Here is a 118,171-nt window from a genome sequence, read left to right as displayed (position 1 = left end):
GGTTGTTGTTGGTCGTCGTTTGGAGGAGCGTCTGCCATTTTCTGTCTGATCGAATTGTGGCGGGAAAACAGCTCCACCGGCCCTGAAATACGTAGTACGGTGGCCCTGAAAGCTCAACGCACAGCAATTTAGGAAAACACATACAAGTTGTCAAAACACCAGCAAATTAAGAAAACATCTTCATCAATTTCACAACACCACACAACACATTACAGAAACGCGCAGCAAATACAAGAACGCGCAGCAAACACAGAAACGCGCAGCAAATAGAAGAAACGACATCGGAAGTGTTTCAGGAGGACACCTAAAAGTGACGGACAAACCGGATGTTGTTGTTGCAGCCGTGTGGACTTGCTAGTGCCGTGTACCATCCAATACTGGAAACTTAACTAATCTGTAAGTTTTTGTTTATTTTCATAAATAATCAACTTTATTACTGTAAACTGTTAACCCCCCCGAGACATAAACGATCTCAAGTAGCATGTCTTTCGGAGGAATGCCTCCTCAATAGTTTGAGCTAGAGACATGCCGTTTTTTCCTGTTACTCTGAAGAAACAGCGCTATAAGCAAGCCCCTGTTTATGAGTAATTTACAGTACTTAGCATTCATATTCTTCCTTTTCTCCAGGCATTGTATTGTCCATATTGTGGAACCCAATTTGTTGGATGAGGTGGACGTTTTTGTGGCTCCTGTGGCAGCAACATTACGTTTTTGGCACCTTTTGTAGAAGATGGTAAGCTCTTCACTAGTATTTGAGTTTAAATGTCTTCTTTGTGCATGATGTGGTACTGTGTTAATGAATGATGTAGACTTACTTTTGTAAGTCATGCCTGTGAAAAAATTATCATTCTTGTATGTTAAACGTCCCTCTTTTAGGTTAAAGGTAAATTAAGAGTGTTTCCCAGGCCAACCTAAATGCAACAGGGCAATAATTAATTATATTAATGACTGTGTGTTTGCCCTGCAATGACATGTTAAAATGGCTGCTGTGTAAAGGGCCTGTTGTGAAAGGCTCTTTACACCATCGGTAAACCCACACAGGTGACAAAAGCATGCAAGTAGGTTTCTGTGTCCTGACTTTTAAGCTTAATATGCTTAAATACAAAACATTATTGGGATGTTTACATCATTGTTAAAGATGGTAATGTTGAAGATGAAGTTATCATTGTCAGTTAGGCTTTGATGCTGGTAATATGACATGCCAGTTGAAGTTGTGCACACATTGAGCAGACTACTAGCACTTCTGTCCGTCCTGGGAGAGGCCTCCCTCACATGTGGCTCTCTGAGGTTTCTACGTATTTTTACCTGTTAAAAGGGTTTTTAGTAGTTTTTCCTTCCTCTTGCTGAGGGTTAAGGACAGAGGATGTCACACCTTGTAAAGCCCTATGAGACAAATTGTGATTGGTGAATATGGGCTATACAAATTAAATTTGATTGATTGATTGACTCAATACTTTACAGTATATGTGTGTATCAAACAGTTGACCGTATTTTTTTCTTTCTTGCGACGGATAAATTTGTGTTTTTCTTATTAGTTTTGTCTCTGCATTCCTAATGACCCTGTTCTATTTTCCCTTCTGGCCCAGGACCCATATCGGATGAAGTCACGGGGAGAGGCCTCATCCACAAATATTTCTCACCGAGCTGAGGGAAGTTCCTCCTGCAACTATACAGCCACAGCCACAGATACTTTTTCAAAAGACCTCACGCTTTCCTGTGGCGAACGTATACTCAAATACAATTAAGATTCCGATCTTACAAAGCTATGAAGACTTTCAAGAAGCCATGGATTTTGGAATACAAAATGCCCCTGGGTTTGTGCTTCCTTAAAGCCCAAACCGTGGTTCACCGAAGTTAATGTTTAACTATTTGTAACCCATATGGATACCAGACCCATATATATCATTTAGAGAGAGTTTACCGTGCCCCACCACAAGGTGGCGCGTTAGCCCTGCATCCATGGTCACGACCACACAGCGTGTCCTCTACCTGAGACTCACTCGAGACATTGACCGAGAGAGCTGCCCGTGCAGTGAGCTGACCAACCTGGGTATCAAAGTGACGTAAATCTCATAAATTAATGAATAATCCCCACATAGTATACTGATAAATCTCTTGTTTATTAGGAGAGAGCTTTGTGCGTTTGTACGAGAGAGAGAGAGAGCGGAGCTGCTTCAGCCGTGTAGGCCTAAGCCTCTGTTGGACTCCGGTAAGCTACATGCTAACGCTAGCTCGTTATTAGCTTGTTGATGTTAGCTCAGATGAACATGCTGCTTACTGAGATACTTTCATAAAACCAATCGGAGTTAAAGGAATGTTCCTAATGTTTAAACCAACCGTGGTACTATCTGTATCATTGTGATATGTGGGAAAATAGCTTCTAAAAGATCGCTAGCTACCGCGCTAACGCTAGTCGCGAGTAGCATTGCTAAATCTAGCTCAGATGTTCAACGGTGTTCAACATAGCTAATGGGTAGCTGGCTAAACTACCAGGCCACCACAATATTTAATGATAGAAACAGAGATGGACTATGATGTCAGGGTGTAATAATATCGATCTGATATAATTTACTGTGTACATAATGTGATTAATCCATGGAGGTCAGTGAATTGATACAGTTCATTTACAGTTAAAAAGATAAATATTGCTTAAGACTATAAATACTGCTTAAAGAGATAAATAAGTGTATTTATGTTAAATATAAGTACATGATGAATGATTGTGTTAAAATATTTGTACTGTAAATGTGTACATCACCATTTAAAATGATTGGAACAATGTACTGCATTTGGATATGTATATGCAGAGAATCAGAGTTAGAGTCATGTGATGAATATGAATAATTTAAATCTATTGTCTGCACCATGCGTGTAGATTGTTTTTTTTTATAGATTGATAAGAATTCTGAACCCTTGGTGGTTCAGTGGCGAGCCAGGCGATTGACAGCGGACGGAGATCGGGATCCACTCCAGACATCTCACTTTCCTTTGATACAGAATCAGATAAGAACGTTCACCATAAAACCTACCCGGGTAGTAGAACAAACACAGGGTTGAAACCCCATCTTCTGTTATAGAAGAAAGAACACTTTTCTTTGAACTTTGTTTTATTATTTTATTTTATTGAAAGAGCTCTATTGTTGTTTTTGTTCCCAATGCTATGCACTGTTAAATAATAATTGTTTGTAAGGCAATAAATGATCACTGTTCAATTTCCAGTCAGAGTCCGACTTCCTGAACCTAGAGGAATGGGAGTTGCCTTCTTCCATTAGGGTTAAAGGTGCTACATATTATATTCAAATGCTGCAAATGTGCCACTTATGTTCTGTCCAGTGAAGCAATGCAGACATGTTCATATCAGTCTTAGTTTTTAGCCTGCAATTTGTTAGTTATCAAAGTTTCAAGCCATTTCATTAAACCAGGCACATTCAGGTTGGGAGAAAGAAATAAGAGATATTTAATTTTTTTCGTATGGGTAGAAAATCGATGTTTAAATTTTCATTTCATTCTTTTTCTCCTGTCCATGAGTAATTTTTTGAAAGCTGATTGCAGGACGTGTTGGTAAAATAAAAGTTTTTCCCGGCAGAGATGTCAGCACTGAAGGCATTTTAAGTTCATAGGAGGGGACCACATTTTGAGTGTACTGTTACACTGTTCAATGTCTTGAAGAACTGTTTTATTTTGACATGTTACAGTTTTCATTAAAGACCACAGGGTTTTCCATGTGTGGTACATTCATTGCGTTGACAAACCCTAATATTTACAAAAAAACTGACGTTACAGAACAAATACACAAGGCTGTTGGATGTTAGTTAATTTTTATAATAATTTATTTACATAACACGTGTTTGTCTACCAGTCAAGTTTTGTTGCAGAACCAGGAGCTGAAGATTCTAAAGTCCAGACATATTCTTAAATAATATGTAATTCACAACAGCAGTTGTCCAGTTGACTGGTAGAGCAAGCCCACTCTGTCTCTCCAAGCCTGCAAAATGACCTTGGAGATCAACATCACCAAACAGACTGCGCGGAGCTGGCAGTACGTCATCGAACTGGTGTAGGGCTTCCTGGGACACTGGGAATCCGCATTCTCTTCCGTCAAACCTAAGGCCAGTCAGAAATCAAAACGCGTTAAGTCAAGTCATTGCAAATTGATCATTTAACCCTCCAAAAGGAAGGCAAAAATGCTAAATAAGAATTATAATTCAAACTAAGTCTGTTTTTCAGTTGTCATAAAATGTAAACAAAATTTCTGTTGACATAAATGAGCCACAAGTTAATTAATAGGTTGACAACAGCTCTTTCAGTCAAATAAGGTCATATTTGCTTCTACCACAAGGCACTTTTTGGTATTTATCAGATAAATTCACCTTTTTGCTTTGTACATTTTAAATGTAGGTTTGGTGTGGAATGGTATTTTTTTGTTTTTGTGTAACAGCATCTGAGTTCTCTTTGGAAAGAAAGAAATAATTTTCATACTTAAATTAAATGGGTTTATCGTCACGTGAGGAATTTGTCATATAGGACCAGTATACCAAGGGTGTTAGCAAAGTCTCAGTGCGGGACCCAGTAGAAGTTGCAGCGCATCTCAGTATACACTTGATCTGCTTTAGGCATCACACACATTGTGTTCAAATTAACACAAGTGAAAATTCAATCTAATATTTACTAAACATGGTCACATAGCACATACGTTAATGTATAAACTGTTTGATACATTAACGATCCCAAGAGGACTATGACAGGATGGGGCAGACTGTTCCGGCTTAGAGATGGCGTTGTGCCAACCATTTTCAACTTTCCAGCTCATCTTCAAAGGGTATGTGTATCATTGACCAACAATAATTGAAGGTGTATAAGATTGATGTATCAATATAAATATGTGATTAAATTTCACATTTTTGTTTTTTGTTTCTGCAAGTTATATAATGTGTTGTTTATTACAGCACATTTTAGACATTCAAAACTTCTTTACTGTTTATTTTAGTCGGTAGCAACAAGAACCACAACCACTTCTAGAAGGGCGGATGACCATCTGCCAATGGACTTGATCCGTGACGTTGTGAGTATTTGCCTGTGGAATGTCACAAACTAATGATAGCATCATATGGCTTGTTATATTAAATCCTTTATCTTGGTGGTACCCAGAAAGGTCTATGATGGTGTTAGAAGTCTAAGAGCCCAATATTATTTGAGGTGGTACTCATTCTAAAAAGTTTGAAAACCACTGGCTATCTCACTTTCTCTGTCACTCATACACTGGAATGAATAAACATATGTGAACATTGAAACTACACCCAGGGGTGGGAACCTTTACCCTTTTGTCCAGAGCCACAATACATATTTTTGCCTGATAAGTGGAGGAGCCTATACACATTTCTTAAAAGTATGCTGTTGTGTTTTCTGTTGGAGAATTTGAGAACCTTAAAATGTATTCAGGCTCACAGAATTGAAAAGTGAAGATTGAATTGTTGAAAAAGTTATTCATTTCCGTATTACTATAATTTATATATTTTTTTATTTGTATATTTTGCCAAAACGACAGGGAGCCACTGGAGAGAGGAGATTGGAGCGCAAGCGGCAGGCCACTGACCACTTATATGCATTGCCTGCTTCCCCTAAGGCTATAAAGGCCAAACTTGAAGAAGCCTCAGCAAGAGTGAGGAAGCTGCAGCGGGAGAAGGCTAATGCCTTTACGAGAGAAAATAGGGCCAAGAACAACATGCAGGCTCTTCTGGAGAAACTGAAGGAGAAAAATCTCATCAACAAAGAGCTGAAAGACAAGCTTGAATGCTACTCAGGTAAAATAATAAAACAAATGTTTTGTGTATTTTATGTTCTTTGTTGGCTTCCTAGTTACTATTAAAAGGAGACCTACTGAATCACTGTTGCTAATTGAATTTCAGATCTTTCGGTTCATCTCCTGTCGAGGCAGGGCGTAGAGTACACCAAGGCCCAGAGAGATTTTGCCCTTATGCTCTATCTGCATGGTCCAAAGGCATATCACTACCTGAGAGATACTCTGCATATTCACCTGCCACATCCCAGTTCATTACAAAGGTATTCTTCGTGATGTCTAATTTTACACTGAATTACATTAAGCACTACAGACAATATAGGGATGCTTGGGTTAGTGGTTAAATGGCTACGTGGTTAAATGTCTACTTTTTAATTTTGCAAGGTGGCTGAGGTCTCTTGATGCCAGACCTGGTCTCAATAAAATGATGTTGGAAATGCTGGAAAGACGGCGTCAGGAAGATGAGGTCAAATACGGATGTGTCACTCTGATGCTGGATGCCATGTCCATCAAAAAACACGTTCAACATGATCCTCAGACACAAACAATGTTTGGTTATGTGGACATGGGGGATCGATTGAATGAGACTGACATAGCTTCCGAGGCTCTTGTGTTTATGGTGGTTGGGCTTCAAGGTTATTGGAAAGCTCCAATTGCATATTATTTGACCAAGTCCCTCACACCAGAATCACAGAAAGTGTTAGTAGAACATGCATTAGAAGAGCTGCATCATCGTCAGATAAGGGTGGTGTGCATGACAATGGATGGTCATGCATCAAATGTCAGTATGTGCTCCCAACTTGGGTGCGATCTAAAAGCAGACCCCTGTAAGCCCTTGAAGACCCATTTCCCACATCCAGTAACCCATGACAAATGTTCGTGAACGATTAGTTCACTTTGAACGAATCCTTACAAGGACTCAAGAGTAACGAGTCCTCTCAAAGAGAGATTCTAGATTCTAGAGGAAACAGAAATGATGTGTTCATTTTGACTGGGTCTTCGTAGCCTGACGTTGTCATACTCATGATTCTAGTCAGAATATGAGTCTGAGACCGCTCCAATGATGGACGCTTGCCACATGCTGAAGCTGACACGCAATATGTTGCAGGTAGATGCTCATTATTGCCTATCTTCTCTGGTTGACTGTTCTGCTTTTTATACATTTTGATTGTATTTACATAATTGTGCAGACTATGGTTCTTTACAGTTGACGTGTGCATTATTCTGCAGGCATACAGCCCAATTAGAAGCATAACTGGCAGTATCAATTGGAAGTACATAGTTCAGCTGAACAATGTCCAAAAGAAAAGTGGACTACATGCTGCCAACCGAGTTACAGATAAGCATGTGAACTTTGCTAATCAGAAGATGAAGGTATGTTTGCATGATGGTTTATGTATAGAGGGCCGCAATAGAAATGGGCTCTAGGGCTTTATTGTGTTTTTATACTTTTTGATGATTTTCGCATCTTGTGGCGCTAATGTGCTCTTCATTTCTCCTTATAAACTCAATCAAGGTCTCCCTGGCTGCTCAGACTTTGAGTAACTCTGTGGCAGTGGCGCTCCGCACCTTGCAGGACGTGGGCTATGCAGAGTTCAAAGGTTGTGAGGCTACTTCAGAATTGATTAAAGTAATGCAGCTAGGGATTTGCATCATTGACAAAAAACATTTCCCAACATTCTACTGTTCTTACCAACATTTGAGTGATAATTGCTTTAACCCCTTTAACCCTTTAACACCCACCCTCCCTTTGTAGTTGATCTGCTGGTCAGCTACCCCCAAAACGAGGGTTGTTAAATGTGAATGCCACCAGGAGTAACCCGTTAACTTTTTCTTTTCTTTTTTTTCAGTTTTGGCATCAGGAACGATTAAATAATTATGACCCTCCTCAAATTCAACAATATGCAAGAACTTGGATAAAACTGTTTATACCTACCACATACTGTCCTCAAAAGCACCCTTATTGTCACATCTCAGATTTACAGGTTTAAAGCAATGTAGCAATTTAATTTTAAAAAGCATAGCCACAGAGGAAATGGAGAGAAAGAAAACTATGCCTCATACTTGGGTGTTTACTATCTGAAACCTGTTGACACTAAGTTATAGTGATGATTTTCAGTGCTTTCTGTTAATATATATATTTGTTTATAGATAACAGACACGCTGTTTGACATCTTGAACAGTCGCAATCCCAGAGCCAGAGGGTTCAAAGCCCCCCTTGGTTCTAGGAATTGGACAAGCACCAGGGAGTTCTTCATAAAAGCCAGGGGGTACTTGCTCACTTTGAAGATGGAGGATGGCAAACCCCTTTACCGAACAAAGAGGTCTTTTAAAATAGTGACTGTTCAATTAGTGATGCACTGACACCAGAATGAGACTGATGATTTAGAAAATAGGGGTTTATTTTATTCTTCGTTAGATATATACAAGTTGATAATTTAATGATTTGTAAATTGATTAAGGTAAAACTCTACCGGTTTCATTGCATCCCTCCAGTCCAATTTATAAGTTCAACAGATGCTATGTTCTCTTGTTTATCTACTATCTTCTGCATGGAGTTCAGATGCTCTGTCCTCCTGTCTGCATCAAGTTCATAAGATGGTCTTTTCTGTCTGCGTCAATTCAAGTTCATAAACTGGTACGTATTATATATTATTCATATGATACTATCTTGCTCCAATGTGTTTGCTGCCTGCAAAATTGTCTGTGTTCCAATTCTCTTGTATTCAGTTTTTTCTCCCCAGATATCGGTGTCATAACGGTAGGTATTGCATGGTCTGCATGTTAATTTGCGAATTGATTCAAGAAGGTTTAGTGTCCTAAAAGTAATTTTAAGGATCCTAAACCTCACACTGATTATACTTTAAGGTCAGGGATGCAAACTAGTTAGCCCCCCCCCCCCCCCCCCAATGGCAATGAAGGGAAGTGCTGCTCTGGGAGCATTCACTATTTTCACCCTATACTGTTAGTTTGCATCCCTGCTTTCTTGTGTCCTGTTTTGGCAGAATCATCATAGTAATACAATATTTGCTTTTGAAGGTTCCTCTCTGTCCTGGGCTACATCATAAACATTGACACGTTGCTGTCGATGGTTCCTGTGCTGCTTGAAGGACAGCGATATGTCTTAACCTACAGATTCAGCCAGGACCACTTGGAACTTCTCTTTAACTCCATCAGAGCATCCGGTAGGGTTCATAATTTATATTTACCAGCCGCAACACTAAGTGACACAAAGCTTCAGCAAATGCTTGTATTGTTTTCAGTTGGTCGGTCCATATGTGTACCTCGAAGTTTCACAAACTTTTTTTTTCCTAGTATTTAGAAAAATGTCTGTGTGTTTGACTATCTGTTTGCAGAATTTATCACCACTGATACAGTCTGAATTGTTTGATAATGTCATTCAACTTAATTTATGTGGAAAGATCATTCAGGGGTGGCTAGTTCTAATTTGTCTTTTTTTTTAAGCATAAAACATTTTAAAGCATATATTGAATATCTGTGTAATATACTCATATATCTTGTGTTTTTTTTAAGGTGGCTGGAATAACAACCCCAATGCCAGCCAATTCAAATACATATTTAGGAAGCTGATGGCCCGGTGTGGAGTTGTCAAACCATGCAGGGGGAATGTGACAGTGCAGGATGAGACAGTGTCCCTACCAGCCATCATTGACACTTCTACAAGCATGTCAGCTGTAGATATGTCCTTTGCAGCAGGAGGAGAAGAAGATCTTCCATCCCCGTTTGCTGACATTCCTGCCCTAATACATGACCACAGCTACCTTCCTGTCCGCTTCGATGGTCTTGTGGACAACGCTCTGGTGTACATTTCAGGTAAAGGCTGACTGAATGTTGATTTTGCCTATAACCGATAGAGCCAATCGTCAAATCTGTGGGAAAACAATGTGACGATAGTCCAAAAAGAGAAATGTCCCCTTAATTTCCCCATGCTTATTATTTATTATTATTATAAGTTATGATATTATTATACTAACTCAAATTTCAGGATTTGTTGTGCGACGGGCACTGAAGAAGCTGTCCTGTGATGTCTGCCGTGCCAGCCTGGTGACAGACGCTGCATCTGCCATCAAGGACCAGAGCTACCACCTGCTGTCACTAAGAAACAATGGAGGCCTGGTGATTCCATCAGAGGGCACAGTGAGGGTCATCAGGGCAGCAGAGTGGGTAATTCACCAGGCATCATCAAGTTTCGCACGATCACAGCCAATCACCAATCACCATACGCTGCTAACGTAAGTTGTGTCCCTGTTCTTTAAGTTAAGGCTACACCACATAGCAAAACTTACTACACTGGGCTTACAGAGCAATAACATGAGACAAAAGCTCAATAAAATACTCCTTTTCAAAGGGCATTAGCCCAATGTTACGACCCCTCTCTGTTCGCCCGCCTATTTTTGCTGTGTCTCTCTCTGATCTTTGGCAACTGCACTGTGGTAACCCCACAGATGACTGATGTTTGCACAGTCAGCCAAACCACATGGAGATGGTGGTAAGTTATTGTGTGTGTGTGTGTGTGTGTGTGTGTGTGTGTGTGTGTGTATATATGTATATATAGTAATGTAATGTAATGTAATTCACTGTTATGGGGTTTTGCCTGAAACAACTTGCGGATTGGAGGCTGAGGGATGTGGATCTTTGGAGGCAGCAGCAGATACTACGGTGTCTCAGAGAGCTCAGCACACAGCAATTCAAGAAAACACATGCAAATAGAAAAGAAACCAAAGCTGTTGGCTAACTGGTGTACCATTCAGGTGGTACTCATGACTATAAATCAGGCCAAGCTAAGATGTATGATGTACTTATCCATTAATTAACATCTGGCCAGGTACCACAGATGAAACTTATCCTCTTGACTAACTCTGACATATTTACAGTGTTATTAATGTGCGTAGTCAATGATAAATACCTAAATAAAATATAAAGTGACAGTTTAACCCACATCACAAAATAATTCCAGTTATGGTTGTATAAATAAAACTAAGAACAGCAGCATATTCTCATACTATAGTACCTCAAAGCAGCTATTTAAACGATTTATTGTTTATCAGTTTAGTTCTGTCGATGTTTGCATTGACATCCATGTGTCTTTGTGGAAAACAACGTTTGCTCTGTGGCGTTCTACCACCACAGATAGAAGGGAGATATGTCTCTGTGATTTGAGTGAACTGGACTTTTAACATACAGCAGGAAACCTTTTGGAGTTTAGTCTGAAGTTACATTAGTAATAATAACATCCTCTGATATGATGATAATATGAACAGTCTCGTCTTCTGGCCTGTGTTTCTGATCAGACATCCACCGACATGTCTGTTAGACTGAAGCGCTTTACTCTCCCTGTATTTGCTACGCGTTCGTGTTTTTGCTGCGCGTTCTTGTATTTGCTGCTTGTTTCTTTTATGTGTTGTGTGGTGTTGTGATATTGATGAAGATGTTTTCTTACTTTGCTGGTGTTTTGACAACTTGTATGTGTTTTCTTAAATTGCTGTGCGTTGAGCGTTCAGGGCCACCGTATTACACACCTGTATATCGATTATTGTGAGGACTGGTCAATGTGAACACGTTCCAGGGGTCGTTGAGCCATTTTGCGACGCCCATTGAAAATTCCTTCAGAATACGTACATTTTCACCACTTTCTAACTTTCTGCAAATTTTTGTAAGAATTTGAGCATGGTAAAGCCCTCAAAAAGCCAATTAATTTGCCTGAATAATAATAATCCTTACAATTTCAATAGGGTCTCATCTGACCTTTGATGTCAGTGCTCGGGCCCTAATAATAATAATAATAATAATAATAATATATAATCCTTACAATTTCAATAGGGTCTCACCTGACCTTTGATGTCAGTGCTCGGGCCCTAATAATCAGCACAAAAAAGTGTTGCATGTTTACAACATGTTATCTGCATTCATCAGTAAATGCCTGTGGTGGTTTTACAGGCAGCAGTAACCAACTGCAAGCCAGGGGGCAATTCCCACTAAACAGAGACCACACTGAAGATAATTATATAGAGGAGGTGAGACCAACATTTTACTTCCTATCTAATGGTGCATAGGAAATTTTCTAGGAAAATAATATTCTGCTTCTAAACATTAGAGTCATTGGATCTTTTTTTCTCCAGATGCATATGAAAACGAAAATGCTGCTATCTGATATGAGAAGACAGCATTTGAGGGAGCTGGGTCTTTTGTTGAGAGAGGAGATTGGTGGACGGCAAAGCGGCAGGCAGATAACATCAGATGGGAAATGTTCTCCCATGTTGCATCATAACAACTAGTCCAGTCTGGTCCAGGCTGTCTATTTGCTTCTATCTATATCTGAAAAGGCAGGTTTGTGTTTGTAATTGCAGCTCTCCACATAATTTGTGTCATTGATTGTCGTACCTTTAACATCTTATCTATCTCACTGTGCAGCGGCCGATGATGATGCCAGCAGAGACAATTCACCTCATATATCTCACTCATCCTGCTTCTGTCACCTACAGACCACAGCACCACGCTCAAGCTCTGTCTCAGCCCCCCTCCTTGCATCTGATCTGACATGCAACTTTAACAACAAGCTGCATAATTCACGGAAATGACACAAAAATCCCTCTGTAAGAAAATATTCCCTCAGATAAAGATAAGGTCTTAAGTCTATATTCTTCAGAACCAAGTCAAGAAAAATAATCGTTTCACATGATCTTTTAGGTAAATTAATTTAAAACAATGTACAAACAGAATATAAATTGTAATAGATTATTACTTTTTTTTAAATACAAATTGCCACCTTTTTTCCTAACTTGGTTCTGAAGCATATATACTGGTTTATTGTTGCAGACTATTTCCACCCTTGATCACTTATTGGTCACAGGCATCAAGTTATATTATCCGACCTGCTGACAGCTCCTCCACACCTCCCTGCACAGCCTCTCCACCTTCTTCAGCTTCATGATTGAGAGTTCAGATTAGTGATGTGTCGGTCGTGAACGATTCGTTCACTATGAACGAATCCTTACAAGGACTCGGGAGTAACGAGTCCTCTGAATGAGAGATTCGTTTTCTTGTGGCCGCGCATCGGGACTGTTCCATAGGCTCAGTCAAGGAAGCAGAAATGATTCGTTCACTTCCCTACTGGGTCTTCGGGTACGAGTCTTTGGATCATTTATCACGTGACCTGCATTGGCTCAGTAGAGGAGCACTGGAGCTGGAGCGAGGGGCGTTCACTGTCTTCCGGAGAAATGAACACTCTGTGTATTTAGTATAGAAAAACGTGAATTATATTCGTTCACAAGTCATACAGACTGGATTTGTTATTTTCACTTTACATTAACACTTACAGTTTAGTGCAGTGTAATTGTTTGCCGTGATAATTAAATGCCAGTATGATAATAAATGACAATTTCAAACCATACAAACTGTAATGTTGTACTGTATTTAATAGGTTTACTTTAAAAAATATTATCTGCAGTAAACTGTAAGTGTAAATAACAAAACCAGTCATTATGACTTGTGAACGAATATAATTCACGTTTTTTTATATTAAAAACACAGAGTGTTCATTTCTCCGGAAGACAGTGAACGTCCCTCGCTCCAGCTCCAGCGCTCCTCTACTGAGCCAATGCAGGTCACGTGATAAATGATCCAAAGACTCGTACCTGAAGACCCAGTAGGGAAGTGAACGAATCATTTCTGCTTCCTTGACTGAGCCTATGGAACAGTCCCGTTGCGCAGCCCCCCCCCCGTTGAAATGAACGAGTGACTCCAAGAAAGATTTGTTCCTTTTACTGAACGAGATTCAAAGAACCGGGTCGGTAAAAAGATCCGAACTTCCCATCACTAGTTCAGATATAATCCACAATCCTTCTGGTCGCTGCGTCCCGCAGCTCGCTGTCTGATCTTCCTTTTTCAGTTTTGATACTGCTCCAAATTTAGTGCGACGGGCTTATAAACTACACGGCAGTTATACTCCAGTTGTTCATCTGGTTGTAACCAACCCTCTATCTCTCCCTCTTTTCCTCCCGCTTCAGGGTCTTGTTCACTTCTCAACCCCCCCCCCCCCCCCCCCCCCCCCTCACAATCCTTGCTTTTCTTTTCTTCAGTCTTTTGAGTGTTGAAGCCACAGGCTTACAGTCCATGCCTTTCCATTCAGCTTCAATCACTTTGTGCTTTGAGAAGATTACATTCTGCTCTTTATTCTTCCCAAAAATCTGCCTTTATAAGTGGGTCCGTGTCTCTTCTCTGTACTCTTTGGTTCTGTCTGTGAATTTCTTGACAGTTCATCTGCAGATGGTTCCAACTTCAGAGGATGAGTGTTAAAAACCACCAATCCACTTTAGAGGACTGCTGTCTCCAGTTTTCAGATCTGGCTTCAAAAACACTCTTGTTTTACTCTTTGTTAAATAAAAAACACAATTTAGTTCAGTTTTTTGTCAAATTTGTTGGTTTACAAATCAGGAAATATGTTGACAAGCAGTAATGAGCTCCCCCTTGACTCCTGTACATGTGGCTGGAGTCCTTCCTAGGTCCCATTGTTGAGAAATGCCTTCTTCTCATTCAGCTCCTCCACTGCTCCAGCCTCAGAGCGACCAGTTTTTATTCGACAACCTTCGGTATCTTGGGTTTCTTAGCAGTGTTTGCTCAGCTGAACCTCAACAGTGTGAGTCTAACTCAGACATGGGCAAAGTACGGCCCGCTGGACTTTTTAAACCAGCCCACCGAACTTGTCCAAATAATAATTTAAAAAAAAAGATTTAATTAAGTTTTTTTTTTTTTTTTTTTTAAACTAACAATTTCGTAGCACTTTAATGGCACGTACTTATAGAACTTTGTAGTTTTGCTTTATTTTTTAAGAAATTGTACTTTCTTGATTCTTGTTGTTCTGTGTTTGAACCCTCGGGGTTGAATGCACTTATTGTAAGTCCCTTTGGATAAAAGCGTCAGCTAAATTACATTTTCTGGGAGTTTGGTATATAGGGCTCGAAAGGGCACATGATCTCCCTTCACTTTTTCCCTTTGCCCTGTGAGCCCTTCTGTAAAATGATAGGATCAAGGAAACGAGAAGTGGACAATGAGTGCAGAGTGTTTTACACGGAGTCGACAACAAAATACTTTTTCACTGATGTCCAATCGAAGGCTGTATGCCTGATATGCCGAGAAACTGTCGCAGTTTTCATGGAGTACAACATGAGCCGTCACTTTGCTACGAACATGCTAACTACGCTAGCAAGCAGTCAACGCAAGAACGGGTGGCTGCAGCTCAGAGGTTGGCGACTAATTTACAGACTCAGCAACATTTTTTTCACAGACAAACTGCGATTAAAGAGTCATCTACCAAGGCATATTTTTGGGGGGGCATTTGTTATAGGAAAGGCTAGCAAGCTAATAAACTACAACACGTCTCTGCCCCTTTAGATGTGAAACCCTGCCAACAACGCCCGAATGTAGCGAAGCGGCGGCTATGGGTAATTATGTTGCCTATAACGCCACCTGAGGAGTTTCACCTCAAGAATATTACTCGGTGTGGCGTGTGCAACAGCACAGGTTCATTTAAATCACTGGGGCAAGAGACGTGTTTAAATCAATATGAAACTACTTTAATAAACAAAAGGCATATAATCAAAACACAATAAACACAGTTTGTGGAGCATGTTTTTGATAGCTCCCTTCGCCGGGAACTCAAGCAACTGGTCAGACGCCAGCCTACTGTCACCTTGTTGGAGCTTCGTGGGGAGGCAATTAGGTGGGAGAGGGAAGGCCTTCCAGGGGGGGAGAGGGGGCGTAGCTCCTCCTTGCCATCAGCTAATGGTCTTCAATATGGAGTGCAGGGTCGCTTTCAAACCGCCCCTCCTGTTACTTCACCGGGCCAGGGTTGAGTGAGTTGATGGACCTTATGAAGTGTCAACAGGAGCAGCTTAACCAGCTCACCCAGACAGTAGCCTCTCTACAGGCCCCTCGCTCCCAAGGTCAGACTTTTAGTAGTGGTCCTTTAATCTGTAGAAGGTGCCAGCAGCCTGGACATTTTGCTCGGGATTGTGAGGGTGAGCGGGCTCCGTTTCGACGCCTTGCTAATTCAGCAGCTGGGTTGAACCCACACATTTTATGTGGACATTGCTTGGTGGACACTGGTTCCATGGTGTCCAACGTTACTGAAAGCTTCTTTCTGGAGCAGTTTGCACCTTTGGGCCACGAGCGCCTTCAGTCTTGTCACTGGCTACAGCTCCGAGCAGCGAACGGTTTAGCAATTCCATATATAGGCTACTTGGAGCTTGATGTGGAACTATGTGGCAAGGTGATGCCCCGTTATGGGATTCTTGTTGTCAAAAACCCCTCTGGTTTTGTGTCTTCTGTCCCTGGCATCTTGGGAAAGAACGTGATACGCAAATGCTATCGAGAGCTCTTCGGCGCATTCGGGCCTTCTCTTTTTGATTCACTTTCAGTGTCACAGGCGCCTGGTCCCGTTATTGCGGCCTTGCAACAGTGCCATCAGTCTACCGCCCAGACCCCAGGTGGCCACACTGGCATTGTGAGAGTCCGAGGCAAACAAGTTGTGCGTATACCTGGAGGAGTGATGAAACTAGTTGCTGGTACCTGTCCAGAACAGTTCACTAGACAAAGTGCTCTGTTGGAGCAACCTGAGTCAGGTTTACCAGCCGGGTTGCTAGTTTCACCCTGCCTTATACAGGTTGTCCGGGGTACAGTGTATGTCCCAGTGGTCAACGTTGGGACAACTGAAATTCTCCTTTACCTACGGACTAGTTTGGGCATCTTAAACGCTGCTCAGGTGGTCAGCCTGCCTCCAGGGGTAACTGATGAGAGGTCAACCTTAGCAACTGTCTCTTCCCATACAGTTGCCCCCTCAGTGTCAGATAGGTTAGAGTCAATAGATCTGTCTGAATTGTCTGAGCATGAGCAAGCCAATGTAAACTCCCCTTTGTTTGGTCCTTGTCGCCGCGGTGAGTCACAGCCCTGTCCAAATACTATATATCTTTAAATCAAGTGTTTGGTTTATTTTGTGTGTTTGTGTTTTGATTATATGCCTTTTGTTTATTAAAGTAGTTTCATATTCATTTAAACACGTCTCTTGCCCCAGTGATTTAAACGAACCTGTGCTGTTGCACACACACCACACCGAGTAATATTCCTGAGGTGAAACTCCTCAGGTGGCGTTGTAGGCAACATAATTACCCATAGCCGCCGCTTCGCTACACATGGCGGCAAGAGACGTGTTTCATTGCTTTGCACAAAAAGGGCTTCAGAGGCAAGGGTATTGCTGCTAGTAAGATTGCACCTAAATCTACTATTATCTGATCATCAAGAACTTCAAGGAGAGAGATTCAATTGTTGTGAGAAAAGGCTTCAGAGCGCCCAAGAAAGTCCAGCAAGCTTGTTTGGGGCATCTGAAAAAAAGCTTATCCGGAGAAGAAAAGGTGAGCGTTACCATCAGTCCTGTGTCGTGCCAACAGTAAAGCTTCCTGAGAACATTCATGTTCGGGGTTGCTTCTCAGCCAAGGGTGTGGGCTCACTAACAATTTTGCCTAAGAACACAGCCATGAATAAAGAATGGTACCAAAACATCCTCCGAGAGCAACTTCTACCAACCATCCAAAAACAGTTTGGTAACGAACAATGCCTTTTCCAACATAATGGAGCACCTTGCCATAAGGCAAAAGAGATTACCAAGTGGCACTGGGAACAAAACAATTGAAATTTTGGGTCAATGGCCAGGAAACTCCCCAGACCTTAATCCCATTGAGAACTTGTGTTCAATCCTCAAGAGGCGGATGGACAAACAAAACCCCACAAATTCTGACAAAGTCCAAGCATTGATTATGCAAGAATGAGCTGCCATCAGTCAGGATGTGGCCCAGAAGTTAATTGACAGCATGCCAGGGCGAATTGCAGAGGTCTTGAAAATGAAGGGTCAACACTGCAAATATTGACTCTTTGCATAAACTTAATATAGTTGTGAATTAAATGAAATGCTTTTAATTATACTTCAGTATACTAAGTAACATCTGGCAAAAAGATCTAAAAACACTGAAGCAACACACTTTGTGAAAACCAATACTTATATCTGTACAGCCGTGGCCAAGAGTTTTGAGAATGACTGATGTTTTTCGTGGAGATAAATTACTTCTTTGCTGCCCTTCTTGACACCAGGCCATCCTCCAAACGTCTTTGCCTCGGTGTGCGTTCAGATGCACTCATACCTGCCTGCTGCCATTCCTGAGCAAGCTCTGCACTAGTGGTGCCCCAATCCTGCAGCTGAATCAACTTTAGGAGATGGTCCTGTCGCTTGCTGGACTTTCTTTGGCGCCCTGAAGCCTTTTTCACAACAATTGAACCTCTCTCCTTGAAGTTCTTGATGATCCGATAAATGGTAAATTTAGGTGCATTCTTAGTGGAAGCAATATCCTTGCCTGTGAAGCCCTTTTTGTGCAAAGCAATGATGACTGCACGTGTTTCCTTGCAGGTAACCATGGTTAACAGAGGAAGAACAATGATTTCAAGCACCACCCTCCTTTTAAAGCTTCCAGTCTGCTATTCTGTCTCAATCAGCATGACAGCGTGATCACCAGACTTGTCCCCGTCAACACTCTCCCCTGTGTTAACAAAAGAATCACTGACATGATGTCAGCTAGTCGTTCTGTGGCAGGGCTGAAATCCAGTCCAAATGTTTTTTTGGGGGATTAAATTCATTTTCGTGGAAAAGAGGGACTTTGCAATTAATTGCAATTCATCTGATCACTCTTCATAACATTCTTAAGTATATGCAAATTGCCCTTATAAAAACTGAGGCAGCAGACTTCGTGAAAATGTATATTTGTGTCATTTTTTGTGTTCTCAAAACTATTGGCCACGGCTGTAGATGTCTTCAAGACGGGACTCTTGTCTTACATGTCTAGTTTGGACCCGATTGGACCAAATATGCCAGAGATACAGAAGCTCATGTTTTGGGTTTTTTCCAACTTTTATTAGAACAAGTACCTTGACACCGAGTCTCACACAGCATGTCATACAATATTACAAGTGAAGATAAAATAAAAATAAAACACAAATGGCAGAAGAGTTATCCCAATGGGTTCACATAGTTTCACATTCAGTTCAGCTTGTCCAGCCAAATGTCAACAGAATTTTCAATTTAACAGATACATTATCACAGGTGTCCACTTTGCAAAGTAAATGTCCATCCGGAGTCGTAGGCTTGCAGTTAAACTTTCCATGCAATTCACAGCCTGGAGCCTCTGGGCCCACTGGTCCACGGTAGGTGGGTGGGGCTTGAGCCAGTTTACTGTGATCATTTTGTGGGCAATTAGCATCATAACTCTGATCATTTACAATTCGTTTTTCCTTAGCCCCCTTGAAAGTGTAGTTCCCAAAATCAGCTGTTGTGGGTCAATCGAGCTGTCTAAGTTCAAGATCTCACATATCTCCCTCATCACCTCCTCCCAGAACTTCTGCAATTTAGGGCAATCCCAGAAAATGTGAGAAAAGCCGCCTATTAGACCACAACCTCTCCAGCAGAGAGGGGAATACTTCTTGTCATACTTTGCTATTACTATTGGTGTTTTAAAATATCTCATTCTTAGCTTCCAACTAAATTCTCTCCAGGTTGGACTACTTAAACATTTGTGCCAGGACACCCAAGAGCTTTCCGATTCATCACCTGTAATAATGGTGTTAGCCTCCAATTCCCATTTACCTTTTATATCCAATGTGTTAATAGCTGTATCCATATTAATTCTTGTGTATAAACAGGATATTATATGTTTTGTTTGAATTTGATACTCAGCCATCTCCACCCAGTACTGTTCAAAATTGCCTGGTGTTTCCCTAATTTTGTCCCACTCCTTGTGTGTGGTCAAATAGTGCCGAAGTTGGAAATATCAGAACAGATCCTTAGCTTCAATACCATACTTTGCCTGAAGTTGTGCAAAAGCCCTGAGAGTCGTTCCTTCAAATAATTGACTTATTGTTGTCAAACCCTTCTCCGCCCATTTACTAAAACCACTGTCTAATTTAGCAGGCAGAAAATCACTTAGAGCAGCTATTTTTGTTACACTAGATACAGATAACGGTAGGTTTAATACCGGTCTTATTTTCTTCCAAACCTTTAATGTATACTTAACCAGAAGCTCATGTTTTGATGGCGTGTTATCAAACTTTGATGCAACGCCACGGTCACACCGTGTGATGAAATCAAATATACCAAGGAAGTTTATATCTCCATCTTGTTCAGATAACATTCCCAGAAGTTGATCTGATGAAAGCCCTATGACTTCATCAAAGTACAAATGTGGAAAATGGCCAAAATAGCCATTAAAGTCAAAATGGCAGGCTTCCTGTTTGGTCTAGCATGTCTATCCAAGAGACTTATTTGTTTTTTATGAAAAGACATATGTCCCTGTAGACTTTTGTAGATTGGCCCAAGATAGACCCATATACAATACAATAGGGCCTCCCACTGCTCGGTGCTCGGGTTCTTTCAAACACATTCATGTCAGTGTAATTATAGATTTCTGTCTTTACAAAGTGAGAACTAAATATGTGTGATAAAGGAATGTCAGTGTTTGATTGACAGCTGATCTCTGTGCAGAGCAGAAACGTCACCACGACGAACTTTGAGCAACAAATATGGAGACAAAATAAGTTAAAGATTTAAAAACAGAATCTAAATCACTGCTTTTAATGACTTGAGTCTATTTGAGTTTACAGAACTCAGCTTCGGCTCCATAAAAAAGCCTAACTCCAGCATAGAGCGGCTGAGTGAATGTGGTCTGGACTCTGTGGAGGAGAGTCCTGGTGTCAGAGACTGTGTAGAAGGACAGAACACCTGCTCTGTGATCCAGGTACACTCCTACTCTGGAGGACACAAGACCTGACACTGGAGTCCAGATGTTGTTGTAACAAAATTCATAACCGTCTACATTACAATATAAGAACCAAGATTTATCATTGTATCCAAATGCACATTCATCTGACTCTCCTGCTCTGCTGATATTCTTGTATGTGACTGCTACACAAACTTTTTCTACCACCTCCACCTCCACCTCCCAGTAACAACGTCCAGTCAGACTCTCTCTACTCAGGACCTGATGCCAATAAGTGAATCTGTTTGTGTTATATGAATAAGACTGATCTACTCTCAAACATGTTACTTTTCTGTTTCCCTCAGATAATAACAGACCTCTGTGTACTGTGTTTGGATCCATTGTAATTTCCTGTGAATATTGTAAGAAGTCAGCTCTGGTCTCTGGCTCGTGTTGTCGCAGTAAAACATCTACTTGTGACGCAATCTGTAAAATCTGTGTCTCTGTCCCACTCAGAATGTCCTGTAGTCGACCTCTGACCTGTGACACAGCTGCTGTCACGTCCTCAAAGTCCCTCAGAAGACGGATCCTGATGCTGGATGAGTGTGAAGATTCACTGAGTGGTGACAGTGAGGGGTAGTTGTGTAGAAGCTGGTTGTGATCCTCTGTGTCTGAGAGCTGCTTCAGTTCATGGTCTTTCCTCTTCAGCTCAGTGATCGCCTGCTCCTGTCGCTCTTGAAGCTCTCTGACTCGACTCACTTCAGTTTCCTGCTGGGATCTGATCTGCTGCTCCACATCAGAGCTTCTTTTCTCCAGCAGACGGATCAGCTCAGTGAAGATCTCCTCACTGTCCTCCACTACTTTATCAGCAGAGCCATTGACGGCCTCCTCCTCTTGTTGAAGAAGCTTCACGTCTTTCTCTGTGTCCTGGACTCTCTGCTGGATTGTTTGTCTCCTCAGCCCAAGCTCTCTCTGCCTCTCAGTCCTTTCTGCTGCAGCTGACACTGTGTCGTGGTCTTTATGGTCCTCCACAGAGCAGATATAACAGATACACTGCTGATCAGTGCGGCAGAACATCTTCATCACCTCGTCGTGACGAGAGCAGATGTTCTCCTGGAGCTTCTCCGAGGGCTCCACCAGCTTGTGCTTCTTCAATGCAGCTGACTGAAGATGATGCTGTAGGTGTTTTTCACAATAAGAGGCCAAACAATTCAAACAGGACTTGAGAGATTTCCGTTTTCTCCCAGGGCAGACATCACAGGCCACATCTTCAGGTCCAGCATAGCAGTGATCAGCAGGAGCAGCTAGTCCAGTCTTCTTCCGCTCCTCCACTAAATCAGCTAACATGGTGTTTTTCTCCAGGACAGGCCTCGGTGTGAAGGTCTGTCTACACTGAGGGCAGTTGTAGCTTCCTCTCTCCTCCTCTTTGTCCCAGTAGGTGTTAATACAGCTCAGACAGTAGCTGTGTCCACAGCCAGTAGTCACAGGATCCTTCAGCAGATCCAGACAGATCGAACAGCAGAATCTTTCTCTGTCCAGTTGATTTTCTTGCTGCTCCATTTCAGCAGCTGCCAGAGACTGTAGAATAGTTTCACTTCCTCCGAACAGAAACAGATCTCTGCTCCTCCCTCTCTCCTTCACTTCCTCTTTTTACCACGTTTTAACACACTATTGAAAAGAGCAACAGTATGGTCTAACCTCTCCTCAGCCGCTGCCGCCTTTGTTAAACTGTTTAAAGGCAGCTACATTTAGTGCAGCTGCCTTTAGTGTAGATGCCTTTAAACAGTGTGAAATACTGTTGTATTTTTAGACTTTGATGTGGGCCAATTAAAAGTGGATGGCGGGCCGCAGTTGGCCCGCGGGGCCATAGTTTGGACACCCCTGGTCTAGGCCCTGAAAAATCTGAAAATGGCCACCAAATCCAAAATGGTGGGCTTCCTGTTTGGTCTAGCATATGTATCAAAAAGACGTATTTCTTTGTAATGTAAAGACACATGTCCCTATCGATTTTGTAGATGTAGACCAATCGTAGTGCCTTGGCTTCCCTTTCGGGGGCGCTAGTCAGTTATTTTGCAACATCCATTCCTTAAAACCATCTGAATATCTTCAGGGGGGGTGGGGGGGCTGTTAATACACACATGTAGTTTGAGGGAGATGGACCCATGAACACGGAAGTTACAGCAATTTTGTGTGTCATGGCGAGCTGATGAACTTTGATGCCACGCCATTAATAATGAGCTTGATGAAAAGTCACAGTAATCTTATGGCTACATTATCAATGTCTTGAGACCCATTTGACACAGTTTGACATGGTTTCGCAAAGTGGATGAGGAAGACGTTCCAAAAACAAAAAGTTTCCTGTTGCCACCAGGGGGGGCTGTTATTTTAAGTCATGGTGTCTTTTTAGATGTCTTCAGGTCCCGACTCTTGTCTTACGTGTATATTGGATTGGACCAAATATGTATGAGATACAGAGGTTGTATTTTGAAGGCGTTTAATCAAACTTTGACGCCACGCCACAGTCACACGGTGTGATGAAAAGTTAAAATTCTAATAACTTTAGATCTCCATCTTGTTGTGATGACACTCATATAAATTGTAAGTTGATCTGATGAAAGCTCTACGACAAGTACATCAAAGAATAAAAGTGGAATATGGCCAAAATGGCCACTAAATCCAAAATGGCGGGCTTCCTGTTGCGTTTTTCATAATGCATTGAGAGACTTTTTTGTGCATCTGGTCATGATACACAATGCTCCTCATTTTCATGTGGATCGGTGAATGCTAAATGAGGGGCTTTTCCGTAGGTGGCGCTGTTGAGGTATTTTGATACGCCCATTTCAAATTACTCCAGAATACGTCAATTTTCACCACTTTCTAATTTACTGCAAGCTTTAGAAACTTTTTGAGCATGTTAAAGCCCTCAAAAAGCCCATTCACTACGCTCAGAATAATCCTTTCAATTTCAATAGGGCCTCCCACCTTTTCGGTAGCCTGACGTTGTCATACTCATAATTCTATTCAGAATATGAGTCTGAGACCGCTCCATTGGGCTGTGATTATGGGGCGTGTTTCAACTGAACCAGGAAACCAAATGCCTCTTCGCTCAATTGGATAGACCTACAACCAATCAGAGCAACGTAGTATGTGACGTATGTCAAGCGACGCATAGTTGTTGTCAGTTGTCTGTTTCACGAGTTTATTCACTCTCTAAATAAATCAATGGAAATGCCGCTCGTATATCCAAAGGAGGCAAAGCCCCCAGGAAGCAGGGCTGCTCGTGAGAGCCCCAGCCACTGGCGGCGTGAAGAAGCCCGCTACGGATCTCTCTCAGAGCCTCGGGCCGGTCGCGGTACCGGCCCGGTAAAGCGACCGGCCCAGGACCAGTAGCGAGGCTCTGAGAGAGATCCGTCGCTACCAGAAATCTACGGAGCCGCTGATCCGCACGCTGCGCTGCAGAGCTCCGCTGTCATGGCTCTGCAGGAGAACAGCGAGGAGGAGAAACGGCAGTTAATCGTTTTTTTCAAGCATACACTTCCTTGTTGCTCCAACATTAACTGCAACAGCGTCCCAATCTATGGTCCCAACATGTGTCTTTTGTCTCATATGTGCTGAGGAGCGTAGCGCCCCCCCCCCCACTCTCTTTTTATTTACATGACTGCTTGTGTGGCTGCAGCATCGGGGCCAGCTGATAAAGTAAACTTTTAATGAATCCCGTAGGAGGACGGCAAAAACATCTTTTGGATCTACAAATTCCTTGATCGCGTTCCTCTTTCAAAATGAATGCGCTGTCGATGTCTGCTGAAACAGACTCGATGGCAGCATCGACACATCTCAGCTCTCCAGCGGCAGGCAGCGCTCTTTGGTGACGTGGTTGATGACGTTACTGTTGATCATCTGTCCATCATCGTATAAAGCCCGCCCTGACAATTTGATTGGATCGACCCGCTTCGGTTCTATCATAGTTTCTCCCCAACGGAGCAATGCCAGACCAAACTTTCCGAACTCAAATGTTGTGGGCGGGGCTAAGTTCGTCTGGCACCCAGGCTACCGTTTCGGTGCTCGGGCCCTAATAATAATCCTTTCTATTTCAATAGGGCCTCCCACCGGAGGTTCTCGGGCCCTAATAATAATAATAATAAAAATACCTTCAATTTCAATAGGGCCTCACACCGTTTCGGTGCTCGGGCCCTTATAATAATCATTACAATTTCAATAGGGCCTCTCACCATTCGGTGCTCGGGCCCTAAATAGGAGATCAGTAGCAACCCCCCCCCCCCCCTTCAGTAATTGCCACAAAAAAAGGCCTACGATAGAGAGACCGACATTTGAGGAACACAGATGGAGAGATGTTAGGCAAGGGGGAGGAGAGAGTAGGCACAGTGAGAGTGTGCGAGTACTCATTAAAAGTACTCGCACTTATTAAAATAAAAAATCAAGTCACAACCAAACACACAACTCTGTAGTTAACTTGCTTCAATCTGTTCATTAAACTGAGCTGTGAGTCTTTACTCACGCTCCTCGTCCTTGCTCATTGATTGGTTAGCGAGGAACTAGGAAGTGAAGGCACCTAAGTATGACACTGCATACTTATGACTAATTATGTTATTTTCTAAAAAAAAAAAGAATAATTTATGCAGTGTCATAACTACATCTCTGACGTTTATAACAAACCAGATTGTTTAAAAATCGGTTGAAAATTTAGCAAGTTATGGTTATTTACCACTACTAACACAATGTTATGGGTGAGCGAGATGCCCCCTAGCAAGATGGCCGCCATGTGGTGACGTCCGGCTCCGTCGAACGAGACATTTAGCTCGTCGTTTTGTGGAGGGTCTGCCATTTTCAATGTTGCAAACACGGATGGCTAGGGACCGACTTCTGGCGGGAAACAGCTCCACCAGGAGGGGGCGAGGCTCCGGGATCTCGTGAGGTTTAAAAGAAAATGGAAATATCTGTAATTTCTTTTTCCCAATAGAGGAACTGGTGGAGATCATGAAATTCAACATCTTGTTTGTTTGTGTGTTGTGCCCTGAAAAGGGGAGATGTGAATAAAGTGACTCAGACACGGTGCTTCTTCTTCATCAGCCTCATGCAGAATCAATTTACAACCTTACAACAGATAAACAGGTAACAATACATAGGAATGGCCTATTAATCTTTTAACTTTTAACTTAAATTATTGGTAATAAACAAAAATATCTTATCTCTTCTAATTTACACACATAAACATACTGAACATTAACCACACACATCAGCAACGTCTTACTTTCTGTTAGGTGTCTTGCTAAGCTAAACATGTGAACAATGCACACAACATGTGGTGCACTCATGCTCACCACCTGATGCTACCTGCCTACCACTGGCAGAGCGGAGCTACATAAAAAGTGTGACCTAGCTGCAAAAACAGCACACAATCACAAATTCAATAATCAAAACATTATAATCTTGTAGCAAAACAGGTCAATAACATATTCACAGAACATAAACATTCATTTCCTACCTGCAAAGGGGAGGTGCTTCTTCTTCATCAGCTGCATCAAGAATGACACCCGTCCCTGCCCAGAGCTCCCCTAATCCGGCCTCTGCAGGTGTTACTAATCGATCAGCAGATCTTTCAACCAGGCTATACTAATAGAGTGCAGATTAACTGATCGAGATGGAAATCATTTATTTAACTATCTATCACATGTGCACTAAACTGAAGTGTTTCATCCTCGAGATAAAGCCTCTCCTCTTGCCAATAGTTATTAGGCAATCGTTAAGACTCCAGCCTTGGGGCTAAAGATTTACCTTTTGTTAAGAAATAATAGTAAACATTTCTAGAAAAGGTTTGAAATACTGGATTTAGCAGATCAAACAATTTGGAGTTGTAACACACTTTGCTTATAATATATAGTTATATAGTGTAGTAGAAAATTAACTAAGCAAGGTTGAAAAAGTATTTTGTATTTGGACAGTAAGTGTTTAAGGCCTTCTCAAGAGACGTTTATGACTTGTATTACATACAACAGATGTTTGATGACTTGAGCTGTTTTCTGGTGGGAACTGTTTATGACGTCAATACAGTGAGAACTTTTGCGACTTAATTACCCATCAAAGGAAGGAGTGTATGTCTTCTTATCACCTTAGGAAACACATGTGAATCAGCTGTTGTGTTTAGATTCCTCTCCTTCCCCCACCTATGGGAACCTGTCTGGATTGGTTCAAAGAGACAGCCCTCAGTCCTCCTATATAAGACCCTTGTATCTGACTGTTCTGCATCTTCACTCTGAGACCCTTGCGGTTTCCCTGTGTTGATCCTTTCTGCAGAAAGCCCCTTATTAAATACACGTAGATAACTTTGTTGTTTCCAGCCTCTTGTATCTCCAGATTTCCATCACAATAGTTATAATATCACCTTTTAGACAGTTAAACCTGCTCCTGATTCATAGTTGTGTGAGAAACTGAACCACAGTGCAGCACAAGCAGCAGCCAGGTGTTTCATTTAACGACATCCACACTGACAGCCTGCATCGGTGCACAGACAGGATTCCTACTTAACCCGGAGACATTTTGAATTTGTACTCTACTACGCGTCTTTCCACACACTGAACAACCAACTGGAATGGAAACTGTAGAAACAATTTATCCAGACGTGCACAGGAACACAGTCTCCCTCTCTTTACCTTCCTGTGGCGGGTCGACACTGATCTTCTACTTAACCCTGAGACATTTTGAATTTGTACTCGCCTCTACGCCTCTTTCCACCCATCTCTATGTCTCTTGCCCCATTCGTCTTTGCATATCTGCGTCTGCCTCCTCTGGGTTCCTGGCGATGCGCTCTTGACACTGTAGGAGCAAACAGATCTCTAGAAGTTTGTCCGTCCTCATTGAACACAGTCTCCCTCTCTTTACCTTCCTGTGGCGGGTCGACACTGATCTCCTCCTCCTCCCTCGCCTCTTCTGTGTCGTCCCTCATCTCGTCTGCATCCTTGTCCTCTTCTAGTTCGCTGGCGATGAGCTGTCTGGCCAGCTTGATGTTTAGTAAGTGTTGGGCGAGAACTACTAAGCAGATTTCTACATATGTGCTACAAGTAACCTAATTGTTCCTATTTGATGTGAAAAACAGGCAGACATCACTATGAAAATTATTATCCTTAGTTTCTTTTAGAATAAAAATGTGATCAGTGTAATGAGAAAAGAAAAATGAATGGAATACCTAACACTGGCAGATTTCAAATCATTGCAGTTATATGTCCAGACTTTATTCAAAAGTAGAAACCAGTGGCTTCCTGAATTCTGAACAAGTACTATTTAAACATAAAAATCAAATCTCTACAGCTTGCTTTGAAAAGGGCTAAAGCTTCTTTTCCCATTATGGCTAAGTTTTTTAAGAATTAGTTTGATAACATACATGGCTGACTCATGTAAAGATTAAAACATGCTTATTGCTTATTGGCACATGATCACAGAACAATTTCACTTAGCTTCTCATCTAACTCAACGACAAGGGAAAAGAGGAGAAAAAATAATCGCATTTCTTCCCAAGGCTTCAGTCAGGTTGTCAGCATAATCTGATCAAACATAAACCACAACAGACAGCGGTTCCTAACAACATCTGTTTAATAATAGACGAAACAGAAACAATGCACACGATCTGATGATTAAGAACATGCAGACGGGAAATGCAAACAAAAACCTGGATTAAATATCAACATCTTGGGGACAGACACAGTGCAATGATGGGACTGCTTAACAGTCTGTCGTTCCTGGAAAACAAACCGAACAAGGAGAAAACGGTGCAAAAAACAAAGCGTGAGACTGGACAGAACACAGTAAAATGGAGCATAGCCGGTTAATTTTACACACATGTACATTAATGCATAAGAGGCACATTTGACAGGTTATAACCACCTACGGTGGTGATCACATCAGTCATGTTTCGGACAGTCATGTCCTTTTTGTCTCAAAAGAGAAGATAAAACTATCACCTCAGCCTCTCCTCAATTAATCTTTCCATCCGTTTACGAACGATGTTGAAATCTGTTATTCAACATCATATTCCTGTTTTTCTACAACAATCGTGTCATCATGGATGTTTTGTCCGCCAACTAGACTCAAGGGCTCTTGTTGGTCGATGGAAATCAAGTAAATAAAAGTATTTTCTTTCACCTCAATCATGGTGATAAAAATAACAAATGCCACCAAATACTATACAAGAATGAAAAAATACTGCAAAGAGACATTTGCAGTTGTCTTACTGTTTGTTGTATTTGTAAGATGCAAAATCTTAACACTTCCGCTCACAGTGAAGAATTAAAGGGTCAGAGGAAAATTTAAGAAATCACAACACAAGATGCACTCCGATACATTTCATGTCACACGTCTCTGGGCGTGAAGTCATACGGTGTGAATTGTGGATAATTCTCCACAAACTTAGTCCACATCTATTTTAAATGCAAAGTTTAGGTGTGAACCACAATAAATTGATTTGTTATTTTAAGACTTGACAGCAACTTTCTTGACACTTGTAAGAACCTTCAACATAAAAAAACAAATCATTGAAACACCCCCTCTAGTGGTTTTACCACACCACCAAAATCCTCTTTATTTTAAATCAGTAGCATCAATAAAGAAACTTTCTTTGACATTCCAAACTTGCAGACACTACCAAGTAGATCAGACATTAAATTAAACATGTCATATAAGACCGGTGAGAAACTAAACCCAAACTATTATATTTTCCCTGTCTCACAAATAACTTACTCACAGATGCTGTAAAATGAAGCTCACAACATGAAGGTGCACAACTTCTCCAAGCAAGGGAACAGTGAGCACTGGTTTGTTCCAGGTCAGATCTACATAAGAGCCTGGTTCTTAAAGCTGTAACTTGTGAAAAGACAGAAGCCATTTCCTACAGGACACTGTCCAGTTTATCAGTAGCATGTGTTTCACCTCAAGGGAGGGACTTCACTGTGGTCCCCTCCTATGAACTAAAATGCCTTCAGTGCTGACATCTCTACCAGGAAAGACTTTTATTTTACCAACACGTCCTGCAATCCTCTTTCACAAAATTACTCATGGACAGGAGAAAAAGAATGAAATGAAAATTTAAACATCGATTTTCTACTCATACGAATAAATGTGCCTCTTGCTAGAAAACTTATATGCCAAATATATAAGTGGATTCAATTGTGTAAAAGCCTTGAATCTTGTCTTATGAGGTGTGCATGTTTGTAAAATTGCCAGAATTTGAAATGAGGTTTCGTGTGATGCTCTTGACAATGAAAGTAATATTTAAATCTGAGTTGTTTTAACTTGATGTTTGGGGGAAAAGCCTTTTTACTGGGAGAAGCACAGACACTAACATACATATTAGTGAACAGTGTTTTTTTTTAATGAAATTCAGATTGTGTAGGCTATGTTGTCATTTAATGAACTTATATACAGATGCTAAATTATTGTGTCATAACACCATTATGTCATGTAAAGTGAAATAATCCCATTCTGATGGCACAGCATTCTAACCATATATCAGGATGTGAACAGGGGTAAACAAATGAAAAATAAAGAGAAAGACAAACAACTAAACTGATCTAAATTTTGTCCAACTTTTATCACAAGAACTGATGGTGGGACACTGCAGCAGTTTGGTGGGTCACGCAGTAAACCAAAAATAAGAGCGCACCAGGCACATGCGCTTTCGTCATGTCTCAGAAATGTCTTCCGTGAGGCTGTGGGATTTCCCCTAGCGATCTCCAAGGCTGGCATAGTGGCTCCGCAGCCTGCAGAGGGACTGAAATGGCCAGAGGACAGTTCTGGTTTTCAGACTGTTTATTTTTCTTTCTTTCCTTCATTTTTTATTTTTTTTTGTGTGAAAAGGCCTTCAACCTCCTGTCAGGGTCAGAATCACATGTTCCTCAGTCCAGACAAGGTGCCCAGAAAAAATTCTTGGCAACAGGAAAGAAAGGAGACGGGGCCAACAGTTTTCACTTGCATGTTTGTACTGATTCTGGAAGGTAAAAAAAACAGTGTGTGCTTGAAGGTCAAATTGCACAGTTCTATGGAGTAGTAGAGACAGACAGGTGACTGTGAGGTTATTGGCTGTTGAGAGGCGTTGTATGGGTGCTGAAGCGCTGTGTGCTCTGTGGCCCAGCGCTGAGAACACAGAGCGCAGTAGCATCCGTCTGGATCTAGAGCTGACACAGACACACAGGGTAAAGGTGGGAGAGAGGCCTTGTCTACGAGTCCAGAGAATCAGCTGGGAGAAAAAACAAGAGACAAAAAGGCAGACATGAGATTTAAAAGAAAATGGAAATATGTCTAATTTCTTTCTCCCAATAGAGGAACTGGTGGAGAACATCTTGTTTGTTAGTGCACTAAAATGAAGTGTTTCATTCTCGAGATAAAGCCTCTCCTCTTGCCAATAGTTATTAGGCAATCGTTAAGACTCCAGCCTTGGGGCTAAAGATTTACCTTTTGTTAAGAAATAATAGTAAACATTTCTAGAAAAGGTTGGAAATACTGGATTTAGCAGATCAAACAATTTGGAGTTATAACACACTGTGCTCTACTACGCCTCTTTCCACACACTGAACAACAAACTGGAATGGAAACTGTAAAAATAATTTATCCAGACGTGCGCAGGAACACAGTCTCCCTCTCTTTACCTTCCTGTGGCGGGTCGACACTGATCTCCTCCTCCTCCCTCGCCTCTTCTGTGTCGTCCCTCATCTCCTCGTCTGCATCCTCGTCCTCTTCAAGTTCGCTGGCAATGAGCTGTCTGGCCAGCTTGATGTTTAGGGCCTCATTGTAGTGCATCTTCCTCATCATCTGAAAATTGTTCTTTTTGGCTGCAGGGGAAGTGACAAGTTGTACATAGAATTAGCACCTTGCAGTTAGAAGCCTGCACCAATCAGTTATGGTGTTAAAACATGGCCAGGAAGAAAAAATGTGGCAAAACATTATGATGTAAAAGTGAAGTTGATCTTTCACCTTTTAGATATGAAATTTAATTGCTTTGTAATTTTGTCCTGTTTGACATGTGTATACAAGTGATTCCCTCAAAGGGTTCCAGGGATAGTGGGACACACTGTACTGCTGTCATAATGCATCCTTGGGTTCAACTTGTTCATCATTCCCCTAAGAAAGGTGGCTGCATGCATGTACTTTTCCCGCATTCATATATCATAGCTAAGGAAAACCTCCTGAGTCTCTATAGTTTATATAACTGACTTACTTTGAAAGGGTTCAAATGTTATTAGGACACAGTGTTGAGTCTTCAGTTTTGCATTCACATTAATAGTATCTGTACTGAAATGCATTGTATAACTACAGTGCAGTTCCTGGAGCATGGGTGTCATGGCTGTGTTGAAATGACTGTACTAATCAGACTATATTGAGAATTTTGTGATGTTCACATTAAGAGCTAAACATGAAATATTCCTTCATCTTTCAATTTTTTTTTTACCTGAAACAGGAATGTGCGTGTCTTCCTCTACAACTCTAAGACTGGTGTTATAACTTTCAATGGGTGGCGTGTTTAGAAATGTGTCTCATGAACTGCTGAAGCAGCAGATCTGCCAATGAAGTACATTGACTGGATTTGCAGTTTCCAAACTGCTCCCCTGCTTTAACCGGCATAGTTCAGATACAAATATGAAATAACTGGCAGGCTTGGAACTGCTATACCGCTCTACTGACCACTTTGCATCTGAGAGGTGTGTGTATACAGAAGAGCAATGTCAAAGAACAGTCAAAAGCAACCCGATGCTCTATGTGTGTGCGTATGTGCAAACTCCAGCCCTTTCCCGAACCTCTCCATCAGCACTTTCCTATATTTTGCATTAGTTAACCTCTTGGCCACAGAGGACGCCGTGTTTTAAAGACACTTTATGTGCGTTCACATTGATGTCACTTTCAACCGAGGAGATTTTGGTAAGAAGAGAAATGAAGTTTGATTTTTCAGTTGCTAAACAGTTGTTTATAATGCTAACTGGCTGTGTAGCAATAGCAAAAGTCTCACAAAAACCCGCTTTGGAGAGTGGCTATATGTGCACACCAGCTACGAAAAAATATACAAATATAAGTATAGAGATGGATATAACTCTTGTTTAGCTGTTAACACAACATGATGTCATGATGTATTATCAAAATATTCCTCTGAAACTAGATAAATAAAAGGTAGCACTTGGCACGGACGAGTTGGTGTTTACCTTGTTCTTCAGGAGACAGCTCCTCTTCCTCCTCCTCCTCTTCCTCCTCACTGCTCTCTTCTTCCTTGTTCGTGAAGCGAGGGTCTGAACTCTCTGCTGCAACAAGCCTTGAGAAGACAACAGACATAAAATAAGTACACACGTTTTCAATTAACTGCCTTTTTGATTGAATCAATTCACATTTGACCTTTTAATCTGCTGTGTTATCATTTTAAATGAGCACTAATCTAATTCTAAATACGAGATCTGTAGCCTACGATAGAGAGATCGACATTGGAGGAACACAGATGGAGATATGTTAGGCAAGGGGGAGGAGAGAGTAGGCCCAGTGAGAGTGTGTGAGTACTCAAGCATGAGACAAAAATAACAAGAGTTACGCTGCCCATCTCTCATGCTCACAAAAAGCTTCAACAGCAGAGGACAATGTGAATAATGGTTCATGGCTCGATGGACGGTTGTGAATATGTGGAACTGCCCCGAGGAAGCTAGACATTTATTGCACTTCGGCTCATCTCAACTGGCCTGATCCAGCCAGGAAGAGAAGACTGTCTATGTTGCTGCAGTTTCGGTGTCAGATACACAGAGTGGAGGGAGGCAGAGGCAGGAAGGAAGAGATGAGGTGTAACTGATGCAGTGATTCAGGTGAAACTTGTGAGTGGATGTGACAGATAAAACAAGAACATGAGGACAGAGGAGAAGAGCAACGTGTTCATCATCTGGATGGTTGAGCGTAAAAAAATGGAAGGCACTCTTTGCAGACATAAACAAAAGGCAGCTAATTGACTTGCAGGCCCGGAGCTAATCACTATCTTATCTGTGGCACGCACGCACGCACGCACGCACGCACGCACGCACACACACACGCACGAGCTCATCCCATCCCTGCATCAACCCACTTATGCAAGCACCGATGGCCCACAGCAAATACACTTCTCAAGCTCCTAGGACCATCCAGCAGACAGCTCCCAGTGATAGTTGGATGTTTCTTCACACAGACTTAGAAAAATACTTTGGTTCAAAGGTTCAGGGTGAGCCTGCTCCCCTGAGAGAGTGAAGATGTTATTCACAGTCCTGCTCTGGCTCACTTACAAGGAATTATCCTATTGAAACAGTATGTTATTAACTTTTTTGAGGAAGCCCTTATTCTTTCGTATGTCCTAACAATTTATTTCTCTGGCCGAAATCTGTATCAAAACTTTTAATCCTTAGTCCTAAATTTAAGTATTAACATCGCCCTGCAATTTCTATTCACAGATATGGTTAATGTACACATTTTTTTTACATATTAAGCCACAACACATTTCCTCACAAAACAAAGACAATCTTTTTCAACAACAACATTCAAAAAAGCATTTATTCTAGTCGGATTATTAATACTTCTCTTCTATCGTTCGTTAAAAGATCATCTGAATACAGCAAAATGTCCTTAAATACAAAATATGTGGTATTCATAAGCATGTTTTGAATGAAGAAATGTCACTGTCATGTCCCTGGTAGCATAATAACGTTTTTGATACAGTTGCTGAGCAGCATGTCCACTGCAGCCGGTATTATTTAAAGCTGTTGCTCATATTGCATAACTCTTTTTGTCCCCTGGAATTCAAGCCCATTGTTTCAGGATCAGCAGCTTGTGTGGCTGAGAGAAATAATGCAGGACGTTGCTCAATGAAAAAAAGAAATGCTGTCAGATGACGTTAAACAAACATAAGCAGTTTTCAGATATGACCTGTCGGTGATGTCCGGAGAATTGGGTCCGGACTTTACCTAGACCTTGCCTTTCACACATGCACAAAGCAGCGGGAGGTTAGACATGCTCACAACAGCAACAAATCCTCCGCATTATTTAGGTGTGAGATGGAGAAGCCAGACGCAGCAGGCAGAGAAAGAAAGTAAAGTATTAATTCTGCTGCGGAGATAACTTGATCATGTTGACAGCCCCCCCACAAGTTCTTATCACTACAAACACTCTTGACATCTCCGTTGGTGTCTTCTATGTGTGTGTCACCCCTTTTTCAACAGGAGATATTTTTTTTTCTTTTCGTTTTTGCATCTGTCGCACGTTAGAGGAGTACTCAAACTTCTGAATTTGCGTCTGCTCCCTCTGTGACCTTAACATATCTCCAAAGCTGCAGTGAGAATTTTGTTCTTGGTGCTCAATGAGGAGTCTAAGAACATTCACTGCCTTCACCAGGGTTCTCTCAGCTCTCTTCTTCTCTGTGGATGATGTTTTTCCAGGTTACATTTAGTGAATCCAGCCTGGAGCATTGTCAAAGCTGTGCATTCTGCAAGTGAGTTTCTTGCCCGCTGTGTCTGCCAGCTGTGTATGCGTAGACTACAGTATATGACACAACCCTGCCTGTATAACTGAGGCTAAAGCTGGACAATAGCATTGAGCTGCTGCAGCGCTGGATACCTGCCGACCTTAATCCCAAAACTCCCTCCGGGGTGTGCAGTACAAGAGATTATTTTATACCATTGACAAACATTAACAGCTAAGAAAAATAAATCTAGAATAAAGGATAAAAAGACACCCATGTGTTTGGGGAAACAACGTTTCTACAAAAGTGTGGTCATATAATGTATTTTCAAAAATGTTTCTTTGTGTAATGTCACAATAAAGTTGCCACTGTGTGTCTTAGGAGGTCAGAGGCTAGACAATAAAATACTCCTCATCAGTTAAAGATATGAAACATTCTTGTTGGAGGAAAAGGACATTGGACCGTGTCCAGGTGTGGCTTATCAGGGCACCTGAAAGCACATTTCCCCTTTTACATTCCTCCTTTACCAAACATTAAAAATGGTTCACATTGTACCAGCAACTAGAAAGATAGTATAACCTCAACATCCTTCCTGTCAACGCTTGCTTTCTCCTTTCCGCTCTACCTCTGTTCTTGGCTTGCACTCAGGTTTCATTCTTACTTTGATGCCAGGTCATCGGCTGCAAGTCCAGCGTGGCAGTCCGAGTCACTCAGTGCGCCCTCATCATCGTCTTCCCCCACCATCCTGAAAGAGAGGAATTAACCAAATAAAGATAAGTGGATAATGAGGTGAGTGGGGTAAGGATTAAGCAGGAAAGAAAATATAGAAGGTCATGCTGACTGAGAGATGGAGAGAATAGGAGGAGAGGAAAGGGGACCATGAGGAGAGATAGAAGAAAGGTCTGTGACTAAGGTGACCTTCCCTGCAGCCCACTGACATATTGGATTACAGACCTGCTGAGACACCCGTGTAACACCAACACACAAACACATCCACACACAATACACCAACTTAACTGTACAATTTCAAAAATGCTTAATCATCTTAAAAAAATATGAAATGTTCGTAATGGAAATATTTAGTGTCGACACAGGTAAGCATTTTTGCAAGGTACAAGTAAATTAATGTCTTTGAAACATAGAACATAAAGATTAATTTAATTTAAACAATGATCTGTTTAGTCCGAAGGCTCTGACCTGTTGTAAGGTGTGCTGGGTTCGTCTATCTTCATCAGGCCGTAGTCTTTGTCCGCTGGATGGTACGTGGCCAGGATGTTCATCTCATCCCATTTCTGCGATTTCTTCCTGTAAACGGATTTAAAAAAGCAATGAGATGAAATTGACGGACATTTGACGTGAACCACCGTGCACCAGCTACTCACCCACAACCACATCCTACAGGGAGTAGAGCAACCTGATTTAATCTAGGACTGAATGTGCCCCAGTTTCCTCTGAGTGTATTATTTTGGGAACATGTAGATTAAAAAAACAAAACACAAATGTCATCGGCACAGATTTGGCTCCTTCAGATTTTCAGGAAATGACACGGTGTTTGCTTTTGTGTCAAGGTAGTGGGATGGAGGGGGTTGAGCAACTGTCAGATTGAGGTCAAAAGTTGATCAGATATTATTATTATTATTATTATTTTGAAACAAACCGGTTTCTAATCCCCAATAACCTCATCTGGGGAACAAGATTGTCACCTCTCCATCAGGGTATTTTGTTCACAATCACACTAATCCACTTTCAAATCAGGAAAGGAAGTAGAAAATGAACAGAAACAATAGATCAGCACCAAATGAGAAATACTTTTGGATAGGATAAAGAGAACACCTTCCATTATATGGGGAAATGAGGTGGATCTTTGTCCAAATGTTTGTTTCAACTGAAAGGATAGAATTGATTATCCTACAGTAAATTGAGGTATGTATTAGGGCTGCCGCGATTAGTCGACGTCATTGACGCTGAAAATGCGTGGACATCGATATTTTAAGTCGACGCGTCGGACCGTGGTATCGTTCAATGTTATTCACAACAGTTGATTGACATGTAGGTTTAGCTAATAGGAAGCCCCTATGTTAGAATGTTGTGGACCAATAGGAGGAGGCAATGAATGTGGGGGCGGGGTCCGACACGGAAGTGAGGACCCGAATAGAGATGTCAACATTAGTAGACAGTCTGTCTCACGCACATTATTAAGCAAACTCGACGCCGAAACCATCGGTGCAGGGCGCGAGGCGCATCGCAGCCCATGTGAACCGCACAAAGGTTTAACAGGGGGGTGGATAGGAGGCGCCTGGCTTTCTTTGGCGCTGCGCTACGGAAATTAAATGAAATGGTCAATTTGATTTTTTTGGAGGAAAGTTTATCGTTTATATTAATCCAGTGGTTCTTAAAGTGGGGTGCGCGCCCCCCTGGGGGGACGTGAACACTCTCCAGGGGGGGCGCGATGTCACAGATGGAGAAAAAAGACCGCCGACCTGTCACTGGTTAGTGAAAGCTACCTCAGTGGCGAAATGCAAGGGGCTTGACTGACATAAAAACAAATCAAATACTGTTTCGTTCCTGATCCACCAATCAAAAGGAGTGTTATCATTTGAAGGCCCTGGAACCCCTGGATTAATTGACTAATCGGTAAAAATACCACAGATTAACCGATAGAAAAACAGTCGTTAGTGGCAGCCCTAGTAGGCATTTCACATCGTTCTAAATTTATGTAATTTGGTTGCTGTTGCCTCACTCATGTCTTTTTTTCTTTTTATTATTTATTTACTACTGTCCTCCTACATTCACTGTGAACCCAAGAGCAAGACAGGCTTCATCGTTATGCCTCTGCGCCCCACCAGTTTGAGAATCTCTGGCATAGAGTGAGATGGTGGTTTTACTTTGTTTGTTTTTATTTATTTCAAATTTATTTTATTTTATTTTTTTAATTTGGAGCATGCCTTGCATTTGGCGGGCCGAGTTGGACGCCCTGGCGAGCTGTATGTTTGACAACCCTGCTCTAAATGGTTTGTACATATCAGTGTGAATGTTAGTTTTTCAATATATGTCCGCTTGCGATACACTGGTGCCTGCAGCTCCCCTAAGACCATCTAAGTACAAGTGGTATAGATAATGAGTTGATTGAAAATTTACCAGAGATTATTCGGACTTTGTTCAAGGGTGAATTTTCTTTCATATTCACCTTCTTAACAGCTGCGATAAAAAAAATGCCTCAGGAGTCCGCTCAGAAAAAAATATCCAGACAATTTCAGTCACTAGTTTTCTAGTTTCATCAACTATTTCTAAAGCAAGCTCAGGCACCATTCATACCTAACAAAACATGGGTCTTAGGTGATATGATAAGTTTCACACCTGGCATTCGAAGGAGTCTCCAAATGTGTCCCCAGTGAGCACTTGTGAACGGCTCTCATTTCCCTGCTATTTATCTAAATAAACACCACTCCTGACTTTTCTCTGCAAAATGGCAACAAACAGCAACTATGTGTTAACATCATGGTGGGTGTTACTGGTCGTGTGGTCCTTCACTCTGGTGGGTTTTTGGTTACACAATTCAGAAGCAGCCCACCTTGTTCTACTTCAACTGAACTGAGGCTCCCCTTGAATCCATTCTGGTCCATTCAGAGCAAATCATCACAAAAACTGTAAAACAATGATAAGTACCTGCTTTTAAAAAGTAAAAAAAATAAAACTGACAGCACACACTAAATAGAGCTGTATCTCTTACGTGATGACAATCTCGAGGTTGGTCAACAGCTGTGACATAACGCTGTAGGGAAACTCATTAAACAGAGTGAATCATCACTGAGATGAGCTGCTATCAGGTAGCATAGTAAAAGGGGAAAGGGGGAAAGGTCCAGCGTGTGTCCTGCGCTCCACACTTCAGACTGCAGCAGTGATGGGAGACAGTGGCTGAAACTGAGATGCACAAAATATAGCGCTGGTACCACAAACTGTATCAAACCAAAAACAATAGGGAGGGAAGTGAATATCACCCTGAGGGATGATTCTAGTAGATGTTACACGTCAGTCTTTCACGCCAAATAAACATTAATTATATGAATTATTATCCTGTCCATAAAAAGGCAAATAACTTTAGTTGAGAAACATGGATACGTGTTTTTAACTTATTCCATGTTCGTTATTTAATGTTTTTATGAAAATAAACATTTATCAACATGGTCAACTTATCTAAAATGAGTAAGCATTGATTTTAAAGGTTTCTTTTAAAGTGCTGTCCCACTTTTACTTAAGCACATAAATGTCAGAAATTATATATTGATTGACCGATAAGATGAGGGCCATCTTGATCAATGATTAGCAATATAACCAATGTTTTGGTTTTACAGCATGATTATCTTTTCTTTCCTAAAAAAAAATTTCTATGCGAGTTTGTCTGATTATTCCGGCACTGTTTGGTAAACAAGACAAGTACCACTCATTGCTCTTTAAGCCTCCACAGTCGGCAGTTGCTCAGTAAAGGATTACATGAAATGATATCCGACTAGATTAAGGGAGTAACAGAGTTTCTTGAGCTCCTGTCATCTCTCCATACGTAAGAGAAAAGGGGCTTCAGGAGAAGGGATGAATTAAGCCAAAAGGCCAAAAACTCCCGGTAGAACATAAAGGTCAAATCTTTCTCATTGTATTAAAATTACACAAATATTTATTCCTCTGTATTAAGAATACGACCGATAATGAAGAGGTACTACCCAGTACTCAGTTTCACTGCCTTGATGCTCTTAATCATTATAGACTGTAGGTATTCACCTTTATAAGCCCCAGATAATAACTGTGTTAATTGTCTGTTTCGTCAGTCAACTTCAACTGATCTGCACACAGGAGGATAAATGGCATGAGTGTCCACATTATGGAAAATCTGAGATTTGACGCCTGCAAGTCAAACTGTCCATCACACAGTCAGGATGAGGCTTGTAAGACAGTGAAGGAGAGATTGAGTTTCATGAGGCATCCATGAATTATATATGACTGGGTGGGATGTTCATACATCACAGTTAACTAAATAAAAGTGGAAGATTGAAAGGATAACAAAAAGTCTTCAAGTAAAAATGAAAGGCCTTCTAGTGCCCAACCATACCACAGGGGATAAGGTTTATGTGATTAACGTTCATGTACAGTGGAATATGTATGATTTTAGTTTATCCTAAACCTTAGAAAACACTAAATAAGTTACCTCAGTTAGCCTTTGTAGAGTAGGATATATATGGAAGTTACAAGGGAAATACACAAATTAAACATGAGGGATACATACTGTATATTCCCAACTTCCAGTGTCCTCAAGGGATAATGGCAGTTTTACTTTATCCTAGCATCTTTATATGTTTAGTTACACAATCACACGATCGTTCTGAATATGTATTTGGTTGACTTCTGCAGATTGTGTTTGTCTCCACTAACATTAGTGTGAATAAAAACAGGCATCAAGAGAGCTGCAGTCTACTGACACTGAGCCGGATCTACTGGGTTATGCTGTGACTAGAAATCTATGGTGGGAAGCTGAATTGTTTGACAGATGGTAGATCAAATGAATGCCGGGTGGTAGGTATTTGTCGAGGTAGTTCAGGATATCCTCTTGGGACTGTAGAATGAGCTAGCATGCAATGTGATATGTTTCCCAAACACACGTGAAGCTGATAAGGAAAAACATGTCTGGGCTGTTGCGACGCTCAGAGTGAGCAGTGTTGTCGCACCAGAGATGACATACATATCTAAAAATATCCGACAATGTATTTTTTCATAGATTAAAGAGCCAGTTACATTATAAGATTTTTTTTATAATGTCATGCCTTCAAATCTCCGTCATATGAATGTATTATTGACTTGGAAATCAGAGATAACTTAAATGTTTCATAATGTGTTTTTTACTGAATACTCAATTAAAAAGCAGTCACAATACCAATACCACCTTTTCTAAAAAAATATGACTAAATTGTCAAGAACAGAACCTAATTCAACAGCATCACTCTTCATGTTCAATTTCCTGAGGAAAGAGAAGAGACTGAGAGTTGGCTATTGCAAAGTAGAGCTTTGAAATGACTTTATACAGGGGTCAGTGATCTGGAGTGTTGTCACTCTGCCACAGTGTCTTTGACATCAATTCATAGAACAAGTCAAAGGTCCAGAGAGAGTCTATGGATTGGGTGCTTTGATGCACACAGAATTCTTACAGCAAATATTTTCCCTCAAGTTTCTCGGTTGACTTATTTTATTTTTTAAGTCAATAAAAAAGTCTTGATTCAATAATAACCATCCTTCAGTGGCTTGATTTCTCACGCTGCAGCTCAGACGGTACTATTGCTAATGTCTGGACCTGCGGGCATGAAAGAAGCAGCGGGAACAAAGAATGATTAAACACACATTCAACTTACGATACCTTCCGAGGTAACTGGCAGAAGAATATATTAATGAACCGGACAAAAAATGGTGCTGTGACATATGTTGTAGAATGATTGCAATAGTTTTCAAATTTGCTTCAAATTTGTATTAAATATCATTTTTAAAATCAAAATAAGAACTCAACTAATGAATCAACCAAACTCCACTGTTGTTTCAGAGAGATGCTAACTTCCAGCACTCGACAACCCGACCATAAGGCCTTGCAGCAATTAGACAACAGAACAGCTGATTTAGCAGTGGCACAGGAGTCGTCACAGTCTGTATTTTGGCAGATCTGTTGGCACACCAGTTTATTTTCCCTGCAGTGCTCTTGACCTCATTCGAAATGTCCTTAGTGTCATCGAACACGCTTGATGATTCAGTCAAGCTTCCTCTGCCCTGTTGTGCCCTGGCCAGCATCAGGATGGAGGTTAAACCCAGCAATGTGAGATGTTGTCTGACTACACATCTACAGTACTAGAGTGTAGACTAATGGGCATGTGAGATGTTTTCAGGAAACAGGGGATTGACAGGAAATATATTGGTTTTGGTATACAATAAGATGAGTCTTGTTCAGAGGCTTGTTTACCACAGAAAAGCTGTCAGTGGCACACTTAACATCAAGAGTTGGTTGCCAGAGACATAACTTGCTATGTTTACCTGCTCAGTCACCATGACTCGGGCTATGAGCAGCACAATACCCTTTTAACTTCAAACTGGAGCAACAAATTAAAGAGTGAAATAGCATTTTAGTTTTATATCTGTTGACATTTCATTGCACCAAATGATAAACAGACTGAAATAATAAGATCGGTTGATATTGAACGTAATGTTATAAAAGTTGTAGCCTTGCAATTTACATTGCAGCGGCCAACCTTTCTCATTTTAATGATGTAAGATAATGTAATTTACAAAAGTGACATCTTAACATGTGACTATTTGTGATATAGTGGGTGGTAACGAATAGCCTAAATTAATGGTTGCATGAGGACATGACAATCAATATCCTATTATATTGTATAACACATCATGTAGATGAGAGCACTTCAGTTCAGGATGGTGATAATTTGCCCTATTATGGGCATCACTGTATGAGGGTTGACTCTGTGTTGTTAAACTGTATATTAACTAGTAGTTTGCTCGTCAGTAAGAGTTTTTTTCTTATATTTTAATGTCTCTAACAATATGATTGGTAGTTATCAATCGTTCTACTACATTTAACACATTTGCGTGCGAAACAAGCTAACCCGATACAATGAGTAAACGTTAGCTGCTGGTACAAGACACCCTGGAGATATTTTTTCGAGGAAAAGAGGCTCGTTAGCTCGTTTAAAAGTTGTATCACGACCACCACACACACACAGACACACACACACACACACACACACAGACACACACACACAAACAAACACACAGACACCAACCACCCGAGCGGGGACTTTCTACGCTGCTGTCAGTTAGCCTGCACGTCACAGAAGCTAACAAGTTGTTAAGCTAGCTAGCGTTCCCGGTCGGGCGGACCTCACGACGAGCAGGAGGGGGGTGGGGGGGACACTTACTGCGGGTCGTCCTCCGAGAGTCCCGGGGCTTGTTCGGGATCCTCCGGCGGCAGCTCGTCGGGCAGAGACCTGACGCCTGTGACGCTATTCTTGTTTTTCAGGATGCCTTTGATCGGCCGATGGGCTGCCATTCCCCCCACACTCAGTCCGTCACACCGGCGGACTGAAGACCGTCTCTCTTCCAGCGGGTGTGCTTCCTTCTAAATGTCCGCCTCTCAGTTGTCAAAGACCGCCTCGGTTCCAGAAGCGTCCCCGGTCATAACTCAGTGCGGCTGCGGAGGCTCAGGGGGAAGCTAGGTTGGGACCTGGCGGCTCAGCATGTCTGCCCACCGGCTGCTGCTGTGACTGCTGGCGGGGAAACAGCTCCACCAGCAGGGGGCGATGCTCCGGGATCTCGCGGGATGTGCTGTGGCCGTGCTGCCTTCACGTCCTTGGCTCAGACTGTGTATATAAAAGAGGGTTGAATCAGAATCAGAAGTATTTTATTGCCAAGTACGTTCACACATACAAGGAATTTGCTCTGGTTATTGGTGCAAACAATGAACATATAAACATAAAAACGCAATAAATACATCATGCATAGGAGAGCAATGAAAAATGGGAAACCAGTATATATTTACTCTCTGTTTACTTCTTATTTACTCACTTTTTACCAATATTTATACAAAGTAACATTTATTTTGAGATAAACATCAAAATAAATGAATCCACATGGATGAGGACGACACACCCTCGTAGAGTGAGGTCGATTAAATATGGAAGCGCATTTCCGCCACTATGATGAAAAGCATATGACTTAGCGTATAATTATGAGATACTATCCCATAATAATGAGATGGATTTTATTTTATTTGATTTTATCTTGTGCTTCGGTTTTTTATTCTTTCTACCTCAATATTTTTTATTTTATTTTATTGTATTGTATTTTATTGTATTCAAATATACCAGCTGCTATGACAACTTAATTTCCCTTCGGGGATGAATAAAGTACTCTATCTATCTATCTATCTATCTATCTATCTATCTATCTATCTATCTATCTATCTATCTATCTATCTATCTATCTATCTATCTATCTATCTATCTATCTATCTATCTATCTATCTATCTACCTACCTACCTACCTACCTATCTATCTATCTATCTATCTATCTATATATCTATCTATCTATCTATCTATCTATCTATCTATCTATCTATCTATCTATCTATCTATCTATCTAAGTCAAAATTATGAGATATTAAGTCATAAAGATATTCATGTGCAATACTAACTAGCTCTTGATATATTTTCTAGCTAGCTAATCAACTAAATAAAACTTGAAATAGAACAGTATATACTTATTAAGCAGTTCTTGGTCTTGATTCTGAGACTGAAATCTCTGATGCTGATGACCTAGGCTCAGTTCGACAGGATCAAGCTGGAGTTGTGGTGTGTCCTGGAATCCAGCTCAACTAAATGAAGAAGGCTCCTTGTCTTGATGCCCTTTGATGACACCTATGTAATCAAAGGAGCCTATGCTACATAGAAGATGGGTTAGGGTTACATAAAACAATCTCTATTGTAATTATTCAGACTTTAGGAATGTGAGATCATAATATCATAAAATCATTAATAAGATCATATAAAAATTGTAAATTATTTTATTTTAGTGTTTTTTCATATAGATGAATTGGCCGTGGCTTTAAAAAATGTTATGTGGCGCGACTGTCATTTATCTTAAAATTGATTAATTTTCTTAATATCCTTATATTTTTTAAATAATTTCTCAATAATATAAAGTCATTAGTAACAAATTAGGTGCATTTCTTTTGAGTTTTTGAAAATAATGATCCCATATTTTTGTTCTATAATGTCACCGTCCCCTTATTAAATGTAGTTAGCAGACTTATTTTTCCGGTAACGTGAATACAATTTAAACTGGAAAGTACCAACTATAAAATACAATTTAAAAAAAATTCTAGGACTGCAAAGCAGCACTGAGCTGGCCAGAGCACATGCATTTTGAAGCGTTGCATGCATTTTTCTTGAAAAAAATAAATAATGACAGGAATTGTTGACACTTTGAAAGCTGTTTAGGCTTGGACTCTGATCATGATACAGAAGTTTGGTGGTGATAGGACAATGCACAGTGGAGTAATGACAACATTGTCTCCTTTGGCGGAGGATGATCCTTCGCCGTACCCCAATGTTAACACGGTTTGAGGAAATGTTCCAATTCTGAGAGAGAGAGAGACATAACCTTTGCAAGTCATACAGATTCCTTTGATCTTTGACCACTGACACTGCAGGAGTGGAGTTGTTTGTTTACAGCTCAGCATCAAGGGATTCATGGTCCATGTATTACCGCGATACAGAACATCGTGTTTTAATGGTGTGTAATCAAACTTTGATGCCACGGTCACACCGTGTGACCAAAAATCTCAAGTCTGTATCTCTGTCTTGTTGTGATGACACTCATCTCAATTTGAAGTTGATCTGATGTAATCCCTGGTACAAGAACCTCAAAGTAAAAATGTGGAATATGGCCCAAATGGCCACTAAATGCACAATAGCAGGCTTCCTGTAGCGTTTTTCAAATTGCTCCTAAGACTTTTTAGTTTGTCTGGTCATGATACACCAATTGATTTTTGTGAAGATCTGTCAATGTGAACACGTTCCCGGGTCTCGGGGGCACTGTTGAGCCATTTTCCGACGCCCATTGAAAATTCTACGTACATTTTCACCACTTTCTAACTTTCTGCAAATTTCGGTAAGAATTTGAGAATGTTAAAGCCCTCAAAAAGCCAATTAATTTGCCTGAATAATAATAATCCTTACAATTTCAATAGGGCCTCACCTGACCTTTGATGTCAGTGCTCGGGCCCTAATTATGAGATAATAAGTCATAACAAGAACAATCAAGAAAGTACATTTTCTTACAAATAACACGTCACCATTGAAAATTATGAGAATAACAGCTGGATCAGAAGAACATGAAGATACAGTATAAAATATTCAAGGTTTTGGACGACAAACTTCAAGAATCAATCAAATGGCTGAAAACTGGTTAAAATCCATTCCACACGATAAAAGTGACTTTTTATATAAAACTTTACAGACTGTCGGGCCTTGGCAGAGGTTTAAACTGAATCAAAGTTTCCTCTGGGAATGTTCCCACCTTTGTGTCTTTTCTATCTAATGAGACTCACATTATTACGAGTGACTTTGTTTTTACAGCAGAAAATTGTAACAAATGATTCCTGATATAAATATATCGTTGTCAAATGTGACTCTACTATTGTATGATTGTGACGTTCTCATAGAGGCTGCTGGGATCCGCTGAGGCTCCAGTAGAAGAGGAGGGAGCTTCCACAGTGCTGAAGGCCACTGCAACATCACCACCCTGGATCTGTAGGATATACAATCAATCAATCAATCAATCAATCAATCAATCAATCATCTGTATAGAAGCTTTCATCAAGTTAGTGTAGTTCAATGTGCTTCACAGAACACAAGAAATACAAATGTAGATGAGGAAGTTTGATGCAAATGGACTTAAAATAAAAGACCGAACAGGATGTATTACACCACAGGTCAGGATGTAGCACGGTTACCATAGTGACAGAGAGACAACACAAAGCAAATAATTATTAAAAAGTCAAATAACCTAATGCAGTGCTAACAAAACCATCACAGCACAACAACTTGTATCAAACACAAAGAGACATCCATAACTTTAACTTTCACGTTAAAACTTATGAGTTTATGATGACATCATTATTTCACTGCGTTATTACAAGATAAATAAAAACTGTGCGGAGGTATAAACTCTATAAGTGACATTTTAGTTTCATCTGTGAATGTTCCCACCTTGTTTCTTCTCCATCTGATGAGAATCACAACCAATGTTACGATTGATGCAAAACCCACAACCAGACGAATGTACCACCACCAATCTGTGAACAGAATGACAAGAGCTTTAGTTTCCCGTTCAGTCCAACTTCATGTATTTACACATGTTGTTAACATTAAATCCATCAACACGCAGCAGCACAGAGATGAATGAGAGGTGCAGTGAATATTCAGTACCTGTTGTCATCTCATCGTTTCCTGGAGGTGGTTTGTTCTTTCCTTCTTAAAAAAAAGAAATGTATTAACAAATGGAATTTATTGGATCAGGAGCAGTTCATTGTGTTCTGTGTTTTCTCACCTGATGACGGAGGGATGAAGGAAAACTTTTCCTCTGTGTAACGATCCTTCACTTCACATGTTAATGAGCTATAGTTCTTTATCTCTTGAACAAAATGGGATTTAGTGAAGCTCACATTGGCCGAGCAGGAAGACTGTGATGTCTTCAGGTCTTTGTTGTTTTCAGTCACATCCATATTCATAAACAACCAATTCACTGGGTAGTAACACCTTCCAGATGGTGACACAGAGCAGCTCAACGTCACCTCATCAGTTCTGTTCTGCTCAGTCACTGGTGATGATGGAGATATTGTGAGAGAAAGATAACATGTTTGAAACTTTGTCCATCAGAATGATCAGAATTATCATAATGTTTTCATGAAGAAACACTTTTACTCACCGTTGACAACAGAGAGATAAACCTGATGATCTTCATATGTTTGTGTTGTCAGGTTAAACTGTCTGCAGTCATATCGACCAGCATCTTCAGCTGTGACCTCCCTAATAACCAGAGAACAGTTTGCAGCAAGACGTAGTCTGTCTGCTTGAGATTTGGAAATCTCAGATGTGTCGAGCTGCCTGTTTACAAACAGGTCTACTGCTCCAGTCCTCTGTGAATCAGCGAAGAGCCACTCAGTAGCTCCACAGTTCACATGATCATCTCTCATCTTGTCACAAGGCAAAGTGACTTCAGCTCCAGCTCTGATGATGATGGAGGAATATTGGTCAGCAAGCACTGTGGAGGAAATGAGAGAGAGACAGCAACAATTAAACTAAACCAAGAAAAATACTCATATTTTCATACACTTCTGAATGTGAGGATTCTTTTAGACATAACCTTGTAAATTAAGACAAAATGGAGCATGACTGACAAGATAAACCTGAAAAACATCAACTACAGATTTCTCCCTGCATTTGAACGCCTCAGCCAACCAGTCCAGTTCCAGTCTACGTACATTTGTTTCCAGACTCATGAGGTCACTCTGACACTTGATCACTGAAATCTAATCCGTTAAGTTTTCATTCGAGGAGACAACTGGTCAGAATCTGAAGAAATTCAGATGTGCGAGTGGCCAAAAACCTGAAACCTTGACCTTTAACCTCCAAATCTAACCAGTTAAACCGTGAGTTAAAGGGCAGATCAAAATATGAGGAATGATCCAGTACAAAAATATACACAACTACAATATCAGAGTACTCATAAGTATCAGTCCCCTGAATGAGCCAGACTTGTGCCACAACATATCAGTGAAACTCTTCACTTTTAAAAGCAAACACAAACAATCTGGTATTATTTTTATTGTTCACACAGATAAAGTTGTGTAAGTTTATTTATTCTCACCAGTAAACGGAATCAGCAGCAGTAGCAGATGTAAAGATATTTGAATCCGTTTGATTTCATCCATTCTTCTTCTTTCTCTTCTCTGCTTCTCGGTTCTTAGTAAAAAGTGCAATGTGGCGTTTACTTCCTGTGGATCACTTCCCCTCAGTGACATGTCTCCTCTGTGGTCATGTGCTAGTTCCATGTAGAGAAAATATCCATCAGCACCGACTTTCCCCCGTCGACCAGAGACTGTGTGAATATGTTTCAATGAACTAATGTGCAGCAAGAGACTTTTAGATTCAGACACTTGTCATAATTCACATAAGTGATGCAAACATCAGGAGATTCAATCCAAACTAAAATTTCTAGGGCTGCAAAGCAGCACTGGGCGGGCCAGAGCAAATGCATTTTGAAGCGTTGCATGCTTTTTGCCTGAAAAAAATAAATAATGACTGAGGAAATATTGACACAGAGCTGTTCAGGCTTGGACTCTGATCATGAGACATAAGTTTGGTGGTGATGGGACAATGCACAGTGGAGTTATGACAACATTGTCTCCTTTGGCGAAGGATGAACCTTCGCCGTACCTCAATGTTTACACGGTTTGAGGAAATGTTCCAATTCTGAGAGAGAGAGAGAGATGAACCTTTGCAAGCATAAAGATTATTTGATCTTTGACCACTGTCACTGCAGGAGTGGAGTTGTTTGTTTACGGCTCAGCATCAAAGGATTCATGGTTCATGTATGTCCGCGTTACAGAACATCGTGTTTTAATGGCGTGTAATCAAACTTTGACGTCACGCCACGGTCATAACGTGTGACGAAAAATCGATCTGTGAATAACTTTTAATCTCTGTCTTGTTGTGATGACACTCATCTCAATTTGAAGTTGATCCGATGAAAGCCCTGGTACAAGTACATCAAAGTAAAAATGTGGAATATGGCCAAAATGGCCACTAAATGCAAGATAGCAGGCTTCCTGTTGTGTTTTTCCAATTGCACCTAAGACTTTTTTGTTTGTCTGGTCATGATACACCTGTTGTATATCGATTTTTGTGAAGACTGGTCAATGTGAACACGTTCCAGGGGTCTTTGGGGCAGTGTTGGGAGTAACGGCGTTTAAGTATAACGGCGTTACTAACGGAATTCTTTTTCAGTAACGGAGTAATCTAATTAATTACTTTTGTCATCGTTACAACGCCGTTATCGTTATTGATAATGTAAAGTGGCGCGTTACTACAATTTGGTTGAATGAAGCGGTCAGTCGGCGATCTCAACCGGCAGCGACTCCGCAGTCCCCGACGCTGTTTGCCGGCTTCCTCCGCACTTCCGCTTTCTCCTGTCCCTTGCGACTCCTTCTCCACCAATGAATAGGCTTGACGTCGCTCGCTACGTCATCATCCGGCGACGGCTGTCAAACAACACTCTGGTGGGGGGGGGGGGGGGTCTCTCGATCCGTTACAATATTACACCCCAGCTGCGTGGAGAGAGCTGTCTCACTGCACGCTCTGACTACAGCTCAAGACAGCGACAATGGCGACGAGCCAGGGAAATTCAAAAGTAGCGTTCAATAACTGGAAGTACCGGCACTACTTCTCACACTACTTAATGGCCAGATTTTCCTTTGTTTCTTTTTACCCAAGTTTACATTTGCACTTGAATTTTATTTTCAATATTTATTTTTATATGTTTTAATTCTATGCATCATATGGCAGGCTGCAATCTATTGAGTTCAAATAAATACCAAATGTTCTAAAATACTGTATATAGTGTTTTTATTCTTCAATCAGTTAATATAAACATCTTTAACGTTAAAGATGTTACAGAACGTAACAGCGTTATAAAACATGAAAAATAACGCCACAGTTACTTTGCTGAGTAACTAATTACTCTAACAATGTGGTAACTGAGTTACTAACTCAATTACTTTTTGGGAGAAGTAATTTGTAACTGTAACTAATTACTTTTTAGAAGTAACTTGACCAACACTGCTTGGGGGGCACCGTTGAGCCATTTTGGGACGCCCATTGCAAATTCCTTCAGAATACGTAAATTTTCACCACTTTCTAACTGTCTGCAAATTTTGGTAAGAAGTTGAGCATGGTAAAGCCCTCAAAAAGCCAATTCATTTGCCTGAATAATAAGAATAAATAATCCTTACAATAACAATAGGGTCCTCCCTGACCTTTGATCAGTGCTCGGGCCCTATAATCCTTACAATAGCAATAGGGTCCTCCCTGACCTTTGATCAGTGCTCGGGCCCTAATTATGAGATGCTTAGTCATAATTATGAGATAAAAAAATGTTTTCTTCATGCCAGTGGCGGAAATCGGCATTCATAATTAAAGCTGCTGGAGTTTCATAAACGAAAAATAAATAACCTGAGTTTATTTGAAAAGCACTTCAGTCAAGATTTAAGACATACAGCAGTCGTTGGCACTGAAAATATGCACGAGCACCTGAATGAGTACATTTACAATTAATTAAGTTCATGTCTTGAATAAATCAGGTGAGTAACTCAGTAGTAATCAGCTAAAATTCAAATGAAAGAAAAATAATTATGCGGTCTCATATAAGAAATGATATGAGCCTGTCAAATTCTCATATAGTTGAGGATGAAATACAAAGCAGGAAAACAAGCTAAAAAAAATGTTTAATAGATCATTTGATTCAGGAATAGAGAAATATGACATACAGTATGTAGCAAGGGCACAGAAAATATACATGTACAATACGACATACTTGATATTAGTGGTTTTAGCCTTGAATTTCCACCGAAAGCAAGTCGTTATAGCAAAGGCCAGTCACTGTCTGGACTTCTGTCCAACATAATATGTCATAATTAAAAAAAGTAAAAGAGTTGCAGGTATAAACGATGTCTGAGAGCAAAGAAAGGCAGATATTTGCCGGAAGACAGACAGGTATTACTTTAACTGACACGTTAAGCGTGAGGTACACTCCTCAGTTGTCACTCTGAAGGATTCTTCAGGCTCTCCGGCTGCTGATGTGAGAGCCACACGATGAGGCAGGATGCAGTATGATGAGTATCAATCCATGGCCTGGAGTTGCTTCCTGACCAAAGTCTGTGCTATGGTCAGCTGCTTCAACCAAGGCTTTTCTGTGAATGTTCTATATCAAAGAGAAAAAGATAATTACACACAGTGATACATTTTTTTAATGTGTTGAATTATAATAAAACGGATCCACATCTCCCAATAAATAATCTTAATTTCCACCACATTCAACCATGTTGGCTAGAATGTAGAATAGTGCGGAGATCAGTCAAATCCCAAAAGCAATTATAGAAATGTCTTGATGGTAAAAATATATGCAGTATCAGTAATCACCTACACTGAGCTACATGCACCTGAACATATACAGTTGAGAATATAGAGACCTGGCTATATTCAGGTAGTATATGGCATTTTCCCTTGGTGTCCGTCCACAGTGCTGAGAGAAGGACTCCAGTGATGCAGTCAGAACACTAGATGATTTTAATGGTGACCCAACAAACACTGAGTTGGGGGTGCCTCCTCTGGTAACTGGCGGGAGACGTGGGAACCGGCTGTCTCCCTCCTTTGTTTTATTCCAAGCCTCATCATCTCTGTTTTTTACATCTTGCTTCCACCTTTTCTGCGTCTCTTTAAAGTCATTCACAGACTGCACGCTGGGTAGTTGTTGTGGTGCCCTTTTGGATGGGAGAGACCTGCTAATGGGTGGTAAGTGTTGCACGGCTTTAACTCTGTTTCTTTTCCTTGGTTTGGTTTCAGCTCTCCTGGATTTGGAAGACATCTGCGGCTGGTTGAAGCCATCTACCAGCAACATGTCACCCACCCTGCCTTTGAATGGAGCGCTGGTGTACTGGAATTGAGTGGAGGCCACTCGTCTCCGCCCCAAACTCACCCAGCGTTTTGTTTGACGGTATATCCGCATGGGTAGTGATATATTAGGCAGGGATACTACAGAGCACAGCTTATTGGCTAAGTAGCGCACACAATCCCTGTGGCCATGCTGAAGGGCGACTTTCAAAGGGTCACGACCAACCGGGTCCCGACAAGCCAAGCTCAAAAGGTTTCTTGAGATGAACAGTTTGAGGATGAGGAGCTGACCGCCCTCTGCAGCTGTATGGATGGGACTCTTTCCGGCATCTTGGTGGGCGGTTTGGTGGCACCATTGGCGGTACGGATGGACTCCCACTGGTTCCTCAGAATGCACCCCCCTTTCCAGCAGCCAGCCCGCCAGGTCCAGGTGGCCTAAAGAGGCAGCGATGTACAGCGCCACCCGCAGCTGAAACCTGAGAATAAGAGGAAACTTTCACTTAATGTGAGACGAATACAAAGCACGACAACAGCTCTGTCACACTTTATGGCCCGGTCCCAGATAGCTGAATAGAACATTGGATTCCTCTGTAGAAGTTAATGGAAGCATGGCTTTGAATGGCTTCCACATTCAACTTGGATGATCTTTGACCCGCGATATTTGCTTCACATTGTGACCAGGCCCTTCTTCACGTCAGGTCTGACCTCATCACACTCCTCTCCTCTGATAGGTGGCTCTGCACTTTCAATCTTTGTCCCAGGAGGCAACCGTGGAGGAACTCCACCCACCCATCCCACGTGTCCAAACAGAGAGTAGTGCCTATGTAAAAAAAAAACAAGGAACTGCATTGATTTCAAAATAAATAAACCTTACTCTGTTTTATCTTTTAATATGTCTTATGCATTCAAACAGCAAAGTAATGGAATAAATTAATTTGGTCCATCATATTGGAGCTTTTAGGTTAACACCTGTTCAACATTGGCCATTCAGCAAGACTATGTTAGTAGTTGTTGAATGCTAATGGAAATAGCCTTTCTCTATAATGACAATATGATTACATTTTATGATTAAAACAATCAATTCCAATATATTCCAATTTTTTTCAAAAACTACCAGTCACTCAGTTTATACTAACCTCGATTCTGTAGCGATGAAGCCAGTTCATTTTTTAATCTGTATCAATTAACTTCTCCGTGAGCAAAGACAATACAACACCTATATCTTTTCACTGAATCAAAAAAATGTCCCTCAACCTTTCACAAATTAGCCAGACAGCACTCACTGTGAAGTTGCACACATCAGTCCTGTAGCAGCCCAGACAGTAATCATACCATACCCACTTCAATGGCGTAATCCTGCAGCCGGTTACAGTCAAAGAGCTGCACATGTGTCAGGCTGCTGAGTCTGAAGGTGCTGACGGGGAGGCCGCTCTGCACGGACACCATCGTTTTCAATCCTGCGACGGACATGCGCAGAAGAGCCTCACTTCCTGTGACTGGTAACGTTTCTCCTGTCACAGCATTGAACACCTGCATCACAGGCCTTCGCTCACTCTGAAAAATAATCAATGTGGAATAATGGTGAAGTAGTTAATAGTGCAAACAAATTAACTCCAGAGCAATCCTTGTATCACATCCCACTGAAGGGGTGTTGACAAAAATAATATCTTCTATTGAATTCAGAGGCCTGAGGTGATTTCATATTTTTATCTTTTAGTTTCTGACAATTTAATTAAGTTTGAAGACACTTTACTAGGATAAACCGCCATGTACAAAACATCCACAAAGTTTTACATTCAATGTTAGATGTATTGTAAAAATGTATCCAGTTTGAAGTTCTTTTTTTTAAATCCAATTTCACATCTTACGTTGTTTAATATGACAATACAGCAATAGCTGAACATGAACAAAAAAGGAACTCTGGTGTCTCATTATCAGGGGCAGCATGTAATGATCCTTGAGTTTGCTGCCCCTCTGTGGATGACACTATGTACACTCTATTAAAATGACTTTTCATAAATAAAGGATTTTAACTGAACTGGCTCACAAGTTGTTGGAAATGAAATGAACAAAACATGTGAAATGTCAAACCGGATGTATCCAGACCGCGACATTCAAATGCCAGGAGAGTTAAATTGGTCAGAGACAATATAAATCCCATAGAAACCGATTTTATGATAGGATGTTAAGTGATGACAAAGGCTGAGAAAGAACACACACAAACACACTCATACACACGCTCACAACTTGTGACTTTTACACCATGTTGCCAAGAGATGAGCATGGAATGACACCTCACACTAAAAACTAAAGATCTCCGCTGCAGCCTAAAGTAATTTCCTGCAAAGCTGTTGCTTACAAGGGAACAATGAACAATTCAGAAACGGTGTGTTTTAAAATGGAATCATCGTTAGTGATTATATGGAATGAGTGAGGAGATGTTGAACAACCAGACCCAGTTCAAATCTGGTTAAATTAAACTGGCATTCTTTATGTTCCGAAAACTGAAAGGATTTATTGGAATGATTTTGACTTAAAAGATTACTAGATTTTTTTTAAAAGTGCTTATTTTATGCGGAATTGTCTCTACCATTTTCTAGTAAATAAACCGTAACACCAATGTTTGAATCAAACATTTAATTTGCAAGCTATTTTTTTAAAAGTGTCTGAAAACCCTTATGAGCCAACATGCATTATTAAACGGTGATTATATTTACATCCGGACACAGCTTCAAATCTGTGAACTCTAGATGATTAAATACCTTTATCAGGCATCGGATCGCACTGCCACTGGTGACACCCACATCACACAGTGCCCAGCTGTCCTGCAGAGCAGCTCCGCCATAGCTCAGCTCCAGGTAGCGCCGGACCTGCTTGTCATCGGACAGTTGCATAAGAAATGTTTCCTAAAGGAGATAGTGGATAGAGAATAAACAAGATCCATTTGTGATGGATCATGATCAGTGTGAAGCTGCATTTACTTTCCCAAGTGAATTGAAAAAAAACCTCTCCAGTGGTACTTTATCTATGACATATAAAAAAATAATAGACTGACAGTATTGTGTCCGTTCTATTTTCAGTCCATGCCAACACGAATACAAGTGTAAAGCAATTTGCAATACAAACTTTTTCACCATCAAAAGCAACATCATGCCAGAGACGCAATAGAACCCTCAAACACTCGAATGATCATCACACATATTTGATCATGTCATGTCTTGTCCAGGTATAAAGGTCCACTGAGGCTGTGGGTTCTGACAGGAGCTGGTGTTACCTTCAACATCTGCTTCATGCTCCCCACAGTCTGATCTGAAGGGATGTCAAAATGCTCACAGGAGCCTTCAAAGTACACAAGCACCCTCATGGTCAGGACATCCGTCCGTCGTCTGTATGGCTCCTCTGTGGCGCTCAGATGGGACGGAGCAGTGTGCATAAGGGGAGTTTCTTAAAGTCATTGTTGGGAAGGGGGCAGGAGTTGGGGGGGGGGGTTGAGGAGGCACAACTACTCTTACAGGGATCTAAAATTGAAAATTCCACTTTTGTAGTGCTTCTACACGTTAATTTGGGTATCTAGCATGTCTACCGTCCCAACTCAAAACAGGTCAATCTGAAGAGGGCTGTTTTAGACAAGGGAGGAGGCGGTTTTCAATGATCCTTGTGGTATTTTGACCAAAATATGTTACAGACATTTCATTAAGACCCCAAGGAACCATATCAACTGTGGTAAAATGGGCATAATATGTCTCCTTTAAAAAAAAAATCTAAAATGATACTTCTAACTACAATTGATGAACTCATCTGTTTGGCTTGGTAACTAGGAGTTTTTAAAGTTTATCCATTTGGCTTTTAAAAGGTTTTATTAGTTAATATTATTTATATTGCACATTTAAAAACAACTGCAGTTGACCTGCAAGGGCTTTACAATAAAAGAAGACACACTGTAAAATATGAGAAAATATTAAAATAATAGACCAGCATTAAATTAAATTAAATTGGTGTGAAATACTTCTCACCCGACAGACAAGTAGAATCCTACAATAAAGTTGGATAGGAAAATTTAAAACTGCATTAAATGAAGATGAAATAGATATAAAGGGTGAATATATGTAACAAAAAAAATACAGAAACAAATTAAGCACAAAGTGTAAATCCCTATGTAATGAGTACATAGTAAATCACAAATAAAAATGTCCATCCCATCATATGTAGATGTGATAAAATGCTGTGTTGTTTGTAGCAACAGACACTGAACCTCAATAATTGAGTTGGAGAAAGTCTCATGTTATCTGGACCTGATCAGCCTCCATGTTTACAGCAACAATTACACTTCATCACATGCCTGGACTCAAAGTTCAGGTGAAGTTACAGATAATATATAACATTATAACAGTAATGCAGTACAATTACAATGCACATCGGGATGTTATCTGTGGTTGTGTTACTTGACTCTTTTCTAACATTCCTACACGAAGCAGGTCAGGCTGAGTGTACTAAGATACAAAGCTACTGTATTTTAGATATAAAGTGAGTTTTACCATGTGGGACCCGGGTCTTACGTCAGTTCCTCTCTCTTCCTTTTATCGTGATACAAAGGGACACATGGTTTCAAGCTGCGCTGAAAGAACCTTGCAGTAATTTGAAATGTTTTGGACGTTTACGATTCTTCTATAAAATTTTACAAGGGACAGTTAATTTCCATTTGACCTTTTTCAAGTCTGAAGCTGTCCACTGCGCCTTTGTGCACGATCCTGGCTGAAGAAGAAAGAGCTGCAAGCTGTGATGATTTCTGTTCTTTGGGAACAAATCGAAATCAGAACACTGCTATAGATTAAACGGTTCCTTCATTGTAATATTTGTATTATTTCATTGCTGTTTTGATCTATGATTTTCTTCATGTTATCTTTATGTTCTTTAGAAACTCTTGGTTGATCAGAGTGGAGCAATATAACTTCCCTGCCTTTGTGGATGAATAAATTGAACTATGTGCTGTATTCATTTTTAAAATCAAGCAGGAAAAAATGTTTCCTCTTAATTCCCTTTCACTTGTGCCCATAGAAGATTTAAGATATAAGAATCAACAGTGACATCAGTATCGATCATTGAATTGGCAATGAGCAGGCATTTCAGGCTGTTTATTCAATCATTATCAGAAAAATACATTGCTAAGTTAACATTAGCTACCTTCTAGTGCATCCCTATAGAGCCTAAAAATGCTGGTCTCCCAATTTTGTATTTCCTTCGTCCACATGTGAGGAGTCTCTGTTTCTGCCTGTCTCTGAAGCTTCGGTTTTCATTGTACAAGTTGGATCATGGAGCAAGACTAAGATAATATCAGCTATCAAACAATAAGATCACAACCACCAACATAATTTACATCTGTACGTGGAAGACAATGAAACCAGGCAATACCTCTTCAAAATGATGACCTTTTTTAGGGCCCGAGCACTGAGAGGCACTGACAGACTATTGAAATTGTAAGGATTATTATTATTTTTGTTTTTTCCCAGGGCTTACATCAAATCAACTCAAATTGAGATAAGTGTCATCACAGGAAGATGGAGATACAATAACTCAAAGTAATGTCCGTCACGTCCACTTCCGTACTCAGCTTCTAATTGGACGACACACCGCTCAGTCGCCAGCTCCTGCGCAGTCCACTTCTGCGCAGGAATTGCGCGCGCAGGTATTTTTATTTTATTTTTTATGTTATAATTTTTTTTAAATAAAAATAAAAATAAAATATAAAATATAAAATATAAAATATAAAATATAAAATATAAAATATAAAATATAAAATATAAAATATAAAATATAAAATATAATTAAATATATAACCTGAATCACTGCAGATGAATTATACTTAAACTATAGCATTGGCCGTTTTCAACACTTTCTGAAGAGGAGGGTGATGGTAACTGTGTTCATACAAACGTGCACACACCTTTACCGCTCACAATAAATACTTGTGTGTATCCGTGCAGCCGTGGTGAAGCTGTAAAAACAGACGCTGCTCATGTGACTGTAAAAGGCTGTGGACGGTTTCTGCTGTCGTCACGTGGATCTGTTTACGTCTGGAGTCATTTCCGCAACAGGGGGCGACTGACGGGTGTGTCGTCCAATCAGAAGCCGAGTACGGAGCCAGTGGATGTGACGGACGGTTCTTACGTTTCTCCCATGAAAGAAGAAGAAGGAGAAGGAGAAGCTAGCGGATTACACTGACCCAGCGTCGAAGCATCTCTCCGTCGTGACGTGGTTTCTTTTACAGCGAGAAGAAGAAAGCGATGTAACCGGCAGCAGCTCAACCCGCGGACCAGACACGTCTCCCGGCTGGAGTGAAGGTAAACAGCGGCCAGCAGCGGGCTAGCCACCTGTGTTAGCATCGTGCTAGCTCGGGCACAGCACGGTCTGATTCTGCTGCTAGCTCCACATCTTTGACGCGTTTCCTCGCCACATCGCTGGTTAATTAACGCGAACAAACACCTTCTGTTGAAGTGTTGCTGTGTCACATTGTGTGACGGGGTCGTGTCCGGCTGCATGGACGTGTTCAGTGTGGCTACCCGCACAGGCTCTGAGATTTGCGGTGTTAAACTTCAGCTCAGACCGATTCACAGTTCGTGTTGTTATTTCCTCTTTTAACACCCAGTCACGCTCACATGTAACCACTGTTACCTCAGATTCCGTTCTTCCCCAAACTGTCTCTTGATGTTTAGTCATCTGATCACCGGCTGTCATGTTGCCTTCACTTCCCCTTTTGGCTTAATAAGTCCCCCTGTGTTCCCGCCAGGTTATAATCAAAACCATCAGTCTGTGGATGGTACTCACCCATGCCATGTAATTATAATATTAATAATCTTCTGGATTTGCATTTGAGTCTCAGATATCAACTACTGTTAAATCTACCATAACACCAGCATCAACCCATGGCAGCATAGTAGCAGCATTGTGTGTGATTTTTCTACCGATGACTGACACTTACTGCAAATCACTGAGCAAGGCTTAATTGATTGATAGAAAATGTATCAGCAAATCAGGGCTGAGTGTTAAAATAATAGCAATGATTATAGAAGAATTATTTTCATCAGTAGCAATATAACAAAAGTTACGCATTGCACAGGCACGGTGAGGATATTTGATCTCGATGATCTACCTTCACTCAGGAGTAAAACTCTTTAATCTTGAATGAAACAAGGATGTATCATTGCTTTAGCTCTACTGAAAATATAACGAAAACTAACAAATATTTCCTTATATCGGCATTTCAGTTGTGAGGATTTATTTGTCTTGTATATAAGTAAATTGAATATTTGTAAGTGAACAGTATTTTGAAGAGCTAAACAAGATGTTAAATGTCTCCACCTTGTGCTCCAGAACACTGTGTTCATTTGTCAGTGTTTCAATTTATTAACTGATCAAACAGATAAGTTGATTGGATTCAAAGGATACTTGCATCAATGTAATAAACATTGATTATCACTGATAAATTAAACCGATAAAAAGTAGCAGTTTGGCAAAAACAGACATCCCACTAGGTTTGTTTTATGTTGTATGTAAAAACGTTTCTCAATTGAATTTCCAGAAAATTTACCGTTATTATGATATAACAAAAGTAAAGATATTCTTGTAATAGTCCTACACAGTAATGTTCCCTTTAGGTCCGTGCACAGGATATTGATCACATCCAGCCTTTTCTCCTTCCTCAAATACCATTTCCTTATTTTACAGCTTGACCACATGGCTTAATGGTCCAAAGCCTTGCAAGCCTTTAGCTCTTGTTTTGTCCTGATCACATGCTGCCCTCAACCGAATGAACTTGTGTGCCCCTCAGGCTGAGATAGTCTTTACGAGGCAACTGGCAATGAAAAGCAGCAAGATCGTCCTGACACAGAGCTAAGACACTGGCTTAATGAAAATATACATCACAGGACAATTGTCATGAACTCCTGCCCAGTGCTTTTCTATGGTCCTCTGTGTTCTCCATAGAGCGTACGTTGCTTGGGCAGGGGGTTTTCTTGAAATGAAAAGTAGGACAAGTGAACAGCAACACCCAAGAGAGATAAATGATCTACTGAATATCTCCACATAGCTTCACAGAACTTCTCAGGTAGTCAGAATAGGTTATCACATAAGAACAAGGAAAAAGGGCTGTGATTGACATTTGTTACGTCCAAGCGTATAGTGGTAAACTGTTCCAAGTTAATTGACACAATTTCAGAATATTAATTTCAAAATCAAAATTCATGTAGTCAAGCGTTGTTTATGGTCTTCTACTTAACACAAACATGCACTATTCCAAGCCTTGCACAGTGTGCTGCTGCAGTCAGTGTGAGTCAAACATCTGAAAGTAACTTTAGTGGTTCAGCGAGTTGACTGCTGAGTCACAGTACAGATAATCTGTTTGACAAAGCTGGAGCACACAGCTAAATGTCGACATCATTTTCTCTTAAAACTCCAGAAAAGACAGGCACTCAACTGACATCAATACCTTTTAGTGGATGTTCCACAGCTAACGTCAAACTCTGACTTACTTATTTCCCAATCAAGGAAAATTGCAAAAGAAAAATTAGTGCTGAAGATTAAATCACCCTATTCAATCTCTTTTTGCAGCTAATACAAGTTAATATTGTAATTGTGAGTGTTTAGGAGTTAGGAACTTTTAAGAAATATCATTATCTCATTTAAGAACTTATACATTTATATAAGGACAATTCACGACTGTTTAATCTATGTTTGTGAGTTAGGGTTTTACATTGATGCAAGTATTGTTGTCTTTTCTAGGTGTGACAGCAGCAGAACGGTGCATAAAGGGGATCCACTGCAGGCCAACGTGTGTCTGTGTGTTTATGTTGTATGTTTGTGAGTGAGTGGCACAGCAGTTGGGGGTTGTAACGTGATGCCAAGATGCTGCTGTCTCTGGGAATGTTAATGCTGTCGGCGACGCAGATTTACACCATCTTCACCGTGCAGCTCTTCGCCTTCCTCAACCTGCTGCCCGTGGAGGCTGACATTTCTGCAGTGAGTGTTTCGTCAAACCACTAAAACGATCTCCATGTCAGGCAGGGTCTCAGTTACAACTTGATGAGAATCTCAGGCCTGTGTTTGAGTCGATTTATGCCCCCTATTGGTCAAAACCGGCGGTGCCATCGTTTTGGTTTTTGAAAAAGCATCAGGCTCTGTTAAATATTAAACATGTTTTCCATCTTTCAGTACTCCTTTGAAAACAAAACGGAGACCTTCGATGACCTGCCTGCACGGTTCGGTTATCGTCTCCCCAGCGATGGACTGAAGGTGAGTGAGGAAGGGGCAGAGTTGTTTGACTAAGTGATTTATTTAAAGGCCTAATGGCAAATCATGAGAGTAACTATGAAAACATAAAAAAAGAGAGTGGGTGGAGAAAAAAAAACATCATTAATGTCATGCTCAAAAGATCATAAACTTGGAAGGGAAAAAAATATACCACTTATTTTTGATTGATATGTATTTATATAGATAATGAATGGATGGATCGATTTGTAAAAAAGTTCAAGCTCACTATAGGAAATAATAAAATAACTTGTTAAATACCTACTATCACCCTCAAACACTGGCCCCAAATATACAGTGTTTTACATTTTACAATGTGTCTTGATGCTGGTAAAGATTCCTTTACATCTCAGCAGAATACGATTATTTTCAAGTTGACTTCCTGATTTGTGTATATCTATAAGTTGCAGCAGCCAGCTAAACTCAAAAACAGTTTAAAAATACCACACATTGCAGATCTACTGCACAAAGGAAGAACTAATTAGACCCCTATAAAGTTCAATAACTTTACCATGAAAAAGCTTTTATACGTTGCTGCTCTGTGTTGTGAATTGTAAAGACGTGTGTTGTTACTGTATGCCACCACCCCCAGCCCCCAGCACCCACCACCACCCCCAGCAACCCACATACTGTTTGATCCACAAAGCTCTCAAACAGAGGGATGATTCATGTCTGCCATCTAAGCTGGTCATTGTGGCTATTCCCAGAGTCAAGAGCCCAGTAGTTGTTGTTTTTGTTGTTGTTGTTGTTGTTGTTGTCTTCGTCATCCCAAGGATTTCAGCTCACATAAGCAAACTGATTGCAAAATGCTTTGTGTTTTGGTTAAGCCTGGATATTTGGACATAATTACAGCCACTTATCTACATGTAAGGATGCTAAGTTTAGCATCATGGCAACATTATAATTGACCCACAGCTGAGTTATGGCATTGTCACGAGTTCTGACCCCATCTTGTTTGTTTTAAGGTATTATATTTCTAAAATCAGACCATTTCAGAACAATCAATTTTCATTGGAGCTTGGCCAGTTAACACTTAAAAAAGTTGGTTACAGTTCAGATAATAGATTTATTTACTTTTAGAAAGTTTGTGTATGTGTGACAACCTAAACTAATAAGTGGAAAGTTTGGTTTCCCTTAGCCTAGTGTGTAATTCACATACCATATAAAAGCACTCTCTCTGTGTCACTGTCCGATGGAAGGACAAAATACCCCCAAAATTAAAATTCAATAGATAAAACTTATTGAAACAAAACTTTGCAGGCTGTGGTCACAATGGCACATAGTTAACTGCAGGTGCAGGTGTCCCAGTTGTATGTGGCAGTAAAACAGACGTTTAGATACTGTGTCTAGGGGTCGGTTGCTGTGGTGTCTAACTGTGGTCATTTGTCACTTATTAATGAACATATTATCATACATATGAATATCTCTACAGGAAAGGTAGGTGGGTTGCTCGGCAAGCAGCGGGGATTATGGCGCACATTCTTACTGCTTAGTGTGTATGTGTGTTAGTGTTATGTAACAGTCAGTGTTATGAAAGCAGAGACAAGGCTTAGGCCCTCTGTCTCTCTCTCATCTGTCTGTGCTGATGTCTAGTCAGGGCAGAGAGTCCGAGTGCCATGCAGACATGCTACCCTAGTCCCTGAGGGCAAAACTCGCCTGTTCCTCCCCGTGTCTGCCTGAGCGAGTGTGGCAGGGAGCTGTTTCAAGACGACTGCAGTGATTTACATTTAGGCTAAGAAATGTTTCTATGATACAGTTACGGTAAACAGACTGCATTTATATAGCGCTTTTCCAGACTCATCATCCACCTAAAGGGCTTTACAGTTCAAGTTGCTTCCACCCATACACACGTTGCTAGATTCAGCCCATTTTCTATTCATACTCTGTCAGTATAGACATCAGGGTTAATTTGGGCTTACAGTAGAACTTGCCCAATCACTTTGGGATGCAAATAGGAGGTGCTGGGCATAGAACCACCAACCTTTTAGTTACTGTAATCTTTGCCTCCTCAGCCACAGCTGCTCAGTTTATTCAGATTTATGGAGAATAAAGGTGAACATCATTATTGTCTTTCCCATTAAAGTAAGGTGTTATCATAAATCTGTTAAGGTTTATGCAAATCCAGTGACGGACTAATTCCATGCATGCTGGTGGGCAAAAGCCAAAGTGCATCCTTAAAATTTGCATCATTCAGTCTTATGGGATAAACTCACTTCAGAGGTTGTGGTCCTGCAGCTGTATAATGCCTGGAAAAAACCTCTGGCATCACAAGGCAGCACAAGTCTGTTTGTCTGCAGAGGATTCCCCACAGGGAGCTCGGCCTCAAACCGAGCCTCCCCTGTTCCCACTTACACAACCGGGCTGTTAACTGTTGCCTCAGGGTTGCAAAGCAAGGCCAATGCAAGCCTGCGTAAACCCACACAATGCAGTTATGCTTTGTTTCATTTCTGAAAAGTTCATAGCAATAGTTTCAATTTATGAATGGATTTAAAATGCAGCATGACAGCACTCGTCAGTGTGAAATTACAATAACAAATATTCAGATTAAGTAAGCAGTATAAAAACCACAATGAAAAGTACTTTAAAACTTTGCATGGATAGAAACTTTGTTACGTCTTGTATTTTGGCACTATGATTTAACTATGGCTAACAAAAGTGGATGAAGGAATGTGAAAATTCGATACTCAACTTAAAATAACTTCACAGGAAAATGTCTCAGCTTTTTAGGCTTTTTTGTTTTTATTCCATTTCTGGACCCATTTTCCATTCCACAATTACAGGCTGATCTGGACTCACAGTCTGAGGAAGGGCTCTCGAGCTTCCTCTGGGTAGCCTCTGTGGTTTGGGTTGTTGCAGAGAGAGGCGATGAGCGACGGCTTTGCCCGGTTATAAAACCTCAAAAGTGCACACACCAGTATAAATATAAATATTCCCTATCATGTGACATAAACGCCTGGTTCCTAGATGTGCTTTTCCAGAGACCACAAAAGAGATTATCGGATCATCTAATATTTCTGAGTAGTTTGCTTATGTTAGAAACAGTAGAAGGAATTTTGTCTCATTAGTTGGTTAATACCAAATTTAACGCAAACGTGTCTGTAGTCATTTCCTCAGGCTCTAATTGAGGTTTGAATATAGTTGAGGGTTGATTGGACAGTAAACACTCCTCCCTTGTCACATGTTGTCTCGAGGATTGTTGAGCAAAAAGACCCATTAGGGTGAAACAGTTTTTCTGTGGCGGCTCCAGTTTACTCCCACAGTCAAAACACATGCAAGTCAGTTGAGCTGGAGACTTTGCCCATGAAAATGATTTCTGGGCGAGAGCTTGTGTGTGCGAACATGAACGTGGCTCCAGAGGAGGATATCAGAGGACTGCCTGCTCTACCCAGGCCGACCACTCACCTTAATTTTCTGGACATTTTCCTGTTGTTACGAACGTCATGACATTTTTTTTAGATACTAATTGAAATTGCACTGCCCTGGAGAAACGATATTACATTCTACATTGCATAGTTTTACTGTTTAGTTAGAAAGGACAATACAGTCTCGATTGATTGATTGATTGATTGATTGATGTGGACAATCTCCTGCTGCTTTCTTTATATATTAAATCAAACTCCATTTTCAAGTCATCTTCTGGAACTCATGTCAGAAAAAATGTGTTGGTGAATGGTTGATGCATTATTTTTAATGTGATAAACGATCAAACACACAGGGGCCATAAAGACATCATTGAAACATCTAATTCCTAGACACCTGCATATCGCAGTGAAATGTTGTTTCACCACTTCATTGATTGTTCTGCTTTTCCCACCCACATACTCTCAGTCAGTCTAAAGTTTGACCCTGAAACAATCAAGGTCAGGTCTAGGTGGAGAATCTGAATCTGCAGCTGAGCCTGGAGTAACCCAGGCGTTAATCTGCTTACAGGAAGCTCAGGCTACAGAGAGTTTCTCTCTTTACTGATCCCAGAGCAAGTCTGCAAACAATCCTCACAGAGAGGGTTTTACTGACAGGATTAATTGTGATCACGCTGCACTAATTTGGAATAGTCCACCAAAGAGGCCCTCTCCTTCCTGTTGGGTTCTGCAACAATAGAAACCCACAGTTGTTTGTTGAGCTCATTAGCTGTAAGATGAACTCACTGGTCTTAATCAGCTTGATAATCAACGTATTTTACACAGATTCCTTTTCAAAGTTAAAATTAACCATAATCTCAGAGAAAACAGCACCAGAAAATCTTCATCATGTGGTGAACTGGAGTGAATTCAACAGTTTGTGTTTTCAAAATCAGGCATTTTCTCCAAAATTAAAGCACATCAGGTCCGGTCGCAGTCACAGTATTTCTACAACCATTAGAGCTGAAAGAAGCAGCCACGGTCATATTACTGTAGCTTTAGTTTTTTTTTTATTTCAACATCATACTCTACTGTTTCAAAACATATTGTTATACACAAAAGTCCCATATCACAGTTTGTAAGCTGCAGCTATAGTTTGGCATTTGGTGCCTAAGTTGATTTCCTCTCACAGACTCCGTTTCCATCTCCTCTCAGTCCACATTTTCCAGGATTCCCCTTCCTACTCGAGTTATTTCCTGTTTTTCACCATCATCTTGTCTCTGCATTCTGCAGTGCTGGCTGGTGTTTTTTTTTTCCATGTTTTTTTCTACCCAATAGAGGGCTCTCTTGCCACTGGTTTCAAAGTGAGGAGGAGGGGAGGAAGAATGTGAGGCAGTGGCACAGTGATGTCATTTAGCTGCAAGGCAGGGCTGCACTGGAGGAGGAGGAGTTATCCAGGGGTGAGGACAGAGGGTGATTCCTTCCTCACAAGTCTCTCCTCCCTGATTTACGAATATCTCCCTGATCCCAGGAGTAAATAACATTTAACATTTAGTCCAATAATATTAATCTACAACAAGACATTGGTGTGTGTCCGCATCTTTGTCTCCACTCTGTCGCACCGTGCTGCGGCTTGGTTTTTGTCACTCTGGTAATTTTCCATTTGTTGCAGAGATGTTGTTTTGGAGTCAATGTCCGGTGACAAGACACTATGTTTGTGTGTGTGTGTGTTTGTGAAAGAGAGCGAGAGAAAAATTGCTGGTAGTCTCCCACAGCAGTCAACACTTCCATGCCTACCACCCTGCCTCTGACACACAGGCACACAGTTGCTTAGTAATGTATATCACATAAGAAACCTCCCGCCTCATTTCCGATGTTTTTTCCGCTCATCATCTGTTGTACATTTATCCGCTCTTTCTCTCTTTTATTGTCACCTTCTCTATTTTTGTCTTTTTGCCGTCCCGTTTTCTGTATTTTAGTCCCCGTCTGATTCTCTTCCATATTTGTATCGTTTGTTGTTCTTTTCCTTTTCTTCTCCCTCCCTTTATCGCTCAGTCAGCCTCTCCGTCTCTGATCCTCTCACTATCTCCCTCTCATCAGTCACTTTAAACGCTGCTGCTAGAAATGGGATTAAGACAGGAAGCAGCAGAGGGTGAGAAAGAGAGAGGGGAAACACAAGAGTTTTTCTGTGATAAACTGAGAACAACAGCACCCTTCAAATCTAGTAGACTATAAAACACATACGTACACACACACAATCCTCATTCCAGTGGGAAACTCTGTATTCATCATGTAAGTGTTACTTTGTTAGATTAATCTTTGATTTACCGGTGCTAAGTCTGGGGCCGCAGCAGAACCATTTCTCAGCATCTCGGTTTTCTTTTCCTTATTTTTACAAGTTTGTTTTTCATGCGTGGTTGTGATGGATGTTGTTATTCTGGGAACTGCAGGAAAAGATGGCGCTGCTCAAATTCTGGGTCAGGGAGCTTTGTCTGGGTCCTGGGGTGTAATTTTGTTTTGTCTAGCTGCACAGAAACACTGAAGAAACATATTTGATGCTGTCATTTATCATATCGTCATGTGATGTGAGTTTCTGGCATAAATTATATTGAATACAGACCAAACTATCAAAACCAGATTATATATGAGCAGTGGTGTCTCAGAGGTGGGAGGAAGTGAGATCATGATAATAAATGTCGCTTTGAGTCTAAAGATGAATCCCTGTCAAAGTGCCTCTGAGCAAAACCTCTCATATGATGGTTTTTAATTTGTATTAATTATTAGAGGAAACACATTCTGATGCATGAGTAAATGAAACTGAATGAATGTCATGTAATGTAACTACTCTCTGCAATGAAACGTTTAATCATGTTTACTGGTCGCTTACAGCTATTTATTTGATCTGATCAGTCATTAATAGCATTTGAAAAACAGATGATCATGAATGTAGAAGCGGTTTTAGCTTCTTAAAGACTTATCACTCTTTATAAAGCATTAAATATTCTCATACTTGCTGTAAACAATGTTTTTCCTCTGTGGGAAATGATCGCCTCGTTTCTCGACTTCCTATAAATGATGTTTGCTTAAGCTTGCATGTAAGTCACTCACGTGTCTATTGATGTCTCCTCAGGGCTTCCTGATTGGTGCACGGCCAGAAAATGCGTGCGAGCCAATCGAGCCGCCTCCAAGGGACAACTTGACCGGCGCCTTCATTGTCCTCATCAAACGGTTCGACTGCAACTTTGACATAAAGGTACAGTGTTTCCACGGGTTTGTGTGTGTGCGTGTTTGTGTGTGCGTGTTTGTGTTAGCATCGGCGTCACACCTTTTAATCAACAGCCACCAACAAATGACCAAACTGTTAATCATCATTGGTAAAAATGAATTGTGGCCTTGGGTTTCACTGACTGGCTTCCTGTGCTGGTTCATTTCAAGTCTATAATTTTGGAAACTGGGAATGCTGTTTTAGTGCACAGCAGTACCTACAAACTTTATCTTTTAGGGAAGATGTTAAAACTTCAATGTGTATGTTACTTTACTGTATTTACAGTATGTCAGGTGGTGGTGTTCAGAGTTAGTTTCACTGGAAACAGTAAAACGCCAATTTCCTGAATAAGAATCTATGCGTCTTTAGTGCCCCTCTTCTCCTTTTGTTGAAGTTAGTCGCTGAGCGGCTGGAGGTTGGACAGAGATGATCTCGGCTAGTCACCTGAGGCAGATAGATGTCGTCAGAAGGAGATGAAGTACAAAAGGAGTGCAGTTGTGTTTGTGTATCTATCTGTGACACTCTGACTTATTAAGCAGGAAAAAAACTTGTCACCCTTAGTGGTTTTATATTAACCTATAGATTTGAGGTGGAACGTGTCATTGGCTTTGGCAGTTTTGAACAAAACACATTAAATCCACATTAGTTTCAGTGCCTCTGCAATCTTTACAACGCAAGCACAGCACAAGCAGGTTTTTTTTTTGGGACGGTTGAGACCTTGATGAGACACTTGAGTTAACACACAAGGGGCAGGGGTTTCATTGAAGATATATTTCCTTTTTTGTCATTATACTGGAAGGCTTTCTCATAAATGTCACAGCGACTGAGTGTCATAAGTTTGTTTAGAAAGCCCAATATTTATGATGTGGTTGATAAACAAGATGATCAAAGGATTAGATGTAGTTTTGTTTTTTTTAACCAGTGGATGCTAATTTTACTAGAAATACCCCCAATGCTGCAGTAAATGCCGAGTCGGACATCCGTAAGTATGCAAATCTATGTACGGATGATCCAATACCATTTATTCAAAGTATGTTAATTTCACCCAGACCGAAAAAATATTAATTTCTCACTTGAAGGAGAAGTAATGTGCCCATCTATCATAAAGGACGGGGGGAGGGAGATGGAGTGATGTAGAAAGGGGAGGAGAGTGAGAGCAGCGATGAATAATGGACTGATTGAGAGGAAAGCATGCAACCTCTTGGCATCTTCTTCCTCTGTTTCTTTCCACCTCTCTGTCTCTTACTGTACTTACCTTTCCTCTCGGTACTTTGGTAGCTGCCCCCCCATTCATTCGCTCTCACTTTTTATTTTTTCCTTTTTTATTTTTTTTTCTCTGTTGTAACTGTGGCGCAGCCATGCAGCCTTATAAGGTCTCACTGCATCTCACACACACACTCACAGAAACATGTTGACCGACAGAGCAGTGAGGTGTTCCCTTTCCTGGAGCATAACCAGACTCTGCTCCACACAGACACACAATGCACACATGCCAGTATGTATGTGCCAGAAGAGGGAGACAAAAGTTCCACAATGCAGGTTTAAAATGTGGAACCACGTAAGAAAGGGCAAAGTCCATGTTTGTATCTTTTCAGGGACGTTTGTTGTTCTCTTCTGCATTTCTTCTCAGTATCTCTGCTGTCAGTATCACAACATGTTCAAATGAAGTGTTTGATAGCAGTTTGACAGATATCTTCATTGTAATGGTCCTCTCTCTGTAGGGAAAAACAACCCTATCTATATGGCCTCCAGATTTATTTTCTGTTGCAGTACCACAGCTGGCAGCTAGGGTAACCTGGCAGCACTGAACATGGTCAATGTGTCAAATGAACACAACCACTGGTTTACTGCTCATATTCAAACTTCTCTTCAATAGAAAGAGGATTTATTAAGGTACAACTAGAGATTGACCATGGGGCTGGAAGGTTAACCCAAAACCTATGCGTGTGTGTGAATATGTGCATCTGGGGGTGTGTGTGTGTTGGGTAACTTGGGGAGGATGTGTTTTAAGTGTTATCTGCTTTTATAATCTTTTATTTTGCTCTTTTGCTCTTTGCTCAAGCCCTGTCCTTGCTTTCTTTCTCTCTCTCTCACACACACACACACACACACACACACACACACACACACACACACACACACACACACACACACACACACACACACACACACACACACACACACACACACACACACACACAGTCTGTGAGTTCTGGTTGTTCTGTCTGAACCTTACCTCTGGTTTACTTATTGTGTGCTGTCTCTCTCTCTTACTCTCTCTCTCCCTCTCCCTCATTCACAGCTATCCTTTCCTCTGCTTCCCTTTCCCTTTGAATTTGTCTCTCCATCCCTTTCACTGTTGTTCTTATCCGTCTTATCCTTGCTATTGTCCATCTTTAAATCTACCTGCTGATCGATCTCTCTCTCACGCACACACACATGTACAAACACACAAACACAGTCCTTTCCCAGTTCCCTCCAGAAGCTGCAGGGAAACAAAGGAATACTAAATTCCATCCTGACGGAGATGAGGTGTGTGTGATGAGTGGTGCAGGGGGGTCAATGTCCACTGCCGCCCACCTCTCTCTCCTCAGCCTCTTCTTTAGCCTTAAGCCATCAGCTTCCAGTGAGCAGCAGCATAGAGCTTTAGTGGATCCTCGGTCGTAATGGGCTATAAAACAGAGGCTCACCCACTTAACCCTCCATCTAGTCTCAACACCTCCACCCTCATAGCACGAGTGTGAGAGGGAGAGTGCGTGAGTGTGTGTTGCGATAAGACTTGAGGGAGAGGAGGTCGAATGTCGAGAGAGAGTGTTGGAGATGGTGGGGGGGTGAAGGAGATCAAGTGAGGGGTGTTAATAGGCACTCTCAGAATTTTCCATAAGCACCTGCTGTCAGCTGGATGGTCGAACATTAAAACATATCCAGTCGAATACTTTTTTACTGCCTTAAGTCACGTCCCATTTTATAACCATAGAACTATAACCTTTACCTAATGAAGGATTCAGGCGTTGGACGTCTGGATTTAAAGTTATCAGAGAAACAAGATAGTTAACAGCAACGTCGCCCATTCCGTGTTTGAATCTTCAACACAGAACAGCAAGGTGTAACAATCCCTGCCTTGATCAGGCTGGGAGATAATTGTCTTTTTTTCAAAGAATATACTCAGACAGGATGAGATTGGATTTATATTTCAAATAAAATAATCATATGCGTTATTTAGTTTTAGCTTGTATGTCACAATTCACAGCTCAATAACCGGAGTGTTTGTGTGTGCGCGTGGTTGTGGAGGACAATCACAGCATCTGCGGCAAAGCAGGTAGAAAAACGCTTTCATATTTTTCATACTCTCGGTTGTCAACTCAATTTAAGCATTGAGTTAAGCGTTAAGTCTCCAGGAAATGGATGTATGTGTGTGGGTGTGCGCGTGTGTGAGAGAGGAAAACATTCCTCCATGGACGCCTCGTTTAGAAAGTAAATCTCCAGAGAGAGAGGGTTTGCATTTCCTGTACCAGGATTCTTTGAGGTGGTGGTGGTGACCGGGGGTGGGGGGAAGTTGACCTTTCTGACCTTTCTGGGAGTGGGGGGAGTGTGTGGGGGGGGACAGGAAACTCAATACCCTTTTCCTCCCCTCTCTCTCTCCAACCAACCTCTCCTCCCTTCTTTCCCCTGTGCAGCCTGTCCGTCCCTCAGCAGAAAACACACACTCGGGTAGACGGGCAGGTCTACGTAGATACATTGAGACATAATGTCCTAGTTATGTAACGTGTACTGTGATCTGCTTGGCGCGTTTGACCACCTTTTTCTTCTCTTACTCGTATTTGCTGTTTTTCACCTATTCTCTCTCTCTGCTGCCCTCTACCCACATTGTTTTTATTCGTGTCTTTTCTCCACACTACTGTCATTGATGACAACATGATTAGATGTGTCTCTTAACTACTTCATAACTCCATTCCTACATGTTCCACTATGTTCCCTCTACAGTTTCTTCTTATGATTATATCTTGTCCAAGTTTATCAAAATATACACGCAGGTTTATAATTAGAATTATTGCAGACTAATACAACACCTCTCTAAATATGTTCCGTAGTTTTGGATTTGTGTACTTAATAAATAGGTAACTGAATGTATTGTATTGCTTCAAAGTAAAACCCAAGTGATATGTATTTTGCTGATATATATTTAAGAAAAATGATAACCAAGATTTCAGATCAAACTCCAAATGACATATAAATGTGATTGAGGCTTGATATCTTTCAGTTTCACCATAAACATTTATTATGAATAACTATAAATACAACCAACTATATTGGTCTTGAACTAAGATCAAATAAACACAGATATAATATCTGATTTTATTGGCCAACTGATTGGTTGGGTTCTACTTTAAAATGAACCTATGAAAGTTACAAATTACTACATGGGGTCATTTTAAATGCTAGAACATGGTGTTACAGTAGGACAAGTAGAGAAGGCTCAAAGTGATTCAGTGAAGTCTGTTTTTCAGCAATATTCCAGTGTATTGTACAGTGGTTAATAGAGATGAAAGGTTTTTCACCATGTGAGACAAAGGTCACAGCATGAAACTGTCCAAAACCCTTCTGGCAAAGAGGAGTTCAGACTAAACGTCCAGTCCTGTTATAGAAGCTGTTTCTCCTGACTGGAAGCTGACGAGACACAGATCAGGCTCAGTAACACTAAACAATTCCAAAACATTTACCAGAAGAGATCACTCTAATACTGTTCACACATGGTACGGACTAGAGGGAGACGGATAAGACGAACAGGCCAGACCAATACAACGAGAAACTGCACATGAAGCAGGGATGGCATTCGTTTAGTTTTGATTTATTAAGTGTGTTATTCAGCTGTAAAATATTCCCCTCAGGACACATATTTATCACACTGTTTAGAAAAATAATTCAGTTTAAAAGTTTTTATTAGTTTATTACAGTAATTTATTGCTCCACTCTGAGTCTGTCATTCTGCTCTCCATACATTGTCTGAGTTTATATATTCTGTTGTTTTGTGTGTGTGTGTGTGTGTGTGTGTGTGTGTGTGTGTGTGTGTGTGTGTGTGTGTGTGTGTGTGTGTGTGTGTGTGTGTGTGTGTGTGTGTGTGTGTGTGTGTGTGTGTGTGTGTGTGTGTGTGTGTGTGTGTGTGTGTGTGTGTGTCTTTCCACCAAGTTCCTGGGACTATCGCACAGAAGCTACACAATTATTTTATCGTAATCAATGTAGTGATGAATTTGGCCCGGGTTTCCACCTTGCTAGAATATTGTCAGGGAAGAGGCATGAAATTTGCCAGAGGCGGGAATTCTCCATGCAGGAAAAACCCTGGTTTATATAGGATTGTCGTCGCTACAAGAGCATAATGGAAACAAAGACATCCTCAGTATCTGTAATATCTGGTCAGAGAGAAAAATCCACTTGTGTGTCTTTGCTTTTATAAGCCGCCTGAAATTGTTCGCTATTCCTCTGGTGGCCTGTAATGTCCCATCTAGCCTTGTTTCTTACCTCTGCCTAACAGTAAATACATTTCACCGTGTGGCCTATTTGTGCTGCTGTGACCTCATAGCCCCCAAGCTACACACACTCACACACAGGCCTCAGTCTTTATTCAAACAATGATCTAGCTTCCTGCCCACAGTCCCTCAGTCTTATGACAGGGTATGACTATGGCTGACTGGATGTATGACTGGCTCGTGTGTGTGTGTGTGTGAGAGAGAGATTGGGCAATAGCCATATGTCCTGGCTGTGTCATTTTTTTGAAAGCAGATAGTTCGGCCTGTTCCCTTTGGCCTATATCTCTCTCTCTCACACAAACACTGTACATATACAAATGCACTCACAGTAGTTACAGTAACTTATTCAAAATGTCGAAAATGTTTACGCCATTAGTTCATTGCATTAATTGTGTTTCCACTGCGTTATCAGTGTATGCAACTCCTTCCTGCAGTCTGCGGTTTTAAATTAACTCTTTATCTAATCAGCTGCCTGGACCTTGAAACTGATCCCAGCTTTACTCTGCACCGGGCTGCATTCCTCTGAAACATAGAGGAGAGAGAGCGTGAGAAATGGGGTTTGGTGAGAATTGGGAGTCGGGGTGATATAACAAGGGGTAATGAGGGCAGAGAGAAGTATGAGGTTAAATTTGGAGAAGGAGGTAGAAGAGGAGGAAGACAAAAAAGATTTGAAGGGAGGAGAATAGAGAGAAAAGGGGGAGGAGAAATAAGATGAAGGATGGGAGTAGGGAGGTTGTGGAGGGGAAGTGAAATGGGATCGGGCAGCGAGTGAATGAGAAGATGAGGAGAGAAAAAAAAGAACAATGGGAGGAAAATTGTTGAGGGATGAGAAAGGGGGGGGAATGAGGACCTGATTGAGAGCTGCTGTCCAAACGAGAGGAGATGAAAATGGCAACTTGCATCTGATACGGTTTAGGAAAACAAATCAGTGCATCTGCGTTTCTCTTTTACTTTTTCAGCCATTCACCTAACAGCATTTTTAAAGGCAAAGAACTACACATATTTCATGTTTCATTTAATTCTCCACTAAGGTTTCAGAAGTTGTGTTTTGGGCAAAATTAAAAACAGAAAGGGGAACAATATGTGGGAAAAGGTGCAGGAAGGAGGATGAATTAGAGTAGAAGTCTTCACAGAACCAAAACGTTGCTTCAGTCCAAACAGATCTTTATACAGCGAAAACTCCAACGTACTGTCTTGTCACGTCACCATCAATTTGTATGACCATATAACTATAATCTTTTTAAATAGATGATGGATTTGAGGTCATCAGAGAAACAAGCTGAGCAAACAGCCCCCTCTTACAGCCAAGTTTCAACCCACCATGACTTCACCCTAGTGAGCTGCCGCTTTGAAACCTTCATTTTGGCATTTTGTCTTGGTTTTGTGAAACCAGACGTAACCATATACGGCGGAGCGGAGGGTGGAGCCTGGCTCTGAGCTCGAGGCCACTGCACGCCCACCTACAGCTGCGACCTGCACCATTGGATGGTACTAGCTGTCAATCACACGGTATCAACACCCTAATACCCAGTGCTTCATCCTTTATTTGACTCACAAATGGGATTATAATTTCCAAAATGAACATTATGCTGTTTTGAAGACGACTTGAAACTAAGGATTAGGACCCCAACCTTCTTAAGAAAAGTTGATGTCAGACACTTCCGCATTGGCTTCACTTCCCAGAACTGTTGTTGTTGTCGATCTTTATATGTAAAGTCAGCCAAAGAAGAAAGTAGCTGCAGGTGTCACGTTGTCGTTCCTATTTGTGTCCCACTCTCGTGAACACAATATCTCAAGGGCCCCGTGAGGGAATTTCTTTGAATTTGGTGCAACGGTTCACTTGGACTTGAACTCATTAAATTGTGTTGGTCAAAGGTTCAAGGTTAAAGGTCACTGTGGCCTCACAAAAAATGTTTTGTGACACTTTTCATACAAATCTGATCATAAATGTCTCAAAGAATAAAATTAAGTCAAAGGTCAACTTCATTGTGACATCATGAAGTTCTGCATCAACACTGGACACTAGTCAGCAGCGTAACTCGGGAGCATTGTGAACAGGTTTCCTGCAACGTGACTGGTTGAGGAAACATACAAACACAATGTGGTGATTCTAGTTTTTCTCTCTCCCTGCTACCCTTTTAAATAGTTTATATGCTAATTATTTGGTGTTTAGTTACAGTGAGATAAAACCAATTTTTGAAACTTAAAAAAATACATTAATTTTACTTAATCTTGACTGGTGTTTATGCTGCAACACTTACTTTGAGTTATGTCGTGTGCGAAAGGTGTGCTGTGCTGCTCAGACTCATTTACACAAAGCACAGGTCAAGTCTGCTCTATGCAAACGCAGTCCGGCGGCAGCACCAGGCTCAGAGCTGATCATTTTTACAGCCTTCATGGGACACAGGTGTGGACTAATAATGGACAATCACAAAATGAATAAAAGAGGACCTGGAGTTAAGGAGGATGGGGGAAGAGAGCAAGTAGAAAATAGAGTGTGTGAAGCAGAGGATGTTGGTGGTGCAAGAGGAAGAAGAGAAGGAAAAAGAGGAGAGGCGGGGAAGACAAGTCTATGTTTCAGCTGCAGCACTGGATGAGGAGGCTGTGCAGGGTTGGCAGCAGATACACACAAATGAGGGAGGTTGCAGTCATTATCGACACAAGCATGCACACACACACACATGCGCACACACACACACACTGTCGGTGGTGTGATGCAGCAGTAATGAGTGATGCTATCAGCAGTCTCTGTCCACACTGCCACTCTTACAGATCCTGCTACAGGAGCAGAAACATAAGACCTGTGTGTGCTGGCATATGTTATGTCATAGTCAGTCAGTCTGTAGGTAGATGATACCAGGACATTATTATTTAACTCTTCTTTTCACAACCTTTTTGTGAACTTAGATTTGAACCGATCATCGATTAGAAATCAATTTATTGAGCAATAAGACCCACATAGAGATTTAAATGTTTATCTTTGTTTATTCTCTTTGTTGGGATGTAAACGGTTAACTCCAGCGCCACAGAGCGAGGCAGCTCCAGGTGGCAGCGTTTACACAGCTCCAGTCGACTGTGACCGACACAAGTTGGGTCTGACGCACTTTAATTTGTACATACAAACACTGTGTTTTTACAGTGATTTTACAGTGTTGTGGAAATGTGTTTTTTTATTTTTTCAGTAACACCTTCTCTCACATACTCCCACACATTCACAGGAAGCTGCTCGACACAAATACACAGTCCATAGCTGTCGGTCTCCAGCCGCTGCGACCTTCTGACTGAAGGACACGAAAACTTAAAATGCCTCAATGGGCAAAATAAAACAGGTTCATCAGGTTTGTTTGGACTAAAAATTGACATTTGTAGGAAAGTTTCAAGTGCAGCAGCTGCTTGGTTTAAATTCAATTTGCCTTTAATTCTCAAACAATTAATTTATCAGTTATTTAATATACAAATAATTTTCACACATATGACACAAAATTTGTAATTTGATCGTGAAAATATTAAGAAAAAGTAGGAGCAGGCACATGCTGATGACATTTCTAGAAAGTTTACGTTAAGATTCCGATTTCTTTTAACGTAACATGTAATTTCTATGGGAATCAGAATAATTACACACGATATATTGACTTATTATCAAACTGATTCATCTTTCAGAAACACTCCAGTTGGAATCATTTCAATGCAAATTTACGAGCACTTATACAGTGTATCACACCGTGTTCTTAACCTCCAGAGTAAAAGCCTCTGCAGGTTGTTAATTTCACTGGCACGGCTCTAAAAACAACATCCAATTAAGCCGAGTCCAGTCTGTAAAAATCGATGTTGGTCAATAGCATGAATTAACCCACCACGGCTGTGCAGCAAGCAGAGTCAGACTCTGGTCAGCACACGCCAGGGTGCCACGAGAACGGAGAAAAAAAGAATCGGATGCTTATTATATTTCAAAACTGTTATGAGTCCAAGGCCTGATTGTACAAAAAAGGAAAAATATTGTAGAGTGAGGGAGAGCGAGAGAAAAACAGAGCTAGAGCTGGAGCCAAGTCATGCCGTCACATGACAATAAAAGATGTGGAGATGCCCTTGAGGAATACACTTAACCTTTAGTTCTCCCACTGTAGCTGCACAATAACAGTTCGGGGCAACTGCCATGTGAAAAAACCTGAACCTTTTCACAATAATAATGAAGAGCTATATTTTAGGTTTGGTGTTTTCCTCTTTTTTTCCATGCACTGCAATAATGAAGTTGGTTGTATAGAGTGATATTGTGTAGGCTAAGAAGCAGGAGTTTTATGTGTGCTCCCACAGGGATTACAACTGTTACTCTTCCTAATGAATGCTCTTAAATTGACATAGAAGATGGAGCTCCAGCTCACAATGGTCTGCACGCGGTCGAGGAGAAACTAGTGGCTTTTGTTTAGCTCAAGTTTTATTTGTCTAGGTTTCACATCTCATTTTCCCTCCTCTCTCCCTCTCTCCTATTCTGCTTCTCCCTACACTGCGTCCTGTCTCTCTTTGGTTCTCAGGAATGCTCTGAATGTCCTTATCTTGCCCATGCAAACACAAGGGTGAGCCAGCAGCAGAGGTTGAATTCCTCCACAGATCCCAGGCAGACAGACCACACTGCACACTGGCATCTAGACAGCACACAGCCAGAGTGGCTCCTTAGTTACACTGTAAAACCCCCCCCTAAAAAGACCCGAACAGAGCAGTTAGTGTTGAGAGTAATCACCAGGCACTTTGACTTAAACTGTCAACACCTACTTTTTTAAGTCGATTTTAGGACTTAAAGTGTGACCTTTAAAGGGTTGTTGGCTAGCCAGTGTTTTCCAGTCAGTCAAACTCGGATGGATGGTTGGATGGATGCATGGTTTAGTTATTTTATTGTCATTGTACAACAAAATTAATAGCATCCACAGATGCTCTCCCACATACGTAACAGACAATAGTTAAAGCATTACAAACTGTACTTTAACAAAGCTTTTTGTGGGTGTAAAGGTTTTGGCCTTGTGATGGGCTGGGGACTTGCCCAGGGTTTACAAAGCCTCTCGTCCAATGTCAACTGGGACCTGTCCCCCTCAAAACTTAGGCGGTACAGTTGATGGATGGCAAGGTTGTGCTTATTTACAAAGATCAAAGTCCAACAGAAAATATCTGCTCCTTGTAACCTGCCTGCTTACTGGTTATATTGCTTAACTTGGTATGGCCGAGCAGACGCCATTGCTACTGTAGCTACAGCAGTGCTTACAGCTGAGGAGGAAACCTCTGGGAAAGAGGCACGAGATGTCGCTGTCCAATCAGAGCAGGCGGTCAGAGGCCTACAAATACCTAAAAGAGTGTTTTGGTTGAAAAAAGGTGACGCAGCATTGTTTGGTATGAGATGAATAATGTGTATTTTGGATATTCCAGCATCTGTTCTAGTAAATCTCACACATTCAAATCATGAAGCTGTAAAAAGCCAAAATTTGAATCTTAAAGACTATAAAATGTCAAAAATATGGACTAATGCTCGTTTGTGATATCATACAACCGTATCCTTCACCTAGCCCACTTTCCTCCCTCAGAACTCATGCACCTGCACTGACCCAGACGCAGTATTTTGTGTGTGTGTCACTCATCCAGACAGCGTGCTTCTAGACACACACAGCAGCCATTGATACCTCCACACAATAAAGCTCTCACAGGCAAACACATGGGCTCACAATGCTGTGGCTGCCAAACGCGCTGCTTCACGTATGCCTGTGCATAAAATCACAATGACGAGGAACGGACAAAAGACAGAGCTGCTCAGTGTGGCGTCCATGTGAAGGCCACAATACACACGCACGCACGCCCGCACGCACGCACACGCCCTTACAGATCTAAATGGATTTCCTTACACCACAGCAGAGTACAATGCTCATATAAAGAGGCCTGGTCAAGCTACAGGGCATACACACACACACACATTCAACAACACCCACACTTGCACAGCTCATATTATTTACAGTGACCACCTTGACCTGGACATGTGAAGGCCCAAAGCAAAAGTTTGGTGGACCTGCCTCGTAGTGCGTAAAAATTCTTTGAAAGTGAAGGACTTAACAACTGTATTGAATCGAAGTTTTCATTATAACCAATTAAGCCATAAATCGAAGCTGCCTGCAAAACCGCGTGACCTCCTTTTGAACAAACTTTTTAGGAACAATAAAAACAACGTTTTTGTTCCTTTCAAATGTCAAAATGGGTCAAATTTGTTATAAATCTAATCGGATTAAAGCTAATCTTATTAAATGTATTTTTTTAGCCTTGTTGTAAATAACAAAGATTACATTAATGTGGAAAAGGCTTTACCGACAACTGGGACACAGTGATAAGCCTTCTGCAGTCTTCACCTGCGTTTAATGCCAGCTAGCACCCACACTTGTTAACATTTTTTTACAGGCGTCTTATTAAATATCTTTTATTTGGTAGAGCGGCACCACTAAACAAAACTAGAGGAAGGAACGAAGAAAGGATCAGTGCATTCACTCCTTTCATATTTGCAGTGATTATTTACATGATCCTGATGCAGAATGTATTTCCCTTCAATTGTAGGAGAAATGTTCACCATCCCAACTGTATCTCTAACTGTGTAAAAGCACATAATGGTTTATTCCAGGATTATATCATCACATCCTATTTCCTCCACCACATCTGTTGTGAGCCATGAGCCACAACAATGGCCAGTCAGGATACTGAAACTCCTACAGTGTGTCAGAGCCACAAAAACAGACTCACAGTTGACAGATCCTCATTACATCAGTCTCCCATGTATCTGTGATGCAGCACACAAAGCGCACGGCTGCTTTCACCATTTAACTTTTTAAAGCATAAAAACAAAGTCAACTCATCCTCCTCTGTAACTTCATCATCAAAATCTTACCTTTAAGGAAGTGATTGAAGTTTCCTGCATGAACACTGTTTCTATGTCGGTGCTTGATGTGGTTTGATGCTTCTCTCTCTTATAGTGAGACGATATTTGGTCAAATTATCCGACACACAAACTGCTGCTCTGACACTTACCACCTTCACCTTGAGCTATTTTTAATCTGATAGTAGCAGCTCAGTTTAACCCACTGGCAAACCACCAGGTATTTGTACCAGCGTGGATCCATTTAACCACCAAGGCGTAAATGTTTTGTCTCCTCTCAGGTCCTCAACGCCCAGAAAGCGGGATACAAGGCGGCCATTGTTCACAATGTGGACGCCAATGACTTAATCAGCATGGGATCCAACGATCGTAAGTAGCCCCCTCCTCCTCTGTGCTCCAACACAGAAGCATTTAGCATCGTACACAGATTTCTGTTCATGCATCTACGTTTTGACAAAGAGATTTGTTTTTCTATTACTCTGGGCCTGAGGCTAAAGCAAACATACAGTCAAGAACTCATTTATAGTCTCCAAATGTACTTGAGTCCTAGTCGTCCCCTTTCGAGCTCAGTTTTGTGTCTGGGGTTTACTTCCTCTTGAGTCTCACCAGCTATCTCAGTCCCCATTTCTTACGTGAGAATGTGCAGCAAGGTCATACTTTTTCCAGGAGGCTTTATAAACACAAAGTGATCTATACACTTAGTAATGCTAGTTGGTGATAGGTGAAATCCTATCACTCCAGGTGTACATATGCGTCAAAGAGCTATTTGAAAAACAAATGCAATCACATTTTGAGTGTAACAGAATACAAATACAACTTCATATTTACATATGAGAATCTGGAACCAGGTTTTGATCAGTTTTGCTCAAAAGGTTAAAAGTTGCCTATTGATCTCTGTCAATAAACCAATCTAGTTAATTATGAATCTCTTGATCTTCAAATCAAAAGAATGAAAGCTCAAATTGTGAGACATTTTAATATTTCCTATTATGATAGAGAGAATTCCTGTTTTATTTCCTCTTCTCTGTAGATACATTTGTATGCCCGTTTGAAACAATAGGTCAGAAGATTGATGTCTTTTTGTCTCATTTCCCTTTTTAGTGGATGTTATGAAGCAGATCGATATTCCCTCTGTGTTTGTTGGTGTGGACACGGCCAACTCTCTGAAAGAAAGCTACACATATGAAAAGGGGTGAGACTAAATCTGAATATCATTTTTTCTGGCCATCACTATAAATAGTAACAGTTCTGTTTAGCTCTGCTCATCATGATTCCTTCAGTGAAACCTCATGAAGAGATGTCTGCTTAATCAGCCGCTTCACTCCAAACTGTCTCTTCTGTCCACTCTGTGCTTCCTGGCTTTGCACAGTGTGAGCACATGTTCAGCCGGCAGCATTCACTGTAACATATCAGTGCAGAGGATTTGTCTTCTCATGTATTGTCACTGCTGCTGCTGAGGTGATAATCTGGTAATGAAGTGTCTCAGCCTGTCAGAGAAGCGCAGAGAGCAATTAGATCCCATTTCTACATTTTTGAATCAGCTGGTGTGTGTGGTTGTTTGTGTGTGTGTGTGTGTGTGTGTGTGCACCATCCAAATCAAATTGACTGTCTTTGCTTTCACAGAGGAACTCCAATCATGGTATTGGATTTGTCATTGTCAACCAAAATAGCTGGAACAGTTTTTACCAGAGATTTACCGCAGAGGGACTTCTGTGAAAAGCAAGGAGCAAACTATTTAATTAATTAACAGTGTGAAATGTCATTTTACCGAAAAAGGAACCTTTGTTTGACTGTGTCGTGGCAATTTCTACAGTCCCACCTTAGCAACGAGGAAACGAGACACAAAATTCTCTTACAGTATTGTCACACTTTAATGCTCAGAGCATGGTGCTTACCACAAAGTTTAGTTTGTTATATGCACCCAGATAGAAAACAGTTCATTACTTTATACCTTCGGCTAACCCCTCCCATACTGCAGGGGAGTGTTTAACAGTCAAAGGTTGAGATCCTTTGATCACATGAATACAACAATGCCTAGTCGAAGGCAATAAAGCCAATTAGCATTCAGTAGTAAAGGGCTGTCTAGAGGAAACCATGTTACAGTGTCTATGATAATCAGGCCAATACCCATTCAGTGTCAACAGGAATAAAACAGCATGATCGAGGAGAGCATTGTAAGAGATTCAATCATGATCATTCAAAAGGGGAAATAAACATGATTATTATGGTCAACTGTTATATTTCCCTTACAACTGTCACATTTTCAACTGAACATCACAATAAGGAATATCTGGAATGTGGAAGCTCACAACAATACGCTGTTTTGATTACAGAAATAATTCAGCCTCTGTGTTGTCACTGTCACTCAAACTGCTTTCAGACATGCACTCAACTCCGCACATTTTCCTGGTATTTTCCAGAGGGGCTGTGTGTGAGAACACAAATGTCCGAGCCAGTTGCTGCTCACATTTTCCAGAACTTTTCCTTTCAGACCCCCAGAGTAGTTGGCCAGAAACTGTCTGAGTGAGCCCATGTGAGAATACAGCAGCAAAATTCAATGCGAGTAAGTGGACGTGTTGAGGAAGTTTCTGTGATAAAAAACTGATAAAAACAAAAAGAAAATAAATATCTTGGAATGAAAAAAAGATTAGCCATACAGGTAGAAGATGCTGAAGAAGATTTTAACCTCAAAAGACGAGGAGATTTGAGCTTTTGGTGATAAAGGTCAAGTTAACGTCATGTGCCGCCTCTTGCACGTTTGACCCAGGCACGTGCCTTCACCTCAAAGTTCCAGACATTTTTCTTTTACTCTGAATGCGTCTGATGCGGACGATCTCCTGCTGAATTCTTCATATGTGAAAAGCAACCTTGCATCAGTGAACCAGTGTTGTGTACCAAATGTTTCCTGACCTAACTGTGGCTCTGCTTGTTCTTCCAGGGGACACGTTGTCCTCATGTCAGACTTCAGCCTGCCACTAGAATACTACCTGATCCCCTTCCTCATCATCGTGGGAATCTGCCTCATCCTCATCATTGTTTTCATGGTAGGTACATCGAAGACACCAGGAATAAAACTCTAACGAAAGTGGCCTCACATTAAAAGGTGGATGGCCTCTATTTTTTAATATTCCATTGCACCGACAGCCATGGCCAGATGCTTTATGAGTTGAGGTTACTTGTGCGTATGTCGGTCCTTACACGTTCTTCCAATTCTTGTAAACACACGATTGTAAATATCTAAAGTATGCCCTGGGGGAACTTTTTCAAATTCCGCAGAAACATTCAATTTAACTCAGCTGATCAGATTTTGTTGGCCAAAAGTCAGAGTCATTGTGACCTCGTGTCTGTTAGATTGTGATATATCAAGAACGCCTTGAGAAAACTCCCCTACATCCGGCACAAACACATTGAAAGATGAACTGAATAAAATTTGGTCAAAGGTCAAAGTCACTATTTGGCCATAACTTAAGAACTTAAACACTAATTGCAGACATTCAATAAAAATGATAAATGGGATAAAATAATGGAAGTGATGACGTTTGATATGCTAACGGTCAAAGGTCAGTTTCACGGTGTCGTCATTAGTGTCTGCGGAAACACAGTTGGCTGAGGCCTATAACTGTGCGATGGTAACTGTAGATCTGTAAATAAGATAATTGCAAAGTAAAAGGAAAAAATATCTGATGTTATTACAGGATTTTTTCCTCCTGAGAACCTTCAATGTTTATGTTTAATTGCATTAGAAAAACACATTTGAGTCAAACTCGTTCTTTGTCGAGTATCACAGTGAATAACAGTGTCAGGCTGAAGGGTCTCATCCAATATGAGCTTGCAATTCTCAACCTGTCCTTATGTAACCATGTTGCTTTGGAGCCAGAAATTGTTTTGTGTTTATGGACTCTGGCTTTGTGTGCTGGTTTTAAAAAGATGTGACAGTTTTCTACCTTTTCTTTGCTTTGACTAGATTACCAAGTTTGTCCAGGATCGACACAGAGCTCGGAGGAGCCGCCTGCGCAAAGATCAGCTCAAGAAACTCCCAATTCACAAGTTCAAGAAAGGTAGGGAAGCACGTAACAAGGGTAGTTTTTCACAAGTCACGTTCTCTTCATTTCACCTGGTTCACTTCACCCCTCTGCTCGCTGTAACTCACACTGCAGCCCCAACCCAATCAGAGAGCGACTACGGCTTCATATTAGACTGTAACTAAGAATATAAATATATTTATTAAACACATGGATTGAGAAATAAGGGACTGTTTCTAATACAAGCCTTCCTCAAATACAAACCTTCCTTCTGCTCTTGTGGTAGATAAAGGAAGGAAATACAGCAAATTATGAATTCGCTGGCTGGAGTTCAGTTTATGCTCTGGATACGGCCCAGAAGAGAGGTGTCATTATTAAATATCTCTCCTCCCTCGAGCTCTGCACCTGTACAGCTAATCGGATTAATATGGACTTAATTTTTTTTCACAAAGCCCTGTGTGGCAGATTAGAGCTCCTCACTGTCGAGACTGGACACATGACTGATGGTTTGGAATGTGTGTGGTTCATTCTAGGGGTTGATGTTAAGGTTATTTTATCTCAAAGCTGGACACATGCACAGTAGATGGTGGTTGTTTGTTAGAACAGTAACAGGGAGAAGAACAGATTTGATAAAAAGGTGTGTGAGATGAGTAGTTGAACAAATCTCTGCTACGTCTCTGTTTGAAATTGACTGGAAACGTTTTGGCTGAGTTTTCCCCTCTGTCTCGGTACAATGGTCAGACTGACTATAACATTGTTTTGCAATGCAAATCCTCTCTGTGCTATGGTCAAGTGAGATTTGTCTGTGTGTGTCTGTGAGTTTCTGCTGTCGGCTGAGTTTCCTCCAGCAGCTGTATTTTGCAGACTGGAAGGCCCCTGACTACAATCAGCTGTGCAGAGGGAAACACCAGGCGGCTTTATAGACGATGGGTGGTGCATGATAAGTGGCCCTCTTGCAAAGCGGCTAATTGACGGGGTTATGAGCTGAGTCGCCCCTCCCCTCCTGGCAGGGACAGATGCACATGCAGCGCAGCAGCTAAAAGTAGCGCCTTAGCTCAGATAGCAGTTTCTGTCGCGTCAGGCTCTGTGGTTGGTGCACGCCGGTGGTTGTGGCTGAGAGCAGCGCTCGCTCTGACTCAGGATTTCCACCAGGAACTGCTACACTCAACCTCGACCTCTGCATTCGGGGGGGTTCAGATGTCCAGGAAACAGCCCCCGGGGGGGGGTGTCTGCGCTCCTGTCAGCTGAGTCAGAGTGTTTGGCGACACAGGAAGCGGACATCAAATCTCCAAACCTAATCACCTTCTAAACCCTGTACTGTGGAGCAATGCAGCTCTGTAAGGAACAGAGTGCCCTGATTTTAATGTGGGAGGCGTAAACAAGAGACTGGGCCTCTGTTCAGGAATTACTGTTAGAGGCTGTTTACTCCAGATAAGGGTAAGACGTCGAATAGCAGGAATATTAACAGAAATTTGATTATAATGTAGAAACCTTAGTGTTAAGGTACAAACTATGAGCTGCATATGTGCAGATGGAACAATATAGGTAGTATGTAGATATCCTGGAGACAAGATACATAGAATAAGTCCTTTTACATATCACTTGCCTTAAATATTCATGAGTCGCTAAGGACACAACAAACCCCTCTGATTGTCAAACTGAAAATTTGATTAATTGTTAACTCTATGATTTGGGATTCATACAAAATAGGTCATGGATCAACGACATGAGTGGACCATTACATTTGATCTGGTTGAATCAACTTTGAGTCCAATGGGAATTTTTATATGCAACAAAAATAACTGACTGACACCACTACTGCCTGTAGAAGGATTAATGGCTCCTGAGAGTTGTTTTCTTGATGGGTCTTCTTCCTATATTCATAATAATATCAGCAAGTCCCTGATACTATTTATTGCTGTGAGTTTCACAACTTTTGTGTAATGTGTCCTAAGCAACAGTACATGCGATGCTGTGCATCTTTATGTCCCAAAAATATAGTGTTAACAATTTGAAAAACACACATGGATTCTTCAGTTTCGGAGGATATCAGACAGAAACAGTATCTGTAAGTAATCTGCAGATTTTCCACAAGACTCTGTGAAATTTCTGATCAATTGCCTCAAGTGATGCTATCTGAGTTCACGTCAGGTCTGAAGACTAAAAGTTTGATAATACAACAAATCTGGAGGTGTGGAAAGTATTGACCTTTACAGACCTCTGCTCCTCATCGCTGCTTGAGGCTCGACGCTACATTAGCGGCTAACACACCAGAACCTCAGACTGAACTGGTCCAGTTGCTCTGTGAGCGATGCAGGTGTCTGTGTTTGAAAAATAAGAAGAAAATAGATGACGTCTCTGATTCTGCTGCGCTGATTTTGATCCTCCAGAGTCACACAACGTGACATGAGAGTAATGTTAATGTTGTCAAGTCTACACCTGTTGGAGGACACACCAGTGAATTGGTGAGGCCATGCAGCAACGAAAACGATGCCAGGCTCACCATACATCTGACGAGCTCGAATCACAAAGCTCATCAGACCGGTCTTTGTTTACGGCGTGCTGACTGTGTTTTTTTTTTTACCCCTATAAGCCTCATGTTGTGACACATCAGAAAATGTTCCTTGCTGTGGGACAATTCGGTGCCACATACGTCCCCGAGTCTCTCAAGTCTCTGCTGCTCCAGTTCCCATCCCAACATGTTTTTGGGCAACTTGCCTGAATTTGGGATTCATCGATTCGAAAGTGTGTGTGTGCAGCACATAGTGGGAAGGGAGCCTAATGGTGCCCTAGGCCTCAGTTACAGCGGATAATGCTGAGCTCGGACTTTTGGGGCTTTGAACAGATGCAGCTATAGTGAAAGGGGAACACTGTGATGTTGTGTCACTTTTAAAGGTGCAATCCATAGTCTGATCAGATCATAGAGTATCTGCTGTGGCATTTTTGTGAGTTTATCTTTTTCAGATTTTCTGGAGTGTTTTTGGCTTTGATCCATCACTTGCATGTTAAAGTCATTATGAAACTGTCGGAACGATGCAACGACGGCCACTAGATCCTCTCTCCAAGATTTGGTGCTGAGAAGCAGGGACTGGAAAAATCAGTTGACTGTTTCTGTCGCCTCTGAAAACACTTCGGTTTTTTTCTGTTTCCACACCATTTTCACATCTGTCTTGCTGCTGTCGTGCACGTTTTTTATTTCTACCTTTCATTTCCCAGTTGATGGTAGTATTTTATTTATATTCCATTTAGCCACCGTTCTGGTCCAGATCTGCACCAGAGTTGGTAAGCCTCCAGCTCTGCATAACGTCAGAATTGCATGTATGGAAATCAGAGTCCACAGGGTGAAATGAATAGTTGGCAAAACAAAGAGTGTCTGTATGTATGGAGCACAATGCCTTAATGAAAACCATGGTACCCATGTAATTGGTACACAAAACCAGTCTGAGGCGCAGCATGCATCATAAGGTCTGTGTCAATGTACAGGATTATGTAATAACAGCTGCCGCGGCTGTCAGCAAACAGCGCCGCGCTGCCATTAACTTGACTTACGTTCTGGTTCTGTTGCAGAGCCTTGCGTCATCCCCATTTCGGCCGTGAGCCTGAGGTTTGAGAGTAAGTCTCTGTCCTCTGGGGGGAGAGTCTCACTAGCAACCAGTGTCCAGCAGACGTTAGGAAATCAAAACACACACGCAGAGTGAATTTTAAACTGCCGGAAGAGACGAGAGGGATTGTTTTCAACACTACGTTTAGATGGAGAGAGGCTGGACTCTCCCTGTGACTCCTGACCTCCAGTCTGATCCCTCCCTGTGTAATGAGTCACTCCGCCCCTCCCCTCAGCCTCTGGTTCCAAATCATAGACACACACACACGCGCGCGCAGTGAACAGAGCAGCTGCAGTGTCTCAGCCGTCGGTGTGTGAGGCATGTTGATGTCAGTACAGAGGAGCTTTCTCTTGCCTCTCGGTCTCGGTGCCAGTTGCCCTCGTCTGATTGGCTCGAGCTGTGACTCACTGTGCAGCAGCAATTTTTTTCTCTCTCTTTCGCTCCGTTTTTCTGTCACCCTCTCTTTTTCGTTCGCTCGCCCCGCTTCACACAGCCACTGCTCATGTGAAGTTCAGTGGGACAGCGAGGTTCCTCTGAGAGCCAGGAGCGCTGGCAGACCGGCTGATTAATGACAAAATGAAGAGAGCGAGAAGAGCTGCACGGGCTCGCACGTCCTTTTTAAGATGTGCTACTGGCCCCAAGACGTGTCTGTAAGACATTCCCAGACCTGTATGAATATAGACACTGCCAAAACATTGACAAAATATACTTTACCAGCCCCCTTCAGAGCTGAAACACACAGAGCACACAGGACCGAGGCTCGAGACGAGACAGGGAGCTGTCTACATTATAGGAACATAGCAAAAGCACATGAAGCACACGCACATTCTTCTTCACATGTTCTGTACCGGTGAGACTCGTCAATCTGAATCTCAGCTGGACGCAGCAATAACATCACTTAGCTGATGTCAGGTCAGCGCTTCTAGAAAAGGCCAGTGAGTAATGTCCACAGCAGATCTTTGATCAGCAGGAGTGGGTTCATTTGTTCCGTGATGAGGGATGAACAGACCAGACTGTGAATTACGCTCCGCTGCAGAACACTGCGTTACAGCTTTCTCACCAAACTCTGCTTGTCTTAGAAAATGACACAGTTTCCATATCACATGGCTGATGGTTACAATAAAAGATCCACTGAAGGTGATCAGACACTATCAGACTCGTAGGTCACCAGGTTCAGTGGCAGCAGACACATTTATGTGGGTGATGTTGTTGCAGAGGACGACTAGCATTGTTTCACAGTATAAACAAAACAATATGAACTATCCTCAAATATGTGACACTAAAAAAAACTATGTACAGAGAACATTGAATACAACGTGTTCAAAATAGTTGTAAACACACAAACAGAGTTCAGACATTTTATTGAAACCACTTTATTTGAAGGCGAAACTTCAGAAAACATCTGTTATTGTCGCTTTGTGATTCCAGCTCGTCAAAGCCCCTCGAATCAGTCAGAGGAACAGTTACAGTTACAGAGAGTTACAGCTTTCATGTGACTTTTCACCCTCGTTATCTCCTTCAGTAAGTTAGTAACTTTTGCTTCTTTGCCTCGCTGAATGTCATGAGAACCAACACTCCTTTATCGAGTCGATGCCAAAATTCTGAGAGTAAATTAGTTTTCTGCACTGAAGTACCGTAGATGCCATAGGTGGTGGAGATCCAGTTCTTCTGGGACCGACCAGGACAGCTTAACTCTACAAGCATGATAAGAGCGGAAGGCGTAGTAAACAATTACAACATGTGGATGGGTGGGAAAGAGTGTGGGCGCAGTCATTGACTTTATATAAACAACATATCATCAAAATTGGCTTTTTAAATGCATATTAGTCACAAGTTTAAGTTTAGCTTAAATATTGCACACTGACAAAATGGCGTGTGTGTGTATGTGTGTGTGCGTGGCCTTGTTTCCATTTCAGTGATATTGTTACCAACAACTTAGTTTTGGCTGTTGTGACATCCATTCTGTCACAACGTCAGTGATGTCAGGAGGAATCGTGTTGTCCTGTCATTTATATTCAAATACTAGATACACACTCCTTCCTGTGCATTATCTCTTCAGAGCAGTCTTAGAGTCCAGGATACCACTGGACATTCTTGTCTCTGCTTGTCTCAGAATAGCTCCGTAACAGTCAGTGCCACAGTTCAGCGTTTCCTGAGAATAAACTGGATCCGTGCCTGCGTAAACGTTTCCCTCTCCCTCACCCCGGCTGTACAACAGTGGGAGAGGGAGGAAAAGATGGGCGCCTCTCTGGAATAATGTCAGAAGAAAAGGAAGAAGAGTGTTGAGCACAATAAGAGACTCGAATTATCACTTTGGTGAAGTTTGGGAGAGAGGTGCGGGTGGGGGGGAACTGTAAGTGTGAAAGGACAATGAGCAATGAGTTGAACATGTTACCTTGAGTTGAAGTTGCTGACGCTCAGAGAGGAAAGGAAGAGGAGGACGGGCGGGGGGGGGCTGTGGTCGATGTGACTCCTCATCCTTATACGGTCACATGCAACCCTGGCACAGACACAGTCGGGGGAAAACATGCTCATTTACAGCTTACATAAACACACCGGCTCCACTCCCCTCTCTCTCTCCCCTCTCCCCCCTCCTCCCGGCCCGGGGAAGAGGAAGGGAAGGAAGAGAGGAGGAACGCTGTGGAATTTGAGAGCAAGTGCGTCGATACATTCCTGAGCTTCTCGTCCACAGAGACTCTTCACTCTCTGTAACGTTAGGAAATGCAGCGCTGGCACTTTGGTTTTGGTTTTACCTACGGGCGGAGGTTTGGTTGGGCGGGTTGAGTGTGGAAAAGTCCCAAAGAGTTTAAGGAAGTCCGACCTGTGAGGCAACCGAGGCGTCATGGATTCAACTGACGTCAGCGACCTTCTGAAAAAAGTAACAGAAACCACCTCCGTACACTCACAACCCAAGTTCCAAACTTTGTACAAATTGGATCCGGATAGTTTTGGTTTTTCATTTCATATTTTGTTTGGCTTTCCGTCGCCATCAACTAGGTGGGATGCGTCTGCCTGTGCTTAACATTGATTGGTTTGTAGACGGCCATGTGTCTGGTGTTGCCTTGAAAGTGACTGCAACTGGTCCATAAAAGTGTTTTCACACCAGAAACCGACCAAACCATGGCTCAGTTTGATCCAGTCCGAGATCAACTCTTTTGGTCGGACTAACTTCTGGTCTGTTGTTGCGAGGCACTTTTCACACCTGTTGTTTGGTTTGGACGAAACTGAAAAGTCATGAGATGTGGACCAAACAATGTACGTGTGAAAACGCCCTATGTCAAGCGTGTGAGGTAATAAGTTATGACCTTATTCAGCCCACATTTGTTGCATTATTCCTCATAACTGCACGGCTCATAGTGGATTATTGAACCTATAACAAAGCTTAACTTTTACTTTAACTTAACAGCTGTGAAAAGTCTCTTTGTCGTACCGTTACCTGACCTGAGTAAACTAATGCTCAGACGTCTTATCTTCCACCCAGGGGACAGCTATGACGTCTGTGCCATCTGTCTGGATGAATACGAAGAAGGAGACAAACTCCGAGTCCTGCCATGTTCTCACGGTGAGTCAAACATGACGAGAAAGTACCTTGTGCTCGAAACGTCACTACGGAAAAATGCTTTGATGCATATATACAGTCAGATTTACTAGTAGTTGATTGTGGTCACAGTCGAAGGTGTGTTGATGACATAGACAATCCTGTGATGTTTCCTTATAACATAAACCTTTGAAGATCAAGTTTAATTCAAATTTTGGGAGAATTTATTTTCATTAACAGTTTATCTGCAGATGATTTTTGATTGTTTGACCGACACCTGATCAATCACTGATCATTAAAATGTCAAAAAAATGTGAATAATGCCCGAATGCACTGCTAAAGCCAAACTAATGGCCCGAAATTCCTTGTTTTTCCCCCAGCTAAAGTCTAGTGTTAAGTCATTTCATCATAAACTGACCATCGAAGAAGTTGTCAGTTAATTTAGTGGCAATTAAGTAGTTGACTGAGTTCTACTCTTGGGGGTTGAAAGCATTTTATTTATTAACTGACATTGTAATGTTAAAATTAGGGCTGTCAGTTTAATGCGTTATTAACGGCGTTAACGCAAACCCATTTTAACGCCGTCAATTTTTTTAACGCGAGTTAAAGCAGAGCTGCAGCTTCAGTATCTGTGTTCGGATCCAGTCTGACCTGCTCTTGCTTTTTGTTTTAATATTTTGCCAACTAAAATATATATTTTTAAGCTATTGTAACGTCCCCGCTTACACAGAACACGGAACTTCTTCGTGGTTTAGTAACTTTTATTATCCTCTACACAAACATGTGCACTTCTCTCTCTTACTCTGTCACTCGCACACATCAACAACCCTTCACTTCCTCATCGACCCCCCCATCCCCAAACAACCCCATCCTATTGGTCCAAACAGTCACATGTCCCACCCCGACCCCTTCACTGACCCTCAGACATCAGAACGCTCCTTCAACAGTGTTTTAAACTTGAAAAAAAATTAATATTATGCCATGGTTTAACTGCACTACTACTGAGTCCTTGTTTACCTGAAATGTGCACTTCATAATTTTATTTTGTACCGCTATGTTTGGCAATGTTGTTTTTCAATAAAATAAAACATTTGCATAAAGAAAGCCAATCCACTTTTCCATGTTGATAAGAGCATTAAAACGAAAAAAAAATTATGGAAAAAAAAATAAATGAAGGGACATTTAGAATCGATAAAAATTTGCGGTTAATTGCGGTTAATCGCGAGTTAACTATGACATAAATGTGATTAATGGCGATTAAATATTTTAATCGTTTGACAGCACTAGTTAAAATAAAACATTTGATTGCTCTTCGTCGTGACACTAACTTTTCCTTGTCATGCTCAGCCTACCACAGTAAGTGTGTGGACCCCTGGCTGACCAAAACCAAGAAGACGTGTCCGGTGTGTAAGCAGAAGGTGGTCCCCTCGCAGGGCGACTCCGACTCAGAGGAGGGGGACAGCGGCCCCGATGAGAACGAGGAGGTGTCCGAGAGCACCCCGCTGCTGCGCTCCCTGGCCTCCACCAGCGCCCACTCCTTCGGGACCATGTCGGGGGCGTCGCGCTCGGAGCAGGACCCGGAGTCCTCCGAGTACGAGGACGACGAGCTGGACAGCAGCGACAGCGACGAGGAGGTCACCCTGGAGACCGTGGTGGTGCAGATGCAGCAGCCCTGCTCCGAAGGCCTCGACCATGACCACGACCACGACTTGCCCCGAGCTTGAAGGATTGTCGTTGGACCCAACTGGTCGATAAACCCCCCCTCTCCCTGTACCTCGCCCCGCCACCTCCAACCTCACAGCATCAGAGACTTAAGTTGGGGGCACAAAACAGATTAATCTTCCGAGTTCTTCTGTCACTGCTTCAAATACATTGTAATGTAATAAATGAAAACTAAGTTTTATTTTAAACATGGTCATGGATAGTGCTAGTTTTCTCGTGTGACAGGACGTCAGTGTCTGCATCTAAAGGGCTTTTTGACAGATTTGACTGATGGCTGCCATGTACAGTAGACTGTTATACTGTACACTGCTTAGTCACGAAAGATTTCTAGAGATTAAATCACAAGAGAAGTCCTGATCATCCTTGACACAAAGCTAAGTAAAAGTACTGTGTATATATAAAGTATATATCACAATAAGGTGTATGTTTTCCTTTGATTATCTCCTCTCTCTGTTTCGACGACTGGAAGACTCATTATTGTACATACATGTTCTGCTAACTTGACAAACACTCTGAGGCGCTTTGCAGCATCCATTTTTTGTAAAACTGAATTAATCACTCAGTAACTATAGACACATTAAGAGCCACAGCAATATGGTTTTGCCATTTTAATTTGCAGCCTGACGTATGAAGGAGCCTCGCTGCCGGTGTTTTGTGCCACAGTTTCACATGTTACAGAAACTGGAGCCAATGAAAAAACTCTTTCAGCTCCACGTAACTTCACATCCTGTTACACTCGTTCAAAGTGTGAAGAGACACTTGAAGGACAACTTCTGGCTGCTCCAGACCAATCACTTCATCTAACACGAGCAGCTATTGGTAGATAGGCCTCGGAATATGTGATTAACTGATTTCTGTTTAATACTGTTTATAGTAAATACGCTTACATGTGTTTCTTTTGTCATTACATACTTTACATAACATGCTACACTTTGTTTTCATTGACGAATCCTGTTGCCTTTTTTCAGTTGATGTATTTTGTCTCGTCAGTGTTTATCTGCCCGCATTTTTCGGTTCTCAATATGAATTCACTTCAATAAAATGACACTTGACAAAGAAACTGTCCGTTTCATAGTGGTGACAAACTGACCCTCAGTCTGTACATAAAATACTTAAACTGCAGTTTTAAATTGTATTTTGATGCACAATTATCTGTATTGTGTCAACCACTGGTACCCAAAAAAAATAGTGAAGAATGAATTCAGAACTTTGTTTCTTCCCATTAATCATATAACTCCTCTTAGATTTATCTTTTGACCGTTTGGAGGGGCCCAACCTCTTGGTTGAGAGTAACTGACTAACTAGCCAATGGCATAGTAGAGTGGAAGTGTGTGATTTAAATGCAGGACCTTAACTATTAATGAGGTAATTTTACTTCAGCAAAGTATCAGGATACTTCTTACACTGTTATCAATATGAAGTTTTATTATAGGTAAAAGTTTTTCCAAGGTGCAACTGATAAACCAGCAGCTGAGTAAGTGAAAGCACTGAAGTAGCTGTTAAGCTGAACCTGGAGCTTTTGTTAATGAACAACTGTGTGGATGACTACACTATGAACCCAAACTCTAGTCTACATCACTGACTTGCTGATTATCTGAACTGAGAACAGAACTTCATCCATTTGTGGCATGTCATTAAACCTGTAGCTTTTACTTTAGTCCAGAATTCAGGTGGTTCCTGAACACCTGAATTTGTTTGTTCAGGATTTCTGCCAGTTTCAAAAAGTTACATTTTAGACTTTAAGACGCGTTAGGATTAAACTTAAGTGCAGTACAATAGATATTAAGGAATCTAGAATAATTTACGTTAACTTAAGACATACCTGGACATCTTTAAAAACCTGTAATATTTTAATGTGCGACTTTAAAGGATTTGTATCTGTGTTAAGGTAACAAGCTGCTAACTTTAGCTGTATATTTGACAGACCCATAAGGAAGTGCTATTGAACTTCTCATCTGCCTCTGCAAGAAAGCAAATAAAACAAGTTCCCCTGAGCTACTCCTTTAAAGAGACGGAACAAAACGCCAGTAAACACTTGATCTGGTTGGAATAAATTTATTTGATCTTTCTGTAAACAAGGTGATAAATCAATTTATGGCATTTCTTGGTTTGATGCATATGAAATCAAATGCATTAAAAAGAGACTGAATCCCAGATGTAAGAAAAGAAAAAAGTGGTGAGGAAAAAAAGGAAATGAACATAAATCAGCAAACAGGGCTTGAAACAGGTTTTTTTTTAATGAGTACATATATCCCACAAGGCCTAAACAGTGGAGCTGAAGCTAGACAAAAAAAAAAGTAAAGACAAGAAAAGTGCCAATGAAATGACTTTAGTGGACAGTGGGTAAAATCCATCTTACAACAGCAACAGATCTCTCTACATTATGGCACAGGATACACAGGATCTGCAGTTAAGCTTTCGTCAAGACAACCATGAGCGTCTTTGTTCCAACCAATCCCATCCTCCATTGAGTGTCATGTCTACGTTTGAGTGTTTTCCTCAGTTGGACATTACAGTTAGCATAACTGACCGAGGACAGACCGCGTGATACCCCAGAGCTCAGTTGACTATAGCGTAGAAGGCAATTTATTCCACAGTTTTGTAGTTGTCAACACAGCATGGGTTTATACAAATGCAGTTTGTTTTCTGAACAATCGAGAAAGAAAAAAACATGAGAATTTACTTCAGATACTCCCACCCTTACCTCCCCTGTAGCGTCAGAGTTTAACTATTACAATGTAGTACTGTCTGCTTAGTGTTTCCTTCATCAGAAAAAAAAAAAAAAAAAATAGTTAGCGATCATCCTTCACATGGTTTAGAGCAATTGTATAAACACCCGAGCTTCGACTACACTTGGTCCTATAAAAAGAAAAGAAAATTCAAACTGGACATACTCCAGGTGGTTATATGCTGGGTAATCTACTGTCCGAAAAATGGCAGCCTTTCAAAATAAAACAAATTAAAAAAAATATATATTACAGGAGCTGGCAAACAAAAACAGATTTAAGTGCCTGAGCTGTTGTTACTGTGGAATGTCCATGGGTTTTAGTGTAGTTGGGGGGGGAAGGGTAGTGATGTTGACAGGAGAGGACAATTCCCCCCCCCCCCCAAATAAACCCCTACATATTCAGGACAGAGCGGTGAATCTGAAGAGAGGGAGGCTAGAGAATAGATGAGTGGTGAAGAAGAGTCTCCTGTGAGGTTTGTTGTGCCACCTGTTTTGATGGATAAACAGGGCATGGGGGGGGGGGGGGGGGAAGAGAATTTTTGGCTGGAGTGTGGAGGGGTGGGGGACGACGGTGGACCGAGATATGCACGCAGTCTCCCCTCCCGGACATGATGTGGTGGCGTGGCGTAAAAAGGAAGACATGACAAGCTTGGTTACCGCTCAAGTGCTCCAATGGCGTTGGCTGCTCAGGGAGGGAGTGTGTATGATCAGGTTCAGAAGGGGGGGGGGGTGTTAAGTTATGGGCACCGTGAAAAAAAGGGAGAGAAAAAGAAAAATAACTACTTCAATTTGACGCCTTCATTGTCTAGAATGTTTGGCCAGAATATTTGTTTTGCTGGTCTCGGTTAAGTACAGATTTGTCCTGACAACCCGTTAGGAACATGCTCATCTATGGATCAACTCATATAGTGCTTTAAAGGGGGTAGATGACACAGCACAGTGTTGCTGGAGAAGAGAGGGGAGGTCAGGGGTAGAGGACAATGAAAAATAAAGAGGTATAACAAATTGGGGAGGAGAGAAGGCAGAAGAAAAAAAAAAAAAGAAAAAACATGAGTAACTACCAACTAGGACTGGAAGTTGTGTGAAATGCAACAGGGTGGTTGGGGCGAGCTGCTAGGTGGCTGGGTACAGGCTGCTTTAGTATCCGGACTTCCTCAGGTACTCAGCCATCATAAAAGCTTTCTTGTTGAGCTGCCCTCCATGGACACCTTCCTTCCCCATGACAAAAACCATTGCTGGAGTACACAAAAGGGAAAAAAAAAACAATAAATGAACAGACATGGACATTGCAGGGCTACAAAGGAAAATACGTTTATTTATTTATTTATTGCCACCTCGCTAAATGTGGGGCTACACTGTGGAGGACAGAGTCCGCGCTGCGCTAGAAAAGCTCCTGGGATTTTTTGGTCAGGGGGAGAAAATGGACGTGACAGTAATTTGTTTTTTTTCTGTTCTTTTAAAATTTTGTATTTTTTTTGTTTGTCTTTTTGCTCGTTTTATTCTCTATCTCCCTCGACTACGCCACTTAAGCTACGTCAAAACTAAACTAAAACCCTGAATCCCTCAAGTATTTTGCCATCGAGAATGCCTTCTTATTCAATCCGCCTCCATGGACCCCTTCTTTGCCCATTACCAAGACCAAGACTGAAAGAAAAAGAGACAGAAGGAACATTTAGAGCAGGTGTGGAGATCACACAAGTGAGAAGAGCACAGAGCCACAGGCAGCAGGCAGAGGAGGAGACAGCGACAACAGAGGACAACAGCAAACCAGGCAGAGCAGAGGCATCAGTGCTGCTGGTGGTGAAGGACGTATCACACATTACAGTGTTCCTGTTCAGGTTAGGGTCCTATGGGACTTTATGTTGATGCTGGCTTCTTAAATCATATTACTTTTTTTTACTCTTATTACTTTTCCTCTCCGTCTTTCACCTTGAGCTGCATAAACATGCTCACCCTGGCCTAGTGTCAACATGTGACTGCACTTCCATCACCAGTCATTTCAATTTAAAAAGGAATCTGCAGTGTTACACTGAAATTTAGTTTTAAATCTATGTAGTAAAAACATTGCATTACAATTGGGAAATCAGTGCACCAGTTGAATAAATAAAGGATGCAGGCAAAACTATAAACTTCCACTAAGAGTAAGTGAGGTTTGACCATTTTCCTCAACTCTTACAAGATGGAGTAAATTTTCAACATAGACATGTCGCTAAATGTACAAACTTAGAACAAGATACTTTGTCTTAAAATCAGTTCTAGATTGTGAATGTTTCGCAAAACTTGTCCCACTAAAATAGAAAACTCACTAATCAACTCAATATTTCAACAGAATCCCTGAAAAACGTAAACCATAACATCCCATTCAGTCTACTGGACCCGTCTTTGGTCAGAAACCTAGAAAATCATCCAATGCCAAATCAGATATTTTCAATGTGGGTGTTAGAAACAAACAAAACCTGATTGCTTGTCTAGAGTGACGTGGTGTAGAGCATCCCTGTGATGTAGTGTCTCAGTGCTTTAGTGTGCTTGAAGACCAGTCTGTTGTTTCATATGACTAATCAATATGCACCATGCCAGCAGCAAAGAATAAGACAGTAAAGCTTCTACAGACGACTAACAACCATCACTGATGCAGCAGACTTGGATACAGCAGCATGCCTGTGGTACCTCTCCTCAATACATGTAAGATCCTAAAGTGTGTGAACACGCATTTTACCAGGAGAAGAGTGGAAGCATGTGAGCAGGGGAATAGATTCATACTTTGTGGTTGGGTGGGGTGTTAAACAGGAAGGAGAAAGATGCATGCAGGTCATGAAGTGTTTTGAAAATCTTGGCCGTAAGAGAAAGAACAGTTTATGTAGAATAGTCAGTTACAGCCTCACCTGTGGGCTTTAGTCATGTCTGGGTAAAGTGGAGAGGACGGGGCATTGGGGCCCATACAGGCAACATGAAAAATAGCACAACTCTCAGGCAAGTCCCAAGATGGGACATTACTCCCAATTCTTTATCATCACACAAACTGCTTTGGGATTTTATTAGGACTAACGTAAAAGGCATATCACCCGAAGGTGTGTCAAGGTCCGCTCTGCATATCATTAACCCTGGACCAGTTGTATTGCTGCTCTGAATGATAAGCATTCAGTTAATGAGGCTAATGCCAACTCATCAATTTGACCAGAAACAGCTTTGCTGTTGAAATGTATGTATAGGATCAAATTCAGGTTTAACTTTTGGCCAAAGTCTTGTTTCAATACATGGTAGTTTAAAAAATGTTCCAGAAACAAATCAGAAAGAGTTATATTGAAATATCTTAATAGCTTTAGAAAAGCTGGCACCATACAAGTCCAGACCCAGTTCACTGATAAATATTCACTGCAAGAAAGGTTTGATATTTGTGTAACTACATAATGACTCCCTATAAACACTTAGCAAAGAAAATGTAAACTGTTTACAACTGTCATTGTTCGCATGAGGGAAACTCCAAACATTGATTTGAGGGAAATTGCCCTTTAAACCTCAATCCAACTTATTGCTTACTATAAACTTGACCTTCCGCTTTAAAACCTGCTTAAATATTTCTACACCTAAACTGAGATGCACTTGTCCCCCCCCATCAATCAGTTGATATTTAAAGAGGTAATATCAATTGTGTCAGATATTTCACAGCTTTACTTGTCATATATTGAGGAAAGGTGCATTGAAGATCTATACCACATGCATAAAAATATCTAGACTAATGGCTATATATCAAAGCAGGCTACGTGTAGCACTACTAAAATGGATGCTGCAAACAGCGCTGCATGGGTCACTCACCTTTGCCAGCTTTGCCTACAGAAACGTTGTATGTTGGCTCTCCGCCTTGACTCTTTGTCCGGATGTCCATTGTCCAGTCGCTATCAAGGTGGAGGCTGTCTCTGATTACGGAGCATTTTTTAACACCTAAGGTCATCCCGGTGGTGAAGAATGCCTCTCGGTCCTTTCCTATTAGCACGTCAATTTCTTCAGGCTAAAAAAAACAAGAGGCAGTAGCAAGTAGTTAGTATGTGTACATCTGTCAATCTTCAAGCAGAAAACAAATTTGGTCAAGACTCTTGATTTTTCCCTTTTGGGATTTGCAATAATAGACAATAATAAAAGACACCCGCTTAAGTTTTTTACCATACAGCTTAAGATTCTTTAAACCATGCAGAAAAAAATAAATCTCATGACATGGATATCCGTATATTGTAGAAAACACTTGGATTTTCTTAGATGCCAATGATCTGAATGAGAATATTCCAGGAAGAAAGTTATGCTTCAGTCCAACTCCAGTAACATTATTATTAGGCCATCTTTGAACTTTAACCTTCTTCTACAAGTTGCATGTAACTTTGGTTGGGACTGGGTATGATTTAAAATGTGTTCCTCTGCCGGACCCATCTATGACACTGCACATCCACCTACTGCATATATGCAAAACTAAAATGTTGTCTTTATGTTCTTTTAGACTAGAACCTTACATAGTACACAAATCCTTCAACTGAAAAACTATGGCAGTGTTTTGCATATTGAGGGGCAGCCCCCCCATGAGAAGTCAAAGAGCCACTGGTGGGAGTGCCCGGGTGTTAAGGGAGAAAAATATATAAGAACAAACTTTAAAGTTGAATTAATATCGATGTTATTCTTCTGACCTCAATGACCTTAATTGCTTCCACAGTAATTGTTAATTATTGATGAAAATGGCAAGGCGTGGACTTGTTTTTAAGGGGGGTACACCAGAATGTACCACTGAACTAAGGCCCTATTTTCTTTGTGGGAGGGGCATGTGTGCATGCAAATGTCAGAGTAAGACATTCTGCAGTTTCTGCCGACTTCCTTTTAGTGTAAAGTCAGTAGAAATCCAGGCGAATTCGATGTGTGAACACAGCAGGGGATAGTGATTGGGGATGTGTGCGACGCTTCTCACGTGTGCAAAAAAAAGGAAAATTATCTCTGGGTGCAAAGGCGCTGACACGCGTACAAGACAGTTAGAGATGTCAAGAGTCTGTGGTGATAAGAGCTGACACCAGTGCTTGTGTGTTCACAGTGATCACGTGATCTCTGCAGCAGAGTTCATAAGTCACTTCCTGTCTCGGTCTGCTGCCCCGACTGCTCCACCTCACACCTGAATAATGCAGAGGATTTGATGCTGCTGTGAACGTCTGTACAGATTTTACCTGCAGGTCCCGTCAGTAAACAGCTATAACATGCATCAAAGTCTGAAGCAGCTGTAGGGAACTTAAGAGTCAAAAGTACAGCTAAGACATAGATGCAGGAACAGTGAAGGTCTAATGAGAAACAGGGCAGCATGGTGTGATTTAATACTTTACATGAGTGCTTTTTAAGTAAGAAAGTTGACTTTCAATTACAGAAATAGCCCAAAGTTCTCAAATGCATTACTTTATTGCGTAAAAATAAGAGCTTTACCTTCATTGGTAAAAATATTAATAAATAAGTCTTTATGGGTTAAAAGGTGCAACTTGTAGATTTCCCCCAATCTTAATAATTTGGTGTGAATGGTTGTTGGTAATTAGTTTTGACATAGATTAGCCAGGACTTGCTGAGAGACATGTGCTGCCTCTTTTATCCGATGAAATCTCAGAGGCCCACTGCTGCCGACGACACACAAAAAACTCTGAAACTTTCTTTAAAGTCGGAGCACTGTCTATATTCCACTTTATGATCTCTGCAGTTTACCAGAAATGTGTTTAAAATGTATTTGACCACAACTGAAAAACACGTTTAACGAGACCGAGGTCTTTTCTTCCATTGAACCAATATGCAGAACAAAAGGCGTCGCCCGTCAACTCAAGAAGTGCACAATCATGGACACACACACGAAACCAGACAAAAACTCACACATGTGAACGTTAGCATGACGGCTAGCTCGTTGCCTGGGCCCGGACACACACACACACACACACAGTTGTTCATATCAGTTGTCTGACCCCCTAAATGGAACTCGCAGTGAAAGTACACACACCATGTGTTCAACCTCTCATCCAAAAGCAAATTAACATTCAAGTCACTGGCTGGCTAAAGCTATTAGCATGCAGGTAGCTAGCTGCAAGTAGAGCTTTTATACACAGTGAACCCCCCCAGGAAAAGACCACTCTTAATTTCCATGTGCTGAGTCTTCGGGGGGACATCGAGACACACACATAAGCCCCGGGAGGACACTCCCAAGTCCCGTTAGCCCGCAGCGGCTCACCCGCCTGTGGCACGGGTCAGGCACGAGTTAATTCCAAATAACCACACGATTATTACATCCAGGTGATTTATACATTCACCCCACGTTTAAAATCCCTGACCGACAATTTATTTAACAGACAAAATGGAGGCTCGATGAATCGCCGTGGACGATTGTTTTAAAGCAAGCAGCTATTTGCAGACATTAGCCCGCATGCTGTCATGGATCCGTGTTGGAACGGGTTAGATTTAGCACATGTTATGAAACCGGGAGTGTGAACGTCGGGGGGGCTGCAGCTGCACATGTCCGCCGAGGACCAGGCGGCTCGATTAGCCTCCGTGAGCAAAATGAATAAGAAACCGGGAGTAGATCCGCCATCTTGGAAAATAAGGGGCGGTAGCGGCATTCACAGAAGCCGAATGGGAAGAAGAAAGAACCAGACACCGGGCCGGGGCCGGACAGCACGCCGGGGGAACCGTGTGTGTGCTCCGGGAACTCCTCTGCGCTAGTGTCGCTAGCTTGTACCGGTTCTCCAGCGAGGGCGACCGGCCTGATGTGAGCTAACAGTCCGCTGGAAGGCTCATGTTCATTTGAACCCACGGTGCTAGCAGAGGGCCTGGTCTGTGTGAATCACTACTGACAATAAGATGGTTCTGGAAATAAGTGACTATAAATCAGGAAGTATTTTACTCTAGATGAATTACGCCTGGATTCTAAGATTCGGGTTCTGGTCGGTCACAGGCCGGGTGACGCTAGCCAGCTTGCTAGCCATGCTAAGCTAGCCCCTCTAGCTCGCGGTACCGGTACCACAGACTAGGCTTCCCTACGACCACTCTCTCCTCTGGCTGTTTCTAAATGGTGGGAATTTAAAAAAAGGAGATTAAAAATGTGTAACAGTGAATGGAACGAGGGACAAGAGGACAGGAAGGTGATGGATTGAAACGCAGCGGTGCAGACGTGCCCATGCATCCCGTGTGAAACCACCGGACACCATGTGTACCACACTCGCCTTGTCCCCATTCAACAAGGCCCGGCTCTGCAGACAATGTCCACCCCCCCCACCCCCTCGCCGTGTGTCCCCCGGACAGCAGACAGCGGACACACACATGCATACTGACCGTAATGTTGGCGAATGTCCCGCCGACAAACGATGCCCAGACGTATTTGGCGTCCGTGTACCCAACAATGGCGGCGTCCTGACAGCTGCCGTCAGCCATCAGGTTGTCCACGTAGCTCTGCCAGGACATGTTGGTGGAATCAGTTCTAGGACGAAGTGGGAGCGTCGGGTCACAAACGAGAGGACACTGAGAGGAAGCGGAATTTATCGGTGGTGTAGCGGGCCTCCAGCAAGTAAAAGCCCCCCCTGGCTCCGTCACGTCCCGGCTTTCTTCTGGTCTCACAACGAAGAGGAGCCGCTGCGATGGGACAGGCGCTTGGGTGTAGTCCTCGCTAGATCCCTCCGCCCCGGGTCGTCGTTCGCCGCGCTGCCATCGCAGCATATAGTTCGCCGCGGAGGAATACATCACGCTCGATCGCGATAGCAACAAAGCGAGGCGGACTATTTTTTTCTCTCCGCTGCATCAAACATTTGCTTTTCAAAAAACCTTAAATCATCAATATTTTCTCATTAAAATGTGTATTTTATTACTGTAAACCCGTTCAAAACAGATTCATACCAGTTAAGCAGATTTGAGTTATGGTTTCAGACTATGATTTTATTATGAAAGCAACTGTTACAAGATATTTCATTATAATGTCTGTGAAATTGATTTGTACGATTAGTTTTTCCTACCTCATGATAATCTCTGAAGTTAACATAAGCTGTCTTCTCTTTTGTTAGATCTCACCGCACTATTTTCACTGAAGACAGAGAAATTTGACATTTCTCTGTCTTCCTCCTTCTCCAAGGCCAGTGTCTTATCCATATACTAATAAATAATGAGTAGAAAGAGTAGAATAAGTTTATATTTTTGCGTTGTTCAATATTAAAAGCAGACAATCATCAATATTTTGTCATTAAAATGTGTATTTTAATACTGTTAACCCGTTTAAAACAGATTAATACCAGTAATGCAGATTTGAGTTATGGTTTCAGACTATGATTTTATAATGAAAGCAACTGTTGCAAGATATTTCATTATAAGGTATATAAGGTAAAATGAAGCTGTTATCTAAAATAAGTTCTTTCACATGTCTCAAAAAAGCTGCAGCTTTCTTCTCTTATGTTGGTAATTTATGATTTGAATGAATATTCAGGGGCATTTGCTTTCACCTTCAAAGTTCACAGGCTTGTTTTCCACTGTACGCATCCTGGTTCACATTATATTCAGTCTCACACATTCACACTTTTCAGGTGAACAAGAATGAATACAGTCTAAACACTTTGCTCAAAGGCATGTCAGCTGCAGTTAACAAGAAGTGAGTGAGGAGCATTAATCAGTGACTCAGGGAGCTTGTGAAATTGATTTGTACAGTTAGTTTTCTACCTCATGATGATCTCTGAAGTTAACATAAGCTGCCTTCTCTTTTGTTAGATCTCACTGCAGTATTTTCACGTCACAGTGCAGTTTGATCCAGTTCTTGATTTAAGATTCATGTGTTTGCTACAGGCCATTTTCATCAGCTGGCCCAATTCTTCCTTCATGGCCACAGTCAGCAGTGTTAGCCAAGTCATTACTATTCATGTTTGATTGGTCATATGACAGATTTGAAATAGTTGGTATCACCTGATCTTGTTCTGGGTTTGAAAAAGGTCAATATGTCATGACAGGGCCTGCTGCTGTAACTTAGTGAAGACTAAATATTGCAGGAATAGAATTTCTATCTAAAAAATATTAATTGAAAACCATGCTAGTTCGTGAAATTCTTCAAGGCTGTCACTTATCACTATGTCTTCATCTTGTATGTTTACATTTTAAGCAGAGCTCATAACATGAATAAACAGCATGAATGGGATGTCGTATATTAGCAGTTTTATTTACGCCCTGTACTTCAATTTTAGTTTGGGGTACTACTTTATAATTTAAAGTTATATCAAGTGTCACTAAACTGATAAGTAACTTTTTCATGAATATATATTTGATAGTTCTTCAAGAGTAAAGCCATGTCCTGTCCACCGGTGTCATAAAAACCCAGTTCTCAGCTCTAGATGAAGAAGCATGCATCAGAATGCATCAGCACACAAATTATAACCTTTCCCTTCTAAGAACATTCATGTTTTTATCTTCATATATTTGTTATTGTTTATAGTTGTTTTTTGCACTTTACAGTGTTTACATTACAGGTGACATGTTATTGCTTTAGTAAGCAAAAATAAAACAAAAACCTCAGAAAATATAAATAAATGAACAGTACCGGTTTAACAAAATAGTGTTAAAAACATTTATATAATAAAACAACCATTCATTAAGGAATCACCAATATTAACAAACTACGATGTATACTACATAAAACCAGCATATTTTCATGGTTTTGGACGAAATACTTAAAGCTTATTATGGAGCCCATTAATAAATACTGCTAAAGAACCTGGCTGTGCTTCTTCTGGAACACGATAATATCCTTCAGTGATGATTAGGTTCAAATTGTAATAGTGCAGCAGCCTCAGTAGTACTCCATATGTACATGTGTCAGTGGTGGGATCAAACCAGAGACTTCTATGGGACCATGTCATAGCACGAGGCCTCCGTGCACTGTATGTTTGTTTTTGTTTGCTCCATGGAAACCATTAGTCAGGTGACCACATGACGTTTTATGATCTTCTAACGCTTTGTCTGTTTCCACCTTCAGTTTATACAGAAAAATGGAGCTGTTATCTAAAATAATTACTTTCACATGTCTCAAAAAAGCTGCAGCGTTCTTCTCCTATGTTGGTAATTTATGATTTGGATGAATATTCAGGGACATTTGCTTTCACCTTCAAAGTTCACAGGCTCGTTTTCCACTCTACGCACCCTGGTTCACATTATATTCAGTCTCAGACATTCACACTTTTCAGGTGATCAAGAACGAATACAGTTGAAACACTTTGCTCAAAGGCAAATCAGCTGCAGATAAAAAGAAGTGAGTGAGGAGCATTAATCAGTGACTCAGGGAGCATGTTCACTGGTCGTCATCCTTTAACCCTTTCTATCTCTCTCTCCCCGTTCGCTGTCATTTTAGAAGGGAAATGACCCCAAAAACTTTTAACAAGCTATTATAAGTGCGAAACACAACAATTGCAATAAAAATATCTGAGCTTTAGAGTCAGGTCATATTGCCAGATCCTCCAGGGATTAGGTTTTTAACACACCACTAACTTCACCTGAGTTGGCACGCCCTGCATCATGTGATGTGTTTGTCTTAATTCAGAGGCTTCCAGTGAATTCTCTCCCTCTCCCTCTCTCTCCCTTTGAAAAGTTATTCATTGACCAAGCTGCAGGAAGTGAACAGTAGTAACACATGTCCATCAGCTGACCGCACCCCTTCTCTATTCTCCCATTGGATGCCGTCAGTTTCCATGGCCACCTCTGTTTTGCACTTCGGCTCTGTCAAAATAGCAATGCTCTCACACACAGAGCCGAACCACACCGCCTGCTCATGAGTCATGGAGATACAGAGAAGAACCAAAGCTACAACTAAAATGGACCTGTTTAGATTTAATGAACTGGAAACATACCAACCCTACAGTTTTCAGTGCTAAAGAGAAAAAGGTCAGGAAAGGGAACCCTCTGACTTTACCACCTCACAGTGTTGCTTCAGGGATTTACAACTTGAGGTGCATGTTGCCCTGAAGCACATTGGCCTTTTTTCATCTTTAGTGCCTCCACATGCAAACATTTCTAATGAAGTACCAAACAAAGAAGTAAAAGGTTTTGACGGCAGCAAAATCTGTGCTTTTGCACCGGTGCTGCTGACAGACAGTGTTGTTAATCCTTGTGGCCTGTGTCCCCATAAAACCAGACTTGCATAGTTGTAAACACATGTCACAGCTGCATATACAGGATGGCGAAGAGTTCAACAAAGAAATACTTTGCACATTTCAGGCGGCTTGATATGACAAATAATTGGAGGAAGACATTAGGCTGAAATGTTTATTAAATCCGACTGAAAACACCTGAATGTTAATAAAAATAGGTCACAAATATAAAGTTTCACTCTGGAAATCATTGAGATTATACAGAATAACAGTTGCTTCAGACGAATGTCCCTCAAATAGGGGTTGACTATGTGTCTTTTCAGTGGAATAATACACATTCAAGTGTTTCCTATACAGCAGGATTAGTATGTGAGGTTAACTCTGTACAATCCACCTCATTATGTGTGATGTAATGAAGAAACATGTCACCTACCTCAAAGGTGCAGTTCATTCATGTCTTTAAATAGTGTCTGGACAACAACTGAGACTTTGAGGTGATAACAGGTACGCTGGGCTTTCATGGGATCTGTTATGGATTGGATCTTATTATTATATTTTTTTAAAGCAAAAACTGAAAATCACAACACGTATCCTTAAAATTCCTCTTAAATGTTCAACTTTTTTGACAATTCTCTGTGGTCCTCCTTCTCCAAGGCCAGTTTCTTATCCAGATACTAATAAATAATGAGTAGAAAGAGTAGAATAAGCTTTTATTTTTGCGTTGGTCAAAATTAAAAGCAGACAAAAGCAAAGAGGTCAAAGGTCAGAGCCACAGCTGCCTGACAGGGATTGAAGTTCCTGTGGTTATTAGCCTGTGGAACTCATTTGAACTGTGACTCTGCAGGAGGCTCTGCTTTGTCTTTCACAGCCTGAACAAAATCCAGGGCATTTTCACCCCAATTGAGCAAAATTATTAATTCATGATCCTGGTTCACTCTCTATCTTGCGTATCAGTGGAGGATGAAGTGGACCTATTTTTAACTGTAGCAGGTATAGGTTGATATGGTGAATATTTGATAAGATGTATCTTTAAATAAACATACTTCCTTGGGGTATATATGAAGAAGGGTTTACTTGCATGATTTCAGCATATATTTTTAATTTCATACATTTTTAACTCGTATTCTGAGCTCACTGCAACTGAATAGGATCAGTGATGTTGTTGTAAACGTCAGAGCTAATACAGAGGAACTCTGGGTACAGGCAGAAGTGTTACTGGTGGTTTCACAGAACAAATCCCAAAAACTGACCGTGACTCAAAGGAAACCAAGCTTTCCTCCGTCATTCCCTCCATGTGTGGCTTGGGCACAGGGCATTAAATATTGAGCAGCAGCAGGTATGGAAGATGGAAGACGGAGCACTGGCGCTGCTCTGTTCCTGGAAAGAGTCTCCTCTCTGCTCTCCAGGTCCCACGACCCGTCACACACACACACAAAGGGAATCAATAGCTGTCAAGTCTGGAGGAGGGGGGGGGGGGGGTGAACATGTTCTGACCATTTGAGAGATACAGTGGAAAGAACACGCTTTGACTGAGTAGTCAGAAACAGTTCCATTGGTTCTTTACAGCACACATGTGATAAGTGTCCCTTCAGGAATGTTCATGAAGGATATTTGCTCAACAAGGTCAGAGCTGAGCCTGAAAACCAGCATCTTCTTTGGATAACATATCTCTTGTCCATGGCAACTTGGGATGAAACATGTGACAATCAGCTGGCACGGCTGCAGTGACCTTTGACCCCTGAATAGGGTCAGCGTGCGAGATCAGAAGTCATCCATCTGCGTGACCAGTCGAGTCAGTCTGCATGTGTTAGACACAGTGGGAGGCCCAATGAGTCTTTTCAGAAGCCCCTGACCCCCCTGCTACGCAATCCACACCACCATTGATTACGACTGCAACGTGTGGATGTCACACACACGCAAATTAACTCTGAAACGCACACACACACATTTTCTCATGTGCAGAGACACGCAATATGAGAGTTATGCAAATGCTCATATATGACGCATACAGGTGAGCTTATATGTAAAATCAGGCCATGCTGAGGGCAGTGGGTTAGCTTAAATTTGAATAGCGATGATGCGGCTGGAAGTCCTCGTCTTAACATGCACAGAACAAGAAAAAGAACCAACAAGAAAGTAGAACTGCACTCTGAAGACTCTGTGCCAAGACCGCTTACGAAACCACATTTAAATTCAAGACTTCCAGATTTTATAAATATCAGTCCTTTAAAACAAGCCTGCTGGTTTTCATCAAGATCCATTGATAATTCTCTGCGAAATCAATGAACATGTTGAGAAACATTCTATCTTGCCATGCTGAAACCCATCCAGAAGTTTTTCTGTAATCTTGTTCACAAACAAACAGACAAGGGTGACAACACAACATCCTTGGCTTAGCTACCCAGCTATCACCCCTGTTGTCTTATGAAGATAAAGAAGTTATCACAATTAATTTGTCAATAGAAGCATTGTTTGTGAAAGCTGCACCTTTAATACGTTATCCATTTAGTCATGGTGTCAAGAGCTGTGTGGTAAAAGCACATCCTCAGTGCCTCAGCCATGAAACTGTGCCTGCTGTTGTTGTTTCCTATTCTCCCCTGGTGTTTTAACCTTCTTTTCCCTTGAACTCCTCATAAAAAATACTTAAGGAATTTGGATCCTCCAACACCCAGTTTTCCCCCTAGAAGTTCAAAGACAAATGAGCTCGACTCAAATTCTCCAAATCACTCGATGAAGCCATTTCATCTGGTGTTTTTAACAGGATTCAACTTTTTGGGGTAAATTTTTATTTTTTATATTCATGACAGGAAGGAAGGCGCTGTTTTCCTCTGCAGGGTAACAAGCGACTGTACATTCAGTTCTTCTCAAGCTGGCAACGTGGTATGATAATGTACAGAGGGGAGATAAAGGCCCACTGTTCTGTGCAGATGAATAGTCATGATTCATCGTGAAGGATGAAGTGAGTCTTACTCTGGATAGACATTTTGATGTTGTGATCAGTTTCACTTCAAGTCTCTCTTAACTTTGTCTTTAAAATGTTTCCTATCTTTAAACTCTGCAATATGTTTGATCCTGTAACTTCTGAATTAGTGTAAGACATGGCTGTGTGTATTATTAACAGAGATAGAGAGAGAGATTTCCAGCTTCGTGTCAAAGTCTCAAAGAATGAATTTACATGATATGAATAAAGAGGGTGGTGTTTCTCATGAGGCCTGGTAAATAGAGACTTCCAACTAGAATGGAACTCAGTAGAGCACAAACAGTTCCCTTGTGAAACCACATTTAAGTTCACTAGTTCTGGATTTTCATTTGGATCTGCTCTAAAAACCACCTCGCCTCTGTGGTTAAGGATTTCAGTACCTGATTTCCATTAAAGCAAAAGTGCAAGTGCAATACCACATCTTTGCCATGTTGTTACACTTGGAAAAGGATCATCTATCATATACTGCAACATTTAACCACTCAATGTGAAACTCATTCCGTGTGATGAAGAAACATGACCTTTTGATTTGGGTCAGCGAGCAGCTCTTAAGAGGGTTTTCTAGCAGATGGAGAAGAACACTGGTTCATTTATGGGAGAAATCACGGGGAACCAAAACTGAGAGTCTCCACTGACACGTGTTTGTTGTGTTTATTTTACTGCTCATTCGATTGCTGCAGCAGTAAACATGCGTCCCAATGCCTCCAGTCAGCTGAACATGACTCTTAAGTCCACCTCTTGTGACAGCCTGGCGCCCAGCGAGCCACTGGACTGACGCTGCGGTTATTAATTCCATCTGCTGCTTGGTAATGGAGTCCCCTTCAAAAGGTGTTAGTACACAGTTCAGCACCTGGTTGGACCTTTGACCACCACACCTACTGAGATGGACACGTGTTCACTGGTTCTACATGAAACACCCCAAGTTGACATTTAAACAAATAATAAATGTACCTAAAAAACAAAAGTGCCACTGTTGAAGACAGGGTTAAATGGTAATTATAGGCTTGAAAAAGTAGTAACTATGTTTAAGGTTAGAGTAAGTGTCCAGGAAATCAATGTTATGTCGTCTGAAGTAATTTACACACAACTAGTGTGATAAACTTAAAAAAAGCTACAATAATAACACACAAATTACTTGAAAACTTTTATATTGTTTTATATATATATATATATATATATATATATATGTATATATATATATATAAATGTTCTTTCTTTTCTTGTAAAACTACAGCTTCATTTGGTAATAAGGCATAGACAGAAAGATGTACGGATGTACAGGTGTACAGATGTACAGATATATATATATAGATAGATAGATAGATAGATAGATAGATATATAGATAGATAGATAGATAGATAGATAGATAGATAGATAGATAGATAGATAGATAGATAGATAGATAGATAGATAGATAGATAGATAGATAGATAGATAGATAGATAGATAGATAGATAGATAGATAGATAGATAGATAGATAGATAGATAGATAGATGTATAAATAGACAGATAGTACAGTAGGTGCAGTATTGATTCACTGCTCAGTGATGACACCTTGTGGTTGTGGCTGTTTGCTACAGTTTTCATGTGTTTTTTTTTCTAAGTGTGAGGCACAGATGGTGCACTAGAGCTGCTGGTTGGTAAAACCTTGGCAGGTCATGAATCCTCAGGCAAGAGAGAAGAAAGGCTCAATGCCAGCGAGTTTATGTCAGATCAAATAAAAGGGAGGGACATATTGATAAGCATGTGTCAAATAACTGGAACTGTTGACCATGCCACACCAAGAGCAGTAAAGAAAGCTGTAAAAGCTGAATATATTGCTGCTGTTAATACATTTTATTGAACAAGCGCAACAGCTTCCGGCACAGCCGGCTTTCAACAATAGATTTCCATATAAAATTATCCTATATTACACAATCTACAAAAAAAGATTTCTTCCTAAACCGATAGGCCACCAGCTCTTGAATTAACAACAGACTTGACGATTTTCCAGATCATTTAATTGCATTAAAACTGATATCGATCAGAATCATTTGACCCAGTGAGAGAACATAATACTTTATACAAGATTATAATCGCTCAGTTTTCAATACTGGTTAAAACAAAAACTCATCAAATTTAATCCACCCAAAAAAGTTATAATAATTAGTTCCAATAGAACATTAACACTTACTAAAAATGTTTTGTTAGCCAGACATTATTATTATTTCGTTATTGACAAAATGGTGGATGTAACCATGTCTTTTTGAGTGTAGCTGCTTTATAGAATTATGCCTGTAGCGGTTGCCACTAGCAACTGAACACTCAACTAAAACCAACTGCTGTCCTACAATGTCCTACATTTCCCATAATGCCACAAATGCAGAGTACCTCTTCAGGCGCTTAAGATAAGAAGCCTCAATCAGCTACTTTTGTTGATTTATAGACTATATTTTGTTATATATAGGAATTTGTTAAAAAGGGAAACCAGAAACAAGCAAACAATATAGGACTTATCTCCAATAAAATCATCTGAACTACCTTACAAGTGTAAACACAGAATTTTATTTGGATGTTACTGCCAGCTGTGGTGCATTTGCAGCTATTCTGCCAACAGACGTTTCTGTGGTTGTCTTCTCGTTGGTGTCAGAACATTTTAATATTGCTTACTCAGAATTACAAGTCGGAGGCTGCCGTGAATCTTGTTTTCACACTGATTCTCATACTTGTGGTTTACACATGAGACACAAACGCGACACCTCTATCAAACCCCAGTCTCCCACAGAAAAGTTGATAGTTGAGATCGACCTGATGCATCATTGATGTTTGTTCAAACTTTGAAAAGCTCCTCCACACCCACAAATGACACAATACACTCGTCATTAAATCAGTAGTACACCCAGTGACAAACACATCAAACTTTCTTTTATAAAATAGCTGCGCCTTAAATTTAAAGACTTGAACTTACCCCTTTGAGTCGTGGCTAGTTCCTCTGTATTAGCTCCTGGGAGTCGTGTCTATAATGTGGAGTGTCTTTTTTTTCACTTTAAAGAAGTATATTAACATATTGAATGTAAAAACACAGAGGACATAGACATGCTTTGATCACACTGGTGTGACTGTATAACCAATATGGTGTGAAACAAAAGTTTTAAAGCCTGCACCAACTCACATTCAGTTTAAATTGTGTTCTTTTCAGCCTATCTCTCTCTGCTCACTGACCATATGGACCCATGTGTACATGCCCGGTGCCGGTTGGTCACTTTGACACCCACACCCACCCCCGCGCCCCCCTCATGGCCCTGTTGGCCGCTGAGGCTCCAATAAGAAACCATAATCCCCCTCCAAGCCTGGCAATTAGGAAAATAAGTCGCTCAGGATTTGGAATACAATGAGAAGATTAAAAGATGGAAGCACACCTGCTAGTATAAACAGTGGAAGATATTCTGGCCTACCAGGTCAAAGGTCATGTATATGGAGGAGTTTGATTATTCAGGCTGGTGGGAGGAAAGCAAAGGTACAGCAGGAAGGACGTAAGAATCTATTTCTTACACTTGATTATATTTTGTGGCTTTGGTTCTGTGTTTTTCAGTATGAGGTCACATATTGCTGAGTTATCCTGTGTTGAGGAGAACAGTTTTCAATCATTGTACAGAGTCAATCAAGTGTCACTCATCACATCGTTATCTTACTTTTTCATGCCTGTAATGTAGAACTATTTCGATATTTTCAACTACTTTCGTTTGCATTTAAAGTTGAAAGTTATTATACTGTAGCAGGGAAATGGTTAAATGTTCTTAAGGTGAATTTACCCAATTTAACCCTTAGAGCTTCTCCTCGAGGCAAAGCTGTGAGTCACAGTGGATGACGATGACCCATATATTATCCCCAGACAGTTTTAAGAGCGACTGATGAAGGCTGAATGTAAACCGCATTAATTTCCCTCTTATTTTCACAAACACTGTTACTATGGCTGCTGTGGCACGAACCAGGAGGAACAGTGGCAGCCAGTCTGTGGATGTGTGTGTGCGCATTGTTTTAAAAGGATTATAAAACTCTTTCCATATTCCATAATAATCTTAGTAAAAAGTTAAAGTAGATAAAACAGAAAGTTATTTGGATATCTTTAAATGAAATTTGAATTTGTATTCTAAATCTGATACAGAAAACAACATCATGTTTCTTGGCTCTTGTCAGAATTAAGGTTCCAGGCTCAAATTGGTTTTGAGAAAACAGCCTTTTCCTCGTATCCCTTTTATGCTCACATTAATGTTTTATTTTTTATTTGATTTTTCCAGATATAATTGAGAATTCATGGTTCATTTTGGAAATGCTCAAGTCTGCTTGAGTTATAAATGTTATCGCTGCATGACTCCAATTCTGAAATGTTTGGCATCTAATGAAATATGTTACTTAACAGACCTTCAATCGCTTGTGATATCTGATTTATGATGGAAGAGTTTTTATTGAGTTATGAAATAACAGGAACAACTGACCTCAGCGCACACTGACGTCCTCTCAGCGACAAAGCCAACATGCTAACTCTAAGCAGGTATAACTTTCTCATGTTTGCATGGTAACATAAATGTGTGTTTACAAGTTCCTTTACACTGAGATCTAAAAACTGGGACTGACGAAGTAAACAAAAATGAGACACTGCTTTAGACACCCGTAACTTATTATTTCACAGTTGTTTGGGGCATATTGAATATCCATAAAATAAACAATAATAATAAAACAGGTACAATAATTAAAAGTTTAAAACTTGCGGGTAAGGGGATTCATGACACAGACTCTGGTCGCAACTTCAGACTCGAAATTTTGATGTGAATGAATGATTTGTAGATTGTCTGGTTTCACTGAGATAAGAAATTGAATTAATACACTTTGCACGATGTAACAATAATCTAATAGATAAATCTCAGTTCATTGGTTTTATGGATCTATGACACTAGCTTTGATGTCATTTGAAAGAAAATAGCTCAAATTAAGCAGTCTTGTTTTTAGATGTGATATAACTACAACAACATAACAACAGTATTCTTCAGTTGTCTGTAAGACACTTGAAATATACCTCTGATCATTTTAATGCCAATTTCAAATGTGTTACCCAATTGATATTTAGGGTGATTATATCAGGAACACGTCCTTCATGTTTTTCCCCGATGCCCTCCTGTCTGACAGACCCTTCTTATATACAACAGCGCACACGTCTAATTTCCATCAAAAAGTTTCACTTGGGGTGGAAAAATAGATTCAGATAGTGAATATAGGTCCAAAATGGAAACATCTAAGGTAAGCTTTGACATCTGTGGAGGCCTAACTCTGAGGAGTGGTACATATCTGTTCAAATCAGCTGATTAAACTAAAGATGTCACTCAGAGCTAAGGTTCATAAGCAGGAGGGTCAGCAAAGATATCTAAACTAGAAAGGCATTCAGTAAATATATCTCCACCAAGGCCCAACAGTCCCCTTAAATTCAATCTAGCTGCACCAAGTTGCATACAGAAACTCGTCCTATAAATGTGACATAATTTCTTCCAACAAGATCCATTCATTATTCTCTGGGAAAACATTGAAAATGGTTTAAAAAAAAGTCTCTATGTCTCGCTGTTAAAGAAAGTGATGAAAAATTCCAGGATCCATCTCTTTGTTTTTAATCTGCACCAAAATGTAACGTGTTCTGTCTTGGCTGATGTCCCATACTTCCACCAAGTTTCATAAAATCTGTAACTTACAAACCAAAAAGTCAACCGACCAACAAACTTTAAAATGGTGAAACTTTCCCTTCCATGTTGGAGGCAATGATCAGAACATATAGCATAGCAACCAATGTGTATGATGCACACACAGCCTGGAGGGCCTATGTATTTGTAAAAATAATGCTTCATGAATTTATTGATGAAAATGATTTAATAGAATTTGCATATTGCTCTACCTCGAAACTGATTCATAAAAGCTGTAGCTGCCTCCAGGCTGTTATATCAAATAAAACTCCTCGGCTGGTATATAATAACAACATGCCACTGCCTGTCGTGTGCGTATTGCTGGAGTAACCCACACATCTCATGTCATACCAGTGTTTGCGAACCTCAGCTGCAGCCCGGCAGCATGTCATATGAACCAAATCACAGAGTTCTTTGGAATCTGTGCTTGAGGGAAAAGAGAAGATTATTGTTTGTACACTCCGCTGAGTTATTATGGTTCACCTCTTTACAGTAAGTTTACCCGAGACACTCAAACCTTCCTGTTTCACTTGCAACAAAGAAGTGTGAAACCGTGAAATATGGTCTGCAAACAGGCGGCGACAAGTGAGCTCAACGCAAACATTCACACACCAAAATACATTTGTTTTTTTTGAGTGTGTCCGATTTTGCACTAAGTGAATTTTGAGATTGTATTAATAAAAACACCCCATTGATTAGTTTTAAATGGTGCCACGCAAATACATTTTAATAATCTTACCATGAATTACATATAGATTGTGAATAAAAAAATAAAAATTGTAAAATAAAATGTTATATTTTTAAGGGGTGGCACGGTGATTCAGTGGTTGGCACTGCAGTCTCACAGCAAGAGGTTCTTGGGTTTTACCCTGACTGCCAGCCAGGGCCTTTCTGTATGCTTTGCATGTTGTCACATGACTGCATAGGTTTTCTCCAGGTAACACATGTAGCTTAGGTTCAAGGGAGACTCTAAAGTGTAAATGTGAGAGTGTTTATATGTTGGGCCTGCGATACGCCGGTGACCGGTCCAGAGTGTACTCCGCCTCTCGCCCAATATCTGCTGGTCCACATACATCTTTTGGTGTGTGTCCTTTTTTTGTACGTTCTTAAATTTGAGATTTTTCTATTCAGATGTTAAGATGTTTTGAGTGTGAATGTGTTCATAGACCAGATTGTACATCGAGATGGACGTCACATCTCCACTTCCCCACATCATCCAGAAATTAAGTTGAAAAATCCCAGATACGAATGCTGCCATCTTGCACATTTGGAGCTACAGTCTGCACAGCAGCGATCGGAGGATGGAGCTGCAGCAAAGAGGTCTCACTGAATGTGCTCAAGCAATAGTGAGTGAGTCTCAGCTGTCAATCACTACATTTCATCCTTTTCTAAAGCATCACATAAGTACTTGAACGAACAGAACAAAAAACAACCTTGAGAAAATATTTTTGATTGTGTCCTTTGACTTTTAAGTTTGGTTCATATCCCATTCGCTAACATGGAGGAGGAAGGAATTCTGACCTATACTGAAGCCAGCCATGAGGTGGCGATCGTGAGGCTTTGCCTACCTGCGAGGTGTCATTTCATCTGTTGTCCATTTTTTCAACAGTCTTTATTAGTATTGAGAAACAAACTCCGACTCCATTGAATAAAAAAGCATTTACACACACCTGCGTACACACAGGTAAATTGTTTGGATTCAAGTCTATTTTCTGTATGCAAATCTGTTCCTGGGAACAAGATGGTTTGGTTTCGACTGATCAAGATAAAGATCTGATCATGAGAATGGAGGCAGAGAGGGAGTTAATCACTACAAATCCCTGTATTATACCAACTGTGGTTATGCAATAGGTCTTCCTGCATTATATTATATAATAGCTTCAATAAAGTTCCAGAAACACAAAGAGGAAACAGCTCATGTGGATTTGAGATTTGCTCTGTAATTGCCTTATGTTGGCTCTGAAATTCTTACATTCCTGCAGTAATATGCACATTCAGTTAGACGTGGGCATTATAATCATGCAGTTTGTTTCCGTGCTTAGCAACACACACACACACACACACACACACACACACACACACACACACACACACACACACACACACACACA

At 41.1% G+C, this 118,171-nt stretch overlaps 4 protein-coding genes, 1 long non-coding RNA gene and 1 pseudogene across 5 annotated transcripts; 2 read left to right on the top strand and 4 right to left on the bottom strand.

Moving 5' to 3' along the window:
* Positions 1-1,594: 1,594 nt before the first annotated feature.
* Positions 1,595-3,668, top strand: LOC133010883 (uncharacterized). Its single transcript, XR_009680700.1, has 3 exons — positions 1,595-2,050; positions 2,127-2,209; positions 2,876-3,668. It is a non-coding gene; the product is annotated as an uncharacterized LOC133010883 (long non-coding RNA).
* A 16,828-nt stretch (positions 3,669-20,496) lies between these two features.
* Positions 20,497-22,167, bottom strand: LOC133011142 (tripartite motif-containing protein 16-like). Its single transcript, XM_061078846.1, has 2 exons — positions 21,490-22,167; positions 20,497-21,417 (listed from the first exon to the last, which is right to left on the bottom strand). The coding sequence occupies exons 1-2, from the start codon at positions 22,165-22,167 to the stop codon at positions 20,497-20,499; spliced, it is 1,599 nt and encodes a 532-aa protein (XP_060934829.1).
* Positions 22,168-28,194: 6,027 nt separating this feature from the next.
* Positions 28,195-43,362, bottom strand: ppp1r2 (protein phosphatase 1, regulatory (inhibitor) subunit 2). The gene is made up of 6 exons (XM_061077524.1): positions 43,021-43,362; positions 36,260-36,367; positions 35,724-35,807; positions 32,805-32,911; positions 31,260-31,442; positions 28,195-30,850 (listed from the first exon to the last, which is right to left on the bottom strand). The coding sequence occupies exons 1-6, from the start codon at positions 43,149-43,151 to the stop codon at positions 30,831-30,833; spliced, it is 633 nt and encodes a 210-aa protein (XP_060933507.1). The 5' UTR covers positions 43,152-43,362; the 3' UTR covers positions 28,195-30,830.
* Positions 43,363-51,562: 8,200 nt separating this feature from the next.
* On the bottom strand, positions 51,563-55,697 carry LOC133011168 (protein ANKUB1-like). Its single transcript, XM_061078875.1, has 6 exons — positions 55,608-55,697; positions 55,096-55,239; positions 53,671-53,887; positions 53,039-53,153; positions 51,913-52,809; positions 51,563-51,644 (listed from the first exon to the last, which is right to left on the bottom strand). Exons 1-6 carry the CDS (start codon positions 55,695-55,697, stop codon positions 51,563-51,565), a joined length of 1,545 nt encoding a protein of 514 aa, XP_060934858.1.
* A 2,802-nt stretch (positions 55,698-58,499) lies between these two features.
* rnf13 (ring finger protein 13) lies at positions 58,500-93,947 on the top strand. Its single transcript, XM_061077605.1, has 10 exons — positions 58,500-58,671; positions 61,109-61,345; positions 61,538-61,618; positions 68,102-68,224; positions 80,938-81,025; positions 81,758-81,848; positions 83,595-83,700; positions 84,621-84,714; positions 91,762-91,842; positions 93,166-93,947. The coding sequence occupies exons 2-10, from the start codon at positions 61,232-61,234 to the stop codon at positions 93,540-93,542; spliced, it is 1,155 nt and encodes a 384-aa protein (XP_060933588.1). The 5' UTR covers positions 58,500-58,671; positions 61,109-61,231; the 3' UTR covers positions 93,543-93,947.
* A 2,852-nt stretch (positions 93,948-96,799) lies between these two features.
* LOC133010406 (profilin-2-like) lies at positions 96,800-103,967 on the bottom strand (annotated as a pseudogene).
* Between the last annotated feature and the right edge of the window lie 14,204 nt (positions 103,968-118,171).

This window comes from Limanda limanda, chromosome 9 (assembly GCF_963576545.1).
Source record: "Limanda limanda chromosome 9, fLimLim1.1, whole genome shotgun sequence".
Classification (NCBI taxonomy): Eukaryota; Metazoa; Chordata; class Actinopteri; order Pleuronectiformes; family Pleuronectidae; genus Limanda; species Limanda limanda.
The sequence above is the reverse complement of the archived record's forward strand: the minus strand, read 5'-3'. Positions and strand labels throughout refer to the sequence as shown.

Coding starts and splice junctions, on each gene's coding strand:
- LOC133011142 (XM_061078846.1), bottom strand. CDS start 22,167: ATGGAGCAGCAAGAAAATCAACTGGACAGAGAAAGATTCTGCTGTTCG. Junction 21,418..21,489: donor TTCAACAAGAGGAGGAGGCC/GTCAATGGCTCT, acceptor CGTCTGCTGGAG/AAAAGAAGCTCTGATGTGGA.
- ppp1r2 (XM_061077524.1), bottom strand. CDS start 43,151: ATGGCAGCCCATCGGCCGATCAAAGGCATCCTGAAAAACAAGAATAGC. Junction 32,912..35,723: donor GCCGATGACCTGGCATCAAA/GTAAGAATGAAA, acceptor TGTCTTCTCAAG/GCTTGTTGCAGCAGAGAGTT. Junction 30,851..31,259: donor TGTCGACCCGCCACAGGAAG/GTAAAGAGAGGG, acceptor TTTTTCTCCCAG/CTGATTCTCTGGACTCGTAG.
- LOC133011168 (XM_061078875.1), bottom strand. CDS start 55,697: ATGAGGGTGCTTGTGTACTTTGAAGGCTCCTGTGAGCATTTTGACATC. Junction 52,810..53,038: donor GAGGAGAGGAGTGTGATGAG/GTCAGACCTGAC, acceptor TCTTATTCTCAG/GTTTCAGCTGCGGGTGGCGC. Junction 51,645..51,912: donor TACTACCTGAATATAGCCAG/GTCTCTATATTC, acceptor TCTTTGATATAG/AACATTCACAGAAAAGCCTT.
- rnf13 (XM_061077605.1), top strand. CDS start 61,232: ATGCTGCTGTCTCTGGGAATGTTAATGCTGTCGGCGACGCAGATTTAC. Junction 83,701..84,620: donor TCCTCATCATTGTTTTCATG/GTAGGTACATCG, acceptor TGCTTTGACTAG/ATTACCAAGTTTGTCCAGGA. Junction 91,843..93,165: donor AGTCCTGCCATGTTCTCACG/GTGAGTCAAACA, acceptor TGTCATGCTCAG/CCTACCACAGTAAGTGTGTG.